This window comes from Armigeres subalbatus, chromosome 3 (assembly GCF_024139115.2).
Source record: "Armigeres subalbatus isolate Guangzhou_Male chromosome 3, GZ_Asu_2, whole genome shotgun sequence".
Taxonomy (NCBI): domain Eukaryota; kingdom Metazoa; phylum Arthropoda; class Insecta; order Diptera; family Culicidae; genus Armigeres; species Armigeres subalbatus.
In genome coordinates this window covers 254,201,078-254,339,233 of record NC_085141.1, presented here as the reverse complement: position 1 = coordinate 254,339,233, position 138,156 = coordinate 254,201,078, and the positions used below count along the sequence as shown (strand labels likewise).

The 138,156-nt window shown below is 39.6% G+C and overlaps 1 pseudogene; it reads left to right on the top strand.

Annotated features, from left to right (window-relative positions):
- Nucleotides 1-45,555: 45,555 nt before the first annotated feature.
- Nucleotides 45,556-132,678, top strand: LOC134222410 (tubulin beta-3 chain-like; annotated as a pseudogene).
- Nucleotides 132,679-138,156: the final 5,478 nt, after the last annotated feature.

Sequence of the window (138,156 nt, the reverse complement as noted above, 5' to 3'; positions counted from 1 at the left end):
CTAGAAGTTACGTACAGCGCGGCGTCTGTTAAACCAAAATAATAGCAAACCAACTTGATCGGCCAACCAGCATGATCGACAAACCAACTGATCAGCCAACCAATATGATCGGCCAACATGATCGCCAATCAACATGATAGACCAATCAACATGATCGTTCAATCAACATGGCTAACCAACATGATCCGCCATTCACATGATCGGCCAACCAACATTCGGTCAAACACCATGGTCAGTCAACCAAAATGATCAACCAACCAAATGATCGGCCAACAACAACATGAGCCAACCAACATGATGGGCCAACAACATGATCGGCCAACCAACATGATCGGCCATCCAACATGATCGGCTAACCAAATGATCGGCCAACCACACACTATAACCAACATGATCGGCCAACCAACATGATCGGAATCCAACTTGATCCCAACCAACACGATCGGTCAACAACATGATCGGCCAACCAACATTATCGGCCAACTAACATTATCGGCAACATGATTGATCAACCAACATGATCCAACCAACATGATCGGCCAACTAAGATCGTTCAACCAACATGATCCGCCAACCAACATGATCGCCAACCAACATTATCGGCAACCAACATGATCGTTCAACCAACATGATTGACTAACCAACATGATCGGCCAACCAACATGATCCGCCAACCAACGTGATCGGTCAACCAACATTATCGGCAACCAACCAACATGATCGGCCAACCAACATGATCGGTCAACCAACATGATCGGCCAACCAACATTATCGGCAACCAACATGATCGTTCAACCAACATGGTTGGCCAACCAAATGATCGACTAACCAACCAACATGATCGACTAACCAACAACATGATCGGCCAACTCACCCGATTGGCTAACCAACATGATCGGCCAACCAACATGATCGTTCAACTCAACATGGTGGCCAACCATGATCGACTAACCAACCAATATGATCGGCCAACCAACATGATCCGCCAACCAACATTATCGGCAACCAACCAACATGATCGGTCAACCAACATGATTGGCTAACCAACATGATCGGCCAACCAACATGATCACAACCAACATGATCGGTCAACCAACATAATCGGCCATCCAACATGATCGACCAACCAACATGATCCGCCAACCAACATGATCCGCCAACTAATATTATCGGCTAACTAACGGAATCGGCTAACTAACGGAATCGGCTACCAACGTGATCGATCAACCAACAGATCGGCCAACCAATATGTTCGTTCAACCAAAATAATCGCAAACCAATCGATCGGCCAACTAACATGATTGTTCAACCAACATGATCGGCCAACCAAAATTATCGGCAACCAACATGATCGGCCAACCTAGATTGGCCAACTGACATGATCGTCCAACCAACATCGATCCGCCAACCAACATGATCGGCCAGCCAAATGATCGGCCCGCTAACATGATGCCAACAACATGATCCGCCAACCAACATGATCGGTAACTAACGGAATCGGATCATTAACTGGATCGATTAATTATCAGAGTCAACCAGCATGATCGGACAATTAACATCATCGACTAACTAACTATGATCGGCCACCACAACATGATCGACTAAACAACATGATCGTTCTGCCAATTTGATCGTTCAACAAAATAATCGCCAACCAACATGATCGAAGCCAACTAATGATCGTTCAACCAACATGATCGGCCAGCATACATGATCGGCAAATCAACCTGATCGGTCAATCAAAACGATCGGTCAACCAACATGATCAGCATTATGTCTTAGAGCTAGAATTTTTTCAATTAGTTGATACATAATGCCAAACGGCGTTCTGTTAAATAAATTTCAGTATAATGGCCATTTTGGACAAACTGATTTCTCTAGATAATTTTCGACATCACTTATTATTCGACCAAGTGATCATCGAAATATTTGTTCTGCTTATTATGAATCGTATACTACTGAAATAACTGTACAAAATAATTATTCAGTCACTTATCAAGACTACATCCTATTGATTACTTCTTATTTAACCTGCTCTCGCTTTCTTCGCTGGCTCGCGATCCAGAGGACTCCTCGGTCTCTTATAAGAATGAGTTTCTAAAGTTTTGCTCCCATAATCCTAAATTGGTGTGAGGACGTGGCCAGCATCGTTATTGGCCTTGAATTATTATAGCTCAAAAGCATGTACACTGTACATTGTACAGTACGAATAGTTTCTAATCCCAAAAGGCTATTCAATTGGTTACCTGTGCATATTGTTGTTTCTCGGCCAATCACTCACAAATAACAACTACGGAGTGCACAATCAATCAAGCTAATTCATTTTCAAACCCCTTTTGCGGATGTTGAATAATGACGATAAAATCAAAAGAATTACATTCGACAACTTGGAAAACATTTCGAAAATGAGACTTAATATTCGTGAAAATTGAAAACGATCTGTTGAGTCCCGTCCTGTTCTTATAAAGTGGATTGTAAGATATTTAAAGGTGAGGTGTCCCAGCATCGATGAGTTTCTGGATCCGTATCTGCAATTGCCACACCTTGAGTCTATCTAAATGCTACAACAGTCCTATATTGATAAAATGATAAAAGGCGATAAACACTGATAGAAACTCTAGTCAGCTATATTATTATTATTATTATTGTTCATTTAGAGGCTTTCAGCCTAGTGGCTCTACCTCTTGGTCAAGTAATTGTTAATGTGAAACAATTGTTCCTACGGTTGTTTACGAAATTTCCGAAACATTTGAAGAGTCCTTAAATTTGCAAAAAAGGTTACAGTGCCAATCAAAATAATATGTTTTCTGCAATAAATCAGGTTTTGACGCACTGCTATGCTGTACCGGCTGCCTCGTCGTCTATCAAGTTGAAACTCTTAAATCACATGATTCTGCCGCATTTCATGTTCAGCGATATACCTATTGCATGTCCATCCGAGTGCAAACTCTTTAAACGACTTCGAGTTGCCCAACTGCTGTGTACGCTACGTCTATGGATTAAACCGTTACGATCATGTGTGTCAACGTAACCTATTGGATGCCATTTGGAATACTTCAACTGCATTTTTCTGAGAAGAGACAATCTGTCTTCTGCGATACTATGGGAGGCTTATTCAGTCCCGTGGAGACGTTTGCAGAGTCTTGTGTCTCGGCTAACAATACGCTGTTATGCTAGTTAGTTGTTCGTTTGAGGTGCGGTAAACCGGAATTCGTTAAGCCATTGCAAAACGTTCTTCGTCGGAAGCAAGTTTCAAGAGTGGCTGCATCGATTTTGAACCACCTAATTACATTTCTTAATAAGTAGTAGACTGACAATAATGTTATACAGTTTTGTATCTTTCCAAATTTTAAATATTATATTCTACCCAGTTTTACGGACACAAGACCTGGACAATGCTCGTGGAGGACCAAGCGCACTGAGAGTTTTCGAGGAAAGTGGGTGCAGACAGGGTTATCTTACATCTGTCTTGAATTGTGTAGAGAATTTACAAATAAAGAGAAGTGTATTGATTCACTGAGAGCGTTACACGTACGTGTGATTTGCCAAGAGAAACATGATCGATAAAGAGTGAGAATATTTTCGGTCGCGTGTGTTTTGATATTGTGTATGTGGTTATGTTTAGGCGCTCACAACAGCGTATTACATGGAAGATTTAGAATATAGCCTAAATGGTGCTATTTTGAACAGCAAATTACCATTTTCCCTACTCTTACACTTGGACTTGTGCGATGAAGAGTGCTACGCACGCCCTCCATACAAAGATAAAGTGTATTCTGCACAATACACTCGGATAACAGATCGAGGAAAGAGAAGTTTTGCACCTTCTCTTGAATACTCCTCAGAGCGAACCAACCCTGGGTGCAGATCAGTGGAGAACCATCCGTCGTTCACACGTGAAGATCGAAGACTACGGTGGCGGCACATAGCCAGAAGTCGGACAGAACCCGGTGAAATGGTTCTTGACAACGATCCGATGGGAATAATGAGGCGAGGTGCACAGCGGCAAGTGGATCGATCAGTGGAGTCGCTGACCGAGCAGAATGGAGAAGACTCGCACAGGCCAATTCGGCCTTTAGTCTGAATAAATAAATAATAATCTTTTCCAAATGCAGGTAGCATTTTTTAAAGATTTATATCTTACACTACTGGACAATAATAAATAAACAAACAATTTGGCTGTACGAAAATTCATTGCTATAAAGCAAGACCATGCTGAGGGTGACTGTTCGATTCTCGCCTGAATAGGCAATTTCGTTTGGAAATAGTCTCGACTTCCTGGGCCTAAAAGTATCATCGTGTTAGCCTTTATCTGAGAACTTGTTGTTATTGATATTAATCAATTAGTGTTGTCAAAAATTGAATTTCAAAATATTTGGAAGGAGGTTCTCTCCAGATATAATGCTTGATTAAAAAAGGAGGTCGCTGCATAATGATTATTTGTCTTGAGCATGAGCATGAGCATGAGATGATTGACGCCCACGGTTCCTCCGTTATTGCCAGGTCAGCTGTAGTTACACAGAGAACCAACAGATGAAGTTTGGGACTACATCATCTTCAATGTGTAAGAACTGGTGACCCAAAAAATAACATACAGCGCCGGCCGTGTCCGAATGCAGGTCAATTAGGAATAGGTAGGAAATGGATGATACTCGCTTCGATAGAAGCCGACGAGTCATCTGCACTCCAAGAGAGATCACTGGGATGTTGGAAGGAGGTAGGGAGTGGCAGGTTCGTTTTGGTAAACGGTATACGGCGTATAGCGTGTAGTTTGATCGATGAAAACAATACTTTTTTATGGCCGCACAAAGCAGAACAAAATTTCGGTGATCGCTGATCGTTCTGCTTGCACACGCAGAATAAAACTATGATGACCGGCCGATCGTTCTGCTTATCGAAGAAAACATGTTCAGACGCGATTTAAGCTTTTACTTAATTAGTTTAATACACGCTCGAAGGAAAAAATTTCTTGTTACGGCCGATCGTTCGCTTACCGCACAAAGCAGAACGAAATTCGATGACCGGCGATCGTTCTGCTTACTGAAGAAAACACGTCTGGACGCGATCTCCGATCATTCTGATTGTTTCACTTTTCAATTTATCTCGTACATAGCAGATTAAGATATGTTTATAACCGCGACCGTACTGCGTCCAACACAAAATACGAACACACGCACTCTTACGAATTATCAACTTATATTTATTCCGGATTACCCAGACGAAGGAAAAATCTCACAAACGACGCGCATACTAAATATTACTCCACGCATTTTTATTCTCGTACTAGTGCTCAATTACATACCTTATGCACACTGAATACTTTATATGATAAGGTATATCTTCTTCTATGATAAAATATCACCATTAAATACTAATTCCAGTATTCGCACAGTTTTATCAAGTTCAATGTCAACAGATTGTTCTGCATAATGATTATTTGTCTTGAGGATCTAAACTAAAATATGGTAGAACAAAACTATTCTGATTCTCAATAAAAGGGGTATTTTCGTAATGCATGATTCTTTTTCGGATGAAATTAACTTCTTCTTCTTTGCAGTCTCGCAGCTAGTTCTATTTAACACATAATTATTAACTGCGAGAGCTCTAATCTGCTACCTGTTTGCATCATATACCACCATGTCCAGGAAGACAATTGAAACTAAAATGAACCGGTTCAACGGGATTGAACCCAGCCTTCCTCAGTATGGCTTTGTTTTTAGCCACGCATCTAATCGTTAGGATAAGGAGGCCTGCATAACAGTCTATATTAGGTGGCCCAAATTAGTATGGGAAAACTTTTTCAATTTTTTGATGGGTCGCCCTCTTATTTGGCTCTATTTGATGCCCTGATGCTCTGGACAAAATTTCACCTAAATCCGGTCAACGTTTGAGCGGTGCTAAACTCGTTGGAGTTATATATAAATATATGTAGAAAATCAAAACAGGAATTGCAGTTGACGGCACAACTTACGATGCAGAACTATGACACTATTCAGATCTTGAAGAATGTTATGAGAAGATTAGAAGATGGCTCCGGCTGTTATTAGCATTTCTCTGAAGTGGGGTTTGAAAATTTCGTTTCTTTTACCTTTGAAAAGAAGAAATTCTTCCCAACAACACCCAGTAAAAAGCTAATATCTTTGTCTAATAAACTCTAATCTTCTCGCGGTTTTCAGCATAACATTCTGTATTTACTTACAAGAACTGAATGAGTATCATGATTCTTGATCCCAAATTGTGCCGTCCAACCGCATATCACTGTTTTTGATGTTTCTGCATACATTTTTCCAATAAATAGAACGAATAAGAGGGCGGCCCTTCAAAAAGTTGAAAAGTGTTTTTGAGCACCCTAGTCTATATAGATTTTCCACACGCTGATGGGGCAAAAACTAAAAACATTCTTTTAAATAAAATCGTTTTAGGTTAATTCATGGAACAAAAAAAGGACGGTAGAAATTTCAAAGTTATCGCCTTTTTCAAGCTTCATAGAAATTTCAATTTTGGCTCGTTTTCCTTATCATATGGTTTATAAGGATTTAAGAGTACCGCAAGAACCCAAGAAGGAAAGTTCTGGAAAACTAGTAATGATATTTCGGTTAAATTTTAATATTTACCTAACTAGTGTCCCAACTGAACGTTATTCCTAAAAAAATCCTTAACTTTGAAAAATCTTCGAAGAGCATATTTATCTCCCAAATTTTAAAAGTTCTTAAAGAAATATGTGAAGCAATTTCCAAAGAAACTTCAAAACGATAATTAATACTATTATCGAATCTAATCATTTCAAACTCCTGCTATTACTTGTACAGGGCTTCTAAAAAATTATAATTCAATTACACTCGAATCCACAGATAAATACATTTTCTAGGCAACGGAAGCAGTTTCCAGCATCTCTACTCATGGTCTATCAACTTCAGAGGTGAAATAAAAAAAATCTACTTTTTACCGAAGAAACAATGTGGTGGTAGGATTCGAGACAATGTTTCAAATCTAAAGCAGTTATAAGTTCATAACAAATAAGTCATCAAAGCCTGTGAGCCAATATTGGTATTTCCTTAATAATCAATCAAAATTTATTTCATTTATGACAGTGAACCTGAGATCTTGATCATGTTTGCATAAGCAAAATTGACAAAGTTCCAAAATACACGACTGATGCAAAAAAATCATTTGTACACAAAACCCCACACAGTTCCACTTATCACTCTTATCGTGCATTTTCAGACCCTGAAGAAACTTCACGCTATTCTGACTTCGTTGCATCTTCTTCCAGTTCCGACGAACCACATCGAAGCTTCTTATCAGCGACCCATCCACTCTCTTCGCTTCGGCAATCAGAATTTGCACGCTCGGAACCAACAACAATCGATAGTCTAATTTGCTGACGCTCTTATGATTTCTATATAGCGGAAGCCAACCATAAGGGCTTATCAATCGTTACTTACACTTCAGACAAGCACGATTACGACTAAATTGTCAATTAAATGTCTGTAATTTACTGAGCAAGCTGCGTAAACACAAAAAGTTTCGCGCAACAACCCATGCCGGTCACAATTAGTAATCCATTTGTTTTCTCTGTAGATAGTTATAGAACAAGCTGCTGTGCTTACCTAGCACCAATCTGGTTTCCGCACTGACCGGCCTGCAGGTGAACGATTTCTCATGTTGAAAAAGACGTTGGAAGATTCGACAGTCCTCGAAGTAAAATGTGCTTCACTGTTCGTAGATTGCTTGCGCACTGCACTTTGCTTGCTCTGTGGAGCCCGAATCGCAACGCCGGCAAGGCACTAAATGGATTAGGAACACTTTAAAACCAACTTTCACAGAAGAAAACTGAGTTAATCCGTACGGTTCGGCGATCAAGACTCGTATGCCAATGTGACGATCGGCAGCTTTTGCTTTGTCACTCGCACCACTCACTAAACTAACTGTCTGGTGTTCCGAAAGCGCTAATCCAAACGATCCCAGCCGGGGTACTGTTCGTGCAGGGGGAGATGTTCACGCCAAATTCACTCACGGGCGGTGTAGCGAAAGGAAAACGTGAAAAGCCGGAAAATGCAATCCGCTGAAGGGCTCAAAACTCCAAGTAAGGCACAACCGTTCGCCGCAAATGCAAGCATCAACTGAGCTCAAATTCAAATTCGAACGAAATTTTATCTAGATAGATTACGCGTGATACTTTCTGGGGCGAGCTAGAACGCGAAGAAGCGGGACAGTGCACAGTGGGGAATCCGTTAAATCGTCGACTAAATTGAACATTATTCGAATGATGGTTTACGCGTTTGATCTGTACTCATTTAATATTATTAACAGAATACTGCCTGTGGAAGAACATTAAAAGATTAGGCTTGAAACGAACAAACACTCGTATAGGTGGAGGGATGTAGAACTGATACTCTGGACTCACTTTTGTTGCTCATAACTCACCTTCATTCAATCAAAATAATGATGTTGAAACACTCTCGAATTTCTATTTCGTCTCTGTGTTCAAATGACGAAATACAAACTGAGTTTTAATTCTTCTTGTGATGCTGTTGGCTACGATCTAATTCCACTCAAGTTTTAAAAATGTCTTTAAGTGTTATTCTCTCATGCATTCAGGATATCTTTAAAATTGTATCACCACTCAGATTTTCCATTGATTGAAAATCGCAAAAATAATTCCAATAGGTAAGATTGACTATCGTCCGATTAGTGTTCTTGTGCGCTTTATATTCGAACCATTACTCTCTCAGCAACTGAGTGACTACTTGACACACATTGATCTGTTATGTCCTTTCCAGTCTTGATATAGGAAATCATGCAGCACCGTAATCTTCCTTATTAAAAGAAAACGATTAGAGAAGCGTTAGATAGAAGATGGTCACTTTACTGGCTTCTTGATTCCAGTAAAAGTATCTGATTCTATTGATCAAGACAATTGTGTAACAAGTTAAAATATAACTTCTATATTTAGATCAATTCTTCGTAAAATTAATTCAGTCATATTTGTCCGACCGATTGCGATACGTTGACTTCAAAACCAAAAATCTGAACTAACTCCTGTTCTGAGCACGTTCAATCCGGACCGCACTTTTCTCAATGACATTAATGATCTTCCATTTAATCTATCCCATTGTATATTTCACCTGTATGCAAATGACTGTCAATTATACATATTCAGTCCCTACTCATAATTCAACATAAACTCTCATTCTATATAGCGTATATTATAGAACGGTTTTCTTGGAACTGATTTACAAATCATTAAAGTTCAGAACCTGTATCCAAACATCAAAATTATCAACAACCTCAAATTTATCTTCGAGATTTTTTCAGATATACTCGTTCTCCGCCTACGAGCTATAGAAATTGGAACGATTTACCTAGAAATCAAAGCCGCGAAAGAAGCTTTTTTTATTTAGGCGGAATCTAAATATCTTATTCAGTATAGCTATTGGTATTAGATTTGAAGTAGCAAAAGCATTGAAAATCAATATGTGATTATTTGTGTTATATGGTAATTAGGGTTTCTACCCCATTCCCGGCCTAACATGCATGACTGCATAATTTAATTGATAGTTATGACAGAAGCAACTTTTCCTAAATTTCGTGTGCCGTAATACTGCAATGGGTTCACTTCGCTTAAAAATAGCTTTTCTTGGTAAGCATTGTTTGAAAAACCTTTATTTGATTTAAATTAACGAGGTCCAGCACATTTGTCATAGCGATTTCATTCGGCCCACTTCGAAACCGGTTCCCGGCCTAAGCAAATTTCGCTCAATCTCTCAACACCTTACTCATTATCTCTCGGACGGTAGAAAATGCGACGTAAACAAAATAAGCACGTTCAACGACGACATGATGCCAGAGGTATTATTTATAATAATTTTATTTGAGTTAAAGATATAATCACTATCCAAATTACTTCCAAACGCTTAAAAACTATATTTTGTCACTTTTGAAATCGAGAGAATTACAAATAACATGATCGGTCAACTAATTGATAGTTCCCGAACGTTGAAGGATTTTGTTCATACTAAAAAGACTCCTGGCCTCTGGTAACGGTGCGGCTAGAAGTTCTTAGGCCGAGGTAGTTTGTTCGTTTAAGATACATTTTAAATGTATTCTAATATGTTTATATTAGTTCTAGTGAAACAAACAAATAGAAAAGATTAAGTGCGTGAGTTTAGAATTATTGTGGTGATTAAAGCTTCAAGAAATATCGAGAACTGTGACGATTTTCAGGTGTGGTTATATAAAATACGTTTTGTAAAAGTGGAAAATTCACCTGCCCTAGTGTAGCAACGGAGAGTGATTGTTCGAATGCACATTATTTTTATTCTATAATTGACCAGTGAGGAGTGAAATAAATGGTTGAAAATATTGAGTATTGTGCGAAATAAATGGGAGACTTTTAAAATAATCAACCATAAACCTACGGCTTCCAAAAGTATAAATCCTATAAAAGTATAAACTAATTTTCGCAGTGAGAATCATCATAGGCCCAAGTAGTGATTTACTTATTAATAAATAAATAAATAAAAAATGTTAAAGATGCATTTTATTTAACAATTTAAGATTTTAAATAAGGATCATTGAAAATACTCAGTTCCATAGATGACCCTTCTTTAAAATATTCATCTGTGTACAATTTCTTTTGCTTTCCTTTTTAAATGTTCTAACCATCAAACTGCCGGGACGAATCTTGACAACTTCAAAGCCCGGTCTCGGTCAACTTTCAACTGCAACAGGTTTCAATCAGAAGGAAAGTAGTTCCAGCAAGTAGACGTTAAATTTCAGTATGACCCTCCTCTTTAGAGGAAGAGTTTGATTGAAGTTTAATCCTGTCCAACATTCTACGCTCAGTGTATAAGTGCAACTTGAATTTCTCCTTCATTGTCGTCTCGCAAGTGTTTAATAAGTACTTCCTTTGATAAGGTTTCATAGCCAAATTATCCCTCCTTAGCCTAGTGGTAAGATCGCGGCTACACGAAAAAATAACGTTATATGTTATGCAAAAACCACTGAAAATACTTTACTCTTCATTATGCCACCCAAAGAATGATCGCATATCAAAAAGCTAATAACATTCATAAGTTAATGAAAATTTTCGGAATGTATGACTAATGCGATGTATAGTTTTTCTTATCATATCATTAAGCGCCTGCTTTGCCAAAAAGTATTGAAATCTTAATAATAATTAACATTAATTTTTTTACATGTATGAAGTAAGACCATGGAGGGTGACTGGTTCGATTCGGTGCCGTTTAGGCAATCTTCGGTTTGAAATTGACTCGACTACCCTGGGCATAAAAGTATCATCGTGTTAGCCTCATGATATACGAATGCAAAATGGTAGCTAAGAAACCTCGCAGTTTAATAACTGTGGAAGTGCTGAATGAACACTAAGCAGCAAGACGGCAATGTCCTAGTGGGGGAAATGCCAATAAGAAGGAAAGGGTCATTTGGCCGAAGCTCGAAGGCCCTAGGCCGAAGAAACCGTTAGGGCGAAAATCATTTGGCTGAACGAGTCATCCGGCAGTATGGTCTGGTCGAATAGGTCTATATGGCCGCATAGGTATTTGCCGAGAAGGTCATTGGTCGAGAAGGTATGGCGAGAAGGCTCTGGCTGAAAGGACATTTGACCGAATAGGACATTTCATGAATTGGCAGGCCGAAAGACATTTGAAAAGCATTTGGCGAATAGGACATTTTGCCGAATAGAAAATTTCGTTAAGGATTCACCCAATAGGACATTTTACCAAGCTGAATTGGTTAGGCGAATAGAACATTAGGCCAAAGAGTCATTTGGCGAATAGTTCATTTGTAGTGATGAGTGCGAAGTGAGAAGTTGGACGTCTCACTCTCACTTTTCACAGTAAGAAGTGAGATTGGGAGTGAGAACAGCACTCACTTCTCACCCTCATTTCTCACTTATCATCACTCTGTAAAGTGAGAAGAAAGAAGCCAATCTTCTCACTCATCACTTCTTGTTCTCACTTAAAGTAAGATGAGATGTCAAAAGGCGCATCTGCCGAACGACCTGTTCGATCAAATGACCTTTTCGGCTAAATGACCTTTTCGGCCAAATGACCTTTTCGTTCAAATGACTTTTTCGATAAATGGCTATTCGGTCAAATGGCCTCCGATAAAAATTTACAGTACCTTGTATGGTTTAATCCATTGAATATTATAGATGTATGGTGAACAATACAATCGACTGTTCATTTAATGTAGATAACTTACGGTTGAAAAACATCTATATTGTATTTATCGAAAGAACAAAACCCAAATGTCACCAATCATTCCATAATATTGTTATGGTTCGCTTATGTTAATTTAACTTTGGACCAAATTTTAAATAAGTCCATTTCGTTGATTAAAAATCCATTTTAAAGACAAAAATCTGAAAAAAATGAATTTGAAGTATTTGTAATAATGCAACAACGAAAACTATAAAATAACAATAGTTTCCATCTGAGTAAAAAAATTTTTTTTGATTTTTTGTATATAAATTATATATAAATTATATTTATAAAAATCCCTCTGCAAAAATTAAAATAATTAAAAAAGTTTTATAAATATACCCGTGGAAAACTAATTCCATTTAAGCGTAATGTTTTTGATTGGGGAAAATAAAAAAATCGAACGGTCAGAGTGCAAGACGCTTCTTTACTTTCTGCTTTTTGATTCTGCTAGTGATTGAATATTGAATAGTGAATCATTGTCTACTGTGCTGTCATGATGGTAAGCGCCTAAGTGCTTTAAGTGTTGTGAAGGTTTTGATAACGGACCATGCGGAAAAATCTGTAAAGACTTCCGGAAGTTCTTGATTGTTATCACAAAGTAGTTCCAGCAGTTCCTTCGTTTTAGTTAACATGTTGACTTGTTCTTTCAGAACTATGAAGCTCACTGGAAACCGTAGTTTGCCATCAATCGTCAACGTTTTCCATTAAAACAGCTGCTGATTCGTTGTCATATCCACCGAATATAAGAGCTGATACATGTAACTTTTCTTCATATTTTCTATGTCCGCTCGAAGACCATTGACATTTTTATAATGTTCATCATCCACAGGCGCATAACCACGGAAGTTCCATAGCATGGTTAATAAAGATCAGTCCCAAAAGGATGCCGGAAGATAGCGCCGCATCAAGCACCGCAATTATTACAACTAGACTAGAACACCAGTACTCTTTACCAGCAACAACACTTACGGCATGCTCAGCGAGAAGCTTTGAAGAGCGCTCAATAACAGGATAAAATAAACTCTAGAATTAAGTTAAACCAAATTTCAAATCAAAGAAATAAAATGAATTGTAAAACCTTTAATTGTATTGCATTTCTATTGTTGTATTGGTGAGATATATCTGAATCGTATTGTATTTTGATGTAAAACAATAAAAAGTAAAAAAACATTTGAAACACATTGTTTTCTATGGTTTTGTCCCGAAATCATCCTATTGAAGAACCGTAAAATCAATTGTTTTGCTCTGAATTTTGTATGGGGAATTTTCGATTTTTATTGTAAAGATACATAACCCCATTTTTAATGTAAAGTCCCATTTACCATTCATTTAATCGTGGAAAACCATTATTTCTTATGTGATTTTATTGTAATACCATTATATTCAATTTAGACTATGTTTTAAATGGTGATGTAACAGAAAATGTATGATATTTTAATGATATATTTTATCGGCTATTGGCCGAATGACCTAATCGGTCAAACGACTTATTCGGCTATGTGACTCTTTCGGCCAAAAGACTTTCAGCCCAATGGTCTTGTCGGACAAATGGTATATTCGGCCAAACAACTCGGACTCATTGGCGTGGGCAAATGGCATTCGGCCAAACGGTTTTCGACCAAACGGCCTTTCCTCAAAATTTCCTAGACTGGATCTAAAATCGTACGTAGCCACCTTGTATAATTTTGCTTTGTAGCCGGCTGAGAAGGCCTTTCAATTACTACAACTTATTGTCCTAGCTTAAAAATTGATTAAGCAAAACGCGATTTGAGATCTCACCCCGTAACACACTACGAGAAGTGATCTATCCAGCGCTCGTCAATATAGAACCACGAAATAAATCAGTTCTGACACTCAGTCTTCTCAGAATCTCTTAAAATATAGCAAACGCCATGTAGGGTCAAACTGGCCATGCAATGGTCACGAAACCCGAATTTTCGATAAAAACAACATAGACAACATAGAACTACAAAATAAATTATTCCATCCAAATCTCTAACTTTTCATGATATTTTTATTTGGCCGAAAGGGTCATGAGACGTCTCACCACTCACTTGCGCTTCTCACTTTTGACAGGAGTGAGAATGAGGAGTGAGAAGTGAGACTCATCTTCTTACTGAAAAGTGAGTAGTGAGAAGTTTAGTGAGCCGTCTCTCTTCTCATTCTTAATTTCTCACTTTCAATAAACTATTCGGCCAAGTGTCCTATTCGGCTGAATGACCTATTCGGCACACGATCTTTTCGGCCAAACGACCCTTTCGGCCAAATGAACTTTTGGCTAAATGACCGTTCGGCTAAAGACTCATCTGTTCAAATGACCCATTCGTCCAAATGACCCTTTCGGCCAAATGACCCTTTCGGCCAACGACCCTTTCGGCCAATAACCCTTTCGGCCAAACAACTTTCGGCCTAGTAGCATTCAAACCAAATTACCCTTTCATATTTTTAACGAAATGCTCATTCTTCATGGAAATTTATTTTGCTGCCTACTGTACTACCTGTTGCTGAGAGTACATCGGAATAGTAAGTACAGTGTGTTATTTGTCTGCGGAAAAAAGTATCTATTTGATATTTGGCGGATAATGCGCTTGTATTGCGCTCTGATCCGGTCGAGAATGTGCGATCTTCCATTAGCTTGCAGCTATCGGAAAGTAAGTACAGTGCATGTTATTCGTCGCGAGCCGGAGAAAAAATATCTTTTGATATTTGGCGGATAATGTATTGTATTGCGTTTTGTGACGGTAGAGACAAGTGCGATCTTTACAGCTTGCAGTAGCATCAAGAAAGTCGCGTTATTCGTCGCGGGCGGAAGAAAAATATCCATTTGATATTCGGTGGAATATCATCGCTTGTATTGCGCTTTGCTCTGGTCATAAGGGCAAGTAAGTACAGAATACCGCACGTCGGTTTGGTCGTCAAAACGCGATCCTCCAAAGTTTGCATATGCTATCGGGCATGCATGGTTGTCCATGCTCGGTTCATAGACACGTCGAACGATCTGGTATTGTTGCAGTTTGTGCGGTAGAAATCAATAGATATGCGTTTAATCGTGTTCCTGCTCGGTGTGCAGGTAGTTAATTTGATCTGCTTTGTGCGGGCGAATCATGCTTAGGTAAAATCACTGTGTATAAAGAATGGCACGGTCGTATCGCTTATCAGAGTGAATCCAGATCCAACGATGCCCACAACTAACTATAATCCTTCCTGTGGTTTTTGTGGAGCAGAGGTAAACACGGTCTTCAAATAGCAAAAACCACCTACTAATATTCCTTCCCTTCTTAACTGACTACAAGGACTTGGCTGGCGCACATTGATCATTTGAATATTAGAGTCACTGAAACTTGAAATGAGAATGCTTGAACAAGGGGTTTACACTGAGAATATTTTACACGACCAATACTATTGATGCAAATATGATAAATCAATGTGTAAGATTGTAGATTTGAAAATGTTCCTCGTTAAAATTATTGTGTTTCACTTTATGTTTATGGATGTCCTACACATAATACATTCTATTGAATTACGCTCGCGCATTTTTCCAAGTGCCCATGGGCGTAGCCATAAGATTTCGATTTAAAATCTGTTTAGGGTCTTCTAACTGATAGTTTTATAGTAGTTATGTAAAAACTCATGCGAATATTAGTGCTCGGTACTTTTTTTTCAAGTTCCAAACTTCCTTGAAACCAAATCCACAACCATGAGTAAAGGCTGGATCGCAATAGCGCGTTGTTGCAAAATAAAGGTTAAAATTAAACGCAACGCCAATAAACGTGACGCACAATGCCCGGATCGTTTAGGAATGTTTCAGCAAGTTCTTCGGCAATGTCTTTCATCAATTCCACCACTACAATAGTGCCTCAGCACCAGATTTACCCCCAAGAAATCCTCCACGAATTTCTTTATAAGTTCTCCAGGAAATTCTTCAAATAATTATTTCGTGCTGTTTCCCATAAAAATATTCCGTGGAAATTCCGCAGAATTGCCAGTAAACATGCCTGAGAATTCCGCCAAAAGTCTTCGAATTTCTTGTGAAACTTCCAATACCTATCCGTGAAAGTTTCGACTAATTTCTTTGTAAAAAATTCTGCAAGAATTTCTCCAGGAATTCCAACGAAATTTATATACAGAACAGAAAGAAATTTGCAAATCAACAAATGAAATTTTCGGAGGAATTCCTAAGCATTAATTACTAAAGAAATCCCTAGAATTTGATGAAAACTTCAAGAGATGATATTCGTCGGAAGAACTTCTAGGATATTTCCAGGAATATTCACGGATAAATTCCTGAAGGAATTTCTGTAGCTGTACCCCAACAGGAATTTCTCCGAAAATTCCTTCGGTAGTTCCTCAGGGAATTTTTCCAGGAGTTCCACCAGTTGTTCATCCAGCAATTCCTCCAGGATTTCTCTGGAGAATTATTCCGGTAGTTCTATCGGTAGTTCCTAAGGGGTTCTTCTGAAAATTCTTCTCACCTTCCAGAGTTTTCTCCGGGAATTCATCGAGGTTTTCTTTCTGGTAGTTTCACTGGCAGTTTCTTCAGATTTCTTTGAAAATTTTCCCGGGAGTCTCTTCAGAAATTCCTCTCCGGTTCTCCTCTCTGGAATTTGCACTGGAAATTTATCTGGGAGTTCCACCAGTAGCTTTTCCTGGAAATCATTCGCGCTTTTTCGCTTCAAAATCAGCCAGGGCTTTCTTCAGAAATTTAATCTGGAAATACCTCCCGGAGTTCTTCTGATAGTTTGGGGAGTTCTTCCTGGCGTCCTTCAGGAACCATTGCTCTGCGAGCTTCTCCTGAAATTCCTCCCAAGGAAAGTTCTTACAGGAGCTCCTCCGGTGGTTCCTTTAAGGAATTCCTCCGGGAAATCCACCTGCAGTTTCCGCACAACATTTCTCGGAGGAGCTTCATCGAGAATTTCCTCCGGGGTGTTCCTCTGAGGGTGAATCCCTGTGAGTAATTTCCTGAGCAACTCCTTGAGGAATTTTCGGGAAAAAATTTTGAGAAATTATCAGAGTGTTCTTTCGGAGAAACTGTTGGTGAACTTCTGGATGAATTTCTTGAAGAACTACTCAGAGAATTCTCCTGGAGGAAATCCTGGAGCAAACCTCTTCAGAACTCCTGGAGAATTCCATAAAGAAGATTCAAAGAATTCCAGTAGTAAATTCCTGGGGAAGAATTTCTTGAAATATCTCCTTGGAGGAACTCCCAGAGAAATTCTCAATGAACTACTTGGAGAAGTTTGTGGACACAGTCTCAAAGAAAGCTTCAATGAATTTTGGAAAGAAAGTCTTAATGAATTCCTCAGAGTAACTACTGGTGGAATTCTTTGGAAGAATTTCTTCAAATATTAATATTCAAATATCCAAACATCCTCCGTGGAATACCCCCGGTGAAGTTCTTTCGAGGTTACCAGAGGAAACTTCAGGAAAAACTCCTGGAGGAGCTCCCGGAGGAATCTTTACGGAAGCACTTCCGGAGGAATTCTCGCCGGAAATAATTCTTGGAGAAGTTCATGAAGGAATTTCTTGAGAAATATCTGAAGGAATTCCCGGAAAACTACCAAGAGGAATTAATGTCAAGAAATTCTTCAAGATGAATTGCTGTTATTTTTTTTTGTTATGAATAAATTCCTGGAAGAACTTCTTGGAAGATATTCTGGAACAGAGTCTCAAATTAATTTCGAATGGTAAATTCTGGTGCATATTCCGAGTGAAGTCCGGAAAGAACTCTAGGATATTTTAAAATATTCCGGATAAATTCCTGAAGAATTCCTGGAGAAGTACCTGTAGGAATTCCCGGAAAAATACCTGGAATAATTTCCAGGAAATACTTGGAGTGAATTTCTGGAGGAGAAATTCCTAAAGAAATTGCTAGAGGAATTCTTGAAGGATATTTTGAGAGTAATTTGCGGAAAGAATTCCAAAATGATATCCTAGAGGATTTCGCTATTGAATTCATGGAGGTATTCCCGGAAAAAATCCTGGAAGTTATCCCGGAGAAGTTAGCATAGAGTGCGATCCTCTCGTTTAATAAACAAAGTGCACTCGCTTGACTGTGGATATACAACAGTAAAGCACATTTGAGATTGGACAAATCAAGCATCCAAAAAATATTCAATTTCCATAAAAAAGACCCAACCCGCAGTGGAGGTTGGTACTGGATTCTGATGGCTTTTCCGCAAACGTGACCTTTGCAGGTCTACTGTTGCATGTAGGGGTTATCTACGACTATCTAGAGGGTAGGGAGGTTCGAGGGTTCGAGTCCCTCCAAGCACACGATGGATTCTTTTTTCACGCAAAAATTTCATACTCAATTTATCCATTTCGAAACATGTGCTGTGCATATGTACAGGCAAGATATTTAACAAAAAAAATGGTTTTCGTACGGGCCGGTCCAGTCGCCGAATATATGCAATTTGAATTGTATCTCGGAGGAATTAAAGAAAGAGTTCCTGTAGGAATGCCCGGGGAAGTTTCTGAAGAATTTCCGAAGGAATTATTGTCATCAGATTTTACAAGTAAATTATGGAGCGAAAATCGGAGAGATTTCCGTCATAAAATTTCTGAAGAAACTTCCTGAGTAGAATTTTTGGGAGTGAAATTCCGTGTGTATTCTTGAAGGAACTCTAGAGATGGATTCCTGAAGGAAATGCAGAGATTTTTCTGGAAAAATAGCCAGCTGAATAAATATCTAGAAGTAAAACTTGGAGAGAAGAATAGAAATCTTTATGAATTGCCCTAAAAACAGTGAGGGAAGTTTCTAGATAAAAGAAATCACAATTTACAGGAGAAGGATTTTCGAACGATTTTCAGAGATAGAATTTATGAATTTTGGGGTAGTTCCTAGGGAGCTTCAGAGGAATTTCAAGGAGAATTCTCAAGCCCGGAATGATGTTTTCGAGTTGTTTTGAACTTTCATATAGTATGGATCCTGGATACCCTTATAAGTTTTTTTTGGGAATCTAATGAATTTCAAATCCACCTATTTCTGAATATGATTACAAGGACTGTAAAGAGCACATGTTTAGCAAGGAATTCATTTCCAGCATTCGTTCAATCTTTTTCATCCATTTTGAGGGGGAGGGCGACGCCCCTCCCTGCCCCTTTTGGCTACATGCTGCTTTGGTTTTTTCTCAGTTCCATTTCGTTGTTTACAGCAAGTTTTCGCTTCTGTCGCGTTCGGAGTTATTTCTCCCCGGACCCGTCATGGGAGACTCTGGTGGCCGATTTGGTCTGCTGGAAAAGGTTTGTTTAAAGCGGCACTGCTCTTGGAGGCGCGGGTAACTCCTCTGGCAAGCAGCTTTTTGCAAAGCAACTGCTGTTCTCGCCGTTGTTGCTTGAAGATGCCAGCAATCCGCCGAAAAAGAGGAAGAAGCAGCAATCACAGCTGCCATGCAGTGTGCAACTGGAGTTAATGGTCATAGGGCGATCCACCGGATTTGCAGCGAGGGCGGAAAGTAATGCCGGCAAATAAGTGACCATCATTTAGTCCGTCGTGGAGTTCCTCGAGGTCCACAAGGCTTTACTGCGAGGACTCCACGACATGAAGGAAGAGGAGCTAAAAGCTTTGAGCTCGAAAGTTGCGATATTGCCAAACCGGTGGCCGTGCACAAGATCGCTCGGTCACGACATAAGACGAGGAGGATAATCGCGACCAGCTTTCGGACTTCTGATCCACCTGGAGCATTACGGCTCTATAACGTGGAAGGACCTGAAAGCTGGTCGGCGTTATAAATTACACCGTCGTTGACTGGGGAGCGATATCGGCCAGTGCACCGCTGGTAACGTCACGCAGTGCACCAACTGCTTCAATTTCGGGCACGGGCACCAGGAACTGCATCCGACTGACCGATTGAGTGCCACAAGATGGAGGTTGCTGATCCCAACATGCGCCAACTGTGGCGACATCGGGCTACTAACCAAGGACTGTCCAAAGCGGGCGGCGTATGTTTGGAAATCAGGAAGAAGGCCCTGTCCGAAAAGAACCGAGTTCCTGCTCTCAACGAGGTGAACTTTCCGGCGCATCCCGGCTCCCCCAAAGCGAGCGATACTCAATTCTTCCACCTTTTCCAGCTTGCACACAAACGGCTTTTGGTGGCTGCTGCAGCATCAGTTCAAGCTCCAACACCATCCACCAGCGAATGGCTCTCGCTTCCCTTCCCCCCGGATTCCGTCGTCGTGGGATAATGAGCTCCTCTCCGGCCGAGGGCGATCCACCCTCTACACATCGGAGCAGCTTAGTTCCGATTTTCACCCAACTGGCAACGTGACTACGCGGGTGCAAACACGTTTGCTTTAATCCAGATCTTCACCCCTTGGTGCATGTTCGCTGTAATTGAAAAATGGCTGCTAGGGTGGGTCCTGGTCAATTGAACACTTGCTGCACTTAAGAGCAAGTATCATTGAGCTGGCTTTGTTTCCTCGATAAGAGAGATCGACCTGTCACTTATCACGGAAACACACCTGAAGCTCCGGAGGTGGTGTGCATATTCCGGACTTCGTTCGGGGAGACTCGACGGTACGCCCAGAGGAAAGGTGGGTAGTGGCCATCGCTCCTCGCCAGCAATATCAACTGTCGCCTGCTTCCTAAGCTTCCAACTGAGCATCATCGAGGCCATCGGTGTCGAAGTGACTACTTCCGTCGGAACTCAAGCTAAAGCCGGCGATGGTTCATCGGCCGCCCTTCGAAGTGGATATCGTCAAAAGCTAACGCCATTGAACATCATTGAATTCCAAACATCAAGCTTAGGAGAAACAGTCGCGGCAATCAAAACGGCTCCATCTGGAGCAACGACATGGCAGCGAAGCCTTTCGCCACTACACGATTCTGAGCCCGGATTTCCCCACTCGGTATTGAGTCGGTCTCAGCCGTCCATAATCGACATCGGTAGGTACATCGATTAACATGAACGACCACATCTCGCAGCCGGTCGTCTACCAGAGCTTCTGCTCGGATCACTATCCAGTGGAAGTGGGCGTTTCCTCGGTTAATCGCCTTCAGTTGTCCCGGTGAAATTATCACTCGAGTCGACTGGAGCCGGTTCCCAAAGGTGCGTGGACTCCAACGTCGACTTACGAGGCGCGGCCGGTAATGCCTGAAGCTATCGATCGCCAGCTGCGTCTCCATCGAGGAAACGATGTTTGCGGTGGCTCGTGATCGCAATATGTAACCAGCATGTGGCTACATGGTACCGCCCTAGGCAGGTAACGGCAACACCCTGAACAATCGATACACTCACCAAAGATTTGATTAGATTTGCGGAATGTTACTTTCGCAGGCAGTGTCAGCGTACTGAACTGCCTGGAAGCAAACTTTAAGGCAACGCTGTGGCAGTTGAACCACACAAATTCATTAAGGCCGGAATGGTGGATCTGAAAAACATTTCTCGAATAAGATCCGCACTCTCCCAGACTATGCTATGCCATTCTGGAAAAATGACCAAAATACTAAAATCTGCGGAAGCCTCAGCCCATTCCACATTTGATCCTAGAAGACAATAATGGCTCTAAGGATCGCTTGGTAATTCCTGCAGAAGGTTACTGGAAATAGGTCGTCACTTCCGACAACTCACACAAATCTTGGGCAGAACATCATCAGTCCACACGAAGCAGCCAAGTTAACGCAGCTATGTAAACAACATTCATCTGACTCTCAACGACTTCTCGGAGGAGTTGGAAATCATAGCTGACGAATTCGTCATATTATATCAAATTACCATGAAAACAGCAATGAAGGCCCCAGGCTTCGAACAGCATTCTGAATCCTCGAACTCAAATATATAAGGAGGTGCTCCGTTCTTTTCGAGCACCTTTCGCTTTGATCTTTTAATCAGTGTCTCCGGGAAGTCAGCGAAAGTCATCCCCATCGGGGAAGCTCTGGGAAAAATCCTTCCTCCCCCAAAAAGTTATCGTCCCTCGCAACTTCTCTCCAGGATTATCCAAGCTATTCGAAAAAGCTATCCATCACTGGCTACTCGAAATCTGTTCTGAAAATCTCAACATCTTCGCTTGAAGGAACAGTTTGGTTTTACCCCTGACGCGGTCGGTCATGATGGCCTGATGTACAAACTACAACGCCACAATCTTCCCAGTTATCTGACGCTTGAAAATTATCAACAATTACCTTGTCGGCAAGCGACATTCCTGGGTCTCAATCAGCGGAGCGAGTTCCAATGCGCACAACATCGTCGGCAGGCGTCCCCAGGGTAGTACATCCTCGGCCCCTGCTTTCAATCTGTTCACCTCCACGATATGCCAGAACCTCCAGAAGGCGGCACCTGTCCGTCTCTTATTCGCAGATGTACATCCGTAGATGACATCCGAGGTCCAACCGTCTGGCTGGGATAAAACCCGGGGTACATAAACGCTTTGGTGAGTGTACAGAAAAAGTTTAGGGTCCGTTACTTGCATTCGGACTCAGGATTCAATTAGGGCAGCTAGTTCCAATCTGTGGTTATAAAATTTTTATTGTTAATAAATATTAGTGTAAGGCCATTAGAGTGATTCAAATTTTGGACTTTTTCGCTCCCAATAACTATGCTTAAACGATGACATTTCAAGGCTGGTTTTATTAATCCAATTTTTAGTAAGCACGAGAGCAGTTTGAAGCTTTCCAGTAAGAAAATTACTATGAAAACAGTACGTCACTTTCGTGGAAAAAACCGTTCCGTAACGTTACTCATTAAGTTCTAAAAAATATTATTGAGCTTTATTGGCAACATAGAAAATGCTTGCAAATGAAAACTGGTCGTCTTTGCTTGCGAAAACGATCTTCTGTGCTTGTAAGAAAAGTAATTTGGGAAATACTGAATCGTGTGGTAAATTCAATTTGAGCACGTAAAAAGAATAACATCACATATCTAATAATGAGCATTTCTTTTTGTTTTCTATTTTATAACCTTGTTTTACAAAAGTCAGATCACTTTGCAACAACAACTGTCCTATAACTAAGGAAGTTGATTCTATGAAGTCATCCGGGTCGATTACTTTGAATATTTGATAGGTTGCAACATTTGGAACGGTCTTTTTGCTTTAATGATTTGATTTCTTATAGTAATTTCCATACCAACTTCAAACTGCTCTCGTTGCTCAGTCTTAGTTACATCCAAATTAACTCAAAAAATGAGGAGGATTAATAAAACAGCAAATGTCAACGTTTAAGCTATATAGAGGAGCGAAAAGTCAAAATTTGAATCACTCTAGTGTACATAGTAGTTAAGGTTTATCCAATTTTCGAAAACTTAATCCAATCGCTCTCCATAAGGTTATTCACATACATTAGATACTATAAATTACTTTTGAATTCCAACTATTGCAGAGTAAATTTCCACCCGAGCGTTATGGACCGAGAAGCTGTAATCCTGAAAACGATGAGAGATCTTCTGTTGCGTGTTGACTCAATGGATCTGCGTGTTGGTCAGCCTATGAAAATCTGAAAACGCTGAATGGGTTAATGTCAATCTCCGCATCAGTCCAGGACGTGAGCTCAAACTTTTTCAACGAGATTGCAACTTGAGTTCGCGACATGTCGGGTCCGGCAATGCACGATCCTACTGAATTTCACACCGAGTATCGGGATCGTTTCCAACCTCGATCAATCGCTACGGTCTAGTGCTGCCAACAACACAACTTGCAGAGACTTGGGGAGTTCTAGATGTAACTCCTGGATAATGATGATAGTAACAATCGTGAAATTGAATGTACTGCCGAATGCTGCCGACGTCATGTTGCCTGGTCGTAATTCATCAACTACGGGAACGAATGCTGGAAGTCACCACGAGAACTATCAATACTCGCCACCGTTTCCTCCGTCGCTGCCTCCACCGTCACCACTTTTACCGCGTCAGAAATCCCGTCAGCACTACCGTCATCGCTCCATCCACCGCTGCTACCACCTATGGCGCCACTGTTGCCTCAGGAGCTAACGCTGTTGCCTGCTGTTTCGAATCGTGTTCTAAATCTTCGATTCCAGTGCTTCAATCAACCACACAGTAGGCTTGAATCTCACCCGCTCTACTGCAGCACCGCCATCAAACCAAGATTGCCGACTGAAAGTGGTAAATAGACTGCGTCCACCCAGTGTGCTGTCAGACGCCAAACGTAGAAATGATGAAATCGTTCTACGTCACTCCTTTTCACATCGAACAAAACGGAAGATGATATCACTCGAGGATCTGATGCGAAGAAACAATCAACGTCGACCGTTCTGCACGCTAAATTGTGCGGCTTAAGTTAGTGCCACGAAATAGGTGATATATTAACGAACTATCGTTCGTACATCATTTTAAACTCTCTGTTTCTGAAGACCTTGTCGCTGTAATTAACGATCGCGTTTTATTGGACATGAAGGTGTAGAAATTCGCGAGTTTCAGCGCAAAAAAACGTGAGCGTACCAAGCCGGTTAAGCTCCTGGAAATGATTAGCGTAAGTAATGCGCTACTTCGTAATACCACAATGCACAAACTCGATTCAAATACTTCTTTAGCTCCTTCCTGTTGTTCGATGCGCCTATTTACGAATCGAAAATTAAGCTCCCATTCACTCTGATTATTTGGAAAATGAAAAACGCCTATTCCTGAGAAACATTCTAATAATTTTATGAAAATAGCACTCCATAATGCAAAGGAGTTTACAAATAGCAACATTGAAAACTATCGCTCATTCGTAGTAGTAAAATTCAAAACTAGATGTTTTATCTGTGGTGGAAACCTGGCTCAAAGTCCTTCTCAACACTTTCAGCATGTCCAGTAGAGCTTTGAGGGGCTACAAGATTATCAGATCTGATCGTCAAAATAAGAAAAAATCAAGAGGAGGTGGAGTCGCCTTTTATTTGAGGAAAACATCAAATACTCTGTAATCACAAAATCTGAAAAGAAAGCGAAATTGACTATTTGTTTATCAAATTAAAACAGGCTAATTTAGTCTGTGGAGTCGTGTAAACCCCCAGACGTTGCAATAACGAAACTCGATGCAATTTTTAGCATTGTTTCTGAAATTGCAGCTACAGAACCCATCATTCTGATGACAGGCGATTTTAACATAAATTTGAAGATGGAAAATTCTAACAATACATTGAAACTGATCGCAATACATTGAAATTGCTCACTACACACCACTTAGCTTCAATCAAAATGATGATGTTGGAACACATCCGAATTTCTCATTTAGGTGTGTTACAAATAATGAAATACTCTCTGAGTTCGTTACTGCTTCGTGTGATGCTGTTGGTAACGATTTAATTCCGCTCAATGTTTTAAAAATGTCCTTAAGTGTTACTCTCAAATACATTGAAAACATCTTTAATTATTGTATTACTTCCTCAGATTTCCCTCTTGATTGGAAAATCGCAAAAGTAATTCCAATAGGTAAGACTGATCACCCTGTTACTGAAAAAGACTATCGTCCAATAAGTATTCTTTGCGCACTATCAAAAATATCTGAATCATTACTCTCTAAGCAACTAAATGAGTATTTGACACACAACGAACTTTTATGTACTCTCCAGTCTGGATATCGGAAATCGTGCAGCACTGTGACTGCTCTTATAAAAATTGAAAACGACATTAGAGGAGCACTGGACAACAAAATGGTCACTTTATTGGCTCTTCTGGATTTCAGTAAAGCATTCGATTCTATTGATCATAGACAGTTGTGTAACAAGTTGAAGTATAATTTCTACATTGATCAATTTTCCATAAAATTGATTAAGTCGTATCTATCCGACCGAATGCAATACGTTGATTTCAACAACCAACAATCCGAACTGATTCCTGTCCTACGTGGGGTGCCAAGGTTCAATTCTTGGACTGTTACTTTTCTCGATGTACATCAATGATCTACCTTTTAAATCTGTCATATTGTAGATTTCATCTTTATGCAGACGACTGTCAATTATACATATCAGGAGTGCCTGATACAATATCTGAAATGGTAAATCGAATTAATTCTGACATTCAGAGTATCTTGCTATGGTGCGAGAATAACGGACTGATACTCAACGGAGGAAAAACTCAAACGATTATTTTTCACACTAAACGTGCCGTTCTTGTTAATGTACCATCAATAAGAGTAGGTAACGATATCATTGAATATTCTAATGTAGTCAGAAATCTTGGGTTAATGATGGATTCTAACTTAAACTGGACATCCCAGGTTAATGCCGTTTGCAGTAAAATTTATAATGCCTTACATTCGCTTGTCTTACTGAGACATTGTACTCCCCAACATATCCGGGTTCAATTGGTTAGGTCGCTCTTAGTTCCATTGTTTGATTATGGAGATATTTTGTTTGGCCTTGTAACTAAGAAAATTCAAGAAAACTTAACCAGGTGTTCAATGCAGTCACCAGATATGCATTTAATCTGAAAAAGTTCGACCATATATCTAATTATAAAAAGGCAATACTTGGATGTGATTTTACAAGTCATTTAAAGCTTAGAATCTGTATCCAAACATTCAAAATTATAAACGACCCTCCAATTTACCTTCGAGATTTCTTCAGACATGCGCGCTCTTCAAGAAGTTCATTACTCATCGTTCCTAGATGCCTTTCAAATAGTTTAAAACAATCTTATCGTTTACGAGCCATACAAATTTGGAATGATCTACCTCGAAATCAAAGGAGTGAAAGAAGTTTTTCTACTTTTAAAAGAAATTTGAATAATTTATTTAGTGTATAGTCATTGGTATTAGATGTTGCATAGTAGCATAAGCTTTGAGAATCAGTAGGTGATTATTTGTGTTACTATATGGAGTTTGTTAATAAAAAATAAATAAATAAACAAAATCAAAGATGAAGGGCCGAGTGGCCAACCACTTGAAATGTTAAAAATGATGTAACAAACAAAAATCAGAAATAAACGAATTTAAGTTAAAAAAAGGCAACAATAACTTTTCTCAGCGGTTAATATGATGTAATATTGCTTCCATCCTCAAAAATATAATGTTTTGCGAAAATATGTTTCACTGGTCAAAACGCCCCAGTATAGGCAGGACAATATGTCCTTAACCAGTGGACACAAGCGCGGCGAGCCTTTAGCAGTTGCATCCAAATAATATGGAAACTAATGAAATGTAATTCAAACCTGCTTAAATGGACTTATAGAGGTTTTTTAATGTCAGGTAAATAAGGGTTTGTAACCTTTTTTTTATGGGATAGATAAATACTAATGAAGGGTTATGAAGCGTCTTTGGCTCAGCTGGGGCGTTTTGTTGAAATCCATTTTTTCACGACTTTTCAAAAATGCTTTACCTCAGACTGTGGCTTTACTACGTGATCTCTGTAATATTTTTATATGACTACTCACAGGCAATGCATTTGCGACTTTTTGTGGCATATTATTCCGTCTTACCCTATCAACAATCGACTAATGGCAAAAACTGAGATTCTATGGAAATAATGTGATGCTTTGAATTTTCTTCCCGATACATTTTATAATCCACGAGCAAGTCACCATCACCGCTAGGGAGATTATTATGGATCTCAAGGATACAAGACTGCTTGTGGTATAAACAGATTCTGGATTGAATTCTGTTGATCATAGAGATACCCAGAAAAAGAGCTAAAGGCTACATCGTAACAAGTCTTCGAAGTACTTACTGACTATAAGCGTGCAGCAAAATGAAAGGAAACGCCACACAACGGAACGTCTAAAACTCAGAGGAAGGAGCTTCATTCGAGCATGGTGCACTCCCGTTCGGAAGAAGACCGTGTGGTAAAAAAGCCAAATCTATGTAAAAATATAATTACAGCGCACAGTTTTCTCCAAGCCCGCCCGTGCCTGATTCGATTTTAGTTGTTGGTTTTGTTAGTTCGCAGCCAGCTTCAGTACGAATGGGCTAGTTTTTCGTTTTTGTTGTACTTTTGTTGTTCATATCGGTTTTCGTTGGATGAACACCGCATCGTCGAGTGCGCGACTGCCGGCGAGTACGTAGAGTTGCGAGATTTGATAGGGCATGCTGCCTGGCCGTGGAGAGTGAGAATATAGATATAACAGTGTGTCGGGACTATTCGATCACCCGAGTAGACAGAAATATTGAATACCTATATAAGAATTTTAAATAATTATCTGGGTTTTACAATCCTTTTAATATTTGGATAAACAGGAAAACTAGAACAAAAGACTAGAGTAATTTATTTTCAGTACTAAGTGTTCGACTAGTATACAGTTTTTTCGGCAAATGTGGAAATGGATACACTGAAGGGAATCGAGAACATCCAAAATCCGGAACACAGAATCGAACTCGCCATCTTTGGATTAGAAAACACACGGCTTAGCTCGCAAACCTTACTGGAAAGTGGAAACTTCTTCTGTTAGACTAATTTATTTCAAGTGCAAAATATACATGTAGAATGCATTCTTCATAACACTGGAATCGAGAAAAAAATTAAAAAACGTTAAAATTTCACAACATTCATCACGACCATCGCCATCGTGATTATGATTAAATACTCTACAATCAGAAAAATATATTAAGCTCTTTTAGTGGAATGTATTAAACCGTCTAAGACGAATTAAGTACTGTCCATTTAATTCCACCAGTTAATTTTCGTTATCTTTGCAGATACGTATTTCGACCACAACTGTGTGGTCGTCTTCCGTGTCTTGTACTTGACTCGACTCAAGTACACCTGTCGAGCCAAGTACAAGACACTGAAGACGACCACACAGTTGTGTCGAAATACGCATCTGCAAAGATAACGAAAATTAACTGGTGGAATTAAATGGATAAGTACTTAATCGTCTTAGACGGTTTACTCTACAATATCAATACTCTACCATTAATCATCAGGATGAACCACGAGCACATGTGGAACACTTTCATAAAGCCGGTAGCAACGAGCCAACAGCATGCTAATAAGTAAGCGACTAACCCCAAACGGGGTGGTTAATGAACATTCCAACCCATGTGGTGCGCCGGCTCCAGTTGATTCGAGCGAGTTCACCGCATTCTCGCCTGCATGCTCGGCTGACTAAAAACTGCGAGAGAGCGCGTATGTACCGTTCAGTGCTTCATGTGCCGTCATTTTCGCCTCTTTTTATTACCATCCATCAGGCCGAGGTGGGGTATTTGTACAATTTGATGGGTCAAAATGATTGAAGTTTCACTTAGCTAATAAATAATATCAAGATGGTTCATGAAAAGTTGCAAAAATATTTCAAATTGGAGGCGGTTATATGTCATACTATGGGATGTTTTCACTTTGATTCATGCGTTGAAATCTGAAGAATCTAAGAAAACGCGCAGAATATAAAACTATTGCTGAGAAGCGGCAATATTCCAACGACTATGAGGTGCAACATCAATAAAGAAAAAAAATCTGGTTTCGAGATCTATTGGAGAAAGCCAAGCAAATAAAAAATATTTTCTAAATTCAAATATATTTTTAGGCACATTCAGTGGTCCGATTCTTTTTTTACACGGGGGATGCGTTCCGTGTAAAAAGTTTTCAGTTCAAAATTCGAAAATCCGTGTGAGAAAAGTTTTACGATTTCTCGACGAATCATACAAAATGGAGCAACTTAACAAAAAAATTGTATGGGATTTTTTTACACGGCCGTGTAAAAAAATCCGTATAAAAACAGAATCGGGTGTACATTAGAGTGGGGCGCAGTTGTATGGAAAAACTAAAACATCATCCAATCAAGTGAGATCAAGATTTTTCTAAATCGCTTTGGGATCCCAATCAACTGTAGAAAATATGGGCTCGATTAGTTGCGTCCTCGCTTTCCGCATCGTGTTTCAAATTTATATGAAGATTAGTATGGAGAAGCGTACTTTTTTACATTTTTGCTCTTAGCGGCTCCAATTTATCATTGATCAAGTGACTCAATACGTTAGCATATAGTTTGAAAGATGCCGAAACACTTTGCCGAAGAAGATATGACTTGGAAGGTCTACAAAAATTGTTAACACGCTTTGAAAATGGATTGTTCAAACCATATGCAAGAAATATATGTTTCTTCCAGCACTAGCGGTCAACCTATATGGTTGTTGGAAGGAAAAACCCATCTTCCGTCTTGTCGGATTTTTTACTTTGTGAAATCATTCTGAATAACTCCCATTGATTCCCTATAAGATAAATAATTTTAAAATAACACTCAGTTAAATCATTGGTCCACGTAGTTCGGCAGTGCTGACAGAATAAACGTGTTTTTGCATATGGTTAATTCGAACACTCAATCTTCGAAGCGTTTTTACTTTTTTCGTGGACGTTCCAGCATCGTACCTTCTTCGGCAAAGTTTTTCGACATCCTTTAGGTTATACTATAAGGCCCTCCTTAGCCATGCGATAAGATGCGCGGCTACAAAGCAAGACCATGCTGAGGGTGGCTGGGTTCGATTCCCGTTGCCGGTCTAGACAATTCTCGGATTGGAAATTGTCTCGATTTCCCTAGGCATAAAAGTATCATCGTGTTAGCCTCATGATATACGAATGCAGAAATGGTAACTTGGCTTAGAAACCTCGCAGTTAATAACTGTGGAAGTGCTTAATGAACACTAAGCTGCGAGGCGGCAATGTCTCAGTGAGGGATGTAATGCCAATGAAGAAGAAAGTTATACTATAACGCAATGTGTTACTTGATTTACAATGAACTGAATCCTCTAGAAGTAAAAATGCAAAAAATGCGTTCTCCCATACTAATTTCCATACAAACTTCAAACGCGAAAGCGAGGAAGCATCTAATCGTGCCCAAAACTCTGCACAGTTGTTTGAATGAATTTGAAAAACCATTGATTTGAAAAAATGATCATGATGCCACACTCTAATGCACATATTTGCATCCATACCGATAAACAAAGAGGCATGACTAATAGGCCTTCTTTATTGATTACTAGAAAGCTGCTTTACCACGCGCGTGAGTCATTTTGTTCGAGGTGTTGCGAAGAAAGGAGAGCGGTCCTAGCATCGGCGGAGTTGCCGTAGGAAATTTTTTGCTCATCGACGGCGTGACCCTGGAACCTGCTGTAACTATCATTCTGAAATCTATAATCATTGTCTCGCAAAGCCATGAAGTTAGATACCCGCATTAATTCCTATCTGTTATCATTTCATCATGTGGAAATGGCCATATCTCTGCGTATTTTATAGAGATTCTCGATCAACAGCCAACAAAGGTCGACAGTTTCAGGAGAAAACATAAACCATGATCTTAAGAAAATTATTTTGAGCTTTTTAGTGGAATGTCTTCACTTGTCATAAGACGAGTTTGTACCAGGCAGCCCTTACTTTGCACCGTTCAATGTGCAAAAACGATCCATAAAAAAAAATGAAAAGTGATCCGTAAATAACATCTAAATGTTCCATAAAACGCTACTATAAATCCATAAAATAGTTTGAGAGATTTCATTATATTTTATGATCCTTAATGATTTTATGATTTTATGATCATTTGAAAAAGTTCTAAATATATTTTGATCCATAAAATTTCAATCTATGGATCATTTAGCTAAATTTATGGATCAAATCACCAAAACTATGGATCATTTGAACAGAGTTATGGATCAAATGGCCAGAATTATGGATCATATTACTGAAATTATGGATCATCATCAAGATAAAAAATGCGCAAATTTGAAGTTTTATGTATCAAAATATAGTTGAGGGATGTAATGCCAATGAAGAAGAAAGTTATACTATAACGCAATGTGTTACTTGATTTACAATGAACTGAATCCTCTAGAAGTAAAATGCAAAAATGCGTTCTCCCATACTAATTTCCATACAAACTTCAAACGCGAAAGCGAGGAAGCATCTAATCGTGCCCAAAACTCTGCACAGTTGTTTGAATGAATTTGAAAACCATTGATTTGAAAAAATGACCATGATGCCACACTCTATTGCACATATTTGCATCCATACCTATTAACAAAGAGGCGGGACTAATAGACCTTCTTTATTGATTACAAGAGAGCTGCTTTTCCACGCGCGTAAGTCATTTTGTTCGAGATGTTGCGAAGAAAGGAGAGCGGTCCCATCATCGGCGGAGTTGCCGTAGGAAATTTTTGCACAACGACGGCGTGACCCTGGAACCTGCTGTAACTATCATTCTGAAATCTATAATCATTGTCTCGCAAAGCCATGAAGTTAGATACCCATATTCATTCCAATCTGTTATCATTTCATCATGTGGAAATGGCCATATCTCTGCGTATTTTATAGAGATTCTCGATCTACAGCCAGCAAAGGTCGACATATTAGTTCTAATTTCTGGAGAAACATAAACCATGATCTTAAGAAAACTATTTTGTGCTTTTAGTGAAATGTCTTCACTTGTCATAAGGCGAGTTTGTACCAGGCAGCCCTTACTTTGCACCGTTCAATGTGCAAAACGATCCATAAAAAAAATGAAAAGTGATCCGTAAATAACATCTGAATGTTCCATAAAACGCTACTATAAATCCATAAAATAGTTTGAGAGATTTCATTATATTTTATGATCCTTAATGATTTTATGATTTTATGATCATTTGAAAAAGTTCTAAATATATTTTGATCCATAAAATTTCAATCTATGGATCATTTAGCTAAATTTATGGATCAAATCACCAAAACTATGGATCATTTGAACAGAGTTATGGATCAAATGGCCAGAATTATGGATCATATTACTGAAATTATGGATCATCATCACGATAAAAAATGCGCAAATTTGTATGTAGTTTTATGTATCAAAATATAGTTTTCATGGATCATTTTTCAAAGATTTATGAATCATTAGTTCATGGGAAAATAGCAAGAATTGTATTGTTTTTCTTGACCATGTTAATGGAACACATTTCCCTATTAATTGCTAAATTTTAGCTTAGTTATGCATCGAAAAATTATTCTTTATGGAATCTCCTGAACTATTTTATGGCTTCATACTGGCGTTTTATGGAACATTCAGATGTTCAGATTCCGTCTTTTTTGTTTATATGCAAAAGTATGTTTTGCCGTTTGTACCATCCCATTTAATTCCACCACTTGATTGTACCTTGACAGATACGTATTTCAACCTCAACAGTGAGGTCGTCTTCAGTGTCTCGTACTTGACTCGACTTATGTATATAAACCATGATGAAAGTCTTCTTCTTCTTCAATTGTTCTACATTCCAACTGGAACTGCCGGCTTTTCAACTTATTCTTTTTGTATTTTCTCGGTTATAATTTGAAAGCTTTTCTATGCCCATGATTATCCTACACCTTTGCTCGCAAGTCTACTGGAGACGCCATAATGATGAAAATCAACGTCACATAAAATAACAAACAGGAGAAAAAATGCTTTTTTAATATACCCTCGAAAAACCCGGCCAAGTGCCAATTCAGGGTTTTGGATGGGAAGAGATAACTAGAAGAGTGTCCGCGTTCGATGGTCCAAGTTTTATCAAATTCGTATTATTCTAGGCAAAGTTATGCTGATTTGAATAGAATGTTTGTTTATCTCAACCTCTTTGCCTACACTGAAATAATTCTAAACCAGGATTCCATGTTCTACATGTTCTACATGTAATTTTTTATTATTTGTGTTCCTTTGATTATCCACATGCCTTATAAAGTTATTTCGTAATGTACAGTATGAATATTTATGTTCAGGTAAACAAACAAACTTAACGTGTTTCATATGCGAAATCTGTGATTTAAATTTAAGGATTACAAAATATATCACTATATGAAATTAAATTGCACAGTGATTGAATTGCTTTTCACTATTCTTTCAAATTCAATATCTTTCTCTTTATTCGAAATACAATGTATATTATTGAAACACGATATTAATAGCGTTTAAATCTAGGATGATCGTTTATTCATCAAATATTTGTGTAGTTTTATCATATTTTAAAAGAAGAACCACAACCTTAGTAACATTTTGGTTTTATGCTGGTTTTATAACACTCTTGAAGAGCTAATTATGGTCTTCAAGAGCATTATAAAGCTGGTGAAGTCGAAGTTGGTATTGACGCAGCATTGTGGCCAACTTTGTAATAGCGCAAGTATCATCTGATGATCGTATGGACGAAGAGCTGCTGTAGACGTCAGATTCCAGGAGCAGGTGGAATAATACTCCGGCAATTCACGGACATTTTTTTCTTCTGAAAACAAATATTAATTAAATTCAATTTATCCATCACTAAATCATACACATTTATCTTCAAATAATGCGCTGCATTTAATCGTTGCCTTTTTGGGGACCTTTAATCGATACAAATAAACAATTTTTTTTTCCAATTTCGTTTATTTGGTAGGCTCAGGCGTGTATAACACTTTACGGAGCCATTGTTCTTTGTGATATATACAATCAATATCATTTTATTATACGGTTAGTAAGAGGGGGTAGAAGCCAGCGTACTCGTGGTGACTCGAGGTTAGTTTACAATGTTTAAGGATGGACGGGGCTTAGGATTTGGGATCAGGAAATTTCAGCTTCTCATCCGGGCATTTGGCGTCAGTGACGATGTGGCGTGTCGTCGTGCTCAAGGAATGGTTCGACTGGGAGCATCTTCCGGATGGCAAGAGCTATGGAGCTCTACGGAACAAAAAGGCAGAGACAGAACAAAAAAAAAACTTTAAAGAAAAGAAATGGACAAATAAACAATTGCTGCCGCTCACTTGTTCTTCCGAAGTACAAATAAACTGGTATGCCATTGCGGCCACACTGATGATCGCACTGATGAACACTTTACGAATAAAAGTGTAAACCACGTTAGTATAGTCACCCTATAACCAGAGACCGGCGGAGTGAAAAACTGTCGAAATGGCAACGTATGAAAATGTATGAAATCGTGAAAATAATACCGGCATCACTTGAACTTTTTGCTTGCTTCTTATGGATGCAAAAAGTAAACAAGTCGAATTGGAACCGCTTTTGACGGTTCGATTGGAAACAAGATGGCGTCTTCGCCGATCTCTTATTGTAGTATTTCTACGTTAGTACAGTGTGGATTCACTGGTGGCTATAATCTGCTACTATTTCACTAGGGTTTCTCTCGTAATTCCAATAGATGTATTATGTGTAGGGACATCCATAAACATAAAGTGAAACACAATAATTTTAACGAGGAACATTTTTCAAATCTAACCCAATCTTGTACACATTGACTATATCATGTTGCATCAATAGTATTGGTCGTGTTTTTTTTTTTTTTTTTTTCAAGGGAGAATGCATTTACACACCAACCCAGTACACGTGCATTGTAGTTGCCAAACTACCACACGGAAGTGTACTGGAGTGTCGGACTCGACCATACCGGTTATACCGACTAAACTCCCTTGGGCTCCACCATCGTTTCCCCAGAACTACCTCGCAGTACTACTTCTGGGGGACGGCAGTACTAAGCGTACTCGCTCATTATCGCTCACACAGGCACTCGTCCCACGCGAGACTGACTTGGGTGCTCGCACACCATTCACTCCATTTGAGTCTTACTTGGATGCTCTCCCGGACGCTCCGCTGCCATGCCTCGAGGTGTCAATAGCGGTAACTGCCTGGGCCTACAGATATTACGCTACGACACTCCTGCCTCGGCACGAGCAGATCAATCACACCACTGCCGAAGCAGACCACACGCTACCCTGCCGAAGCAGGGACACTCCCCATGCACCACATGTGCACAACTGTAGGTGTGTGGGTACAACCCACTGCTACCCTGCCGCCGAAGCAGCTTCTCCAAAGACCATTCGCTCCATGTGACCCTTTTTCGGGTGCTCGCTCTAACACTCCACTGCAATGCCTCGAGGTGTCGATGGGATACCTCGACTCCTACCTCAGCATGTGCAGTCCATACTCAGACTTCTGCTGCGCTTCGAGGTGACAATAGCGGCGACACGCTATGACACTCCTGCCTCAGCACAACCAGATCACTCACTCCCTGCCGAAGCAGCTCACGCGCTACCCTACCGAAGTAGGGACACTCCCCAACTCACTCTAACACTCCACTGCCATGCCTCGAGGTGTCGATAGCGGTATGTAGTATTGGTCGTGTAAAATATTCTCAGTGTAAACCCCCTTGTTCAAGCATTCTCAGTGTGCAAGTTTCAGTGACTCTAATATTCAAATGATCAATAACGGCGCCAGCCAAGTCCTTGTAGTCAGTTAGGAAGAGGGAAGGAATATTAGTAGGTGGTTTTTGCTATTTAAAGACCGTGTTTACCTCTGCGTCTTCACAAAAACCACAGGAAGGATTATCAGTTAGTTGGTAGGCATCGTTGGGTCTGGATTCACTCTGATAAGCGATACGACCGTGCCATTCTTTATACACAGTGATTTTACCTAACCATGATTCGGCCGCACAAAGCAGAAAAAAATTAACTACGCATATCTAAAAAATTAACGCATATCTATTGATTTACTTCCTGACCGCACAAACTGCAAAATACCAGATCGTTCGACGTGTCTATGAACCGAGTATGGACAACCATGCATGCCTGATAGCATATGCAAACTTTGGAGGATCGCGTTTTTGACGACCGAACCGACGTACAGTATTCTGTACTTACTTGGCCTTACTTGACCGGAGCAAAGCGCAATACAAGCGATGATATTCCACCGAATATCAAATGGATATTTTTTCTTCCGCCCGCGACGAATAACGCGACTTTCTTGATGGCTACTACAAGCTATAGAAGATCGCACTTGTCTCTACCGTCGCAAAACGCAATACAAGTACATTATCCGCCAAGTATCAAAAAGATATTTTTTTTCTCCGGCTCGCGACGAATAACACATGCACTGTACTTACTTTCCCGATGGCTACTGCAAGCTATAGAAGATCACACTTGTCTCGACCGGATCAGAGCGCCATACAAGCGCATTATTCGCCGATTATCAAATAGATACTTTTTTTTCCGCACGCGACGAATAACACACGCACTGTACTTTACTTATTCCGATGGCTACTCTCAGCAACAGGTAGTACAGTAGGCAGCAAAATAGAATTTCTATGAAGAATTAGACATTTTACGTTAAAATGGGAAAGGGTCATTTGGTTTGAATGCTACTAGGCCGAAAGGGTTATTTGGCCGAAAGGGTCGTTTGGCCGAAAGGGTCATTTGGCCGAAAGGGTCGTTTGGCCGAAAGGGTCGTTTGGACGAATGGGTCATTTGGACGAAACGCCATCTAGCCGGAAGGGTCGTTTGGCCGAAAGTGTCATTTGACCGAAAGGGTCGCTTGGCCGAATAAGTCATTTGGCCGAAGGGGTAATTTAACCGAACGGGTCATTTAGCCGAAAGTGTCATTTGGCCGAAAGGGTCGTTTGGCCGAAAGTGTCATTTGACCGAAAGGGTCGCTTGGCCGAATAAGTCATTTGGCCGAAGGGGTAATTTAACCGAACGGGTCATTTAGCCGAAAGTGTCATTTGGCCGAAAGGGTAGTTTGGCCGAAAGATCGTGTGGCCGAATAGGTCATTCAGCCGAATAGGACACTTGGCAGAAAAAATCGTGTGGCCGAATAGGTCATTCAGCCGAATAGGACACTTGGCCGAATAGGTCATTTAGCCGAAAAGTGAGAAAAATAAGAATGAGAAGAGAGACGGCTCACTAACCACTTCTCACTACTCACTTTTCACAGTAAGAAGTGAGGCGTCTCACTTCTCATTCCTCATTTCTCACACTCGCTGTCAAAAGTGAGAAGCGCGAAGTGAGTAGTGAGACGTCTCATGACCCTTTCGGCCAAATGACCCTTTCGGCCAAATGACCCATTCGGCCAAATGACCCATTCGGCCAAATAAAAATATTATGAAAAGTTAGAGATTTCGATAGAATAATTTGTTTTGTAGTTCTATGTTGTCTATGTTGTTTTTTTTTTATCGAAAAATCGGGTTTCCTTGACCATTGCATGGCCAGTTTGACCCTACATGGCGTTTGCTATATTTAAAGAGATTCTGAGAAGACTGAGGTGTCGGAAAACTGATTTATTTCGCGGTTCTATGTTGACGTTTTCCCGAAGCGCTGGATAGATCACTTCTACGTAGTGTGTTACGGGGTGAGATCTACCAAATCGCGTTTTTGCTTAATCCTTTTTTTAAGCTAGGACAATAAGTTGTGGTAATTGAAAGGCCTTCCTCAGCCGTGCCGTAAGATGCGCGGCTACAAAGCAAAATCATGCTAAAGGTGGCTACGTTCGATTTCAGATCCAGTCTAGGAAATTTTGAGAAAAGGCCGTTTAGTCGAATACCGTTTGGCCGAATGCCATTTGGCCCACGGCCAATAGTCCGAAAGTTGTTTGGCCGAATATACCATTTGTCCGACAAGACCATTGGGCAGAAAATCTTTTGGCCGAAAGGGTCACATAGCCGAATAGGTCGTCGTTTGACCGATTAGGTCATTCGGCCGAATAGGCCATTTGGCCGAATAGTCATTTGGCTAAAAAAGTCATTTGGCCCAACAGGTCGTTCGGCTGAATGCTCCATTTGTCATCTCACATCTTACTTTGCAAAGTGAGAAACAAGAAGTAAGAAGTGATGAGTGAGAAGATTGGCTTCTTTCTTCTCACTTTACGCAGTGAGAAGTGATAAGTGAGAAATGAGGGGTGAGAAGTGAGATGCCTCAGTTCTCACTCCCAATCTCATACTTCTTACTGTGAAAAGTGAGAAGTGAGACGTCCAACTTCTCACTTCGCACTCATCATTTTTCACAAATGAACTATTCGGCCAAATGACCTGTTTGGCCTAATGTTCTATTCGGCCTAATAACCAATTCAGCTTGGTAAAATGTCCTATTGGGTGAATCCTATTAGGCAAATATTTCTATTCGGCAAAATGTCCTATTCGGCCAAATGTCATATTCGGTCAAATGTCTTTTTCGGCCAAATGTCCAATTCGGCCAAATGTCCTATTCGGTCAAATGTCCTATTCAGCCAAATGACCTTCTCGGCCAAATTACCTTCTCGACCCAATGACCTTCTCGGCCAAATACCCTATTCGGTCATATGACCTTTCGACCGAATGACCTATTCGGCCGGATGACCCGTGCGGCCAAATGATTTTCGGCCTAACGGTTTCTTCGGCCAAATGGCTTTCGGCCAAACGACCATTTCCTTCTTATTGGCATTACATCCCCCACTAGGACATTGCCGTCTCGCTGCTTAGTGTTCATTCAGCACTTCCACAGTTATTAAACTGCGAGGTTTCTAAGCTACCATTTTTGCATTCGTATATCATGAGGCTAACACGATGATACTTTTATGCCCAGGGTAGTCGAGTCAATTTTCAAACCGAAGATTGCCTAAACCGGCACCGGGAATCGAACCCAGTCACCCTCAGCATGGTCTTACTTCATACATGTAAAAAAAAATTAATGTTAATTATTATTAAGATTTCTAATACTTTTTTGGCAAAGCAGGCGCTTAATGATATGTATAAGAAAAAACTTATACATCGCATTAGTCACATACATTCCGAAACTTTTCATTAACTTATGAATGTTATTAGCTTTTTGATATGCGATCATTCATTAGGTGGCATAATGAAGAGTATAAGTATTTTCGAGTGGTTTTTTGCCATAACATATAACGTTATTTTTTTACGTGTAGCCGCGCATCTTACCACTAGGCTAAGGAGGGATAATTTGGCTATGAAACCTTACAATCAAAGGAAGTACTTATTAAACACTTGCGAGACGGCTTAATGAAGAAGGGAGAAATTCGAGTTGCACTTATACACTGAGAATACGTAGAATGTTGGACAGGATTAAACTTCAATCAAACTCTTCCCTCTAAAAGAGGGAGGGTCATACTGAGGATTTAACCGTCTACTTGCTGGAACTGCTATTTCCCTTGGTCACAGTTGAAACCGCTTGCATTTTAGTTGAAAGTTGACCGAAACCGGGCTTTTTGAAGTTGTCAAGATTCGTCCCGGCAGTTTGATGGTTAAGAACATTTTAAAAAGGAAGAAAGCAAAAGAAATTGTTCACGAGCAATGAATATTTTCAAAGAAGGGGTCATCTATGGAAAAACTGAGTATTTTTCCCAAAAATGATCCCTTATTTAGAAATCTTTAAAATTGTTTAAAAATGCATCTTCAACATTTATTTATTTATTTATTTATTTTATTTATTAATAGGGTCAATCACTACAATCACTACCATATGCCCCGATTCCCGGCTCACTGCACAGAAAACTAAGGATTTATACTTTTTGGAAGCCGTAGGTTTATGGTTGATTATTTTTAAAAAGTCTCCCATTTATTTCGCACAATACTCAATATTTTTCAACCATTTATTTCACTCCTAACTGGTCCAATTATAGAAAATAAAAATGTAGATTCCGAATATTCGCTCTTCGTTGCAACACCACTGAGCCGGAGTAAGTCTTTCTACTTTTACAAAACGGTGTCATTATATAAACACCTACCTGAAAATTGTCACAGTTCTCGATACAATAATCGCTTGAAGCTGTTAATCGCCACACAATAATTCTAAACTCACGCACTTTAATCTTTTTCTATTTGTTTGTTTCATTAGAACTAATATAAACATATTAGAATACATTTAAAAATGTATCCTAAAACCGAACAAAAATTCACCTCGGCCTAAGAACTTCTAGCAGGGTTGCCACATTTAAATCTGTATATTTTCTCCAAGAAATCTTCTTCATATCTGTATCTCAGGCCAAAAATCTGTATCGAAAATCTGTATCCTCTAAACCCAATCAAAAATGTTTTGAGTAAACTTTGTTTTGAAAAGATGTAAATTCAATAATATGTTAATAGAATCTGTCAAAAGTCCGTCATTAACTGTTGTCTCCATATACGCAACAGCTTTAGTGGACCAACCACATTGCTTAGTCACACTAAGCCCACTAAACAGAACTACTGAATAATTGTTTCTGGATATGTGAAAAAGGCTAGATCTGATTCTCTTTTATTATTGCTTGACCTTTTCTGAGACCCTGTAATCAAATATTGTCTGAATATTTTTTACGGTGCATAGTCTGGTTTCAAAATCATTGATTCGCATAAACTGTTAATAAAAAAGTAAAAACTAGAGTCAACATGTTCTTTCTCTTTAAATTAAGATTTTGCTAACTTGAGAATAGCTTTAATAATATCACTTTGGCGAAGAATATAAATTTATAATCCTCAAACCTCATAGAAAACAAATATTTATTAATAGTAATTATTTATATACGTACTTAACTCTTCAGGAAATCTGTAAAATCTGTAATTTAGCTGAAAATCTGTATATCTATATATACAGATTCTTGGTCACCGCTCTACCCCAAAAATCTGTAAAATACAGAATAATCTGTATATGTGGCAACCCTGCTTCTAGGCGCACCGTGCTACCAGAAGGCCAGGAGTCTTTTTTAGTATGAACAAAATCCTTCAACGTTCATAGGAAAACTATCTAATTAGTTGACCGTATCATGTTATTTGTAATTCTCTCGATTTCAAAAAGTGACAAAAATATAGTTTTTAAGCGTTTGGAAGTAATTTGGATGAGTGATTATATCTTTTCAACCAAATAAAAATTATTATAAATAATACCATCTGGCATCATGTCATCGTTGAACGTGCTTATTTTTGTTTACGTCGCATTTTCTACCGTCCCGAGAGAGAATGAGAGTAAGGTGTTGAGAGATTGAGCGAAATTTTGCTTAGGCCGGGAACCGGTTTCGAAGTGGGCCGGAAATGAAATCGCTATGACTGAAATTAGTGCTGGACCTCGTTAATTTAACTCAAATAAAAGGTTTTTCATACAATGCTTACCAAGAAAAGCTATTTTTAAGCAGAAGTGAACCCCATTGCAGTATTGCACGGCACATGAAATTTAGGAAAAGTTGCTTCTGTCATAAATATTAATCAAATAATGCAGTCGCATGCATGTTAGGCCGGGAATGGGGTAAGAAACCCATATTACCATATAGCAACACAAATAATCACATATTGATTTTCAATGCTTTTGCTACTATACAACGTCTAATACCAATAGCTACATACTGAATAAGTTATTTATATTCCGCTTAAAAAAAAGCTTCTTTCGCACCTTTGATTTCTAGGTAAATCGTTCCTAATTTCTATAGCTCGTAGGCGGAGAACGAGTATATCTGAAAAAATCTCGAAGATAAATTTGAGGGTTGTTAATAATTTTGTATGTTTGGATACAGGTTCTGGACTTTAAATGATTTGTAAATCAGTTCCAAGAAAAGCCGTTCTATAATATACGCACCATAGCAATATAGGTAGAATACGGCATTGGCAGGGTGCGACAGTTGTTGGCACCCCTCAAGAATATTTGAATTTTCCAGCAAACATACACTATTTATGAACATAATTTTCATCCAATTACACAGACTCAAGTCTAGGCTTTCATTTGAATAAGTTGTTTGTGCAAAAGTAGCAATCTTTGAGGAATTAATCACCGAAACAAATAAGCATCTGCGAAATCCTTGCCATTATTGCATTGCCAAAGAAAGCAGCACACGAATAGCAAACTGTTACTTACTTTTTTGGATCGCCTGTTTCTCCTCTTTATTGTGTATGGCACGACAAATTAAGTATGCAAATCACTTTTTACACTTTATCGACACTTGATTATCACCACAAAGAGCAAATTTATGCAATTTTTGCTCTATGTTTCACTAAATAAAATCAGGACTGTTCGTTTTCTTTGACAGTAGCACACTTCGAAATACAGCGAGAGAAGGTGTTTGTGGGCATATCAAACACACGCTAAAAAGATACCACGCTCAATTATATGTGATTTGAAAACTACGAACAAAAATATCCGGCGTTGGCATTTATTTTAAAATTGTGGTAAAATACAAATGCTTCTATTCAGATTTTTACGTAGACCGTGAATCATATTAAAAGTGATTGCCACACCGCACCACAGTATTTTTTACATTTTGTGGCTGACAGGACTGACAGGACAAATTCAATTCTTTTCCAAGCTCATCAAAAAATCCATAACCATGCCCGTTCCTACATAGCGCATTTCAAATCCATAATTAATTGCCTAATTTTAGGGTATTGTCTATTATTCAATTGTGAAACGTAGTGTATGAATGGGGTGGCTACAGCTGATGGATAGGACAGTGCTGCCCATTATCTAACATATGAAGACTCACGAGTTCGACTATATTGTTAATATACTATACTAGCAGAACCGACGAACCTCGTTTCACCTAAAATTGATTAATTCTATATTTTTTACATTTGCAATTTATTTAAAAGGTTAAGTATTCTATATTTGCAAATTAGGATTCCATTTTCTAGATTAAAGCAGCATTTTATACTTTATTTGTATGGAAATCCCCTTTTCTAGAAGAGGAAGGGGTCTAAAACCTTCATAAGAACCTTCCCAATTCCCAAAAACCTCTACATACAAATGTTCATTCCGATCGGTTCAGTAGTTTCCAAGTCTATAAAAGCAGACAGATAAAAATTCATTCTTATATGTTTACATTTGGTTCTACGTAGTTTACGTCGAGAGGTCGTGCCTTATACACAACCCCCATGATTTTTTTTTTACGAGACAACCATATCATGTAAGGACCTTGTTTATTTGAAACTGGTTGATAGACTTTTGATTACGTGTGTAGACTCTAAGGCATTATTTACATACTTCAAGGATTTCTTGAATAACCATAGACAAAAGCTGTAAATCTCGGCAGCGAACAAAAATTATATAAGTCTTCAAAATGGCCAAAATTATTCAAATAGGTTGAAAACTGTAAAAGTTATGAAAATTTCAATATCTGGGTACTCGGGAACCCTCTTTGCCTTTGGGTTAACTTTGATTTTCAATGTGTTTAAATGCTTTTGCCTATCTGTCTACATGACATAAAACTGTTGTCAAGACTTAAAATTTATGTTTTGTTTTAAGCCAGTTTTGATAATTGATCCAAATTTGTGTGAAGCGAGATGAGCGTGCGGCTGATTAATATGAATGAATTTTCTACTGGAGGATGTAAACAACCAGTATATGGCACCAATACATTTCCAGTTTTCTTGTTCCATGTCTAGTTGCTGAATGGAGCAAACTCATTGCTGATAATAGAAATTGCTATGCCAATAGAAGAAACGATGACCTGTTACTTTAATATTGAATTTACTGAGTTTGTGGTAAAAGCTGTTATATTTAGCGAATACCAATAATCAAAGGAAGAGCATACAAATGTATACCAGTTGAGCTGTACCTGTGTTTTAGTGTAATTATTCATTATTTTTATATTTCAATTTGGCGAATGTCTTAGACTGCCAAAAATATGTATTTTCCCCTACACTGAATGTCAGAGTTTATTCGATTTAGCATTTCAGATATCGTGCCAGGGACTCCAGATATGTATAATTGACAGTCATCTGCATACAGGTGAAATATACAATGGGATAGATTAAATGGAAGATCATTAATGTACATTGAGAAAAGTAGCGGTCCGAGAATTGAACCTTGTGGCACCCCGCTCAGAACAGGAGTTAGTTCAGATTGTTGGTTGTTGAAGTCAACGTATCGCAATCGGTCGGACAAATATGACTGAATTAATTTTACGAAGAATTGATCTAAATATAGAAGTTATATTTTAACTTGTTACACAATTGTCTATGATCAATAAAATCGAATGCTTTACTGGAATCAAGAAGAACCAGTAAAGTGACTATTTTCTAGTCTAACGCTTCTCTAATCTCGTTTTCTATTTTAATAAGGAAGATTATGGTGCTGCATGATTTCCTATATCAAGACTGGAAAGGACATAACAGATCAATGTGTGTCAAGTAGTCATTCAGTTGCTGAGAGAGTAATGGTTCGAATATAAAGCGCACAAAGAACACTAATCAGACGATAGTCAATCTTACCTATTGGAATTATTTTTGCGATTTTCCAATCAAGTGGAAAATCTGAGTAAGATACAACATTTAAAGATATCCCGAATGCATGAGAGAGTAACACTTAAAGACATTGTTAAAACTTCTAGTGGAATTAAATCGTAGCCAACAGCATCACAAGAAGAATTAACAAACTCAGTTTGTATTTCGTCATTTGTAACACACTTAAATGAGAAATTCGGGAGTGTTTCAACATCATTATTTTGATTGAATGAAAGTGGAGTGTAATGAGCAACAAAGAATGAGTTCAGAGTATCAGTTCTACATCCCCTTCACCTATACGAGTGTTTGTTTGTTTTAAGCCTAATCGTTTAATGTTCTTCCACAGGCAGTATTCTAGTTAAGATAATATTAAATGAGTAGCTCAGATCAAACGCGTAAACCATCATTCCGAATAATGTTCAATTTAGTCGACGATTTAACGGATTCCCCACACTGTGCACTGTCCCGCTTCTTCGCGTTCTAGCTCGCCGCAGAAGAGTATCACGCGCAATCTATCTATGATAAAATTTCGTTCGAATTTGAATTTGAGCTCAGTTGATGCTTGCACGTTGCGGCGAACGGTTGTGCCTTACTTGGAGTTGTTGAGCCCTTCTGCGGATTGCATTTTCCGGCTTTTCACGTTTTCCTTTCGCTACACCGCCCCGTGAGGTAATTTGGCGTAGACTGCATCTCCGCCGCTGCACACGAACAGTACCCCCGGGCTAGGATCGTTTGGATTCAGCGCTTTCGGAACACGCAGACAGTTAGTTTAGTGAGTGGTGCAAGAGTGAAACCAAAAGCAAGCTGCCGAGTCGTCACATTGGCCATACGAGTCTTGATCGCCGAACCGTACGGATTAACTCCCGGAGTTTTCTTCTGTGAAGAAAGTTGGTTTTAAAGTGTTCCTAATCCATTTAGTGCCTTGCCGGTGTTGCGATTCGGGCTCCACAGAGCAAGCAAAGTGCAGTGCGCGAAAGCAATCTACTGAACGAGTGAAGCACATTTTCTTTCGAGGACTGTCGAATCTTCCAACGTCTTTTTTCAACATGAGGGAAATCGTTCACCTGCAGGCCGGTCAGTGCGGAAACCAGATTGGTGCTAAGGTAAGCACAGCAGCTTGTTCTAAAACTAATCTACAGGAGCGAAACGAATGGATTACTAATTGTGACCGGCATGGGTTGTTGGGCGAAACTTTGTGTGTTTAGCTTGAAGCTTGACTCAGTGGAAATTGCAATGCATTTAATTGACAACAATTTAGTCGTAATCGGTGCTTGTCTGAAGTGTAAGTAACGATTGTGATAAGCCCTTGTGGTTGGCTTCCGGCTATATGAAATCATAAGGGCGTCAACGGAAATTAATTGCTATCGATGTGTTGTTGGTTCCGAGCGTGATGAATTCTGATTGCCAAAGCGAAAGAGAGTGGATGAGGTCGCTGATAAGAAGCTTGTTCGATGTGGTTCGTCGGAACTGGAAGAGGAAGATGCAACGAGCAGTACAGAATAGCGTGAAGGTTCTTCGGGTCTAGACAAGCGTGCACGATAAGAGTGATAAGTGGAACTGTGTGTGGGGTTTTGTGTACAAAATGATTTTTTGTGCATCAGTCGTGTATTTTTGGAACTTTGTCAATTTTGCTTATGCAAACATGAGTCAAGAATGATCCATCAGGTTCACTGTCATAAAATGAAATAAATTTTACGATTGATTATTAAGGGAAATACCAATATTGGCACACAGGCTTTGATGACAACTTCGATGACTGCAATTTAAATTCGAAACAATGTCTCGAAGCGTACCAGCCACATTGTTTCTTCGGCAAAAAAGTAGTGCATTTTTTTAATTCACCACTCTGAAGATGATCGACCATGAGTAGAGATCATGGAAGCTACTTCCAGTTGTCTGTACATTCCAAGAAAATGTATTTATCTGTGTCAGTGGCGTAGCCAGAAAATTGGTCTGGGGGGGGGTTTTCCGAACATTTTTTTTTCTCGGAAAAAAAATTTCTTCTAAAAATGATGTCTCTGGGGGGGGGTTTTATGACCAAAACCACCCCCCTGGCTACGCCACTGATCTGTGTGGATTCGGAAGTGTAATTGAATCATATTTTTTCAGAAGCAATGGCAGGAAGTTTGAAATGATTGAAATTCGATAATGTAATTAATTAATGTTTTTTAAAAGTTTCTTTGGAAATTGTTTCACATATTTCTTTAAGAACTAATTTAGGAGATAAAAATGCTTTTCGAAGATTTTTTCAAAGTTAAGGATTTTTTTAGGAATAACGCTCAGTTGGGACACTAGCCTGAGTAGAAAGCCAGGTAGGCATATCTTATGAATTAATTTAAAACGATTTAATTTTAAAGAATGTTTGTTAATTTTTGCACCATCAGCGTGTGGAAAATCTATATAGAGACTGTTATGCAGGCCGTCCTTATCCTAACGATTAGATGCGTGGCTTCAACCCTTTCAGGTCCATTTTTTCTAAACGGTAATAAGCAGTCAATTTGATATGTTTCATCTGTTTCAGTAATTTATAATGGACAACTGACAAAACAAGTTGAAAAATGTTTTTTTTCCGGTTGTAATAGATCAACCAAACTGTCCTGGAGTCCGGAACTTGTGATCTACAGTTACAACGTGAGCTTTTTTCGTCACTCTAAGCTTGGATAATATTATGTATTCAATCATGTCCATAACATACTCCAGAAGACCATAAGACATGGTGAGATGGTTTTGGGATGTCCCAGTTCATCCAAACAATTCATGAGTTCAGAACTTGCGATCTACAGCCACCACCTTAGCTTTTGTCGTCGCTTCAAGCTTGGATATGTATTTAACAATGTCCATAACATATTACAGAAGACCAGAAGACAAGGTAAGACGATTTTTGGACATCCTGGGTTATCCAAACCGTCTTTGAGTTCAAAATTTGCGGTCTACAGCTCCCACTCTGTTTTTTTTCGTTGCTTTAAGCTTGGATATGTATTCAACCATATTCATAACATATTCATAAAGATCAGGAGACATAGTTAGATGGTTTTTGGATATCCTTGTTCATCCGAACTGTTTTTGAGTTCCGAGCTTGCGATCTACAGCTACGACACTAGCTTTTCTCGTCACTAGAAACTTGGATATGTATTCAAGCATGTCCATAACATATTACAGGAGACCAGAAGACATGGTAAGTTAGTTTTTGGACATCCTGGGTCACGTAAACCGTCTATGAGTTCAAAGCTTGCGATCTAGAGCCACCACTCTACATTTTTTCGCCGTTTCAAGCTTAGATATTTATTTATCCATATCCATAATACATTCCTAAAAATCAAGGGACATGCTTAGATGATTTTGGGATATCCTGGGTCATCAAAACCGTCTTTGAGTTCTAAGCATACGATCTACAGGCACAGCAGTACATTCTCCAGCTAACCGTAAGCATTTAAAAAATCTTTGCGTGTGACTTTAACGCTGTCACAGTGGAAACATGCTTTATACTGGCTTATAGACTCTGGCTAATATGGCTTTATGTTGCCGAAAAGGCAAAATATAGTGCTAATGGTTACTTTGGGTTTCCGTCACTCAAGGCTTCAATATATCGGCACCAACATTTCAAATTCTCTTAAAGTAACTATACCCGATGACCTCCAAGAAGGTGTAATGGATATAATTGAACGAATATTGAAGCTTTGAGTACCAAAAAGAGCTTCTAAGCAGCTGTAGATCTCAACTCAAGGACTCAAGGACATCTTGGATTGCACAGAATATCTCATAACTATCTTACCATATCCGTTGCCCTGCCGGGAAATGTAATGGGCAAAATTGAACGGATATTGAAGCTTTGAGTACCAAAAAGAGCTTCTAAGCAGCTGCATATCTCAAGTCCTGAGCTCAAGGACAATTTGGATTGTCCAGAATATCTCGTACCTATCTCACCATATCCGTTGACCTCCCGGGAGGTGTAATGGGTATAATTGAATGAATATTGAAGCTTTGAGTACCGAAAACAATACAATCCGCTGCCAATACATCTAAAAATTTCTCTTTCGTAGCTTCACAGTGTTCATGACGTTCTTGGTTGTCGTAGGGCCTTGATCGCCCAGGCCTGATCGATCCACCTTGCCCGCTGTGCAACGTTGTAGAAAACCATTTTCGCCGGGTTACTGTCCGACATTCTGGCTATGTGCCCGGCCCACCGCAGTCTTCCGATTTTCGCGGTGTGAACGATGGATGGTTCTCCCAACAGCTGATGCAACTCGTCCGCCATCTGCACCCCACCATAGATGGTACGCAGCACTTTCCTTTCGAAAACTCTCAGTCCGCGGTGGTCCTCCACGAGCATTGTCCAGGTCTCATGTCCGTAGAGAACTACGGGTAGAATAAAAAATATAACATTTGGAAAAGATACAAAACTGTATAACATTGTTGTCATTAATTAGTCTACTACTTATTAAGCAATGTAATTAGGGCGGTTTCAAAAATCGAAGCAGCCACTCTTGAAACTTGCTTCCGACGAAGTACGTTTTACAACGGGCGGTAACGAATTGTTGACCACACCTCGAACGAACAGCAATCTAGCATAACATGGCGTATTGTTAGCCGGGACCACAAGATTCTGCAAACGTCTACCACGGGACTGAAAATGAAGTATCGCAATAGACTGAATTGTCTCTTTCTCAGAAAAATGCAGAAGTATTCCAAAGGGCATCCAATAAGGTTACGTTGACACACGTGATCGTAACGGTTTAATCCATAGACGTAGCGTACACAGCAGTTTAGCGGCACTCGAAGTCGTTTTAAAGAGTTTGCACTCGGATGGACATGCAATATATCGCCGAACATGAAATGCGGCAGAATCAGGGATTTGAAGAGCTTCAGCTTGATAGACGACGAGGCAGCCAAGGTACAGCGGTACAGCGAGCGCGTCAAAAACCTCATTTATTGCAGAAAGACAAATTATTTTAGTTGTCACTGTAGATTTTTTATTGCGAATTTGAGGACTCTTTAAAGGTTTCGGGAAATTTCGTAAACAACGTAGGAACAATTGTTTCACATTGAAAATTAGCAGGACTAGAGTCTCTATCAGTGTTGTATCGCCTTTTTATCATTTTATCAATATAGGACTGTTGTGGCATTTAAATAGACTCAAGGTGTGGCAATTACCCAGATACGGCTACAGAAAACCCATCGATGCTGGAACACCCCACTACTTTAAATATCGTACAATCCACTTTATAAGGAACAGAACGGACTCCAACAGATCGTTTTTCAATTTTCACGAATATTAAGTCTCATTTTCGAAATGTTTTCCAAGTTGTCGAAGATATGAATTCTTTTGATTGTATCGTCATTATTCAACACTCCGCAAAAAAAGGGGGTTTGAAAATAGATTAGCTTGATTGACTGTGCACTCCGTAGTTGTTATTTGTGAGTGATTGGCCGAGAAACAACAAATATGCACAGGTAACCAATTGAATAGCCTTTTTGGGATTAGAAAACTGTACAGTGTACATGCTTTTGGAGCTATAATAATTCAAGACCAATAACGATGCTGGCCACGTCCTCACAGCCAATTTAGGATTATGGAAGCAAAACTAGTTCGAAACTCATTCTTACAAGAGACCGAGGAGTCCTCTGGATCTACACGAGGGCCAGCGAAGAAAGCGAGAGCAGGTTAAATAAGAATGTAATCAATAGGATGTAGTCTTGATAAGTGACTGAATAATTATTTTGTACAAAGTTATTTCAAAGTAGTATACGATTCATAATAAGCAGAACCAAATATTTCGATGATCACTTGGTCGAATAATAAGTGGTGTCGAAAATTATCTAGCAGAAATTCAGTTTGTCCAAAATGGCCATTATGCTGAAATTTATTTAACAGAACGCCGTTTGGCATTATGTGTCAACTAATTGAAAAAAAAATCTAAGCTCTATGACATAATGCTGATCATGTTGGTTGACCGATCGTTTTGATTGACCGATCAGGTTGGTTTGCCGATCATGTATGCTGGCCGATCATGTTGGTTGAACGATCATGTTAGTTGGCCGATCATGTTGGTTGGCGATTATTTTGGTTGAACGATCAAATTGGCAGAACGATCATGTTGTTTAGTCGATCATGTTGGTGGCCGATCATGTTGGTTAGCCGATAATGTTAATTGTCCGATCGATAATGTTGGTTGGCGGATCATGTTGGTTGGCCGATCATATTGGTTGGCCGATCATGTTGGTTAGTCGATCATGTTGGTTGGCCAACCATGTTGGTTGAACGATCATGTTGGTTGCCGATAATGTTGGTTGGCCGATCATGTTGGTTGACCGATCATGTTGGTTGGCCGATCATGTTGGTTGGCCGATCATGTTGGTTGGTTGCCGATAATATTGGTTGACCGATCACGTTGGTTGGCGGATCATGTTGGTTGGCCGAGCATGTTGGTTAGTCAATCATGTTGGTTGAACGATCATGTTGGTTGCCGATAATGTTGGTTGGCCGATCATGTTGGTTGGCGGATCATGTTGGTTGAACGATCATGTTAGTTGGCCGATCATGTTGGTTGGTCGATCATGTTGGTTAGTCAATCATGTTGGTTGGCCGATAATATTGGTTGAACGATCATGTTGGTTGGCCGATCATGTTGGTTGGTCGATAAAGTTGGTTGGCTGATCAAGTTGGATTGCCGATCATGTTGGTTGGCCGATCATGTTGGTTGACCGATCATGTTGGTTGGCCGATCATGTTGGTTGGCCGATCATGTTGGTTGGCCGATAATGTTGGATGGCCGATCATTTTGGTTGGTTGATCATTTTGGTTGGCTGACCATGGTGTTTGACCGAACATGTTGGTTGGCCGATCATGTTGGATGGCGGATCATGTTGGTTGCCCAACCATGTTGGTTGAACGATCATGTTAATTGGTCTATCATGTCGATTGGCTGATCATGTTAGTTGGCCGATCATATTGGTTGGCTGATCAAGTTGGTTTGTCGATCATGCTGGTTGGCCGATCAAGTTGGTTTGCTATTATTTTGGTTTAACGAACATATTGGATGAACGTTCATGTTGGTTAGTCGATCATGTTGGTGGCCGATCATGTCGGTTAGCCGATAATGTTAATTGTCCGATCATGTTGGTTGGCCGATCATGTTGGATGGCCGATCATGTTGGTTGGCCGATCATGTTGGTTGGCCGATCATGTTGGTTGGCCGATCATGTTGGTTGGCCGATCACGTTGGTTGGCCAATCATGTTTGTTGAACGATCATGTTAGTTGGCCGATCATACTGATTACCAATCATGTTGGATGATTATTTTGGTTGAACTATCATATTGGTTGAACGATCATGTTGGTTAGCCCATAATGGTAATTGTCCGATTATGTTGGTTTACTGATCACTTATCAAGAATAAAGTGTCGCACTAATCAAGTTGAAAAAAAAAATGTAGACCTTTTTATTGCTGACGGATTCCACAGAATGACACAACGACCAAACTTGATGATAGTTCATTCGATTGACACTTATAATATATTTTAAGTGTAGGAGAAAGACCGCTTCCCACTAATTTAAAGATAATTTATTAATAGGTCGTATATTTTTTCTAGCAAATTAATAAAAAAAAATCCGGAAAACGTTCATCGTAGGAAAAAACTGTCTGAAAACAAATTGTTGGGGACAAAAGGCGGGAAAATATTACATTGGTCAAAAACATTATATTACAATTGAAAAATAAGTCGATAATTAATGTGAAATTTGAAATATCACAAAATCCCATATTTATTTTTTCATCAAAATTTTCTACAGAAATTGACATTTCAACGACGTGATGAAGAATTGCGAGTATGTTTTGAAAAAGGCGGAATACAAACATTCCTTTCCAGATTTCAAAACAATAATTTGAAATATCTCGAAACGGTAATTCTCAGGAAGAAAATACATCCCAGCTTTGTTGTTCAAAATTGACTCAGGAAGCCAAATTTGGGCTTCAAACACAATTTTCTCTTGGAAATAGTTTCACAAAATGAGCCAAAAATGGCTTGTTTTAAAACCATTTTAGTTTTAACTTCACCATCGATCTTATGTCGTTAAAATGTGTGTTTTGGAGTCAAATTTTGTAAAAATTTGTCGAAAAATAAATATGGTATTGAGATATATTTAAATTTTCACATTAATTATCGATTTTTCCAGTAAAAAATATGTTTTGCCCAGTGTAATATTTTCTCCATAAAGCCCCTTCTATCCTCTACAATTCGTACCCAGACAGTTTTGTCGTACAATGAACGGTTTCCGAGTTGCAATTTTTCTGAATCAATTCGCTCGGAAACACACGATCTTTTTATAAATTACTCGAGGGTCATTTTTTTTTCAAATTAGTGGAAAATAGTCAGTCAGTACCGAAAATATGTGCAAAATTTCATTACTATTACAGACGATCATGTTAAAAATCCGTTATTTACTTGTCATTCTGCGTGAAATCCGTCTGCTAATTTGAGGATTACGTTTCAGGAAAATTCGTTATCAAGCAATGGAATAATTGTTTCACAGTTGCCAATATAATAATTAAAAATTCTAGGATTATAGTCATCGTCGGTGTTCTATCGTTAGTTTATTATTTTGAAAGTCTTAGTTTTGTAAATATAGTTGAGTCCTTAAATGTACACACTTGATTTTTCAAACGGGATCTCAGCAAAATGATACTTTTTTACTGAGAGTCGCACAGCCGTGCCCCAGTAAACCTGTTTTTTTTGCCGAGATTTCTGTCAAAGTTGCTGAGAATCAGCAAATCAATTGTCGAAAACCAGTTAACAAACGTAATTTTTGCCGGGATATCAGTTTTTATTTTGCTGGCGCACGACTTTTGCCGAGCCGCAGGAATAAATACTAAGTGTGTACTATTTATTTTAAAATGTGCGTAAAATAAGGGTATTAAATAAACTATTGTCCAAAAGCTAAGTACAGGGCCGGACTCCGACAGATCGTTTTCCAATCGCCACGAATATTTAGACACACTTGTTCCAACCGATACATTGCAAGATCATTTTAAGTTTATTTGAATCCTTTAAATAAATTATTTCATATTTTCTTCTTCCATTCGGGAGCACAGGATTTTTTTTTTCAATCTCATATATATTTAACTATTTATCAACGAAACTACAGTGGCTCAGAGAAGAAGTCCTAACCCACAATATTTGACCATAAATGTGAAAATATCCTCGCGTGTAGGAAAAAATTGTTTTACTTTCATGAAAAATGTCGCATTTTATCCAAAACAATATTGCCGCCCATTCCATGTTATGAAGTTAGTGTGTTCTAAATGTACCCCCAAGAGCTGAAGTTGAACGAAAAATAATATAAATTTTGAATTCTAGTAAGGCGACTTCAAACTTTTGGTCGTTGTAAGTCTTAAATCGGGCTCGAACTTATGACCAGAAGTGCTTCTCACTTCTTTCTGTGATAATTGAGAAGATACACGCTTAAAATCAATAACACAGAGATATGTTTGCTCCACACAAAACAGACCTAATGCAGAACAACACCTAGATGAGTGACAGTTACACAGCCACAAAAATAGCTCGTGTGGTTTTATTGAAGCTTGGATTTCAATATTTTCAACAGTATTTGGTTTCCCATGAAGCAAGGAATCTGTACAAACGTTTACATGTTAAAAAGGACCGTTATCACGACCGTACAAGGCATTTTTGTGCCTGTGTAATTGTCGATCATCTAGGTGTTGTTCTGCATTAGGTCCGTGTTGTGTGAAGCAAACACATCTCTGTATTATTGATTTTAAGCGTGTAGCACTGTGGAGTGAGAAGTAAGCCTAATAGAAAATTATGTTCCATTTTATAGCTTTCATTTCATATTTCCTGCTACTTCCCTCTCACTTTACAGTTCTAGCTTCTCGCTGTGAAAATTGAGAAGTAAGAAGTGAGCCTGAGAAGTAAGAAAAGAGTAGTACAGAGTGATGTCTCATTTATATTTTCTTATTCTTTATTTATTCCTTCTTCCATCTCATCCATGGTGAGAAGTTAGTAGTGAAAAGTGAGAAATAAGATGTGTCACTAAACTATCTAAGTTTTGGCGATCAATAGCTAAAATCGCATATGCACGAACAGCATATGCTTTCAGATAAATAAAATGATATTCTATTCAATAACGGATTGTATCCACATGTTTTGGTGCGAATTGAACCTGCACCTAACATGTGGAATTATTTTTCGAAATTCTGATAAGTAGGGGATTATTGTCAGGGGGGTTTTTGTCGACCAAATTTTATGAAATTTGGCCACAATATTTTTGATATGCAAAGAATGTTTAGGCCAAATTTGAGCATAATCAGTCATAAAAAACCCCCCTGACAATAATAGAATAAAACCTGCCAAAGCCGTCATTCCCCCTATATCAATTTGTATATCTGAAAACATATGCCATCAGTATGTATGGTCAAGTATTTTAACAGCTAAGTTTTGTACTTTTCCCACAATTGCGAATGCGAATGTCTCATACTGTCTGTTTAGATCTATTGAATGTCTGTGCCACAAGTGCCTCATCATCATTATCATCAGTTTTCATTCCATTCATGTTGTATTAATAAAGACAATTTCTACTATGCCACTTACCACAATCGTATGCTTCTTTCTTTCTTCTCAATCGGCCTCACTAGACCATGGTCTTGTTTAAATGTATTCCACTTTTCGCAAGAAGCACTTTACGCGGCTTGCCCATGCAACATTTGAACTCTGGTGTTTACTTGACTTCATTCTTCCTTCCTACATATGGCATTCTTCTCCGCGAGCGAATGGTTTTATCTCCCATCTGCTGATATGGGTCCAGTCCACGGAGTAAGTGGCTTTTATTCTACCGTGGTTCCGCCGACATATGAGGGAATATTTGGCACATACATATCAAGAGCGCGTGGAAACATGCCGCCGCGATTCGTTGGCTCGGTTTCTCCGTTCCTTTAGCGCAAACCTCTTGCGGAATCACAGCTCATGCGATGTTACTGACCTTGATTCCTGCTAGTTAGCGGGCTTGCACTGCACACTAAGCGTTATTTGAGACGCCTCCTTAGCTGTTCCCGTGCCTAACCGCATTGGTCATCACGTGTTTGCTCCAAAACGATCGCTTCAACACCGAGATAGGTAGTATGACTTGGTAACGCATACTGCGATTTGATTGAAGTTTAAAAAACCAGGAATGTACTGTATTCGGTGTGAGTGTATGGTCGATATATTAAGACTTGTTTATGTGACCACAGAAAGCCTACTCATCAAGAAATAAATTCGAATGCATACTCTGCAGCTGGGTCTCAACTTGGGCGATCACGTAAGCTCGCAACAAAAAAAAACAGTAACGTAAACCCTAAATCGGAGAAATTTCACACGCTTAAAAGGCAATTACGGGTCCAATAATCTCAACCCAGCGCCGATTGGGTTGGAATCGTAGGCCTATAAAGTTATTATAACCGGATAAAATGGACACCCTTTTATGAAACACTTTAGGAGGAAACCAATAAAACCCCAATTGGATTAGATTGGACCTCCGGAAATATGGTGGTTCCCATCCGTGGCATTCAGAGTTTGATGGGCTTCTTTTGAATATGGAATAACTTCTTCTCCAGCGATGACTGATGGGAGCTGTAAAACCTTCCCAAGACAAGTGATCGCTCGCGAAATTCCAGACCTTACATTACCGATCCAATTGGCAGGTATGAAGCAAAAAAAAAGTGGCATAAAAACGATTGCGGTGCGAAATTTTTGCATCGCTATTTTCTGCATCAACGATCGAAGTTACCAAGTTTCCTCATAAAGAGGAAAAACAAAATCCACTTGCGCTCATTCGGTGTGCTGTCGGACATGGAAAGTAAAATCAGCAGCACACGCTACTGGGGACGAAGGTGTGATGTGCACTCAGTGATTAAAATTACCAATTAAAGCTCCGGCAGATCTAAGCGATTTCATCGCCACGACTAGCCGTCGCGATTCTATTATCGTTGGGTCGCTTCAGGTAACGTTCCATTTACGCTTCCATACCAACGGCGACAGAATCGCAGTCGCCAAGCGACAGAATCTCATAGCTATTGTCGCGGCGAGTGTGTTTGCGGGAAACCTTACTTTTCTCCTACGATGCGTCTCGTACCCCTTTCCCAATACCGCCTGGAGAGTTTCTTCCTCCCATAAGTTGCGGCCGCATCAGTATAGGAAGCAGGAGCTAAATACTCAGTCATGCTGAACGAATGCCGATAATGAGAATAATAAAGCAATCGTAGCATCTCGCCACCACCATCCATTGGAGTCGTATGGTCGTCATCGTCGTCATCATCGAGCACAAAAAGGAAGGAAACAAAAGTTAAGAGGGAAGCAAACTCTCTTGCAGCAGAGTGCAGCGCAGTCCCCAGTTATCGAACTCCGATAGGGGCGTGGGTACTTTCAGCTGGAGCATGGTATCAACATCCGGAAGTGGACCGAGGTTCTTGCAGACGGGAAAGAATTATGGTGCTAATGATTCCCTGAAGCAGTTTTTTTTATTTGAATTGTGTTAAGAAAGTTAACAAAGCAATCATAATGAACATTGATAACATCACATAAATAATCATTATTCTAGAAAGAACTCAGGCGTAGACAAAATTTCTAGTTTAGGGTCGCGTTTCATACGATTTTAATATTGAATTAATTTGCACTTGATCGCGCTTCGACCTTGTATAGAAATTAGGATTGAGAAACGTATATTTATGCATTTTTGCTCCTAGAGGTTCCAGTTCATCGTGAATTAAGTTCGTACCATATGCAAAAAATCGTATATTCTTCCAGCTCTGTCTACGTGGTCTGATTTACGTGGACCAAAGTGTTCAAAATTTAAATCTTATTGGGCTGATAGAGATAAAAAATATCCGTTTTCCATACTTATCTCGTTATAAATTTTAACGCGATGCGAAAAGCGGGGACGCAACCAATCGAGCCCATCTTCTGCACTGTTAATTGAGGTCTCAAAACGATTAAGAACAACATTAATCTCATTCGATTGGATGAAGTTGGTGCTGCACTCCTTGATCCTTTATTGTCTATCCGGAATAAATTTATACCGCTTTTATATCGAAGTTGGATTTTCTCCAGATACAAGCAACTTCCTAACTTCGGAAGTAGTGTGCTGGATTCGCCTAAAGATGCGCTAAACAACGCATCAATTAGTTTGACAAATAAAACTTCCGAAGAAAGGTCGGTTCGGAAGTCCTGACTTCCGAATTTAACTTGGTGCTACGCCGACAATATTCGTCGCCTAGGTCTTTGCCGATTATATCGAGTCGTATTATCTCTTATATTGTTCGTAATTATTGGTTTTTCAGGCGGCTTATTGGGCCTGCGCAATCCTCCTGTCTCGTCGAAGGGCCGTCATGTCAGGTCTGTTTTGTGTCCCACCTGACACCAGGACTTGGGCTTGTGCGCTTTGAGCGGCTCACGGTCGCTTTTGCGGGGCCTACTTGCGGATACATGCAGCTTTTTATAGGAATTTAACAGGGCCCACTGTTAAACCCCACCACATCCTAGGCAAGCCCCACAACTCGCAGATGGCTTGGGGAGGGATCGTCAAGCCCTTAGACATAGTCCTTGCTGCCCCAAATATCCTCTTTTACCCTCTGCCGAAAGAACAATTTTGAATAAAGGACCATATTTTGGGGTGCTTCAATATATGACTTGAAAATAGCATCATATCCTTTCCTGTCTAGGCAAACGCATTCTTTGAAAGAAGGTATTATATCTGCCATTGTCTTAAACCGAGCAAATGCCTGAATTGAAAAACGAACCATATCCTCTAATGCCTTTTGCCGGGCAAATGCATCTTTTGAAATCATATCTTCCGTTTTGCCTTAAATAGAGCTAATATCCAATATGAAAGAAAATATCCCATCTGCCATTTCTTTAAATCGAGCAAATTCCTGAAATAAAAGAAGAAGCCAAATCATCTCCTGCCTTCTGCCGGGCAAATCCATCCCTCAAGGGATCATATCTGCTCTTTCTTCAGAGCGAGCAAATGCCCGAATGGAAAAAAAGGACTCATATTCTCTCTTGCCTTTTGCCGGGCAAATGCATCTTTTGAAAGAAGGGATCATTGAACAGAAAAAGTCATGTGCTCTCTTTCCTGCTGCCGGCCAATTGTAACATTAAAAAGAAAGGATCATATCTGTCCTTGACTTAAACCGATCGAATGCCTGAATAGAAAGAAGTAATCTTATCTTCTCTTGCCTTCTGCCGGGCAAATGCATCCCTCAAAAAAGGGATCATATCTCCCCTTGCCTCAAACCTAGCCTCGAACCGAGCAAATGACTGAAACGAAGGAAAGAATCATATAATTTTTTGCCTTTTGTCAGAAATATATATCATATAAAAGAAGGGATCATATCTGCCTTTTTCTTAAACCGAGAAAAAGCCCGAATTAAAAGAAGGTATCTTATCATCTCTAGTCTTCTGCCCTGCATATCTCGCGTTTAGGATCATAGGGGTAACTGCATTGATCGATTTCCCGTAATCAATCTCTCTGATATATAAGAGAGCGTGAGAGTAAATCGTCGATTTCCCCTCTTGGGAAAAAAATGTTGCAAAAGGCAGTTTCTTTTTAAACTAAAGCGAAATACAACCAAATGAAGCATCCACTGGATATAATTATGTCTTCGCTATTGGACAATGTAGTTTTGAAACAAAAAACTTCCCCCACCAAGCTGGAGACTGCTTTTTCTCCTCGGTGGGTGATCTTATTACCGGAGGGGTGGTACGAGCACGTGGCTGTCTTTCTCGTCAATGACTGGATGACGGTAATTTGAGCCCTAAATTGTTTAGGGCGATAAAGGATAGCTGAAGCTTGCACCAGGAAAATGAATCATTGTTGTAAATTTTAATTCTGTAGAGTTATCAACGAAAGAAGAAAAAACGATGAAGTGAAATCAATCAATACAGTTACGCCCTTACGAGCCCAAGTGCGAGAAATATATTCGTTGAAAGTAGGGATCACAGCTTCCTTTGCCTTAGACCGAGCCTAAGTTAAAAGAAGGACTCGTATTATCCCTTGCCTTCTGCCGCGCAAGAAAATCCCTCAAAGAAGGGATCATATCCTCCCATGCCTAAATACGAGTAAATACCTTTATTGAATGAAGCAACCATATCGTCTTTTGCCTTTTGCCGGACATAAGCATACGTTGAAAGAAGGAATCATATCTTCCTTATCCATATGTTTGAATAATGTGTTCTTTGAAGAAGGAAGCGTACATAGATAGAAAAATCTATCAGATTTTTTTCTATCAAAATCAAAATATTTTCTTAGATTTTAAGTGGTTTTTACTTTTTATTAGTATTTTTTGTGTACCTTTTTTGACTTATACAGGACAACGCGTACTTTCAAAACTATGCTTAAGTCTTAGAATTTACCTCATCGTCCTATGTCAAAGATCTTACTTCATTGAATTTTATTGCCTTTTCCTTGTAAAACAATGGCTTTTGATAAATACTTACAGTATTGCTATTTGAGTTTCGTCTTTTGTAACTGTCATGCGATCTTGTTTCTGACCCAGATACAAAAAGATCATATTTTTGTCTCTGGGTCAGAAACAATATTGCATATGTCTGTTGTAATCGACGAAACTCAAATAGCAATAAGGTAGTTATGTCAGATAAATAAAATTTTCATGAATTTTTATCTGGACTCTTTAATACAAAACATGTCTCTTATAGTGTAGAAGCAACAATAATTATAAAGAAATGAAAATAGTTTGCACTTGTGCCAAAATTGGTGATTGCACAACTAAAGGGTGTACGGAATCAAATTGCATCACTTTCAAAAGTCGATAACATTTCGCCTCCTGGGCTGATTTTAACGAAATTTTGTGGAAGACGGCTTCAGCATGTGTTATTCACACTGCGTGAGTTTCATTGGGAAATTTCCAGTAGTTTCGAAAATACAGTCGAAGGAACAGAACGTGTGCAAATAAATCTTGTGCATTCACCTCCATAAAAAGGTGTTAGTAATCCAATTTTGTGCCTTTGACACCAAAATCACCAGAATTGCGGCCAATCGAAAAATACTGGTCTGGTATGAAAACACGAGCTTCGGAAGCCTCCAAAATTGATCATTACGGAACATAAAATGTTGACTTGGCCTTTCGCGTCAACATTTCGTATTGGTGTATAGCTCCAACGTCAACATTTTTTAATAGCCGACTAGTACAGGTAAACTTTCCAAAAAACTTTCTGTTTTGTCGCTATAGAAGTAAAAAACCAAAGTAATAAAAAATAAGAAAGGCGCTAAAATCTAATTTTGGCTTGATATTTGTCAGATTTTGGGAGGGCATCAATTTCATTGTTCAGGCCGAATCCAACTGCAGCACTTTTATGATTTTTTGTTTTCAATTTTTGTAATAGTTAGAGGCGGTAAAAATGGTTTCTTTGAAAAAGTTAACTTCAATTAAGTTAAATAATCGACTGAGATAATAAATTAGTTTATTTTTTTTTTGTTGGGATAGATTGCCGGATGAAAAATGTTGATTGAGGACATGTACAAAAAGCTTCAGCATTTGAATGTATTTAAGAATTACAGTGAAACAGTTATACGCAGTCAAAGCTTACATATTTTATTTCAGTCCCTGAAAATTTCATGACAATCGATGGATAGACAAATTTTTGGCAATTTGATTCCGTACACCCTTTTTATACCAAATGACCTTTATGCCACAAATCGGCCATGTTAGAAACTAATTGCTTTTTCAGATCGTGGTGAAACATTGGTAGATCATTGGCTCGGTTATGCTAAACAATCGACTTAATTTTCAGCACTGTACGGCAATTCTTACGACAGATTTGGACTTTTTTCAAATGGGAGAAAAAAAACCTTGAAATTTACCAAACATCTATCTATTTAAACGGATCTCCTTCATGTGTCATTCTCCGGAGTTGGTTCACAAATTCCTTTCCTATTTCCCTTATTTTGGTTGGTCAGTTGCGGATAAGAAAAAAAAAGATTGTTCAGAATGCTCAATTATAGAGCCTGGTAGTCGAGTATGTAGCAAAGCGCCGGATGGGCTGAGAAATTGAGAACTATCACAGGTGAAAACTATCTCGATCTCATCTTTTAACAGAGAAGCAATCTCATTGTTCAGGCCGGTTAACACTGCAAAACTTTTTTGATTTTTTGTTTTCGATTTTTGTAATATTTAGAAGCGTAAAAAATATGGTTTCTTTGGAAAAGTTGACTTCAATTGTGTTAAATAATCGACTGAGATAATAAAATTAGTTAATACGCAGATAATGCAATCGAAAGCATGAAATGGAAATCGTTCATCAAATGTTCATCAAATCGAAAGCATGTCAAACTATGGTACTGATCGAAACATTCCGGGTAATAATTGGCAGGAAGGCAGGCACGTGAGAAAAATGGAAAACACGTAGGTTGTGATTTGGTTGTCTTATGACAGGTGAAGACATTCCACTAAAAAGCCTAATATTTTTGTTTTACAGATTGAGTTGATATACGAAATCAAAAATATCTTCTTCCCAAAGGAGATATCGTGGTAATCATTACAGATACATATTCCGATCCTGTCTTATGACAGGTGTTGGTGACCATCATCGTTGACGATCCTTTAGAATGCTTATATTCTTCAATATTTTCGAACATTTTTTAGCTTCTGAAAATTCTACAAATCTTTATTTCCCAAGTTCAGTAGACCCTGTATATTGTCCAATTTCCGCTTCGTCTTCTGATTATCAGATCTGTTACAAATTATCTAGACATTCCATTCTCCCGGATTCCATAGATTCTCCAGATTTTACAGATTCATCTTGAAATGTGGGACGTTTTCCGGGACGCCTAGCAATGCCGGAAAAGTACGCTGAATCCGGGACTGTCCCGCATAATCCAAAGCGTTTGATCACTCTAAGTTAGAGGCCAAAGTATATATCTAAGCCTAGTATGCTGCTGAAAAGTACTATTCATAAGCTTGAGGTGCTATTTCGGTTTTAAACAGTTGTTATTTAATTAGATCCGCATGAGTGCTAGACAACCGTGTTTTAATTTCCAATATAAAACCTCAGTTTAGAGGTTCTATAATTCTCTTTCCAAGTAACATTTTTAGTTTTATGACGGTCATGAAAGGTCATTTGCTCTACATGACTTCGATAAAACTAGCATAAAACCGAAATGTTACTAGGGTTGTATTCCTCTTCAGAACTATAAAACATAAAACCAACGAGTAAGTTATATGAACCGCTGCCAGCGAAAGTGGTACATGTTACATTGAGTAAATTTTTCAGGGGACACATTTTCCCAAAAACATCGAATAATAAATTCGTATTTACAATTTTTTGCAACTAAACTGTACCAACATGTTATGAGTAGTAGAGATATTAGTGAAAAATAATCGAATTTTATGACAAATTTCATGTTTATTAGAACAAATTGCACATGTACCACTATTAATGAGAACAAAAGGAAACAGAAACCGAAAAACGTTGACAGTAAAAGTGGTAAATTTACATTTTTTAAATAATTCTAAACGGCAGTAAACTATCTTGAAATTCAAAATAGGATTAAAATCTGTTGTCAAAACAGTCATGTTGCTGAATTTTCTTTTAAATAAGCTATTTTAGTACTGTACATGTACCAATTTTCCTGTCAACGAAATGGCCATAGTGATATATACCAGAAAATAAAATGTGTATATCTCCAGATTTAGTTGCCAAAAATCACTTTTTCGGTATTCCCTTGCTAGATCTTTGCAAATAAAAGCCGTTGGAGTAAAAAACTCAAAATTGACAAATATTGTTTATGTACCACTTTTGCTGGCACCGCTTCATATGTTGGTTTTGATCAAGGCTTAAGCAGAATACTGTATAAAACCCACATTTAACCTTCCTTTCTGAAGAAGGCCTGCATAGGAATATGAAGTTTTGAACTTTTGCATGCGATACATAAACAAATTTCTAATCAAGCATAAATTGTTTGGCCACTGACAATTTTTTGTTCTTGCTTGAGAAAAAAAACAATGATTTTTTTTTCATTTTCAATTATTATATGAAAAAGTTGACGAAAAATTTTCCTTGGTTTGAACAGCATTTGTCGAACGATTGTTATGATGAAGCGATCGAAAAATGTATGTAATCCATATTTACATGCCATAACACTTTTGTGGTACATTAAATATCGAGTAACAGTTGCCACTTTAAAATATTTCATTGAATTATTTACTCCTGGAAGTACTCGCATGCGATTCTATGGGGGGAAAATGTTTGTTTATGTTTTTCCGCTATCTTCACTACGTTGCTGTAATTTTTGCAAAGAAAATCACCAAGCTTTTAGTTTGAACCAACATAAAACTGGTCATAAAATGGCTATGAAAAAGCCAAGATAAAATCTCTAGTTGCTTAAAATGCTATGATAGGGCCAGTTCAGGACTAACAGTTTTATAGAGGCATTTTTTTTATACATTTCAAGTTTTATTATAAAAATTGTATCTAATAGGCTAGATGTACCGGCTATAGCACCAGTTGTCGCACCAGTGCTTTATATGCGAAATGGCCAATCGAATCACCACAAAAAAAAAGTTCAGGTCGATAAAGCATATCAATATGATACGATAACACCTTTGATCTCATCCAAAATAAGCAAAGCATAATTTGTCATAAGACGAGTTTGTACAATCCCATTTAATTATTATACGTATTTCAACCTCAACAGTAAGGTCGTCTTCAGTGTCTCGTACTTGACTTGACTTGTCGACTTGAAGTCGAGTCAAGTACGAGACACTGAAGACGACCTTACTGTTGAGGTTTAAATGCGTATATGTCAAGGTACAATTAAGTGGTGGAATTGAATTTGTTCAAACTCGTCTTATGACAAGTGTCTTTACTTCCACTAAAAAGCTCAAAATAATTTTCTTAAAGCATAATTGTAAAAATTGATTTTGCTTAATTTTGACGTCCCTTGCACCAGTTGTCGCACTAGTGGTCCCTGTTTGGCCAATCCCATAAAAAAACGTTGGGATTTGCCAAATAAGGAATCAAAATTAAGAATAGTGCCACAACTGGTGCATGTGTTCCTATTATGAATTAATCAGTTTTGAGGCTTATAACAGATTTTATTGTGGTTTTCACAGCTGTTCTAAGGAGCAGGAAGTAAAACCTTTCGCTTGATATATAAAGTCGACCCGCATGCCTTTTACTTATTTCTTTTTAAAAACAGTTGTTCTTATGTATGTATGCTTCTTATGTATTGGTACATCCTCCCTAACTGAAACATCCTACATATACATTTTTTCACTAATTAATTGGTGAAATTTGTCACTCTGATATATGTCTAATAGGTACATATGTGAATTTTTTTATGTAATCCAAGAGATTATTCACTGAAATTGCTTCAGAAGTAATTGAATATGACAGTTAATTGTATTAAACACTAGTCGACCCGGCAGACGTTGTCCTGCATTGCATAGTAGACGAAAGTGCGCGTTGAGAACAACCTATGCTAAATTTGCATACGATTCTTAATTTCACTTTTTCACGATTTGTTCTACCTTATTCATGTTTTTCGCATGAAGGAATATCATATAAACCCGTCGGAAACGATAACGAACATATTTGTAGAAGGAATGAAGAAAATCCATCCAACCGTTTTCAAGTTATGCGGATACGAACACAGACCATTTCATTTTTATTAATATAGACTAGTCGATCCGGCAGATGTTGTCCTGCATAGTAGGCCAAATGCGCGTTGTGAACTGCCCATGCAAAATTTCCATACGAATCTGTATTTTAGTTTTTTAGGACTTAGGTACTCAATCCTGCTCGTAATTTTTGCATTAGGAAATATTATAAAACCCGTCGGAAACGATAACCAACATATCTGCTGAAGAAATGGAGAAAATCCATCCAGCCTTTTCCGAGTTATGCGGATACGAACACAGACCATTTCATTTTTATTATATAGATAGATAGAAGAAGAAGATATTGAAATACTTAATAATAGAATTAACGAAGCGCATTGATTTAAACTAATTATGTTTCATGATTTTACCAGAAAACAATCATCGCATACCTTTGAGCATGTATAGATCGCAGATCGCAGAAGCAGATATAATTTTTTTTAATTCGACAATACGGATTGCTCTATCTAATAATTGTTGTTTCTAATTGTAATCCATGCAATGCATGAGCAAAACCAATGTTTTGAGACATCAAAAAAGAAAAAAAATAACAAATAATCAACATGAGCGTTGACATCGTTGACAGCTGCTCATTTATTGTCTATCCGGAATAAATTTATACCGCTTTTTATACCGAAGTTGGATTTTTCTCCAGATACAGGCAACTTTCCCAACTTCGGAAGTAGTGCGCTGGATTCCCCTAAAGATGCGCTAAATAACGCATCAATTAGTTTGATAAATAAAACTTCGGAAAAAAGTTCGGTTCGGAAGTCCCGACTTCCGAATTCTAACTTGGTGCTACGCCGACAATATTAACCTTTAGGTTGTATCGACGTCATAGAGTGGTCGTATCATGCCGCGACATGCTTGTATAGCGGTCTACTAGACGATGTGGGAACTGAGAAATCTGAAGTATGCTATAAAACTCTGATACAACCTCGATTACTACTTGGGTAATACCAATGGGTATTGATCCCTACGCTTGGCCACAATTTATTTAAAAAAAATGATATTTAGCAATTCTGGTTGTTTCAATAATAGGTATTTGAACATAGGTTACAAATATTTTTTATTGACTTACCGAAATAACAAAACGATGCTTAATTGAGTGATGCAATCTTTATAAATTTTTAGACTGCTGTGGATTATTTTTACGGATTCCATACATTCCAGGAATGCTTACGGCTTATTCAAGGTTATTCACGTATTTTCCAAAATTATTGGGGATTTTATACAAACTTAAATGTTTAACTTTTATTAGGAGCTCATCCATTGAATGGAAAATATTATACATTCTATTTCTTCCATTTGAAAGGAAAACGACGATCAACAAGGGTTTCATCTGGGGCCGCAGATGACATGCTACGAACGGCTGTGGCTCTTTTGACTATATGGCTGATTTTTTTCCTCTCAGGAAAAAAGGATTGAGAACGCTAATGTAATCAAATCTTTCTAAAACCCATACACCGTTTTGACTCAAATATCGAACTTGACTCATATTCCGAATTCTGGCGTTCTAGCGCCCTAAAACTGAAATTTCTATCGGTTTTAGGTATGGAGGATCAGGACGAAGTTAACGTCCTATGGAAAGAATTACTCGTATAAATTAAAAATAGCTATTTAGAAGCGACGGTTTGAAATATGAATCATTTTCAGCATTTGAGTAAAAACGATATATAAAGTAACTAATAATAAATGTTGCTCAAAGTCAATCATTGAAGTCGACGAATCCGCGCTTTCAATTCGCTCCAGGTGTATACAACCGAGCGAGATTTAGTTTCAGAGTGCATTTAAAAACCGTTCTCCACGTGCGGGCATCATAATGCGGCGTACCACAGCGAAGTGATCACGACCATCACCATCGCATCGGTCGCGGATCACCAACAGTTGAAAATTTGCAGTGCCGACTGCTGTAGTGTGGCATCCGGTCGGTCAATTTTAATGACTTTTCCAATAACTGATGCACCATCGCTTCGCTTTGGACGCTACTGATGCACACTAGACCGATCCAGGTTCGTTTGGAAGAAATGTTTGTAAGAATCATGCTTTGAGATGCTGAACACTTATTTTCGGAAGTCCCACTAAAACTGTCACATGAGCTAAGTAAAATTAGGTGCAAAGTAAAAAAAAGAAAGGAAAAAAGAGATTTCTGCCTTATCTGCCATGAGCGATCTCAACGTATAGAAATTTATTTAAAGCGTTTCTGGAGAAGAAATATGAGATCTTACATTCCCGAGTCGGTCTACATTGCACAGCATAGTGTGTCTTTGCTTCAAGAGCTCGCCGTCTTCTAGTGAAGAGATTGCACGAAATTAACGGGAGGCGGACACATCAAACCGTTTGCAAGGCATCATCACTAGGAAGCGGATTTTGCGGAAAGCTTATAGGGGATTATTATGCGTTCGCGAAATTTACAAGCAATTCATTAAGCCGCTAGCAACATTAGCGAGATTTAATTAGTTGTTATTGCTGTTGATTTACGTTATAAGCTGAAGAGCTACAGTAGCATTTTCGTTCTTGATGAGCCAGTGAGCTGCAACGGTTTATAGCTGAAGGATTCTACGAATTGTGAAATTTATTACCGTAATCTAGGGGAAAATTGATCACTTTTGTACAAGGTTGTTTGCGTACCTGTTAAGGGACACTTTTGAAGGCTATAAAATTGTATTCAATTGGACTTGAATGCAGTTTTATAGTGTATAAAAGTTTAATATATGTGTATCATATTTTCAATCAATTCAAAGCGAGTATGGATTGAATTTATATAATCAATGACTGATTAAAGAGTATTTCACTGTGCTAAATCGAAACCACAACATGCACCTTCCGATAGTAGTAACTTCCCGCAAAATCCATCAAAGCATGGCAAATTCACCCGCAAATGAACGGTTTGGTTTGCGCACTACTCATATGCATGGTGTGTGCAGGTTTCTTTCCTTCTCCGGAATCTCCATGTGGTTTAGCTGTTGCTTGAAAGGAAGTTTTCTTCAGATTTCACCTTGGGGATCACCTCATTCCGTTGCCGGCACTCACTGTTAACTCCAGGAGGATGTCGCTGTTATGTCAAGCCGTAAGATTGAAGCAAAAAACATGCTGGAAAAAAAATCTCAACTTGCTTTTCACCTTTGTCTTTCACACGTGATTGCTATCTCTTCGGTTTGAATACCGCAAAATGAGAAAGAAGCCGCAAAAGATCGAGGTGTGAAGACAGAATCAGCGTGGAGCGTGGAACGGAAGAATCAAAGTTCATTACCTTTCTGAGGCTAGCATGGTGCTAACAGAAGCAGTACAGAAGCGCGGGTGGCGCTTCCGAGCGTATGGTCGATGAGAATTAACTCACCAGCTGGCATTTGCTACCAACTGTCAGCTGTAGTTTCTTTCGCGTGTGGGTCATTACGAAAGTTTCGTAACTGCTACCCATTTTGTTTTGCCAGAAGATTGTATATGAAAATGGCAGCTAAATAAAATTTCCATTTAAAATTAGAAATTTTCCATAAACAATTAGGAAATTGCCAATAAAAAAATCAGGGTATGAGCAATAAATAATTATAAAATTTCCACAAATAAAACAAAATTTCCATAAACTATTAAGAATTTTCCACAAAACAAAAATAAATAAGCACTTTTAAAAGCAAAAATAGCAATTATAAAAGAAGAATTTTCCATAAAGAAATGAAAATGTTCCACGAAAAAAATACAAAATTTCCATAAATAAATCAATATTAGCAATAAACAATTACAAAATTTTCCACAAAATAAATATATTTTTTCCATAAAAAATAAAAATTTTCCACAAAATAATCAATAAAGAGCAATAAAAAAATAAGAAAATTTCCATTAAAAAATACAAGACAGCAATAAAGCTGATGAAATTTTACATTAATTTTAAACGCTTTTAAAGAAGGGGTCATCTATGGAAAAAAAGCACAGTTTGATTGCTTTTTTATATTTCTTTATGGAAATTTTCTTATTTTTTTTTATTGCTTTTTATTGATAATTTCGTGGAAAACTTTTGTTTTGTTATGGAAAAAATATATTTATTTTGTGGATAATTTTCTTATTTTTTATTGCTAATATTGATTTATTTATGGAAATTTTGTATTTTTTTTTCGTGGAACATTTAATTTTTTTATGGAAAATTCTTCTTTTATAATTGCAATTTTTGCTTTTAAAAGTGCTTATTTATTTTTGTTTTGTGGAAAATTTTTAATTGTTTATGGAAATTTTGTTTTATTTGTGGAAATTTTATATTTATTTATTGCTCATACCCTGATTTCTTCATTGGCAATTTTCCATTTTCTTATGGGAATTTTGTAATTGTTTAGGGGGAGTATTTATTTTAGTCATATGAAAATAGCATTTGAACCAGCATAAAGAAATGTGGTATACCTAAGATTAAAGAACCAGTTTTTAATAGAGTATAAGTAACTTTTTTCATGAATTTTATGATATTTCATGTATGTAGTGCACTATTATAATAAATAGGGATAACAAAAGCGAGATTGAAAATACAATCTTTTGAAGTAATCCCTAAATTGCAAATGAGAACTTCTAAAAGTGTTTATTGTTTATTGTGTGATAGCATCCCAGGGGAGTTTTTGAAGCTTGGCTAATTGATGTGTATCTGAATTTCTAATAACAGAACATCACTTTCAATTTACTTTTATTGGCGATGTTCCAAATTGAACCGCAATTCCCAACAAATTATCACCTAATGTTTCCTTTCACCTAGTCTCCAAATTAAATTGTCACCATAAAAACTCCTCAATTTCACTTAACAACAATACACAAATGATGACCGAAATAATGTCCCATTATTTTCCCTTTGTCCACTCGACAACGGGATTAAGCAATTTATTATGATTCACTGCAATCGCCAGCGTTCGTTCGGCGCCGAGCTGCATCGCACCATTCCCTAATCAAGAAGGGATTAACCGTCGAAGCTACGTGCATGGCGAGGTGTGTGACTGTTTGTCTTACTTCGGAACATGTAATCATTCACCACGCCGGGACAAACAAACAACGCAACGCATTCGGTGATTTGCATGTCGCGTCGCTTCGACCAACGGAACTTTTCCGAATGCCATTCTTAATTTCGCGCTTCAATTGAAGCTCGGCGTCGATGAAGGAACGCGCGGGGTCTGAGCAACTATGTTGTATCTACGCCATCATTACACATTGTTTTACCAACAGACTTCAGTAGTCGTCGTCGTGTCGTGTCATTGTTTTAATGCTTTGTTTTCCCTTCTTCTCTATTTTAGGTACGTATTGGATTGGGGTACGCGATGAGTTGGGCCACCAAGTCCAAGTCCGCTGCAATCCCATTGGTTGGATTTCCAAGGAAACCTATTTTGGGAACCGGTGATTTGGCTCGAGGCACTTGGAAGTTGTTTCCATGTGTCGAATCAGCCCACACGGCGGTGGCGGTGTTGGTCAAATTGGAGTGAGTAATTAATTAGGTCTTAATTCAATATAAATGCAGTTTGTGCAATCAACTTTGCCAGGAACGAAAACAGTTATCTTATCTGCAACAATGATGAGTCTAATGCATGTGGTCTGATTCATTGAGCCTGCGGTTAAGCAATTCACTCGAGTTCAAAACAATTAAGCCCGTTTTAATCATCTCCACTTAGAACACATGGGAGTGAGTCAGAGAAATTGTATGCCTCTCGAATCTACTGCTGCGTAACATGAAGAAAAATTACTCCGCGTGGTGAAAGAAGAATGACCATCGTGACAACTTCATGGACGTGGTATTCTGTCGGTGCAGCCGTTTTTGGAACCGAAATGAAAAACTTTACATGGTTCTTGGCACGTTTGGAGTTAGAGGCATATCGCGTGTGCAGACCTGCTTCCACCTACAGATTTCACAGAAAACGTAAAATTAGAATTCTGAACGCTGATTTCTGTTTAGGGATAGAGACTCGCCTGGAGCGGGCTTCGAAGCGAATCACATCGCCATGAAAAATCAACACGCTGCACTAAGGGGTAACTGGACCAAAATCCTGGCCAAAATTATATTTCGGCGTTTTCTGGCAGTTTTTGCATTTATTATGCAAAAACATAGTAACAATCAATTTTCGAACATTTTTACAGGTGCAAACTCACCTACCAGTGATAAATGACCTTTCTTGATATGTTCAAAAATGAAATTATAAACTGATACAGAAGCGACAGCTCCATGACAGTCCATTTTTTCACTCACTTTTGTCCTTAATCCGCGTTGGAAACGTGAGAAATGAAAAATCTCGCGTAGCATTTGATAAGGGCCTATTACAGAAAGGTAAACATTAATCGATTCAAAACAAAAAATTAGATTTTCAGCTCCCATTTCACAAGTTTATTATATTTTTAGCAGCGAAAGCTACCCAGAACGTACAATCAACACTGATTACTCACGCATAACATCAGTTGCATCGGAAAATTTGAAATTGATTAAACAAAAGCCTGGCTACTGTTTTTGCACCCTTATGGGTCGTTCATAAACTTTTTGCTTAAATCATCTTCATCTTACAATAACATAGGATCGATTATTTTTGAAGAGGAAATGTTTCTATCTATTTCCTGTTTTGGTCCTATGTGCAAGGTTGTCTCAAGTGGTTACTTCACTTAAGACCAAGTAGACTGCTTATTCGAATTGTTTCTATTTAGCTTGAAGTGGCACTTGCCCGTTTTATCCCCTACCCCATATTATTTCTTTGCTTCAACTTGTCTACATAATATCAACTATGATGTATTTAAGTTATATCGAGATTTACATATCTGTTGTCAATGCAATCACCAAATTCAATACAATTGATATTTAGATTTTTCATCAGATTGGTTAGTGGGAAGGGGATGAAAGATAATGGATGCTATGCTTTGTAGAGATTTAAATGAGCAGCAATTTTTTTTTCAATCGGCTCCGTAACGCCCTACAGCATTTGAGCCTACAAAATGAACGAATGAATAACAAAAAACAGAGTATGTTACTATTGTATTCAATCATGTCTATGTGTCAAATGCCTCGAAAACCAGAAAAAGTTATCTGCGGAATTTTTCTGCCTATGTACTATTGAAAACAATGGCGGAAAATATGAAAACAACCTATTTTGAAGTTACTCGCAAATTCGTTTGCGGACGAGTGCGGATGATCTTTAACCCGCAATGGAAAGATGAAAGCCTATATTTTCATGTGTGTACAATCTCGTAGCGGAATACGAGGGAGTACTTCTACTTTTAATAATGAAGTTTGTTAAAAATGTCAAAACTCCATGTTATTTATGTTTATGAAATAATATCTTAATGTTAAATATAATTCATTTCAACTCATGGAGGTCCTAGGGCAGTCTATAAATGATGTTTTGTGTACTATAAACCTAACATTATATTTGTTGTTTAGATTAGTCAGCAGTGGTAACTGATCTTTGTCTTAAGGCACGCTAAAAACCATCAAATTAACATGATTTTTGATGGGTTGCCATTAATACTAATAAGGAACAAACGTAAAAATTTCAATGACACATAATGGAGATAATATTGAAGAATATTCTAAAAATATAATACTATGCAAAAGTTCGAAAAACGAGAAAGGGTTTTTGGCCAGCCATTTGTTCTAGCTACTCCACCGTGCGCTGTAAAGACCTGAGGTGTACAGAAGGTTATATGTTGCTCTTGGTATTTTTCGTACCCGATTGTTCGTGAAGGAACTGACAGAGCTTGAAATATTCATCTTCATGAAGCTACTTCAGTCCGAATTTTGACAAACATCGCATGATTATTCAAAACATAGAATGACATAGCCAGACGACTACTCCACCAACTCATTCATTTGACTGTCACTGAGTGTGCTTGCTCATGGGGCCCTCCTTAGCCGTGCGGTAAGACGGGCGGCTACAAAGCAAGACCATGCTGAGGGTGGCTGGGTTCGATTCCCGGTGCCGGTCTAGGCAATTTTCGGATTGGAAATTGTCTCGACTTCCCTGGGCATAAAAGTATCATCGTGTTAGCCTCATGATATACGAATGCAAAAATGGTAACTTGGCTTAGAAACCTCGCAGGTAATAACTGTGGAAGTGCTCAATGAACACTAAGCTGCGAGGCGGCTCTGTCCCAGTGTGGGGATGTAATGCCAACAAGAAGAAGAAGAAGAAGAAGAGTGTGCTTGCTATGTGCAGAAAAAACATAATTAGCATCGTTCATATAGATGTTTAACGGTGAAAGTGCCTCGGGATGAAAATCGGATTTAGTTCTAAGAGCACCTCCACGGGAGTCCCCATCTGGGGCCCTATCGCTATTTCCGGGCCCTTTATAGGGACCCACTTTTACACCGGAGGTATCTAAACGGGAATGTAAAATAAGAACGCAACTCAAAATTAGCCGTGGGTTTCCAAATTTAGCGCCCCATATTGGGTTGCTAAATTTCCATACAGGGTTGCTATTTTGTGAAACGTCACTTTGTTATTGATAAAAAATGCAGAAAATCTGTTTTCTTTTTCTGAACAATTTCGATGAAATTAAATAGCAAGGGAAATTTGTTTTTATCTAGTGTCCCAGTTCAACTTCGCGAAGCAGTAATTGTAGTTCTAATTGATCAGCTATAATGAGGAGCGATGCGCACCGGCGCCCGCTAGAGCCCGAAATATTCATGGATTTACTGTTTTTGTTTTGCAGGTTATTCCAAGGAGGTCTTCCAGGAATCCCTCAGAATGTTCCTTTAGTAATTATTCAGTATGTTCTTCAACTCGTTCCTCCAGGAAATCTCCCACAAGTTTCTCTTTGCTGTCGTTCATTTCAACATTTCTTGTTTTAGAAATTCATGTAGGATCTCTGGCAGATTTCTCCGTGAGTTCCCAGAAATCTTTGTGTTCTTTTATGAATCTTTGGCAGTTCTCCCAGAATAGTTTTAGGATTTATTCCGGAATCTTTCGGGATTTTTTTTATTGGAATTGCCCAATAATATCTTTGGTGGTTTCAATTGGAAACCTAACTTTTTTAAGAGTATTGTTTAGATTCTTTCGGATGTTAATACATTTTTTTTCCTGCGACATCCTTCGGAGAATAAAAACTGTGGAAGCATTCCTGCAAGATTTTGTTAAGAGTTTCCTGTAGGAAAACTGGTGGGAATTTCAGGAGTTTTTTTCGACTTCCAGGAGGAAGGAAGTCCAGAAGGAATAACGGTGAAAAAATTTAATACGATGGTGGGCTCCTTGGGCATAATAGTTGTGACACAAAATACATACTCATGAAATGGCGGGCACAGAAAAGTTTTCAATTAATAACTGAGAAAGTGCTAATAGAATAGTTGAGCAGCTAGCCATGTTCCAGTTGGAATGTAAAGCCATTAAAGAAAAAAGATTACTTTTAGCAACGCGCGGTGAGAACTCAATATGTCGCTATACCTAAAACAGAAACCACCGGTGGGAAGACGGGGCGCTACCCTAAAATAGCACTCGGAAGGGAGCGCTATAATAAGAATAGCGATGAGGACTCCCGTGGAGGTGCTCTAAGTGATAAATTACTTTACTTATCCATTCACAAAGCCATCCACAAAGTACGTCACGCTCCTAGGGGGGAGAGGGGGTTCCGAGCAGCGTGACGACTCATACAAAAGTTTTAGAGGTTTAATACAAAAAATGTGGGGGGGGAGGAGGGGTTGAAAATCGCCAATTTTTGCGTGACGTACTTTATGGAACTTCCCTTTAAAACGTGTTTAGATTTCAGATAATGTATCAATTTGTAGAATGTGCATAAATATTCAATGACTAATATTCAACCGAATATTGACAGTCCAGAGCCGACTATCACACTTATTTATTTTTTAACGGGATCTCAGCAAAATGTTGAACTTTTACCGAGAATCGCACAGCCGTGCCCTAGCAAACATGTTTTTTTGCCGAGATTTCTGTCAAAATTGCTGTTAATCATCGAATAAGGCCGTTACAAATATTTAATTAACTTTTTGTCCTACTGGTCTCTGAAAAGTCAAGGGGGGAATAATAAAAAATAAATATTAAAATGAAAAAAATCAAAAAACTCCTCGGATTTGTTAAAGAATGTTTTGAAAATCCTCAAAATTATCCGAATTTTATTTTGTTGCCCCCTCAAAATACTATTTGTTGGCACAAAAAAGTCCGAGGGGGGGGAGACAAAATAGTTCTTAAATATTTGTATCAGCCTAATTTGCCGAAAATCAGCTAACAAACGCTATTTTTGCCGGAATATCAGTTATTTATTTTGATAGCGCACGGCTGTGCGAATTTTTGCCGAGCTGCAGAAATAAAAACTGAGTGTCTATGAATGTGTGTCTGGAAGTAAGCTGAAAATTGAAGAAAGGTGGACTTCACAAAAAATGTTCGATTATTTTACACTCTGAAATGAAAAATATCGATTTTTAATGAGAACATATCTTTTTGTAAAAGAGTAAATGAAAAGTTTTTGGTTGCAATCGGGTACAATGCTCTCATATTTTCATGACACTTTTCATTTCTTTGTGGTTTCCCTCATATTTTTAAGGAATATGCATTCCTGACCAGTACTACAATTTCTCATTTTCAATGAGGGATGTCACGCGATGTTTACATATCTACCCCTTGCAATATCTATAGAAACGCGATAGATGAATGGCATTCTACAAAAAAAATCAAAAAATACTTGTCAATTGAGAGGACATGAAAGTGTGCAATAGAGTAACGGTACCAATAGTGTAGGTATTAGTAGATCCACAAAAGAAAATATTTTTTAAAAATTAATAATTATGGGAAATTTGAAGCTTTAATATCTCATTCAATAGAAAAACTAATAAATTTGCTAACAAAAATGAGATAGATGTCATTTAACATAAACAATTACCAAATATTGCTTGCACTACTATGGGTACACTGTTCCTTTAGTGGCGGTAAAAAATAATTTTGGTTCCCATAGTGGTGCTGTCCATTGGTTTCTTATGAGACTCGCCACTATTGGTACAGTTGCACCACTATAGGTGCAAGGGAGTCAATTTTGTTAAGGAAAATCATTGTTTTCAATAGTTTTTAAAGCGAAATCTTAAGATAAGTTGCATTTAACAGGATATTTAAAGCACGACGCATCAACTGAAACCATCTTAACGTGTATAAATATGATAAATCTCATTGAAATCCCACTACCTCCACTATTGGTGCTACCTCCACTAAGGGTACGGTTACCCTATCTGCTTCATTTTTGTGTTTATTACGACTTTCATCTCGGTGAACGGAGAATTGATTATAAGCTGGTTATGAAACAACTTCTCGCAAGGGCAGCTGTTTTATAATTGGTAATACGTCCGTATACTTTATGGAATAGTGTGGGTTCAAGTCCACCGGCAGCCGAATATTTTTTCGCAATCTTCTATATAATAAAAATGAAATGGTCTGTGTTCGTATCCGCATAACTCGGAAACGGCTGCCTGGATTTTCTTCATTCCTTCAGCAGGTATGTTGGTTACCGTTTTCGACGGGTTTATATGATATTTCCTCATGCGAAAATCACAAGTAAGGTTGATGAAAAACTAAAATAAAGAATCGTATGGATTTTCGCCTGGACAGTTCACCTTAAACCTTAAACTTAGCTATGTGTATCAAAATTAAACATCTTAAAAACAAAAAGAAAAGATTATGTCTTCTTAAAATGAACTGGTAAGGTAATATTCTTTTTACCAGATAGCAACGCCCGGTATGAGGGGAAAGGAAGTGATAATGCCTTCCTCATATAAATATGTTTGCCCGGTATAAGGCAAAGAGGATAGATAGTAGGGTGGTTCAAAAAATCGATTTTGCTCCACAGTGCTCATCTGATTCTTTACCATGTTCTGAGTGTCCCCTGAAAATTTGAGCTCATTTGGATGAAAACTGATTTAGCACAAGCCGTTTCAAGTTTGCATGCAAATTAGTATGGGGAAATTTGTTTTTTCATTAGACTGTTAATGACGCTTCCCCATCAAGTGCATGTTAAAAGAAAATCTACATAGCTAAGAGGAATACTTAACAGCTTTCACTCAGTGAAAACAGCATCTCAATTAATCGTTCCAATAATTAGTAATCGAATTTAATCTATACCTTGGTTTTCTGTAGCTAATTGCATAACTCATCAACAGGCAACATTGCTGCTCGTGGCGCGAAAGATGGCACACACATATTCAGGCTACTATGTTGCACTGCACATTAAATGATGCCCTCAAAGAAGTTTTACGATCATGACTAAAGATTCGCAACCTGTCTTAAAATCGATTACTAATTATTGGAACGATTAATTGAGATGCGGTTTTCACTGAGTGAAAGCTGTTGAGTATTCCTTTCAGCTATGTAGGTTTTCTTTTAACCTGCGCATAATGGGCAAGCGTCATTAACAGTATAATGAAAAAATAAATTTTCCCATACTAATTTGCATGCAAACTTGAAACGGCTTGTGCTAAATCAGTTTTCATCCAAATGAGCTCAAATTTTCAGAGGACACTCAGAACATGGTAAAGAATCAAATAAGCACTGTGGAGCAAAATTGATTTTTTGAACCACCCTAATAGATAGTCACTTCTTTAAATGTACTCGTTTGTCTGAAATAAAGTGAAAGGATGAGACAATGGTATCTTCAAATTATCGCGTCTGCCCAGTGTAATGCGAATGGAAGAGATAATGCCTTCTTTATATAAACTCATCTATCTGGTATAAAGCGTCTGTCCGCAATAAGGCAAAAAGAGAAGATAATTCGTTCACTAAAGGAGCACGTTTGCCAAGTATAATAAACAATTGATATAGTGCAGTTATATAAACTGCTGCCATGCTACATAACACTTTCCTAATAAAATGCCAATTTGTTTAATAGAACATGCAAAAAAACGGCATTACGTCAAAGGTCATTCTGAAAAGGTATAATCAATCAAATATCATACCGTGAAAGTTACTAATACTATTCTAAGAAAGTGAATTCAGCAGAATGTTTTTTCAGTAAAATATTATGCATTCAATACATATTGCTTAGGAAGGGATCTTATACACCATTGCCTTACTTCGTGAAAATGTCTTCTTTTGGATCACATCCCCCATTATCTTATTTCGGGCAAATACATTATTAAAGAAAGAATAATAACATTAATTATCTGGGGGAAAACACCCACTAGAGAAGGGACACATTTACCATTGCATTATTGCGAGCAAATGCATTCTTTTCAAAAAGGAATCACATTCACCATTGCCTCATTCCGGGAATACGCATTATTTTTGTTTAGAAGGATTCACATCCACCATCCACACATCCACCAAAATATTTACCAAAACGCTTTCAATCGGAATTGCCGTTTGCGATTGCACTTAAAAAAATACAGCCGATGATTGACTATTTTAGATCAAAAGCTTCCTTAGAAATCACTTGGAGATCTTGGAGGATCAAGAACATCTAATACTACCAAAGGATATTGGGCTGATAATGTCCAATAAGACACTCTTGAACGTATCTTTGAACGCTGCTCTTTTTGGACGCATTACAGTCGATTACAAAAGTGTACTTTTTTCGGGGAATTGTTCCGTTCGAGCAAATGTTACATTCGGGGAAATTGCATTCGGCGAATTGTTACATTCGGCTAAATTACATTCGGGGAAATTGCATTCGGGGAATTGTCGTACAATATTTGGGGAAATTTCATATTCGGCGAAATATCATTTTTGAGACATTGTAATTTTCGAGGAAACTACGTTATATTCAGGGAAATGTCACGTTCGAAACTGATTGTTGTCGTTTTCGGGGAAATGTCATACTCGCGGATTTTTTTTTTGAGGAGTGGCATATTCGAGGAATTGTTATTTTTGGGCGAAATTCCATTTCCGGAGAAATGTTTTCAAGAATATGATACTTGGGGAAAATGTTATTATAGACGAATTTCGCGCCAACCCTTCTATGGGGCTGGCAGCACCATTTCAGAATCGAATGAAACTTGGTGGACATAAAGATATGGTATTTCAAAGCCACTCTGCATACTTAGTTTTTCAAAAATTGTCAAGAGTAACATTTGATGAGGGCCTAATTTTTTTTTCATGGATGTTTTATAAATCGATGTAACTCTAAAATGACAAGACCTACAAAAAAGTGTTGTATGGCGGACTGTCGTGAAATTCCCAGAAGTCTTTTGGAAAAATATCCAAAAAATAAAATACCGATTTCTACTCTAAAAAAATTAGTTTTAAAAATTAAAATCAATATTACAAAAAAGCCTCATCTCAGAAATCGATGAAACTTTTTCTGCAGATAGGTATTTTAATTATCTATCTTTTCTGGGAATAATGTTCCTGTGACATATTTAAGGAAAAAAAGTTCTTCTAACAAAAACTTTCGTCATGTCCATATTGAGTGAAAATTTATCAGCGTGTTTTATGCCTACAGCGCCAATTATAGGTTCAGCAGCCTATCATCAACCAACGACACATTTTGGACGTATAAAAATTTGTTTAGGAAGCAATTTAGCATAATCTAACATAATTGTGGACCAACATTTGAAAAGGGCGTATATTTCCTAGATTGCTTATATCAATGTTACACACAAAAGACCAGATTTACAAAATTGTGATGTTTGATGGACTATTGTAAATTTGTCTGAACTATGAAGTCTGAAACATAAAAGAGCGTTTCGTTCACCGAGAAAATAAATTAATGAATGTAAAGAGTAAAATTGGTTTAGCAAAAACAAACTATATTTAATTCTTATTTCTACTTGAATACTCATTAATTTGTAAACTTAGTCGAACAATTCAAAGACTTTTGGGTCTTCATCTGAGTTGGAATATTTTTAGCCAGGATTTTATCAAATGTTACTCTTGACAATTTTTGAAAAACTAAGTATGCAGAGTGGCTTAGAAATACCATATCTTTATGCCCACCAAGTTTCATTCGATTCTGAGATGGTGCTGCCAACCGCTGGTCGAGTTGGCGCGAAATTCGTCTATATATATTATTATTATTATTTCCGGTAAAATGTTCATTTTTTTTTGCAAATTTTTCAATTAAAAAAATTCTTTTCCAGGAAATTTTACAATCTTTAACTAAAGAATGTGAAATTTGAAGTATGGGGCGATTCAAGTATGACGTCTCTTACTTTTAGATATTTCAAGTCCCTCCTCCCCCTGTCACGATTTTTTGTATACCTAGTATATATATTATCACAAAATCTTAGACCCTCTCTTCCTTAAACCTGTGGCGTCATTATTTAACGACCCCTCAGCGTCCGATAAGCCTATCGTACATCATTCCTTACGTTTTTCACGCCTTACGAATTGATGCTTACCCGATCAAGAATGCATAACAAAATTATTACAAGGGGGGTTATTTATTTCAGAAAAATATTGTAACAAAATGTGTTATAAATTTTGCTGGTTAGTTGTTAAAATAACAAAAAATATAACAAAAATACCTCTAGCCGTAACATAATTAAAACAGAGGTTGATACATTCATATCAACATTATAACAAACGTTGATATAATTTTTCTGTACCAAAATCTACTTTCAAGTTAATTGCCTACATCACGGATAGAAATCTGGTACGCTACCACGCCGGATTTCCATCCATAATGTAGGCAATTAACTTTGTTGCAGCTATGTATTAATATCGAGCGGGTTCAAGTTATACTGAAGGTGATTACCTCCGATTTTGTTTCCAATGTCTACAAAAAATGTAGGCAATTATTTTGTGAAAATATTCATAACTAATGTTGTTATATTGTCGCGCTTATCTTTTTCTAGAGTTTCGCGGCGGTCTTACTCTCGCAGGCTCGACTGCGAAGGTAGACGTCAAGATAGCCGCCGGGTTAAAAGATAGGGAAAATTTTCCCTCTCAAAACAAAACCACGTGCTTTTCGCCAAATGACAGCAGTACTCGATTGTATTAGTGAGAGGCAACCGGAGTCACTGAGTACATGGAGAGTGTTTATCATGACAAGTGCATACGGTGGGTAAGATTTCTATTGACTCTGTCGTGATTAGTGACTGTTGCGATTACCTGAGAAGCAGCCAGCAGGACACCGCAGTATTCTATATTTTCTCGGGATGCATAATAATTTGGATATGAAATAAAACTGGCCGAAGACACATTTTTATCGAATTATCTAATTATAACAAACGTTGTTTTAAATAACAACAATTGATAGAATTGAGTTATAATTTTGTTATGCATTCCTGATCGGGTAACTTCGCGCACCTTACTCGTCATTTACACCTCCCCTTTTCCGTACAAGAAGTTTTACTGAAGTGATCGTTTTCTAAATAATAAACCTCGTGCACTCCGTAACCACCTCCCGCTTTTTCCAATGACCCTCCAACTTTTTTTATAGTCGCCCCGTGTCCCAAAATTGGTTAAAATGTTGCGTTTAACATGTATATAAAAACATTCGTTTCTTTAACATGTCCTTCCCTTTTTTTCTCCTTTGACCCCCCTATCTATTATATAATCGCCTTATGACAGAGAATAAGTGTTCCAAATTTGGTGGAAATCTGTTGAGCGGCTCAAAAGTTACAAATGATCGTTAACTAAACATAACCCCCAAACATAACTCTTTTGTTATCTTCTCCTGGGGATAACATGTGTTCCAAATCTGGATGAAATCGGATCTAGGGATTAAAAGTTACTCTGATTTTATTGTTTTCTAAAGAGTTCACTTCCCCCTTGCCCTCCCCCTTTTTTCAATGACTCTCCCATCCCTTCTGTTGGCTTCCTCTGAAAATAGCGAATAAGTATTCCAAATTTGGTTGAAATCGGTCAAGTGGTTCAGAAATAATTAGCGAACATACATACATACATTAGGGTGGCTCAAATTAGTATAGAAAAAAACTTATTTTTTTCTGTTTGGTCGCCTTCTAATTTCGTTCTATTTGATGTTCTGGTGCTCTGGACAAAATTTCAGCCAAATCGGTGAACTTTTGAATAGTGCCAAACTCGTTGGAAGATTCTTCTTCTTCTTCTTATTGGCATTACATCCCCACACTGAGACAGAGCCGCCTCGCAGCTTAGTGTTCATTAAGCACTTCCACAGTTATTAACTGCGAGGTTTCTAAGCCAAGTTACCATATTTGCATTTGTATATCATGAGGCTAGCACGATGATACTTTTATGCCCAGAGAAGTCGAGACAATTTCCAATCCGAAAATTGCCTTGACCGGCACCGGGAATCGAACCCAGCATGGTCTTGCTTTGTAGCCACGCGTCTTACCCAGACCCAGGAGGGCCCACTCGTTGGAAGATTATATGGAAAATATATGGGGGAACATCGAAAAACTGTGATTTCCCGATCAGGAATGCATAACAAAAGTATAACTCAATTCTATCAATTGTTGTTATTTAAACCAACGTGTGTTATAATTAGATAATTCGATAAAAATGTGTCTTGGACCAGTTTTCTTTCATATCAAAATATAACAACATTAGTTATGTATATTTTCACGAAATAGGGTAAAATGCCCAATAGTGAATTCTCTAGTAGCGAAATTTTGTTCTTCCTGGCATAAGGAGTGGAAATTTTCAAAATAATAATTTTGCGTGATATCTAATTTCAAGCTCTGCATCTCCTCTTCACGATACATATATAAAACACTCAAATACTCGACGTTATTCTTTGAAATTAACATTGTAAAGTCGGACTGTATTCGCCCTATACTGCCGTGAATCGCATATTTGTCCCATATGAATAGGAAACCCAGCAAAGATGGGACAGATATGCGATTCACGGCAGTATAGTAGACCCCCTGGGTGTCCATAATAGAAAATTGATTCCCTATAGTCGACACTTCATTTGATTTTCATGTTTCGTTTCGGGACGTTCTTCTTCCCTATTATGGACCCCCCAATAATATGCGCAAACCTCCTGTCTCGTCGGAGGGCCGTCGTGTCAGGTCTGTTTTGTGTCCCACCTGGCACCAGGTGCTTGTGCGCTTTGAGCGACACACGGTCGCTTTGGTGGGGTCTACTTGCTTAAGTCCTTGTCAAATTTAAGCTAGAGTCAAAATGGCAAACCAATGATGCAAATTACGTTTTTTGATCATAAAGAATTCATATGCGAAATTTCGGAAAAATACAAAAAATAAAAATCTTGAAAAAAAATCATGATTTCACAGAGAATTGCTCAGCTATAGAGATCATTCAAAAAGCTCAAATTTTTCAAACACTGACTAGCATTCCTGCTCATCCTGCATAAAGCAATAGGAATGAATATGAGATGAAAAAAACATTTTTGTTAACGATTGTTGAGAACCATTTGTGGAACTAATGCGAGATTGAAGTAAAATCTTGAATTCCCTGGTTGGATATAGCTACGAGCTGTATGGAAAATTGCCACAAGACTGAAGCATGGTTTATTGCTATTTTATCGGTCATATATCGTCAGTTTTCCAAAGTTGTCAGTTCTGGTATGGGAGCGGTAAAAGCTTGTTTGAACAGGGGAATATAAATTCTGTGGGTTAGTAATATAACTGATTGTTGATAGTTTAGCTCATTTTTTATCTTTAAGGCTTTCAGTTTCCAATAAAACTCGGCTTGTATTTTAATTCAATCCGCCTAAGAACATTGCCAACCCGCCATTCCAGAGTAATTGGTCTGATGAACCAGAGAAAAAAAAGCCGTCCCTGTCATCAAAGTGTTTCATGGTAATGTATTAGATCTATAAAACAAAATAGAAAATAAGCCTGCAATTAGGTCCGCCATAAATTCATCATGGGAAAGCATGATTGTGCATACATGGTGCATCGATATCATTTTATGGTACCTTCTTTATCTTTATACCATTTTCGTTTGCTTCTCTTATCATCCGCCATAAGGCTGCGTACTGCATTATTGCAGTTAAATTTATGACGGCAATTTAAATCAGTTTAATGCCAGTTAATTTACGGCGAAACTGATTCTCATCCCCTGTCGAGCAGGTTGCGTGAGCCGCTTTGACGATTAATTTACAGAAAAATGTTATCTTACTTTCGTTATGGTTGAATTTAATTTAATCTGCTTTATTTTAATTATCTTGAATTGTGTGAAGTACATCAAATTGGCCAACTGTTAGACGTTGCTTCAAGTAAATGAGTTAATTCAAACACTAAGTTAATCTCACCATGGAATCAGCTGGTGTTTGGTGTTCCACACGTTAGTGAAAATAGTATTGGGATGAAACTGGATTATGAAACTCAAATTGTTTCAATTTTTTCTATCAATTCGAATGAACGCTACAAAACTAGAGATGTATGACAAATAAATCAATAGTTATCAAGTTTTTGAAGTGGTAGGTACTCGACAATGTATGTAATTTGATTTATCATGTGCGGCAATTGGAGGGATTGCAATAAAACGCCACGATGGAATGAAAGATAAATCAAACCAGTCAGTGCTCGGTTCGCCTAATTCGTTTTATGTGGCCGTAGCCTATAAGAAATCTTGAAATTGACGCACAAAGGCAGCTGGAGGCCCATGGCGCAAAATTTCAAGCTCGTCATGGAGTTGGCTGACACGCATCACTTGATCTTATGGGAGAAAACCGTGGAACATAAAACCGGTGGTGACAGGAGGCGGGACACGGTGGGAATGTCGGAGGTTATTTAATGTCAGTAGTTACCATGAAGTCGTCACTAATGTGAACTTCGTACCAGCTCCGGGGGAGGGCCACACTTGTTTCTTTTTCAATTATGATGGTTGTAATGAATCCAATCTCTTTAATAACCCGGCTGTTAGTGGGTGACTGATTTTTCACGCCCAATAGTGCTTATTATTATGATGTGAGAGGCATAAATGAGAATGATTGATTCTCCCACGACTTTTTTTTTGTAATTAATTTAAAGTTATTTAAAATTGCTGTGTAATTGAGATGATCATTCCCCTTTTTCAATATTAAGCGCGATAACGTACATCAAAACGCATGAATAATTCAGTAATTGTTTATCTTCTTCCCCAATATGATCCATGGTCATACATGATCACTTTTTTGTATTTAATTACCCATAAGTTAAGAATCAATACAGCTGAAAATTTAAAAAAAAAGTCGTCACCGATATTAAACAAGCCTAATATGTCACATTATTCTTCATATTGTCAGGCAATTTTTTTGTTAATCTGGCCACTTCGTCCGAATAATATTTATTAAAAATTATTAGAATCTTCTTAGGTGGCATGAGTTCTATTGTAAGTTTGTGTTACCCCAGAAGAATTTTCATGTAAATTTGTACAACACAGACATAGCGTGTCTTTTACGATGAAGTACATATTACTCAGCACAATGTGGAAAAGGGTTGAATGAACGGGTTTCTCACGCACGACTGCCCGAGTCTACAACACCACCGACTAACTGCTGACCGACAAACCTGGCGATTCCAATTCACCTGAATGTTAACCCATCAGAACATGGTATTTAATTATGATTTTCAACTGCGCGATAGCCGGCCGTTAGATTCTCATTCCTTCCTATCTTCTAGCAACTAGCGTGTGGTTGTCGAACCTGGCTAATGCTAGATTTTGCTGCCGTGCAATCGTGTGCCCTGTTCTCTATCATCAGCGGGAACAAAAAACAACAACGCGACATCATGTTTTAATAATCTAATGGTTTATTTGTTTCGCCTGCCGATGATGTTGGATTTCAAAATAACAGTAGAGGTGCAATTAGGCTTACTTCTTGGGTCCGGTTGGTGAGTCCAGAGTCATTCGATGGCACGCAATTCAAAATGATGGTTTCCGGAATAATTAAAAATTACGTTACGCAAAATTGGGTAATTTTAGACTCCCCTCTCTCAATCGTAGCACGTTTTGTATGGAGAATTCAATTTATTTGTTTGAATCTTATCGCATGAACTGACTATCTCCCTTCCGCAGTGGGGTTGTGTAATTTGTGAACAGTCCCTTGCTTGTCGATACATTGTCTACATTAGCAAGACTGAAAGCATGGCTTGCTTACCGATTTCAGTGCCTTGTGATGGAAATTGATTAAACGACCAATAGGTATAGCTTTTCCGGGAAATTCGTTACTAAGATGTAATGCGCAGTCAATAAATTAAAAATGGTAGAAAACATTAAAAGTTTATTCAATCAGTACCCAATAAAATAACCACATAATAAAAATAATTGTATTGCCTGTATTGCCTAATGGAAAATTTCTCTTACTAATATTAAAAATGCATCGTCAATTAATAGCACCAAAATCACGACATCATCATACAATCCAATTCAAATAAAAATCGGCTGCCAAACGTGCACCATTGAAAACAGTCAACGGAATCGAATTGATTGAGCCACCTGAATGATGGAGAGCGGTGCATCAGCCGGTTGCGCTTCTTTCATCTGATTTCATATGGACAGTGGCGTGGCGGATGACCACTTTCAATTTCGACTGGTTGCCTTCCTTCGTTCATCGAAGGTAATTTGTAATTGAAATTGGGATTTTCTCACCGCCATGCGTTGTTGCCGGCACAACCACTGCAGCGGAAGATTTGATTTATGCCGCGGTAGGAAATTTCTCCTTTTAGTTTTGCGAAACGATTTTGATGGGAATCGATGAAGTTTGGAGCAATTCGCGCACATATTGATGATGCTTTCGTTGCGTGATGTTCATAATGCGCATAGAGAAAGCCCTCCAGCCCCAAAGTTACTGATGCACGGCTCGCAATTATGGCAAGTCCCGTTGAGTTAAGCGAAAGCGAGCTTCCTTTAATAAGTTTAGTATGAGCGTGTGCTCGTTACAGGGATAATTAGTTTTCAAATAAATTATGCAAATTTTGTTAATAAAAAATAGCAAATGCTGCAATGAGCCGAAAAACTGTTGGAGGTTCACAATCTTGCCGAAGAAGGGTGTCAGCAATCTAAGCTGCTTTCCAAACTGAAAGACAAAACTAACATACAGAAGCTCAGATGATATACACATATGCATGGGCTTCCTTGATGATTAATGTTCACTGAATATAAGAGTTATTGGTAATAATCAATCTTTATTTCATCAGCAATGCAATTTCAATTGACTTTCCCGTCAATAATATTCTTTCGCCCAATCGACTTTTTAATAAGGTTATCTTTTCTAAAGAACCCATATAGGGGATCTGTTCCATTTTCCATCTCATCGCAAAATAGAGAAATACAGCACCAATATTGTCGCTTCTTTTTGCTAACATGCGTGCTCACTGCTGAAAAAAAATCACAAAAATAAAAAAACAAATCAAATTCCTTTTCCCTGCTTTGTTTTTGATGGGATGTAAATGGGAGCTATGAGATGAAGTGCCGAACCGTTCCTCTATTTTGACGCCCCTAACTATTTTTAAAAGTTAAAACAAAAATTCGAAAAAAATGCTGTTTTTTTTAATTTTGGCCCAACTTTGGTTTTGTCTATTCTTTTTCAGTAGAGGCCAGGGTTTGCAGAAATAGCTCTCAATAGATAACGAAAAACGATAACAGAAAGGCAAAAACTGTCCCGAATCATAACAATCCATCATAACAAATTTATCAAACTTAGTGCGATAAAACAGAATCGGATGGGTAGCTACCACAGAGAAGTGATGATTCTCGCTTTGTTCTTGCTCATTTTGTATTGAGGACCACACAGCTGTGTAAAGCAAGTTGAAATGCATCATCAGAACCAGTGCTCCCCGCGTTTGGAGCTTTTTAAAAGAAATTTATTATGAGGTATAACTTCCCGAATCAGTTCTTTATCATGACAGCTTGCGAAAAAAGTCTCTCACGGTATGCTACATATCGTATATGTATACATAAACAATAAGTGAGATACTTCGTCATTCTCTTTTGGATTCGATCCCTGGTAGAGACCTAAAAAAAATGTATTCTTTGGGAAAGTTGACCTAAAATAAGTCAATGAATTGACTAAGACAGTGAAACGGAGTAAAAGGTTAATAGACGGAAAAGGCCAATGGCTGGCAATCAAAATGCCTTAAGGCTTTAAGTTCGCTGCTGGCAATGCTTCAATTACGCGTCCATACCAGGTCCAGCTACAGGATACAGATTTACACGGAAAGATGCATTTTACGCCAAAACTATATTTTTAGAAAAAAGTGTTGTTCTACAAAATTGTTCGGAAAAGTAAAGCCACTACATTTTTTTTCATTTTGCGGAACATTGACATAAAATGCCTTACAAAATTGTAGCGCAGCTTTTTCCAATCGGCTTTGCTAAATATTTTTTTCTGTAGCTCTTAACCTCACTTGTTTAGAGCAATTTTACTTATAAGGATTAGGGTGTCCGTCAAAAAACAATATTTCTGATCTGCTCTGCTCATTTTATTTTTTGATTTTCATGAAAGGCACCTTCAGAAGATTTTTTGGGCTTTTCAGAACGCGTGTTTTGCTATAAGAACATCGTCTCTATCCCTTCCGTTGTCAAGTTAAATCAATTTACTTGAAAAAATATGACTTTAGTAAAATTGGTAAAACTTGATATAGAAAATAACATATCTCCAATTTTTTGACATAATAAAGAATATGAATTGCTTTCAAATTCAAATGTATCAATTTTATTTTGTTGGTATGCCCTAATCGGAGATATTAACTTTTGAAAAAATGTAATTTTGACAGAAAAACGAATATAACTTTTAATCGCCAGAAGACATTGAGCATATTTACTTATCAAAAGTTACCAATCGAAACGAATTTTCCGAAAAATTAAAAACATAAAAGTAGATCAATAACACTGTTTTTTTTTAGGAAAACCCTAATCCAAGTAGATAAAATAGCTTTAAATCAGCCAACTTAAGAGATACAGAAGAAGCTTTTTCAACAAAATTTATTAGCTACAACTTTGTAGAACTTAAGATGTCAGTATTCCGAGAAAAAAATCTTTTTTTTCTATAAAATGAGCCACCCTATTTTTTGGTAGCACCATAATGATGGCCTTACTGTTCCGAACAATTTTGTAGAACAATTTTTTTTTCTAAAAAATATAGTTTTGGCGTAAAATGCATCTTTCCGCGTAAATCTGTATCCTGGACCATAGTGAAACGGCGACAGAATCGCGTCAATATTGATGTAGAAAGCATCTTTGTAATCGATTTGGAAAATGTTATTGATAATATCGCAAATCTGACATTTTTGGATATTTCAATTTTGTGGTTCGGTTTTGGGCACCCTAGAAAACTCGAAGAAATATGAAGAAGAAAGAATGAAAACCACAGAAATTTAAAGAAAAGGAATAATTAATTTATTCTAATATGTATTAGCCGGGAGGCACTAAAACACTCAGATCAATCCACCTAGCAAGGATGATGTCTTTTTCGTGCATTAGGGAGGATGTTGAAATCAATCACATAGGAAAGGTCTAAAATTGCACTTTGGTTGAAAAGATTTAATGTTTTCCATTATTTTTTTTACGTTTTTTTTTATTAATTTATATGCATCACAGTGAAAAAAAACCTGATTGATCACACTAGCGGTAATGGTGATCCCATAGTCCGATCTGACCAATTTTTCAGGACACGTTGAATGCAACTTATTGTAAGCAAATCGGTCAACGCTTAGTTCTATAAAGTGTGTTACAATAACTAGATATGGCCAAAAAAAAAAATTATTAACTAAACTCATTATTTCTATCAGTTATATCTAAATAATTATAAAAACTGTATAGAAACTGCTTAGAAACTTCATTGAAGATATGTTGGGGAACAACTACAGCGATATTAATCGATTTGTCAATGAAACAAGGGCGCCCACAATTTCGCAGCCTTTTTGAAAATTTGCTCTAAAATGTTGGTGCCAATCACTATTGATCCTAAAAAAAGATCAAATTCACTGCATAAATACAAATTGGAAATCACTTTTATCAATTAAATCACTTTAATTTATGACACGGTAAAACAGGTCAAAAAGTCCTCCAGGCATTGTTTTTGTAAATACTTAAAATAGTTCTTTGGGAAATACTTTCAGGGATTAATTCGGTCAGTCATTTTAAAAAATCGCTTTCAACATTTGTTCATTAAAATTTTCTTCAGATATTCCTTCGGAACTTCCTCCAGTAATGCATTATGCAATTCCTCTAGAAATGCCTTTAAAAAATCCTCCGCCGATTAATCCAGAAACTCCTTCGAAGATTCCATTCTAACACATTTTTTTTACAGAAATTCCTACAAAAATCAAGGGCGAATTTTCAGGAATTTTTGAATTGATCTCATAATTAAATTCGAAAGACACTCCCTGAAGAATTTTTTGACATTCTTAAATATCTCCAAGAATGTTGGTTATTCTTCCTAGAATATCCAACATTCTTGAATATCGCTTCGGAAATGAATCCAAAAAATCCTTTGGAAATTGTTCGAGATATTCTTCGTAAGCTCTAGAGAAAATTCTTCGGAAATTTTTCCGATTTTTTTTTCGAAAATTCTTTCAGAAATTCCTTAACAAATTAGTTTAGAAATTTCTGCACAAATTGTTTTAGTAGTTTCTGTGGAAATACCTACGGAAAAAATTCTTTCGGAAATACTTTCGGAAATTTTTTAAGGTATACGTACCTTCGGAAATTGTTTTACTAAGGCCGTCTCCGAATGGTCAAGCTGGGAAAGGAGGGGATTATAAAAAAATAAAAAATAAAATGAAAAAACTGCTAGGCTTTATTTTTTTTTTTAATTCTAAGAACTCTTCAGAATTTTTTGTTGTTGCCCCCTCAAAATATTATTAACAGGGAAAAAAACTATTTTTTTTAATAGATGCATCGTCCGACTGCACTCAGAAATATTAAGGTCACTCCTGACGGAATCCAAGATTAAAAGTGCTCGCGTTTTCGGGGGCACACCATTCGATTCAGAGGCGGCGCACAACTGTCATTCTTGTTGATTTAGCTTTGCTGCGTCGCAGCATGCGTGAAATAATAAAAATGACAGTTGTGCGTTGTTCCCGTATCGAGTGGTGTGCCCCCGAAAACGCGAGCACTTTTAATCTTGGATTCCGTCAGGAGTGACCTTAAGAGGAGAAACTCTTCGGAATTAGATTCAGAAATTATATCGAATTTTCTTTTGGAAACATCAATTATTTTAGGAATTACGAAAACTAATTTTCCCATTAATCCTTCAAGGAATCCTATCAGAATATGAAGAAGTTCCTGAAATAACTTCTGTAATTACTTTTGTAATTGCTTCAATATTTCATATATCATTATTATAACTCCACTCCAGCGGGCTTTTCCCTCAATAAAATACAAAATACAAAATACATAAGATGGTAGGTAATGTGGCATAAAGTCGTTTGGCATAACGGCCGTTTGGCCTAATAGTCGTTTGATATAATTTGGCATTATAATTATTGTCGCTTTTACATCAAATGAGAGATGTTGTGTTTTAAATCTGCCTTTTCTACTTACCATCTTTTTTGCCCAGCAGAAGACAAGGGAGGATATGATTTCACTTTTCATTTCGAGTATTTGCTCGCTTTAAGGCACGAAAAGGTTTTTCTTTCTTCCAAGGGATGCATTTGTCTGGCAGTAAGCAATAGAAGATGTGGTTGCTACATTCAATTCAGGCATTTGCTCGGTTTTAGGAAACTGGAGATATGATGCTTTCTTTCAACGAATACATTTTACCGGCAGAAGGCAAGAGAGGGTATGACTCCTTCTTTATATTTAGGCATTTACTCGATGTAAGGGAAGGGGAGATGGGGAGATGTGATTCTTTCTTTGAGAGATGCATTTTCCGGTAGAAGGTAAGCGAGGATATGACTCCTTCTTTCTGTTCAGGCATTTACTTTTTTTAAGGCAAGGAAAGATGTGATACCTTTTTTTTTCGTAGGATGCATTTGCCCGGCAAAAAGCAGAAGAAGATATTCCTTCTATCCTTCTTTCAATTCAGCCATTTGCTTTGTTTAAGGCAAGGGACATTCTTGGGGGATGCATTTGCGTGGTAGAAGGCAACATACGATATGTCTCCTTTTTAAATTCAGGTAATTTCCAAGTTCAAGGAAAGGGAAGATATGATCCCTGCTTTCGAAGAGTGCATTTTCCCGGCTGATGATCGAAATATAGAAGTAATGTCTTCATGTATGAGGGAATGAGATTGTTTTCAAAAAATAAATTTCCAGTACGCCTGAGCGAATGGCGAGCAAAGGCGTAGGATTGGCAATCCGGAGATGGCGAGTTCGATTCTCGATCTTGTCTAGAATGTTTCGGGATAGAATCTTTCTCGAAACTCTGGCCATAGTGTATACGTTGTACTTGCCAAACAAGATATACATACTCATGCAATGGCGGGCATAGTAATGCTTTCAATAGATAACTGAAGAAATGCTTATAGAAACATGGAAATGTTGAAACTAAAATAAAATTAGCCACCAATGTCAAATTAATTCAAAAAAGATTTATCTTGCTAGTCAACATTTGAAATATTTATTTCTGTTTTTATAGGAAACTTCTTTATTCTTTGTTTTGCGCTTTGTGCAATCATGTGTCATGTTTACAATCATGGGGCCCTCCTTAGCCTTGCGGTAAGACGCGCGGCTACAAAGCAAGACCATGCTGAGGGTGGCTGGATTCGATTTTCGGTTCCGTTCTAGGCAATTTTTGGATTGGAAATTGTCTCGACTTCCCTGAGCATAAAAGTATCATCGTGTTAGCCTTACGATAAACGAATGCAAAAATAGTAACTTGGCTTAGAAACCTCGCAGTTAATAACTGTGGAAGTGCTTAATGAACACTAAGCTGTGAAGTGGCTCTGCCTCAATGTGGGGATGTAATGCCAAGAAGAAGAAGAAGAAGAAGAAGAAGAAGGAGAAGAAGAAGAAGAAGATAATCATGTGTCCAATGCTTCCTGGTAGAATCAACGAAGCTGAATGGCTTAATGCTATTCATCAATCACTTAGCTATAATAACAGTTAAGCCAAATGACCATTGTGTTCAACGACCAAATGGCCTTTATGTCAAACGACGACTATGTCAAACGATTTTATTCCAAACGACATTACACCAAACGACTTTAAGCTAAACGGGGTTCAATCGTTTAATAAATTTGCGGAACAATTCTTACAGGGGGGAATTGTGTATGATTTTATTGAAGGAATTTTTAGAGGGAGTCACGAAAGAATTTTTGGAGTAATTTACAAAGGTATTTCCGGAAGATTATCCTTAGGAGTCTCTGGAGTAATGCCCAAAAAAATCCTGGCAGAAATTTTCTTAATTATTCCTGTAGGAGTTTCCGAATGAATTCATGAAGGAATTTCCAAAAACGAGAACTTAAGGAAGTTTACTAAAAAAAATCTGAAGCAATTCTTAATCGAATATGTGTGGCAGTGAAATAGCACTTGCCGTTTACTATATAAGTAAATATTCAATGACTTTGAAACCATCGAAGTAGGCCTGATACCAATAATCGAATAAACAATAAACGAAGCAGTCGTTGCACGTGGATGTCAGTTACATGTGCTGCACCATCCAAGGTAAAAGGTTTTCCTGGAGACTCCTGCTTGTATATTAACGGAACAAACTCCACATTTGGCGATCCTGCCAGATTAAAATTTGTAATAATCTATTTATTTAGAATCTGGTCTTAAGCAAAGGGGAGTGCCCAAGGACAAATTGTATCGTGTAGCATTCTTCGTTTTGTACTACGCGGGTGATAAAAAAAGTGAAAGTAAAGTGCTCGAAAAAAAAACTATCATTATCGGGGGAGACGGGAGGTAAAGTTCATTATAGCACTCATTTGGGTGCTGTAATGGAAAACCAGCATTGGAACAATAGTTACATGACCACATTTTGCTCAATTAGCTTGGGTGAGTGTTCAAATAGTGTTTTCTTTGTGTCGCGTAATAAATGAAATAGTTTAATGGACATGACATCAAAATTCCCCAAAGACAGATTTATCTATCGCTTCATGGTATGTCGAGCATTCAAAATGTCACGATAACATGGAATCTGTTTGTTTTCTGCAGCAACATGATTTTTAGGCCAGATTTATCATAAAACGTAAATCAGACAGTACTATTTTGGTCCGGATTTATCATATTAAAGCCCATTTTTCGTCATTGCAAAAAATAGCGTGTGCAACTCGTTGCAAAACTCGATTTTTTCAGCACTCGTAGTATTATCTCGGCAAGCCTCGTCGGATAAACCAAGATTTTTTTTGTACAGGTTATCCGACTTCGTCAGTAGATGGGAATAACCAGCGCGGGGGGGAAACATACATTTTCAGTGCAAAACGTAAACAAACGAGAATAAATTCCATACAAAAATCCAAGATGGCTGAGTTGGGGATATTGACAAGTCAGATAACCTGTACATAAAAAGATCTTGGGATAAACGTACAACTCGTGCTGAAAAAAACATCTTTTTGCAACTAGTTGCACAAACTACTATTATGCAACCCATTTGAGTTGCATAATGATCAGCAAAGCACCAATTCCATTGGTATGGAAAAGTAGGCCGTTTTATCACTCAAATGCGAACTGTAAACCAAATATTATGATCAGGAATTGCAAAAAATACATTTAAAAAAACTGGACAAAAAATGGGGTAACGGTTTTGACATAAAAAAAACCCTGTCTGCATTGTCACAATTAAAAATGGAAATACAACGTTTGCCGGGACAGCTAGTATATTATAATCATATGTTTGTATTGGCTATACATATTGTGCTTTGCAACAAAATGAGAACTTTCGTGATAATTTTCCAAGGCTCTCACAGATGTGTACAATTTATCCGCAGTACGAATAGAACGTGCTATCAAAGGATTCATCATTAGAATCCACCACGGGGCAGCTAAGTTTTCCTTTTCTTCTGGAGGTATGTTTTCTTCTGGAAGTATGTTTTCTTAGGCGACTATCTGACGTTTGGTCTGGTGCTTATATTTCGTTGAGACTAAAATAGGCGGAGGAGTACCTACATTTTTCTTATGAGCGGTACAATATTTCAAATATTTCTACTTGTACGCAAATACATTTTCAAATGGAAGCCTATGTTTCAAATTAATATTCGATTGAATCTTAAGGACAATCCACAAAGAATCTAAAACCAAATGCACTCGCGTTTTCAAGGAAAATACGGAAGCAGCGCATAACTGTCATTTTTTTAATTTTATTTGCAGTATGAAATAATAAAAATGACAGTTGTGTGTTGCTTCCGTATTGAGTGGTGTGCCCTTGAAAACGCGAGTGCATTTGGTTTTTCTTCCGTAAGGATTGTCCTTAAGGACACTCCTCACGGAATCCATGTTTTAAAGTGCTCGCGTTTTCGGGGGCACACCACTCGATACGGAAGCGGCACACAACTGTCATTTTTGTTGATTTAGCTTTTTTTTGAAAAAATAAAAATGAAAATTGTGCGTTGCTTCCGTATCGAGTAGTGTGCCCCCGAAAACGCGAGCACTTTGAAAGTTGGATTCCGTGAGGATTGTTCTTAAGATTAAGTATCCAAATGAAAAAGTTTTTTGTTGGACTGAAACCGTAAGGCATATTGAAGTGAGGAAAGTTTTCGTGAGCAGAAATTTTGGCAAATTCCCTCCAAAACTTCCCCAGGAATTTCTTTTGCAATTTCTCCGGAAATCTCTTTGGTTAACTCTTCAGGAATTATTTTAAAAGTTCATCCAGGAGTTTCCATGTTACTTCATTAATTCCTTCGGAAATTCGTTCAGGAATTCATTGAAAATTCGCTTTTTTCGCCCGATTTTTTTTTTGTCTTTTTCAAAGAGATTTTCAACCCACGGCTGGCTCATCTTTAAACCTTCCTTCCGAAACTGTTTCTAAGATAACTTTGGAAATTGTTCCAGAATTTCTTTCGCATGCTTTCAATTCTTGAGAAGTTCAGCCAAGACTGGCTCATCTCATCTTTCGGAAATTCCTCTAGAATGTCTTTACAGGATGAATTATCAGAAAATTCTTGTAGAAATATCACAAATAGGCTGACTTTTATGCTAATCATACTTAAAAAATGATTTAAAATGTACTCACAAACGGGTCAATTCTAAAAGTTTTGATGTTTTCCTAAATGATTTATTTTAGGAATTAGATTGTATAAAGGACCGCTATGTTATAAAAAAAAAGAAAATTAGTTTATTTATTTATGGAAACGTACTGCACCTAGCATAACCCAACCCACACAAAACATCCCAGCTATTTCATGTTGAAGGTAGCTGCTGTTTTCAATTTAGAGGAACATTACCGTGCTCGTTCCATACCGCCACGTGGTGGTATGTGTCATAGGAAAAAAAAACACCCAGGAGAAAAGCTATTTCCAAAAATACTTCCCGGTTGCTCGGCGCATCACGCACTCCGTTGAACTGCGTTAGAGGTGTTGAGTAATGTTTCCACGAGATGCACCTCGTTTCTGATTTTAGCCGATCTTAAAATGTTGTACCTCTTGGGAAGGGGGCCGCCTCATGAGAAAGAGCGATGGCACAAGTAGATCGGTGTTGTGGAAAGTGAGTACCACCGCCGCCGGCCGGCACCGATTGGATGCTGCAATCATGGACGGGTAATGGCCAGATTGACCGGTGCTGCAACATGATGCTGCCGACTGGCTGCATTGAAATGTTGTGTATTTTATTGGCGCTGAGTGCATGTTGTCTGCAGCTTTTAGCCTAATTGCCAGCTGTTTAGCTTCCATGTATTTTACAGCAGTTGTACTAAATATATTGCATTTTACATTAGAAACGAGAAAACTGAGGGAGCATGCTTGCAGTAAGGAACAGATGATGAGTGTTAATCTGATTTCAGATGGCGAGTTTGTATTTTATATAGTAGGTGCTATATAAATTTAAACTCAACTAAATAATCTACATTTCATTTACGTTTTAAGGTTTACTTGACAAAAAAAATGTATTTATTACTGTACTGGAGGTTGTTACAACTTTGCATAACTTCAATTCATCTTGAACACACTTTTTTTCTGGTTTCTAATAATACATATTAATAAATTAAAAAAATATCAGATTTGGCAGATCGTTGTAGGATGTCTAACGATCAACAATTATTTATCCAGATCGACCGGAAAAATATTCCTGACTTTATTTGCCACACGAAACCTTTGTTATCGAATTTAGTGCTCCCTTTCTTGACCGTCATCACTGACCAGTGTTCGCCACTGCTATCTGCTATGCACCCGAATGGATTTAATTGAGTCTAATCAAAAGTGACAGCATTATATTAATGCGATCGGTGGTGAACTTTAAAAATGCACTGTGCCGATCGTTCCACACGAGCACCGCCGGTCAACGACCCACTTTTCGCCAATCCCTTACGGTTGACTGTCATATTAATGTCGGCGATTCGCGAATCTGATCGGTTCGGTTGGATTTTTACATTTTCCGATTCGGTCAGTTTGATCTTCCGGTGTTGCTGGTTTATCTTTAAACCTTACAAACATCTGTCGACGATGAAGTTTTGCAATACAACCAAGTGGGCAAAATATAACTGCTGTATGGGTATTTTTTTCTCTTCTGTTGAGCTCGAATCTGCTTAACCATCACGCCATTAAATGCGTGTAGAGCAGCTTTTTCGCGAGTGCGAAACGTGCATTCGCAAAAAGTAGTGCGCCACGATTTGCGAAAAAACGGCTTCCCGGTACCGTTTGCATTGAACTTGGATACAGCTGACCGCGTTGGATCACGCGAGCTCGATCGGTTCGTGCGCTGCGTTGCTCGCTCGTAACTCACTTTGATTGACTTTATGGGAGATTAGTAGAGGAAACTGGTAGTTGGTGGAATATGATTTGGAGCGCAGTGAGGAGCCATCCAATTGAAAGCTGGATAGAGGAAAGGTGAAACAGTTTCAGATACGCATCAGGCTACGTGGCTTGCTTGAGACACGGTGGAGGATTTGTCTTTATTTTGTTTTCTAAGTTTATTAAATAAATTTTCAGCTTTTCAGAACGCACTATAGGAAAAAGAAGGAAAAAAGAATAATGATTATAAAAGCACTATTAGCTTCTGGTACTGTAAATTCACTGAGTAGACTTCTTAAACTAAAAAGAAAGGTAGAATAGATTCCATGAGCGTCATATTGTGACATCAATGAAATAGAATTTAATTTATTTGATATTTCATTAAGATTTCTTGCATCATCATGAAAGGTATTATAAAGATTTGTTTAACACACTATTCATCCAACACGTTATGGTTAAATCTAAAGACACTATATACAAAGACGCGAAATCTGATCCCTGAGCAATTAATTCGACAGGCAACCCTGAATGCGCAACACTGCTCATATTGCATAAAGTTTTCAAATTGGTGTAAGTGATTTTCTTAATTAAAAAAAATGATTAGTAACGCTAATACCCACGCAAATCAGATAGCAAATACAATATAAACAAGTTGAGAGTCATTATCTACCATTTGTAGGGGTTTATTAGGCTACATTGATCCAAAAATATTACAACAATAATTTAAACATGTTTATTTGCAGAAGTTAAATTAGCCCTTACCAAATGTTCTGCATGATTTTTTGGAATGACAGGTCTTCTGCTCGATTGGAATAGCACTAACAGTAAATTTGGAATTCCAATTGGAACATTTCCCGTCTTTGTTTATAGTGTCTTTAGTTAAATCTATATTTCGTTTCTATTATGTACTAATGTTAAAATTGTAAATTTTGAACCCCTTCCCTTCTAACTGCGTTACACCACTTGGATAAAAGTTGCTTTCTTTGCTTTTTACCCTTCTTATTAGGGTGTAAGGGTATTAAGATCACTTGAAAAATCGACTTTTTATCCGAGACTCGGAGACCCAAGTCATATATACCAATCAACTTAGCTCGACGAACTGAGCACATGTATGTATGTGTGTTTGTGTGTGCGTGTATTTTTTCTTCCTAAGCAATGGAGGGGAAATCTGCTCAACAGACATCCTGGGTTGGACGTTCAGGAAGTGCGGGGTTGAGGACCACCTCCATCTGCAAACGAGGGAGGCAGGACTACATCCCTGACCCGCTAAACCGTTTCCATTGCCGCCAAGCCCGTCGTCCCTTCGATACAACCAGAAAGTAGTGCTTCAAAGGGGGGCCAGTGCACAACGCACCCTCGAGGTTAGCTGCGTGTCCTTGCAGCACCGAACATCGTGACTCCCTTTTTTTGAAGAACACCATGGTATCGTGCAAGCGCAACACACAGAGGGACTTGCCGACGCGGTGCCTACGCATGCCCCAGCCTTGACGAGGACCCCTTTCCGTCCTCGGGCTCGAAACCCGCCCGGTTGACAGACGCCGCGAAAGCGACGATACCATGTTGTTCTTCGCGCGGCCACTTGTTCGATAAAAGGATCAAGTTCGACCACAGGGCATGACCACCCATGAAGCCGACTCAGAACCCTTGAACCACCTCTTATTTGCGCCTGAACTAGCCATCATTGAGTCCACGCGCCACCTTCTGTGTAGCTCCGAGACGATTTGGACGATAGCCGATAAAACGGCGTTCCAGCCAACTTCATCTTTACACATCCTCCGGCCTAGGTTGTCCAGACCACATGTGGCAAGCATGTGGCCACGCATTGTGCGAAAACGCGGGCACACGAACAACACGTGTTCCGCCGTTTCCTCTAATCCTGCGCACACCGGACACTCGGGCGAGGTCGAGTGTCCGAACCGGTGTAGATACTGAAGCCTGTGTAGATCTGAAGCAACCATGGCTTTTAAGCACCTGGGTCAGGTGGAAAGTGATTTCCCATAGCGCCTCTTGACCCACGTACCTATCTCCGGTATCAACCTATGTGTCCAACTACCCTTAGTGGAACTGTCTCACGCACGCTGCCATTTTACCAATGAGGCCAACCTGACACTCCTGCGGATGCCTCTCGTGCGCGCATTTCGAAACACTCTATGTCTTCACCGATAACGATGTCAATAGGCATCATACCGGTGATGACGCAAAGTGCATCGAGCTACACGGTACGGTACGCGCTCGCAACTCTTAGGCACATGAGCCTATACGTACTTTCTAACTTCGTTCTGTAGCAGTTAATACGCAGGACCGTGCCTAAAGCTAGCCCCCTACCATACCTCAGTATGAACAGAGCGACACTAGCAAGAAGCTTGCGCTTACTGGCATAAACCGCAGAGCTATTGCACATCATCCGGGACAAAGTCACTATAGCTGCGGAGGCCCGCTTGCAGGCGTAATTGACGTGGCTACCAAAGGTGAGCTTATCGTCGATCATTACCCCCAAGAGTTTGATGAAGCGTTCAGAGGTAGCCGCGCAGTTGCCTGCCCTTATCACCGCTTGTTGCTCCGACTTTCGGTTGTTAACAACAACCACCTCAGTCTTGTGGTGAGTCAGTTTTAACTTCCTGGAACTCATCCACTCCTCCACAAGAGCAGTCAACTCCACCTCTTCGATCGATTCGCCGTAGACCTCCAGCGTCATATCGTCATCGAAGCCGACGATTACCACGCCCACTGGGAACTTCAACCTCAAGACACCGTCATACATAACACCGGACCCAGTATGGAACCTTGCGGAACACCTGAGGTTATGTCAACGCACTTCCGACGCACCTCCGTGTCGTATATCAGTACTCGATTCTGGAAGTAGCTTCCGAGAATCTTGTACTCCAAGACGCAGGAGCGCATCTGCAATAGCTGCCCAACTGGCACTATTGAATGCATTCCTTACATCGAGAGTCACTAATACACAATAGCGAACTCCCCTTCTCTTACGCTGGATAGCTATCTCCGCGAATTTGGTAACCGACAAGATAGCATTTACGGTCGACTTACCGTTTCGGAAACCAAACTGGTTACTCATTAGACCATTCGCACCCTCCGTGCGTATCAACAACCTGATGAGGATGATCTTCTCGAGCACCTTTCCCGCCGTATCAAGCAGGCATATTGGTCTATATGCCGACGGTTCCCCCGGTGATTTTCCCGCCTTTGGAAATAGGACCAAGCTCTGACTTTTAAATGCTTCAGGAAAGATCCCTCGTCCAGGCATCTGAACATCTCGGGAGCCTCAGCAATGGCCGCTTTGATGAGCTGGTTCGGAATACCATCCGGTCCTGGCGCTTTACCTACACTAAGGGACTGTGCAATCCCCGCAAGTTCCGCCACAGTTACTTTTCCCTCGTCGGCCCCTCTGGCCCCTGGCAGCTCCACAAAGTGAGGCCAGGGACTTGGGTCATGAGGTGGGAAGAGCCCCGCGATGATCATCTCCAGCATCTCTGGAGACCGCTCTGTAGGGGTCATCGCCCCACGGTTCTTGGCCATTACGACCCTATAGGCGTCACCCCATGGATTCGCGTTGGCACTTTGACACAGGCCCTCGAAGCAGGCTTTTTTTCTTGATCTAATTGCAGTCTTCAGAGCGGCTCTAGCAGGCACGAACGCCACCCGTCTTTTAACACGCTCCTCTTCTGTGCGTGGTAGGCGTAGGCAGGCGCGGCGCAGGTTCGCAATTGCTTGAGTCCACCAGTAAACCGGTGGCCTCCCATTCCTAGGGTGGACTTTCCTAGGCATGGTGGCATCACATGCACCCGAGAGTACTGTTAGCAGCTGCTTGCCGCTCAGACCGAGAGTATTGTGCTCGCGGCGGAGCGCTTCCTTAAACACCTCGTCGTCGAAGCATGATGTCTTCCACATACGAGGGCTAAGCCTCGCCCCTCCTTCCGTCCGCTGTATGCTGGTCGTATAGTCGATACTGTAGCGAACCGCCAGGTGGTCGCTGTGAGTGTAGCCATCATCTACCCTCCAGTTTGAACTACTTCTGAGGCCAGGGCTCCAGAACGTAACATCGATAATCGACTCGGTCCCGTTCCAGCTGTAGCTAGTTTTGGTACCGACATTGGCCAAGTCTACATCCAACATGGCCAGTGATTCCAGCAGGATCTGCCCATGTTGATTCGAGAATCGGCTTCCCCATTCCATGGCCCAAGCGTTGAAGTCCCTCGCTATCACCACCGGCCTACGCCCCATCAAGTTAGCCGTCAAACAATCCAGCATACGACCGAAATGCTCGATCGACCATCGAGGAGGCGCATAGCAGCTGCAGAAGAAGACCTCGTTGACATTGGCAATGACGAAGCCCTCGTGTGTCGAATACACCAACTCTTGGACAGCGTGTTTCCCCGTTGTCCATATCACCGCCATTTTAGACCCATCGGTGACCCAATTACCGCTCCTGGCGGGTACCCGGTAAGGATCCGCTATGATGGCGATATCAGTCCACCATTCAGCAACTGTCTGACACAGCAGCTGCTGGGCTGCATCACAGTGGTTCGGGTTTAGCTGCGTTACCAGCACTGTGATTTTGCAGCACGCTTAAACGCCTGGCACTTTGAACCTCCCATGGGGTGCTTGCTGTTCACAGATTTGCTGGAACAAATAGAACAATTGGGAGGGTTCGTGCAGCATTGTGCCTTATGTCCCTCCAATCCGCAGCGTCGGCAGAGCTTGCTTCTGTCAGGGTCTTTGCAGTCCCATTTCTTGTGCTCCGGTTCCAGGCATTTGAAGCAAACTTTGAGTTGCTCGTATATGCCCACAGGGCACACCGATTATACCACCTTGCCGCTCCCTACCTTGACTACCTTGGAGGCGTCCGCTGCAGATAGCCGAACCAATGCTACCTGTGTCCCTGCTGAACCTTTCCGTAGCCAAATGGCTGCGGTGGGCGTCTCCACTTCACACTGTCGCCGCAGCGCCGTGACGAGCTTTTCGACTTCGGTGATCTCGTCCAGGTCTTTAACCCTTACATTCACCTCCATCGTGAGTGCCCTCACCTTGACCGTCTCGCCTTGGACTTCCTCTGCCAACTTTTTGTAGGCGGCGCCCTTTTGCGAGACGCCCCGCTGTAGCTCGAGGATTATCTCGCCCATCCGGGTACGTCTTATTCGACGTACGTTGGCGCCGAGTTCACCGAGCGTGACGTCACTCCTCATCGCCTTCATGACATCCGAGTGCTTAGCCTCGTCCGTCGTGATGACTAGGACATCGCCCCTGGAGCGATTGGCGCATACCCTAGACTTCTTGCTACCCTCAGTCGCTTGGGCCTTCTTTTCGGCCCTTGACGTCTTCGGTTTCCTCTTGTTCTTGTCCAGGTTCCCGGAGGCGTCATCCCCCTCTATTTTCCTGGTTTGGTTTGGCTGAAAGCTCTCAGCCTGCCGTAACCCCTTAACACCGTCTTTCCTGGGTGGACGGACCTTTCCAGGTTCTTCTTCCCCCGGTTTTGGAGATACCTGGCCGGAGTTCAGCTTCCCAGCCCCACTACCCTTGTTCGTGGTAGTAACCCTCAGCGTTTTGGAGCGGCCCCCAGGTAGTTCATGCCCTGGAGACTGTCTCCCCTGTTTTTGTGTCTGCTCTGTTGGAGCAGTCACCCCCGACGTGCCCGCGAATACTTGAGCCTCAGTCTGAGTAGACTTTGGCAGCACCGTCTTCGCTGGCACGCCCTCGGTCGATTCGACCTTGCCCGAGTCCGCGAATCCTTGGGCCTTAGTCTGGGTAGACCTCGACTTCACGGATTTCACGGGTTTGCACTTGGCCGTCCCGACCGCCCTCTCCAGCTGGGCGTCTAACATCGACTTTCGAAGTTTCAGCAAGCTCCCCTTGAGGTTCTTACTGATATTATGCTTCGATGACGCAAAGTCAATGATGACGTCCAGCTGTTCCGTCGCCACCTCGAAGGCCGAAAGCCCATCGCGTTTCCGATTGTCATCGGAAGACCCGTGGAAGCGTGAAATTGGAACTTGTGAGGACCAGAGCTGTGTAGGTCGCTCCTTCCCAGATGTCGACTCACCATTTCGCAGCGCGATGTCTGTATGTGTGTATGTATGTATGTGTGTGTATGTGTGCAAGTTTTGTAAAGAAACCTTGTGGAACTTAGTATTGTCCGAATTACTCGTAACAGTATCCTTCGAAGAGGAACCCTTTTCCATTGTATGCTATATAAAATTGGCCAGAACGAACTATTGGATCAGAAAAATATTTTTTGTGCGCTAAACACGCTAAAAAACACTCATTCATAATTTTTAGTTTTTTTTTCGCTACAACACCGCTCACGCAGATTAATCAGGTTGTTTTCGAGCTCGAAGCTCATATATGTTTGTTCACTCCCAATAGTTTATGGGAATTTCTGATTTATTAATGGGAAATTTTTATATTTTTTGCGGGAATTTTTATTTTAGTCAAGATGATTTTGTATACAATCTTTCGGAAGTCGATTACAATTTTAATCAGATAATAACAACCTAAAATGAAGCTCCTATTGACAAGCAACGATAAAGTGAAGCAACTATTTTGGGCACAGCTTCGTAGTGTACGAGTAAAAATACATTTTCATGTCTATTGAAGTTTGGAGCAATTCAAGGCGAATTTATACAGCAATGACAAAAATGTTTTTTCAATTATTTCTCATTTGAAACTTTGTTCTTGCGACTTGTGCAAGAAAATCTGGAGAAGGGAAACAATCAAGTATGTAACTTTTTCTTCCATTCTATCAACGTTGTTTCTTATTGTTGGTCTTGGTCTTTCTACAAAGTTCTATGTTTCACATAGTCTTGATCCAATAGTTATTAAATACCATCGCAGGCACATAAAATAGCAAATACATGCACCTCGAATAATCTAGTTTTAACCATCTTAATTTAACGAAAACCTCCCTAGGGGTCGGCGACTAAGGAGATCAAAGTGGAAACCGACGTGATGAAGAAGCAGTCAGCCATCCCATCAGCCTGTGTTATATCGCAAAATAGCACCGATCGCGTTTAATTGGATTGTTTTGATCGCTGATCGCTGGCTGATGGAATGAGTCAGTTGAGGGCGGCGCGCTGACGGCAATTAAGTTACGAGCATGACGAGCTGAACCAATTGGGCCATCATGGGTTACGTGCTCTATTTTGGAATTTTCACCGAGATTAATTACGTCGGAGGCATTCCGGCTTTCTACTTTTCTTCTTAGCAAAGCGCTGCTGATAGCGTTATGCTTTGGCACAGTGCGTAGGCTCTCTTTGGAATGTTTTGCTGCACCTTTCACCGAAAAGCTCTTGAACCGTCAAAAATGATTAGTTACTAACACTTTCTGCATAACCTTCAATCATACTTCCACGATCAATGTTTCGCTCCAACTGGAATGTGATTGAGTGTAGAAAACGACAGCTTGGGACCAAAACATCATTGCGATACCGAAACCCGATTAAATTGCTCGCGTACTATATGCACAAAAAAGATTGTAGTGATCGCGATCAAGATAGATCTCGTCAACCAATCGATGCGAGTCGGAATTGCCACCCGTTCATTTTTCTTTGCGCGATTATATTGCTACCGTTGCAAAGTGTGACTTGGCTGTGTCATTATTTTTATGTTTCAAATTTGACTAAGCTCGATTTGAAGCACAGTGGATTGAAAACGAAACGAACCGAACTGGAAGGAAGAAGACTGCTGGAACAATGGATTCATGACCGCGGAATCAGCCGAGCGGAACCGGTTAGTTTCGCTAGCACGCGAGTGTCTTAATTTGACACTTTTGCCGTTGCGCTTCGACAATGATTTAACGGGTGGCGAATAACAGATAAAGTTTGATGTTTGCTTTTGGTAAAATCAATCAAATTCTCGATGAAATTTATCACGTTCCTGTTTAGAAAAAAAATCTTTGAAGATCTAGATATACATTTCAATACATCATTGGTCTTAGAGAACGTTTTCCCATGGGTGAAAAAAATAACTGACTTAATGAAAAGGAATAAATCGAAAGAAAATCGGTTTCTGTTTTATACTAATATCATTGCAGGAAACAATTATGGGTATTGGTAGTTTATAGCAATCACGATAATCAAAAGATGCAAAACAGGTGATAATTGGATAAATTTGGTTCAATTACGAAACTGAGCTTTGGCAAAAATAAACTTTTTGGATAGTTCTCACAAAACATGCAACCATTAGATATAAAATTGCCTTACCGTCAAACTTCAACTCAATCATGCAGACAGACATTTCCAGTGTTGCAACATCTTTTGCTTCGTTCCGAAAGCATCGATGCTCTCGTCCGGCCATTGGGTTGGGGCACAACCTAGGAGTGAATCACTTTCCCGGAGCGACGGATCGTAACCAAACGAGGAAACATTTATCGTCGTGATTTCAAATCGCCGGAAAAGCGAGCAAACAAAAATTGCAGTCTAAAATTAGAGCAGAGCCGTCTCGTGACGGTTGGATACTAGCTGGCTGCAGTCCACGTTGGTTTTGATCGTACAGTTTATGGTTTGACCGCCTTCCATGGCTAAGATCGTTAAGTCACACGTGGAAATTTGAAAATGATTTATGATCACTTATTTATGTTTGGTGTGTGTAATTACTACCCGTTGATGGTTTTTCGTCCAACTGATTTCTAACTACTCTTTTTCGTGTTTCTTCTTTTTCAGGTAAATTGTTTTTATGTTCAGCTTTACCCTTAGCTTAAACATTGGAGTATACGTAACTGCAAGGATCACCAGCTAATGTCGAAAACCAAGTTTTGAGCAGGTAAAATTGTCGTGAGCAACGCAAAAAACACATGGAAGCCATACAGTTATGGGATGGACGAACTCAGTCAAGTTGTGGGATGGACGAACTCAGATGAAATTTGATGACGCTCGGGGGTAAATTGTCGAGCGGAAGTTGAACGTTTTGTTCAAAATTTTCTGTCTTTGTTGCTTCTGGCTTTAAAGGTTCGTCTAGTAATAACTTTAATTAGGTCTTTTGGCCAAAGGTGTAGCTAGTGCCCAATATAGCATTGTGGAACAGGTGCCCCTTTAATAGTACTCAAATTTATATTGTTTTGGGATGTGTCATGGGATATTTACATATAGGAACTTCTCGTTATGTTTATATAAAAACATAATCAGTAGTAGATATTATACCGAAATCATATTTAAGAAAAAGGATTACCGTAAACACGTACCTAAGCGCTAGCATTAGACAACAGTACTGGACATTTATATAATACTAGCTTTATGTACCCGGCCTTGCTCGGAGTTGCCAGTTTAATTCGCAGTTTTTTTCACCATCGGAATTGGAATAGGTCAAAAGGATAATTGTGTTTTCTTATTGATATTTCATCATTTGATTAAAAGAAGGTAGATTACATTTGAAAACATTGACTGATTTTGAAAATGGGATCAAACCCAAAATCGCTTTATTCCGGGCAAACGTCTATTTCTAAAGAAGGAAAAACATACACCGATGCCTTATTCCGGAAAAACGTCTATTTTAAAGAAATGATCACATTTACCGTCCAGAAGGAAACACTTTAATCATTGCTTTTCTCTGGGCAAACCATGATTTCGATGAAGTGTTGAGTTGATCGATCCCTGTCATCTTCGCCTTCTTAAGAAAAAGAATGTTTGTTCCAAATTTGGTTGAAATCGGGCAAGGTACAGAAGTTATGCTGTAACATTGGATCATTGCATACCTTGCTTTTATTTATTAATCTTGAATCATTATCATATAATTATCATACCTTTTAAAATTTGGAATAAAGGTTACTCGATTATGGATCACTATGCAATTTGATCATTCATAATCATCAATCATTAATCATATTGATCGTTAATCATTAACCATACACATAGTGTGTCAACATTTAATCACGATCGGTAATCGTTAATCATAATCCAACGGTTTTTTTCATCTATTATTCATAATCGTTAATTATTGTCAAAAATGAATTTAATCATTAATCATTATCAGTCATCATTTTCAAAAATTATAATTCATTAATCATAATCTTTAATCATAGAGTTGAATGATTTAATCATTTAATCTGCTTAGAATTGGTCCTGGGGTCAGGAGTTACACTGAATTGCCCGTTTTCTAAAGACAACCGCTTTCCCTTTACCCTTCCTCTTTTCTCAACGGCCATTTCACCCCTTTGTTATCTTCTCCTAGGGATAGAAAATGTGTGTACCAAATTTGGTTGAAATCGGTACAGGGGTTCAGAAGTTACACTAAATTGCCCGTTTTCTGAACAATACCCTCCCTTCAGACCCCTACCCCCTTATCCAAATTTCCCTCCCGTACGATCGGCTCCTCATAGTGAATATGTGTACAAAATTTGATTGAAATCGGTCCTGGGGGTTGGGAGTTACACTGAGTTGCTCGTTTTCCAAAGACAACACCTCCCCTATACCCTCCCCTTTTTCCAATGACCATCCCATCCCCTTTGTTATCTTTTCCTTATGATGTAGAATGTGTGTACCAAATTTGGTTGAAATCGGTACAGGGGTTCATGATTTACTTTGAATTGCCCGTTTTCTAAACAAAACCCTCCTCCAGACCCCTCCCCTTTCCCAAATCCCTCCCATATGATTACCTCCTCGTAGTGAATATGTGTACAAAATTTGGTTGAAATCGGTCCTGGGAGTTGAAAGTTACACAGAATTGTTCGTTTTCTGAACAAAACCCTCCCACCACCCCTCCCCTTTTCTACATGACCATCCCACCCCTTTGTTGACTTCCTCTGAGGATAGAGAATGTCTGTACCAAATTTGGTTGAAATCGGTCCTGGGAGTTGAAAGTTACACAGAATTGTTCGTTTTCTGAACAAAACCCTCCCACCACCCCTCCCCTTTTCTACATGACCATCCCACCCCTTTGTTAACTTCCTCTGAGGATAGAGAATGTCTGTACCAAATTTGGTTGAAATCGGTCCTGGGAGTTGAAAGTTACACAGAATTGTTCGTTTTCTGAACAAAACCCTCCCACCACCCCTCCCCTTTTCTACATGACCATCCCACCCCTTTGTTAACTTCCTCTGAGGATAGAGAATGTCTGTACCAAATTTGGTTGAAATCGGTCCTGGGAGTTGAAAGTTACACAGAATTGTTCGTTTTCTGAACAAAACCCCCCCCACCACCCCCCCCCTTTTCTACATGACCATCCCACCCCTTTGTTAACTTCCTCTGAGGATAGAGAATGTCTGTACCAAATTTGGTTGAAATCGGTCCTGGGAGTTGAAAGTTACACAGAATTGTTCGTTTTCTGAACAAAACCCCTCCCACCACCCCTCCCCCTTTTCTACATGACCATCCCACCCCTTTGTTAACTTCCTCTGAGGATAGAGAATGTCTGTACCAAATTTGGTTGAAATCGGTCCTGGGAGTTGAAAGTTACACAGAATTGTTCGTTTTCTGAACAAAACCCTCCCACCACCCTCCCCTTTTCTACATGACCATCCCACCCCTTTGTTAACTTCCTCTGAGGATAGAGAATGTCTGTACCAAATTTGGTTGAAATCGGCCAAGTGGTTCAGAAGTAGTTAGCGAACATACATACATAGATTGGTTTTTATATATATAGAAGAAGAGATAGATAGATAGATAGATAGAAGATTGGTTTTTATATATATAGATTCACTGGACCAGTGAAGAATTCTTCGCTTTACGAAAAGTTATGCTAATGATATGCGGTGAACAAAATCGTTTCAAGTGATTCGAAACAAAATTCCGTGGAATTTGAGCATTACGAAATCAGATTTCTTGATTTCGTTTTGTTTCGTTGAAATCCCCTTAGATCGAGAGCAGCTCGCCTGAAAATGTCGTTTAGCCGAGTCATTTGGTCCAAATGGTCGTTTGGCTGAAGAGGTCATGTGGCAAAAAATAGTCATTTGGTTAGAAGGACCATACGGCCGATAAGGTTATTCACTGAACGAGTACCTATCCTATGATGGTCGTACACTCCATGTTGCCCGGAGTAAAACCAAATGTAATGTCTTGTTCCAGGTCGCTCGTTCTTGGGTCGCTAGTCTCTCTGCATGCCGGCGAGTGCGTGGTCTATACCGGAGTCGACCTCTTCTGCTAGGTTCTCTGCTAAACATGACTTTTGCTGCTTTTTCTTCCAGCTTTCGCACTACATGGTCAGCCCACTGTAATCTGCCATATTTTATCAGCCTGCCTATGTCTGCGTTTTTGTACACTTGGTACAACTCGTGATTCATGTGTCTGCGCTGTTGACCATCATCTTTGATGCCATGATGCTTCATAGCCGTAAAGGGCTTCTGGACGAATCAACAATGGTTACAGAGCTACCGAATTCAGGCTACAGGGGTACGCAAACTGTAGAGAGTCCTACTTGCAGCCTCAATGCGTCTTTTCACCTCGCGGCTAACGTCATTATCACATGCAACGAGTGTTCCAAGATATATTAATTAGTCCAAAACCTCAAATCGCAACCTATTCTTATTTCCATCTCGGGACCAACACCGCAAAAACTGCCACGCTCTCAGCCAGCCATCAGGTACTTAGTTTGACAAAGTTTCAATCAGTCTCCCATTTAAGAGGCACGAAAGCCTCTTCCACTGCTCTGCAATCTATACCAATGATGTCGATATCATCCGCATAACCAAGGACCAGGGAATCAATATTCGAGCAACGCCTAACAATATACTCTTTGTCACAGAGTTTATTACTGATTAATGCACTTTGCAACAAGCCTTTGTCAGAACCCGAACACAATATGACAAGAATCATTTCCATTGCATGCTCTGATATTTCCGAAAATACGATGCTATTTACGTAATCAGAGTTAGATTCTCGAATATTTACATAATAGCAGAAACTACGGTAGCATAAAACCGAAATTTGCAGTAGGTAAAGATAATGCAAAATTACGGTATGAAAAGTTAGCAACAAAATTGTCTTCTTTTTTGTTTCTGTTAAAAAAATCGGATCTTTGTCATTATTTTCTCCGACAAAAACAAAGCTTTGTCGTTGATTCTCTTTTGTCGCTTGTTTCGCAAGCGCATCCAAGAAAAAATTATTCCCAGCCATTTATTTAATGTGTTTATCAACAGGCATCTTACAGCCCAAATATAGTAGTAAAATTCTTCTTTATTTACACATTTTTTGTTTTACAATTATTTTTGACATGTACAGTGATCGGCCGGCTTGGCCCTCCAACTTCAATTTTAATTTCATACGGGAGCTTGGCAGAAGGAAGGTCGTGCGATATGTGCCATCACAAATATTGCCCTCCGCTCGCTTTCAAATCGACTTCTATAAAAACATTCTTCATGCCTGCCGTATCCTAACGGAACTATCAATTCTATACTTTCGCCTCTAATGCTATCATGAACATGTACGTCCAAGTTTGGAAGATGATATTAGCATTTCCATATCATTTTCAATTTTAATTATTATTATTATTATTATTATTTATATGTTTCTACTTAATTTTTAAAATATAATGTATCATGACGGCCTTCAGGAGGCGCTAGTGTGTTTTTTAAAATTTGATAACCTAACTACTATGTACACTAATATTTACAATACAAATTTGATAACCTAGATTGGAACTAGCGCCCTAATTGCACCCTGATCCGAATGCAAGCAACGGACCCTAAACTTTTCTTTACACTCACCAAAGCGTTCATGTAAGGTTTTTATTCCGGCCAGACGGTGGACCTCGGATGTTCTTGTCCTGGGAGGGGTGTTGAGGATCATCCTCAGGAATTTGTTTTGGACCCGTTGAAATTGAAGTGGTGGGTTTTAGCGCAGCTCTCCCAGACCGGCATGCCATATTCGATCACAGGAAGGATGATTTGCTTGTAGACAGCAAGCTTATTTTTCAGGGACAATGACGACCGGCGGTTGATCAAAGGGTACAGTAGTTTCAACAAGACGTTACACTTTGTCACCGTTTTGTCAACCTGTTGCCTGAAAATAAGCTTGCTGTCGAGGGTCAAGCCAAGGTAGTCGGCCTCATTGGCCCATTCCACAGTCGTGCCATTGAGGATGATTTTACAGTCCCCAGGCGGAACAAGTTTAGGAGATTTGGAGTGGGGGAAAATGATGACCTGGGTCTTCGCCGCGTTGATACAGATCTTCCAGCTGGTGAGGTACTCTGTCAGGGCATCCAGGCCTCGTTGGAGTTTTGCCACTAGCGCTCTGATCACTCTACCGTTGTAGACGATGGATGTGTCATCTGCGAACAGAGACAGAATGCCGCCTTCTGGAGGTTCTGGCATGTCGGAGGTGAACAGATTGAAAAGCAGGGCCCTGAGGATACTGCCTTGGGGGACGCCTGCGACGATGTTGTGCGCATTGGAACTCACTCCGCTGATTGAGACCCGGAATGTCCTTGCCGACAGGTAATTGTTGATGATTTTCACCAGGTAGCTGGGAAGATTGTAGCGTTGTAGTTTGTACACCAGGCCATCATGCCATACATTGTCAAATGCCTTCTCGACATCGAGTAAGGCCATGGCGGATGTTTTCGAGACAAACTTGTTCCGTCTGAGGACGTTGGTAACTCGAGTCAGTTGGTGTACAGTTGACCGACCGCGTCGGAAACCAAACTGTTCCTCGAGCAAGATGTTGAGATTTTCGGCAGACTCAAGTAACCGATGATGAATAGCTTTTTCGAATAGCTTGGATAGCCCTGAGAGAAGGCTGATAGGTCGATAACTTTTGGGGAGGAAGGATCCTTCCCAGGCTTCCGGATGGGGATGACTTTCGCTGACTTCCAGGACGATGGGAAGTAGCTGAGCCGGAGACACTGATTAAAGATCAGCGAGAGGTGCTCAAAGAACGGAGCACTCATGTGTTTGAGCTCGAGATTCAGGATGCTGTCGAAGCCTGGGGCCTTCATGTTCTTCGACGATTTGATATAGGCCGTCAATTCGTCAGCTGAGATCTCCAACTCCTCCGAGAAGTCGTTGGGAATCAAATGGATGTTGTTAGCATGCTCGTTGACGGCTGCTTCGTGTGGACTGACGATGTTCTGCCCAAGATTGTGTGAGCTGACGAAGTGACGACCTATTTCAGCGACCTTCTCTGCAGGAGTTATCAAGCGATCCTTAGAGCCATTATTGTCTAGTGGGATCAAAGGTGGAATGGGCCGAGGCTTGGATTTTAGAATTTTGGTCATTTTCCAGAACGGCTTAGCATAATCTGGGAGAGTGCGGATCTTATTCGAGAAGTCGTTATTTTTTAGGTCCACCATTCTGGCCTTGATAATTTTTGTGATTCGATTGCAGCGTGCCTTAAGCTCAGGCAGTCCAGTACGCTGAAACTGCCTGCGAGTGACATTCCGCAATCGAATCAAATCTTTGGTGAGTGTATCGATGTTTAAGGAGTTGCTTACCTGCCGAGCCGTCGGTACGTGTTGCTCTCGGGCCGCCGTGATCGCCTCCTCGATAGCGCACAGCTGGCGGTCGATACTTTCCGGCGTCTGCGGACGCACCTCGTAGTCGACGGTGTTATCGACGCACTGCTGGAAACGCTGCCAGTTCACTCGGTGGTAGTTCCGCCGAAACTGCTGGTGCCGATTGACCGAGGAGCCCAGTTCCGCCACCACCGGATAGTGATCCGAACTGAGCTCCTGGTATACAACCGGCTGCGAGACGTGGTCACTCAGGCTTGTTACGTAGAGGTCGAGCGTTGCGTGGGCACCGGACCGACTCAGCCGAGTGGGGGAATCCGGGCTCAGGATCGTGTAGTGGCCTTCCTCCATGACGTTGCTCCAGATGGTGCCGTTTCGATTGCCGCGACTGTTGCCCCAGGCTTGATGTTTGGCATTCAAGTCGCCGGCAATGATATACTGGCCTTGCCTCCGCGTCAGCTTGACGATGTCCCTCCGAAGGGCAGCCGATGATCCATCGCCGGCTTTGGCTTGCGTTGGACAGTACGCCGCGATGAGCGCGATTGTGCCGACCGAAGTGGTGATTTCGACACCGATGGCCTCGATGACACTGAGCTGGAAGCTTGGAAGCAGACGACAGTTGATGTTGTAGCGAAGAGCGATGGCCACACCACCTCCCCTGGTCGGCCGGTCGAGTCGCACGATGCGGAAGTCCGGGATGTTGATGTTCACCTCCGGTTTTAGGTGCGTTTCGGTGATGAACGCCACGTCTATTTCCTTCTCCTCAAGGAAATCCTTCAGCTCGATTGTTTTGCTCTTTAGCGAGCAAGCGTTCCAGTTGACCAGGCCCACCCTAGCAGCCATTTTCAATGATGAACATGCCAAGTGTGAAGACCTGGTCGAATCGGGTTTGCAGCCGCGCAGTCGAGTGGCGAGCTGCGCGAAGATCGTCATCAGTTGCTCCGGAGTGTACAGCGGGCAGATTCTTCCGGTGGGACGGCTTCGTTCTCCGACTGCCGACGGAACCCAGGAGGAGGAAGCGGGGCCATTCGCTGGTGGATGGTGCCGACGATGCTGGAGCTTGGACCGATGCAGCTGCCGCTGCCAGTCGCTTGTGCGGCTGTAGCGGTGGGAGTATTGGAATCACACGACGGGGAGCCGGGATGGCTGGAAAGTTCACCTCATTGATTACAGGAACACGGTTCTTCTTCGGAATGGTCCTGGTGGAAGCCTTCTTCCGGATTTCCAGGAACTCGGCTCGCTTTGGGCAGCTCTTTGTGGTGGCCCGATGTTTGTCGCCACAGTTGGCGCACTTGGGATCCGCCACCTCCATTTTGTCGCACTCATCAGTCGGATGGGGTTCGCCACACTTGTTGCAGCGCGGCTTCATGCGGCAGTTCCTGGTGCCGTGCCCGAAATTGAAGCAGTTGGTGCATTGCGTGACATCGCGTTGCACTGGCCGATATCGCTCCCAGTCAACGACGGTGTAATTTATAACGCCAACCAGCTTCAGGTCCTTCCAGGTAGTGGAGCCGTGCTCCAGATGGATCAGGTAAAGCTGGTCGCGATATTTCCTCGCCTTGTCGTGACGAGCGATCTTGTGGACGGCTACTGGCTTCAGTCCGCAACTTTCAAGCTCTGCTTGGAGCTCTTCCTCCTTCATGTCGTGAAGTCCTCGCAGCAAAGCCTTGAGCGGCTTCGTGCCGGGGTGGTCATGAGTGTAGTACTCATACTTGTGGACCTCGAGGAACTCCACGACGGATTGATGATGGTCCCTGTTGGCCGGCATCACTTTCACGCCCTCGCTGCAGAGCCGAAAAGTACATTTCAGCCCCTTAGCGATCAGCTGGCGAATTTTTGGGCGTAAATCCGGCGGATCGCCCTTCACAAACACGGGCGGGCACTTCTCCTTCCGCTCCGGTTGCACCTGCGGCAGCTGCGATTGCTGCTTCTTCCTCTTTTTCGGCGGATTGCCGGCGTCATCAAGCGGCAACGGCGAGAACACGTTGCTCTGCAAAAGCTGCTTGGAGGGGTTACCCGCGCCTCCAAGAGCAGTGCGCTTAGGCACTTTTCCAGCGACCGAATCGGCCACCGAGTCTCCCATGACGGGTACGGGAGAAAATAACGCCAACGCGACAAGCAAAAACGTGAACAGCAAACGAACGAAAAAAAAAAAAAAAAAAAAACACTTCGAAAAAAATGCGCGAGCAAAAAACACGTCCGTACGTGTTGCTGTCTCGAACTGGAATGATTACAGCCCAAATGATTTTATATAATGCTATTCAAACTAATACTAAAGCGTACAGGCTCTTAATGGTTCAACAAGTTACAAAATAAACGAAAAGTAGAACTATGTACGAAGAGCAAACAAATTGGAAAACCTTCGTCTAAGATTAGAACGACTAACACTAAAGTCGAACACTGAAGCCACTCTGTTGAAGATCCTTTGCAATCCAGTAATCGCACCGTGCATGCTGTAGTTGGTGCGTTGGAAAGGTAAACGGAGCATGAGGTTATTTCTCAAAGACCGAGGGGCAACGTTAATGTTCACATGCCGAAGAATCGTTGGACAGTCTAAGCGACTTTGAAGAGCGTCGGCGATGAATAAAGCCCTCGCCGTATTCCTACGCACGTACAGGGGCTCCAGATGTATTAGTTGGCAACGATCGTGGTAATAACTCGGCAGATGAACAGGGTTTCTCCATGGTAATTTGCGTAGTGCGTAGCGCAAAAACCTGCGTTGTACCGACTCGATTCTCTCAACGCCATTGTTGTAGTTTGGGCTCCAGACTTCAGAACAGTATTCTAAGATGGAGCGCGATAAAGAGCAGTATAACGCTTTCAGGCAGTAGATGTCGCTGAAGTTTTTGGCGATTCTGAAGATGCATCCGAGAGATCGAGAAGCTTTAGCTACAACATACGATACATGCTGTTTAAATGTGAGTTGGGAATCCAAGATAACTCCCAGATCCTTAATATTGTCCACGCGTACGATATCTGCGTTCAACAAACGGTAGCTGAAGTGAATCGGATTTTTTTTCCGCGAAAAGGAAATTACTGAACATTTCTTCGGGTGTACCATCATACGGTTGAGTCTGCACCAATCAGCGAACAATTCAAGCTGCTGTTGGAGAAAGCAACAATCTTCTGTTGAGCGAATTAGACAAAACATCTTGAGGTCGTCAGCGAATGACAATCGTGGTGCCTTCAAAGCTAGATGCACGTCATTGAAGTATAGTAGAACAGGAATGTGCCCAAGTGGCTACCTTGAGGTATCCCTGATGTTGAAATAAAGCTGGGAGCCTGGTTATCTCCAATGATAACCGCGGTCTTGCGGTCTGTGAGGTATGAACGGAACCAATGTAGGAAGCTACCGTTAATGCCGAACTTGTTCATTTTTGCAATCGCAATGTCGTGATTCACTTTATCGAAAGCAGCGGCCAGGTCCGTGTAAATCACATCGGTTTGCGCACGTTGTACCATACTATTTGTTATAAAGGAAGTCAGGCAGAGCAAATTAGTAGCTGTCGATCGCCCAGACGTGAAGCCATGTTGGTCGTTACTGAGAAACGGTTTGCAATGGGCCTCAAGTGGCTCCAAAATAACCAGCTCGAATAATTTGGAAACAGCGTTTAACGAAGTGATCCCGCGGTAGTTATTGATATCGCGTTTGTTGCCCTTCTTGTGAACCGGAAACATGTTTGCAGTTTTCCAGCAAGCAGGAAAAATACCACTATTGATTGATGCTTGGAAGAGAAGAAGTATCGGGGTCACCAGAACGTCCAAATGTCTTTTCAGTAGAACCGAGGGAAAACCGTCGGGTCCCGGAGAGAAGCTACATTTAAGCCGAGAAGAAGCACTGATAACCATCGTTGCATCAATGTCGAAGGCGCCAAGAGTTTGGTTGACGGTCGGAGCAGTAATCGCAGCGTTCTCAATTTCCACGGCTGTTAGTACCTCGTTTGAGAACACGCTCGAAAACTTCTCGGAAAAGAGCGAACAAATGTCCTGGGTCGTAGATGCCGTGTTGTCATTGAGCGTCATGGAGGAAGGTAATCCAGATTCCTTGCGTTGCTCGTTGACGTATTGCCAGAAGCGTTTAGGATGCGATTTGAGGTTGCGTTGAATATTAAGCTGATATCGAGAGTAACACTCCTTACTGGCTCGCTTGTACTCATAATTGAGCCTAACATAATGGTTGCGCAGTGAGACTGAACGATGCTTGGAAAACTGCCGTAAAGCAGCTTTTTTAGTAGTTTTCAACCGTCGCAGCGAGCTGGAGTACCATGGAGGACTAACTATCTTACGACAAACTTTCTTTGGAACGTGTTGATCAATGACGTACGCCAAGACATTGCAAAAAGTTTGCGCTCCGATATTCACATCTTCTAGGTCCAGGCTTTGCGGAAATCGAAAGATACGGATTCATAAGAGGTATTGAAATCATGCGTCAATCCGAGGTTGACCACGACGAGCAGCGGCGGATGGTGTGCCACTGATTTTACTAGCGGTGCAGGTGCAATCAGTGAAGATGTAGCTGTGCTATGATCACTGATGAAGCAGAGATCAAGGTGACGATTATTCTCGTTGGCGATGGAACTAACTTGAACTAATGCTGCTGAACTATAACTATCGAGAAGCTTTACCGCTCCGGTGTGTAGAGAAGAATGATCTGTCTCTGGATAGAGATAGCCGTTGGGTGAAGTTATCCACGTTATGCTCGGTAGATTAAAATCCCCCAAAATTATGATTTCATCAAGCGCAGTTGCTATTTCTAGAATATTAAAAAGCGAACTGCAGTGAGCTTCAACATATTCTGTATCCCGGACTCGGTCAGGTGGGATATATAGCGCACACAAAAACAGTTTACGGTCACTAAGTTCGATCGTTATCCAAACCTGCTCGAGGCAGTCCCACGATGATTTTTCGACAGCTTTTGCTTTAAGACTAGAATTCACGGCAATCAGTACACCGCCACCTATTGTTTTACGACTGTTGTTGGAATTTCGATCGCATCGAAAAACCTCGTAAGCAGGACCAAATATCTGGCTGGAAAGCGTGTCATCATTCAGCCAAGTCTCAACGAGAACTATGATATCGAAGCACTGATCAGATGCTGCAAGGCGGTAATCCTCGACCATGGAATTAAAGCCGCCCACATTTTGGTAGAAAAGCAGCAGTCGTTCATGTGGCTTCTGGATCGGATGTGTGGAACTGCAAGCGGCGGACGAATCAATGCGGGAATAATGCGAAACATTGGGGTACTTGCCTGCGCGAGGATTTTGGAAGACCTCCTCACCGACACCATACGCAGGACCAGGACGGCTGCAGGTCGTTGACGGAAAGGGCTCGACTGCGACGGGTGGCTTAGAGGCTTCCATAGAGCTTGCGGCAAGTGTGCGTCCCGGTGACTCGATGCATACAGTACGGTTAGATTCGTCCGGTTGACTGGAAGTCGTAGATATTTCAAAACACGAAGTGTTCGAGAAAGAATTGTACTTGCCCGAATTTGGATTTTGGAAGTCCTCTTCTCAGGAAGTCCTCGTCCTCAGCCAAGGACCATGTAAGGCTTGTTGATGATGGTTCCGTTTCTTTGCACACCAGAACGGGTTATTTGACCAAAAATGTCGACCCGTTCAGTAAAATGTCCTTTCGTGCGAAATGACTATTTCGACCGGCCGAAGAAATAGTTCAGCTGAACAACATTTTCGGCCGTATGTTAATTTCGGCAACATGTCCTTTTCGGTAAAACGCCCATTTCGGCCAAATGTAATTGTAATGTTAAGTGTAATTCATTAATTGAATAATTTGTTCGTTCCATAGTAGGCTAAGATTAAGTGTGCGTTGCAAGATGGTGTGCGGTATTAGGAGATAATTATGCTCTAGGTTAATTGACGTGCTCATAGTGTGATGTTTAGTGCTTGTGCTCATATTGTTTGTCGAGCCAGATTGGCATGTATTTTCCTACCTGCAGCAGTCACATCGTACCCCAGCGCGACATTTCTCCCCGATGGACGAAGCATATCTGGCAATCTTTAACCACCCAGAAGCAGACCGATCCGTCGCAATATCGGTCCGAGGGCGCCACGTGGACGAGATCCACCAGCTGGTCCGTCAAACCACGGGCAAGCAACCGCCATCGCGATTCGACTTAATTAAGAAGCGATCACCGAGCGTCAACAAGCCGGAGCGTCGATCCCACCGGCAGGTAATCGACTGGTTATGTAAAAACCACAACAAACCGGTGAGTCACCAAAACTGTTTTGATCGGAGTGTGGCTTCCGAGGAGGGCGCCGCGGAGGAAACTTTTTTTTTGTGCCAGTCGTAGACTAAAGAGCCTGAATGTGATGCTAAAGCCGAATATTTTTCGCGAGTGGCAATCCACCAACGACCGCTTGGGTCCGTCATCACGGACCCGTGAAAATGCGTGCGTGAGCCCGTTGCGCCACAACTGAAAATTACATATATCTAGGGTGTATTATATATCCTATCTAGGGTGTATTAGGGGCCCCACACACGCTCCGACGTGTTGTACAACTTTGACTCCGCCCCCAGGAGATCTGGTTCGGTCGGAACCAAGTCGGACCGTCTGTGGGCAAGTTGGTACGACTGTCGGAAGGACGGTTTCAAAGTTGTAACGTTGGTCGGATAAAATCAAAACAGTTGGATTTTGTCCGACTTGTGGTGGGCGGAGTCAAATGTTGTACAACTAAGTTGCATTGTGTGTGGTGATGTTGTACAACACTGTTGCTTTCAATTCTTCTGGTGGGATACCCAGGAGCAGAAAGTGATTTTTGTGATAATACAGAAATAAGATAATATGCGATAATAATAATAATAATAATAATAATCATCGCTGCCGCAGGTGATTTTCTTGCGCCGCCGCCACCATTGATTTTCTTAGGGATCGTTAAAAATTACGTAAATCGTTTTTCGTCATTTTCAACCTACCGCCCTCCCTTCTGTCACAATCTGTCACAAATCACCGACCCCTCTCCCCCCTGGTACGTACAACTGTAAAATATATAATGGTTCGTCTTCTTTGTCTATTACTTTTACAAGAAATTTGGTGGGAGTTAACTCCCTTAACAGCAAATGTTTTAGCTAATCAAATTGTTTCTAAAATGTCATAAGGTATTTTTTATATTGTACGTAAACAAGATGAGACTCCCCTCTCCCCTGTCACAAACTGTCACAAATTCTAGCCCCCCCTCAAACCTTGGACATAATTTTTGAACGATCCCTTAGGCCGCTGCCGTATGAAAATTGACCACGCCGCTTGGCCAACAGGGCCCCTTGTTATACAGTGTATGCTCGGTCAAACGTATTTTGTTCTAAAACTGCCTGACAATTTAATTATTTAAAAAATGTCCCACATTTTTCTTCGGGAATTGCTCCTATAACGCTAAAAGATATTCGTTAAGGAATTTCAGAGTCAGAGATTTTATGAAAAAATCCATATGAACTTCATTTGAAAAAACTTCCACTATCTGGAACTATCTGGAGATTTTTTTTTGGCGATTTTCGGCGGGAAATTCTGTGATTGAGTAGGTAATGTTTGTTGAGTTGGACAAGTAATTTAAAAAGAGTTTTAGGGGATTTTCTGGAGAAACTCCAGAGAGAACTTTTATAGAACTTCTCAGAGGCATTGATTGCGGAATTACTGATAGGATTTACTAGGGAGCATATTTCAAAATATTCGGGGAAATTTTTGGAAGAATTCAGACTTGAAATTTTGAAGCAATTTTTAATGGAATTCAGTGACAGATTCTCAAAAAAAAATTGTAAGAATTTACTATGGAAAATCCACAAATTGAAAGTAGAAAAACTTTCGAAAGAATGTCAGGAGGAATACATTGAGGAAATTTAAAAGGAACTCAAGGAGGACCTTCCGGAAGAAGTATTTTGCGCTGGGTAATGGCGGCAAAGTGAGTGCCTTCTTGACATTCATGGATGGAAAGTATTTACATATTTTTATCAATATAGGCTTTGATTAAATGAAAAAGGGAGGCACTCATCTTGTCAGATCATGTCTGCCTTGAACCATTTATTTTGTTTATCAAAAGCCAAAAATGTCCTTCCTTGATTTTTTTTATTTCTTTCATTAACTACAATTCTATCCTATTTTAAATATTTATGTATCTTTAATTTTCAGCAACAAAAATTTGATAACCATAAGCACTGTTGATTGCTTCCTTATTGTATCTACCTTCCCATTTGCAGAGAAATGCAGGAAACCTGAACCTGAACCTGAAACCTATAGAAAACGTTGAAAAGCAAATACTTGGAATATTGGTGGAGTTGCAGAATTTTTCTAAAGAAATTTGTAAGAATTTACTATGGAAAATCCACAAATTGAAAGTAGAAAAACTTTCGAAAGAATGTCAGGAGGAATACATTGAGGAAATTCAAAAGGAACTCAAGGAGGACCTTCCGGAAGAATTCCAAGAGGAACTTCCGTAGAAATTCTTTGAGGAACTTCCGGAGGAAATCCTTGGATAAATTCCGGTGGAATTCCTGGAGGAATTTTCTGGGGAATTTCTGGAGTAGTTTCCGGAGGAATTCCGGGAGGAACTTCGGAAAAAATTACAAGAGAATTCCTGGATGAACTTCCGGAGTAACTTGTAAGGGAATTTCCAGAGGAATTCCTTGAAGAACTTCCGGAGGAATTCCCGAAAGGCGAATTTCATGAGTAATTCCGTAGGAATTCCTGGTAGAACTCCGGGAGGAACATCCGGAGGAGCTCCGTCGACGACAGGCCACGGCGAAACACGACTAGAACAAGACACAAACATTCACTTTCTCTGGAAGTCACATCTATCACGAAATGCTTAAAATTTATATGGATGTTTGGACATAAATCAATCAGAAATTTCCCTAAAATAACAAGGTTCATAAAAATGTCCCTACGGATTTTCTATTGTATAAAACCAACATTCGTAAATTAAATATCTTATATTAGGCAAAAATTATTGTGAAACAAAACTCAGTTAGTTAGACCTTGTATGCTAGAAACAGAAATGTTACCTTCGTTAAATATTAATCTATGGACATTGTTGAGCTTAAAGAATTTGGAGTCTGAAAAAGTTCCAACAAGTTCCACCCTGAAACATCAACAGAATCGTTGTTTTCTGTGTACTCTACTGCGGCAGAACCTCATCTTCCCAAACCTTGGTAATCACCTAGTGCAGCCCTCTAGCCAGTGCCTCACCCGTGTTTGATCAGCTCTCCTGGTAGTTGGCCAACTCCAGAGGCTTTGTTGTTTGCTACTGGTTAATTACCATACCGCCACGTTGTCTGTCATTCGCCTTATGCTCTTCCTTGTGCCGCCACCTTTGAATCCCTTACGCTCGTTTGTAAGAAGGGTCCCGTTTATGTTCTTACAACTTCTCATAGAACTTTCGTGTGTTATTAGCGCGGTACAGTTCCTCCGTCTCTTCACGGTCACGATCTTCCTGCTGGCGCTTTTCCTCCGGAAAATCGAGTTTTGTCTGTTCCGCGCCCGTTTGTATCGTACCTCGTTCGCCCTTGTGCGTTGCACAACCAAACTGCTAACATTCTACGTCATACCAGTCGTTTCTCTGATCCGGAGCCACCGTGCCTGATGCAGCGTTGCGGTGCTTCAATGGCGATCGAATATCTCTCCAGCCATCTTCAAGAGATGCTGCGCCTGCTGCTCTCTCCGTTGGGAGTGCACTTCCAGCTGCTGCGCGTAGTCTTGGGCGTCTACCGTCTTGTAGCCGCCCAATGTTTAGCCGCGGCGGACAACTCCGACGTGTTGATCGCCGTCGAGAGTTTTGAGCGCAGGCATACTGCAACGAGGTAGAGGTCGATTCAATATTCGCACTGTGGTAAATGCGTACGTTCGTGATGTCGAAGAAGAATTTACCGTCGATTAGAACGTGGTCGATTTGGTTTTCCGTTACTTGATTAGGTGATTTCCATGTGGCCTTGTGGATATTCTTATGCATCGTTGGCCGTTGTCGTTCGATACGGTATGCAGACTATCCGGTCCGATGACCTCCCTTCCTACCTGAGCGTTCGTTCGCCGATGACGATTTTGACGTCCCGCAGTGGGCATCCATCGTATGTCTGCTCCAGCTGCGCATGAACGCTTCTCTCTCGTCGTCGGTCTCCCTTCGTGTGCCAGTGCACGTTGATGTGCTATAGTTGAATAAACGGCTTTTAATCCTCAGCTTGCACATCCTTGCGTTGGCTGCCACCCAATCACACGATGGCGCATCTTACCAGCACTATGGAGCCGGTTCCCAGCTCGTTGGTGGTGCTACACTTTGGTGAAGGTAGCCGCTTGATGCCCACTTTTCCACACTTTCTGTCCTGTCCTGCAGATTTCCTGCAACTACGATGTCGAAGTTGCGGGATGTAATTCATCGTAGATTATCCTGTCGTAACCTGCGAAGCCTAGGACTTGCAGTTCCATGTTCCAAGCTACCAATCGTGATCCTTATTCGTCGCCTAGGTCGTTGCCGATTGTATCATTCGTATTATCTTCTATGTCGTCTAATGGTTGTTTTTAAAGGCGGCTTATTGGGCCTGCGCAAACCTCCTTTCGGAGGGCCTTCGTGTCAGGGCTGTTTGCGTTCCACCTAACACCAGGACTTGGGCTTGTGTGCTGAGCGGCCGGTCGCTTTTGGACCTACTTGCGGATACATGTAGCTTTTATAGAGGTTTAACAGGGCCCACTGTAAACCCCAATCAGATGGCCTGGAGGGATCGTCAAGCCTTTGGACATACTCCTGCTGCCCCTAAAAGTGTCTCATGCGTGACTCGACTTGAAGAAAATGTTCGCAGAATATAAATAGTGTTGAGGTCGAAATACGTATCTGTCAAGGTACAATCAAGTGGTGGAATATATGGGAAGGTACAAACTCGTCTCATAACAAGTGATTTTAAAATCATTGAAATTTTCATCGCTGTTAAAAAGTTTTGTCTACGTCCGTCAGTTGAAACTGCTTCGATTCAATTAGAAATCAAGATATTCTCCGTTTAACATTAAATAAAATCAGCATTCGGTTTTGCCTTTTATTTTTATTAAAAATGTTTTATTGGTTAGGCTCAGACAAAATTACCAGTTTGATTTAAAAAAAATATACAGTACATTTTTTTAAATAATATAATGCCTATAACGAAAAAAGGAACCCACTTTAGACAAACTTTATTGATTTAATATGCTTATTCAAAGTGTTTCTTTTCGCCCGTTTTACGTTAAGTGAAATTCATTTACTGGGATCTATAGTGGGCATATGGGATTACTTCGAATCCACCGAGCCACGCATTCAGTGGAAACTTATGAAAACAAGCCAAATGAGTTGTGTCATCTGTAGCTGCAATTTTTCGACGCATATGGCACATTCGATGTAACGGAGGATGTTGCCTCTGTGTCCCTCGAGTATAACATTCTCTATGCATAACAGATCTGCTCTGATGGTTCCTAAAACAAAGCCATGGGTAAGCATACTTACCTGATACGAGACATATCGGGCATCGCACTACAAATCCTCCTTCGCTATGGTACCGATTCGCGCAATAAGATTGACGCTTGAAAATCCTTATCGCCACAGTAGGACAGCAGAGAATCGAATCTCGTTTCTGTTGATCCTCTACACTTTCGGAAACATCGCTTTGGAAACAGTGCCTGCATGGGATGATATGGTGCATGCTCTATTGAACTTCCGGCCATCGTGACAATTTCCGCATAAGTCGTAATCAACACACTAAACAAACAAAGCGCATGCCAATAAGGTTGCTACATTACAGACATCAAATAATTCCTGTAGAAAATGATAATCATTATCTTTTCCAACAAATCATTAGTAAAGTATCTATTTTACCTGGATGATCAATGCTCATGGTCGGAACTACTAACTTTGAAACAAATTTAGCTTGACTTCATCAATTTGAAAATACATTTTATATTGAACCCTATGAATCAACTCGTTTAATTTGGAATGGGTAACAATGGCAATCAAAATTATTCTTATCTAATCTTTATAGGGTAGATGTACTTTATTTCGCCACCTTGATAAAACAAATAGGTTTTTTTAATGATTTAGTGCAATATTTTGCCTCTGTATATTTAACAATCATACAGGCTCAGTGAGCATCCATACTATAAACTAAAAATGTTCTTATTATAAATCATTGATTTCGATGAAAATGCACTGAAAAAGTAGTCTCGATGCCAAGATATTTTTGTCCGATTGAATAACACAGAAAAGTAAACATATGCCGAATCTGATTAAATCTCAAACTAAGGACAATATACGTACACTATTAATACAATTCGATTATTAATGTTTTAATATAAAATAGTTCATGTTTTTATCTTAAATTAGTTAATATAGCACATCAAATTTCGTGATTTTAATTATAGCCACTGGCAAAATTCCTTTGATTGTTACGAGAACTAAACATGTATAATTTTCGCCACCGCTGCAAAAATGCGTCATGCATTCTATGCGTTGCCTAAGCTCCGGCGTTAATGGATTCAATATCTGTTAGAAACGTTCGTTTCAACAGAGCAACAACGGTAGCCAATATTAGATCGATCACGGGGCTGCAAAAACTAGACACGCAACTTAAAAGGCATGTTTCTATGAAATAAGATAATTTATCTCAAGAACTACTAAATAATTTGTTTTATCTCATAATTCCGAAATTTACAGAATATTTAGAATGGTTTGCATTTGCACAACTTTGCTGATGCGTTTTGGGTGGCGAAATACAGTGCTGACCTAGAAGTATATTTCTACGAATAAGATAATCTATTAGATATAGAATGAGAATCCTATTTAGCCTAGTGGTGAGACGCGCGCCACAAAGCAAGACCATGCTGAGGTGGCTGGGTTCGATTCCCGGTGCCGCGCTAAGCAAATTTCATCGTTTAGCCTCATGATATCCGAAAATTGTACCTTGGCTTCGAAACCTCGAAGTTAATAAATAGTGCTGAAAGAACACTAAGCTGCGAGGCATCAATGTCCCAGTGGGGGATGTAATGCCAATAAAAGGAAAACAAGAAGAAGATGCAGAATTGGGAAAATATCCAAGTAACAATTCCCAAGCTTGTTGGATTTATTTAATTTTATAGCGGATTTATGATAGCAATCACCATGGCTAGTTGCTCAGTTTTATTGGAACTCTTTACTATCAATAAACCTCTCATAAATTTTCTGAAAAGCTTCAAACGTCAAATGCCTTTGATTTTTGAGCTGCTCTACGTTGTAATGAAGAGCGCAATAAGTCATATTTTCAAGGCTGATAAAAGCCACAATTTTTGGTCAATGTGTGGTCAAAAGAAAAACCGCAATAAGATATTTGCATTGTAAAGAGTTTATAAAGGTGTAAAATAAGAGCAACATTTTTCTATCGGAATTCATGATGCCATATTGGAAAGAAGAAGCATTTTCAATTCAGTGAAATTTATCTAGAAATCCATAATTAGATAATATTTTCGTCGTGTAATACTTCTCTTGATAAATTATTAAAATTAGAAATATATCAGGTGAAAAATCTACAGAATAAGTATATGCGGTATTTCGAAAATTTCGTTTCATTGGTTCGAAATGAAATTCCGCGAATTTCGGGAATTTGAGCATGACGAAATCTGATTTCTTGATTTCGTTTCGTTTCGTAAATTTAAAATTTCGCTAGAAAAACTAGCTTCTAACGAAATTTTACGGAATTCCGCGAATTTCAACAAATTTAAACTTAAACCATATTTTATATTATCAAAATTTTGGCTGCCTGATCAAAATCAAAGTTTAAGTTTTACAATATTCCTAACGCTTACTACATAACCCCATTCTTAGTCGACAAATTCGCATGTAGTTTTCTTCTATAAAACGTCTTCAGTGTCTCCAGGATTCAAATTAAAATTTTGTGATATTTTTTACTATTTGCACTATATATGATCATGAGTTGGAAACTCCAAGCAAGTATACAATAAGGATAACTTTTTGTATCCCAAGAATATTATTTAAGTGATAGCTGCATATTTGCTGTTTCTCGGCCAATCATGATTAGCAACTACGATGTGTACAGTCAATCAAGCTAATAAGCTATTTTTTGACTATTTGCACAATGTATAGGAACATTGCAGATTTGTGGACATTTCTAGATCTGCGCATGGAATTTCAAAAAAATCCAGAACGGGTTGAAAATCATTAAAATTGCTGAAAGTTCTTTACTTAAGATTGCTTTCAGCTCATACTGTCACTGTTCATACTGAGACACACAGGCAGCCAGAACAGTTTGTCAGCAGTATTGTACTATGGGTCTGTGAAATTAAATCTGAAATACATATCTTCGTGCATTTTAGAAAGGTGCACAGGATTCTTCTAGTGACAAATGTACTATCAGTTCATTCTCACTCACTCACGCGACAACTGATCACTCCACCATGCATTTTATCCGGATAAATTACAGTGCGATAAACTCCGGCACAAGCGATGGTAAAATTGTTCCTCCTTCCCAGCTTCGCGAAATCATAGGCTTACTTTGCCTCTCCAAGTTGTTTGAATCTGATGATGCGCCACGATAAGCAGAAGGTTCAATACAGCAGTTTTTCCATCGCTTTCAATCAATTCATGTGGAGGTGTGGTTTAGTGGTTTTCTAAACATTTTAAAATTGTTTTGGGTTCGAATCCGTGGCGGTCCTAAATTTTTGAAATATGCTTGTAAAATTTATCTGATGAGGCGACGAGAAGGAAAATTTGTGGATTAAAATTAAATTTCCGGCGATCCCGCTCACATTATCACCCTCCATTCTATCGGATAAAAATGTTGTGTGAGAATACTTCCTCGGGGACCATGAAAATCATACTCCGCTTAATGGATTAATCGCAGATTTTATTCATATAGTGAGAATTCCGAAGCCTGTATGCTATATATGCAGACGAAGAATAAGAAGGAATACATTTTGGCTGATATGCCCTTTCAAATGTTAGTCTAGTAATATCAATTCTCTATCTGCGTATACGCCTGGCAGATGTGGATAATTGAGTATCCACTAAATAAAAAATAAATCTAATCATTTCATTTTGACTTTGCCAATACTATAAAACCACTGACAAAACAATATGAAGTATGCTTCAGTAAAATTACATAATATCATACTTAAGTGAACTGGTTTAAAACGAAATTTGAATCCGTATGAGAAATCCCACAATTTCTTTTTATATACTTACTGATATAAAACTGATGTGCTTTTGAGGAATGGTACATTATTCCTGTTACGAATTATTTATCAGTGGATTATGGATTTTGGCTTGACGGTGCTTTACAGCAGCTTGCCTTAGGAATAGGAATTCTCTCTTGCTTTAGGATCAGGAATGAGTATAATTTGCATTTATTTATTCCTTATACATCTTAGTATAAACTATTATATCTAAACCTGTAAATATTTTAAAGTTATTATTTTTGTTTTCGTTTTTTGTTTTCGGAAATAATTCTCCCTATTATAACATATCGAGCATTTTTCCGTATAATTCTTTATTTCTATTTCTTATATGCTTGCTAGAAAGATGATCGCATTATAATAAAATAGTTTCTAGCAAAATTAGAAAAATACTATTTAGTAAAAGAAAAGATCCTTTTCACAAGAGTGTAAATTTTAATTATTGTAAAGAAGCTCATTCCATTACCGAGAGCAAACTTCTCGTTGACTTGAACGTGTTTGTACAGCTACCATGCGTTTTTTATTGATTATATTTATTTGAAAATAAAGTCTCTAAATAAAAATAACACCTCTTCTGCACGGTTATTATAATAAAATCCAAATGAGGTAGTATTTTATGCCCTAAAACATTTATCGTAATTACATTTACAATAAGATTTTTTGCAAATATTAACAAGAATTCATCCAAACTGAAGGAAATTTTCAAAAAAAAAATACAAAAGCCTCAAGAAAAAAATTTACAACTAGGGTCTGTTATTTAAGTATGATTTTATAAATTTCCTCTCATCTCTAAATACATAATCATAATCAAATGCTTTAACGTAAATTCTCACTGTTATTATTAACATAATTTTTTTAAATCTTTATTAAAGTGTTTTTAAACTACAGATTAAGTTCAATACCGAACCATAAAATTGTCGAATTTTAAATTTCATGCTCATATGTCGCTCAAATTTTTACAGAAAACTTAATTTTGAAATGTGACAAGGTGTTCGGAAAAGTATCCGCTCAAGAGATTCATGACAATCCAAGATTTGAAGGATGTTTCCTACAGACTCTAGCGAATGGTAGCACCACAAGAGCACGTGCACTGCATTTTGAAGAATTGGAACGAGTTTGGAGTGCAATCGTTTCAAGAATAATATATTACGATGCAGTTGGAGTGTAAATACATTGCATGTATCCATTTGATATCTGAGTGTATTTATGCGGGGCTTGTACCGAAAATTACCCCAAGTTGTTGTTTGTAGCTTCTCGTTATAGGGTTTTGGATCGACAGTAGAGCTATCACCTTCTATCTCCAGGACTAAAATGTTTTCATAAAAGCACTGCCGGACGGTGGAGATAGAATGGAAACACACACTTACTGATATAAAACTGATATAAAATTGATCAGATTCGGAGACACGCTCCACGATGAATTCTTTGAAAGCGCACAAATGTTGGGTGCCTAATCGCCAATGGTATATGCGGAGAATGTGACGATTTATCAGAGATTGCCTCTTCAGTTATATAACTCTTTGGTCGCAAAACAGTTATTCAACTTCGAAAAAGTGGTACATAATGTAAAACCAATTCAATAAAATTCCGCGGAAAGAAAATCAAATTTCGTTTCGTTTCGAAAAATTTCGAATTAAATGAACCTTGATTTCGTATCGTTTCGAATCTTGAAAGAAATCTATTTTTCGTTTCGTTTCGATCCGAATCACATAGACATTTTAAATTTCGTTTCGTTTCGTTTCGTTGAGAAAGTGTGTTATCGCATACCCTTACTACAGAATAAGTGGATATTTGCGATGTTGATATTATAATTGACTTCAATTTATTCACTGAACTACATTATTTTGCCGGCGCGTGGTATAGAGTCTTATTGTTTACCTATAGCTCTCACCATGAAATTGAAAGCGCCACTTATTTTAAGAATAGTATATTTACAATGTTATGAAGACTCATGTGATTATGTACAATATGTGGAAGATAATGATTTGAAAATGTATTGAGTGCACTTTTCCCTTCGTAGGACTCGAACCCAGCCCTACAGTACACTAGACTGGTGCTTTAACCAACTAAGCTAGGGATCTCCGTCGGCCTCGTTTTGTGTCTGCTCCGTTGGAGCAGTCACCCCACTACCCGCAAATACTTGAGCCTCAGTCTGGGTAGACTTTGGTACCACAGTCTTCGCTGGCACGCCTTCGCCGATTCGACATTGCCCGAGTACGCGAATCCTTGGGTCTCAGTCTGGGTGAACCTCGACTCCACAGTTCACGGGTTTACTAGGCCGTCCCGACCGCGCCATTTTTTTTCACTTATGCTCATCCGACTTGTTTGCAACAAGTTGCGTTTGGCTAGAAAATTTACTATTCGTATAAACAAATGTGAAAAATAAGACCAATCCATATTGGTTTTTTTGAATTTCTCAAACCTTTGAACAAAAAAAAGCGCCATCACCCTATGTGGATTAATTTGGGTTTTTTCGAAGAATTGCTGCATTTATTTTGTTTATGATAGGACTTATTTCTTCCATTTTCTGCGACTACTCGTGTTTGTGCAGTACCGAACAATATTTCAAATACGCTTTTCAATCCACTTTTGCAGCAGTATCCCGTTCGTCGGGTGGCAAGTACGTGCCACGTGCAATCCTGCTCGATCTGGAACCGGGCACCATGGAAGCCGTTCGCTCCGGAGCCTACGGTAACTGTTCCGCCGGATAACTTCGTGTTTGGGCAGTCTGGTGCCGGCAACAACTGGGCCAAGGGACACTACACCGAAGGTGCCGAACTGGTGGACGCCGTGCTGGATGTGGTGTGGGAGTGCGAACTGCGATTGCCTACAGGTGAGACAAGAATAAACATTAACTGATAATCAAATTTGGTGACTAATTGTTCTCATTTTGTAGAGGTTCCAATTGACCCACTCGCTGGGAGGCGTACCGGATCTGGCATGGGAACGCTGCTGATCTCGATCCGAAGAATATCCGACCGAATCGAACACACTCCGAGTCCCATCGCCAAAGGTTTCCGACACGGTGGTCGAACCGTACAACGCCACTCTGTCACATTCAACTGGTGGAAAACAGATGAAACCTACTGCATTGACAACAAGCGCTGTACGACATTTGCTTCCGTACTCTGAAGGTGCCAAATCCCAGCTACGGCGATCTGAATCACCTCGTCTCGCTGACCATGTCCGGGTTACCACCTGCCTTCGTTTCCGGGTCAACTGAACCCAGATCTGCGAAAGTTGGCCGTCATAGTGCCGTTCCCACGTTTGCATTTCTTCATGCCTGGCTTTGCGCCACTGCTTCGCGTGGATCTCAGCAATATCGGCCCTTGATCCCAGAACTGACCCAACAGATGTTCGATGCCAAGAACATGATGGCTGCCTGCGATCCACGACATGGACGTTATTTGACGGTAGCTGCTGTCTTCCGTGGTCCATGTCGATGAAGGAAGTCGACGAGCAGATGCTGGCCGTTCAGAACAAAACAGCAGTTACTTCGTTGAATGGATTCGAACAACGTCAAAACTGCCGTCTGTGATATTCCACAAAGGGTCTGAAAATGTCGTCGACCTTCATTGGAACACCACTGCCATCCAGGAACTGTTCAAGCGCATCTCCGAACAGTTCTCCGCCATTTCCGCCGTAAGGCTTTCTTGCATTGTACACGGGCAGGTATGGACGAAATGGAATTCACCGAAGCTGAGAGCAATATGAACGATCTGGTATCAGTATCACAGTACCAGGAAGCGACGGCTGATGATGAGTTCGAACAGGAAGAATGCGCTGATGAAATGGAAGGCGATGCGTCTAAACCAACCGCCAGGAGGCATCCAACGGTTGTCAAGAAGCATTTTACTATTTATTACAGTTAGATAAATCGATTTTATGTGTACACAAACCGAAGAAATAGTCCACGAAAATTCTAACAACTCATCTAATCTCGGATCTCAGCATACTTACTTGACAATATAGTTGGACCCGATACTGTGTTCGAAATTACCACAACCGCATTTTTTGTGGCAAATTTATAAACATAAAAACACATAGAAAAGTCAACAATCAAACTAATGTTGTATAAGTAAGAGAGTGAGAGTGTGAGATAGTGTTGAAATTATGAAAGGGCCTATAACTTTCTCACCACGGCCGACAAACGCAGCGAAACTCGACCATGAAAGTCTAGATTCAGGATATTTCAAAGCAAAGGAAATAACTCGCGTCACTGAGCGAAAGACTTTCATGTCAAACTGGCTGGTTGGAAGAAAGCGTTAGCCAACTCCTAATGGTAAATTTGAGAGAGAGAGGTGGATAACAGTAATGCTGCCAATCGAACGTTGTTTGTGATCTTTTCGCTTCTTGCTGGACGATTTTCGTGCATCATTCATTTTAGCAATATATCCAAAGATTTTTTTTTGTGAAAAGAAAGTTTGGTGAAAATCGTCACATTCAACCAGTCTTTTGTAGTTATAACTCGTTCTCTCTAACCAGGAACAATCACTATTATGAATATTGTCTTCTTATATCTTTGATCTACCACTATCAGATATTTATTAGTTTGGATATTTAGAATCACCAGTTATCTTAGAATTGAAAATACAGGAATTGTCAGTTTTATTTTGACCGGAATGCTTTGAGTGAGCATTGACCCACAGACCAATAGCAGTCACGTTACGCATACATCGATTCAGCCGACGACAATCTGTGACAGTTTAAAAGTGTTGATGCGAAACAATAAAACATATTTTGTATTTATTTGTAACAATGAGTTTGATTTCAATACGACGACAACCCGAAGAGTTCATCACTGTTCACCACCCTTCATTTCGAATTGGCGTCTGGTGGTTTTACCTCACAGTAAACTATACAATAACAAGGGGCCCTTAAGTTGTTTCGCAATTCTGAAGATTATTATTTAGTATTAATTGGATTTATTGATAAAAGTATTTTAATTGTATGTAGAGTGGGTGATTTATTGGATTTTTTATTGATGGACGTGTCGGTGCTGTTGCTGTTGTAGTTATTTTTAACTAATCTTATTTAATTATCTTATACAAGCATTCATCGGTAAACATGGGCGGCTACAAGACGGTAACTAGCCCAAGACTACGCGCACAGCTGGAAGTGGCACTCCCAACGGACGGGCGATGAACAGACAAAACTCGATTTTTCGGAGGAAAAAGCGGCAGCATGAAGATCGAGACCGTGAAGAGACGGAACCTGTACCGCGCTGATAACTCATAAAAGTTCTATGAGAAGTTAAACCGTTCACGTAACCCGTACCACAGCCCGATATATGTGGAAAACGGGAGCCTTCTTACAAACGAGCGTGAGGTGATCCAAAGGTGGCGGCAGTACTGAAGAACACCTGAATGGCGATGTGGCAGACAACGGTGCCGGTATGGGAACGAACCTAGGAGCACGCTCGCAGGACATACGACTTCCGGCTCCGAATCTCCAGTAAATCCAGGAGGAGATCTGCCGGCTGAAAACAACAAAGCCCTGGAGTTGACCACTCGGAGAGTGTTTAAACACGTGGTGAGGCACTGGCTAGAGCGCTGCACTGGGTCATTACCAAGATTTGGGAGGAGGAAGTTTTGCCGCGGAGTGGATGGAAGGTGTCGTGTCCCATCTACAAAAGGGCGATAAGCTGGATTGTAGCAACTACCGCGCAATCACATTGCTGAACTTCGCCTACAATACTCTCCTCTTATCCCACCGACTAACAACAATTGCAAGAAAGTTCGTGAGGCAGTACCAGGCGGGTTGTGGGCGAACGCCTTACAACAGACCAGGTGTTCGCCGTACGAAAAGCGCGAATACAACGTGTCCACACATCATCTATTTTCGACTTCAAGCCGCATAGATACAATCGCTCGGGATCATGTGGCGACTTATGCACGAAAACGGAGTTTTCGGATAAGACGGTGATTGATCAAGGCGACGACCATCGGGTGATGTGCGTAGTTCGAGTTTCAGGGGCATTCTGAGTCCCTTCAAACACGCGGGTTACGCAAGGTGATGGTCTTTCGTGTCTATTCAACATCGCTTTGAAAGGGTATTACGAAGGGCGGGATCGACACGAGTGTGCGATTTCACGAAGTCCGTCCACACGCAAAAAAGCGTTAATGATTCGTGAACTAACGAGTTCACGGTGTATTTTTCGGGAACAACAGTCACGGATTCAGGAATACAGTCGCGTTTTCTGGAAAACGTGACTGGTCCGTCAATCCGTGAATTAAATCACGTGTTTTGCTGGTTCACGAATTCGGGAACGTTTTTTGCGTGCAGTTATTTGGTTTCGCCTACGAACTTTGAGGATGGAAGAAGCCTACATCAGACTAAAAGCTAAACGGATTGGACTGATCATCAACACGTCGAAGAGAAGTACATGATACGAAGATGCTCAAGAGAGGTCAATGTAAGCTACCCACGAGTTTCTATCGGTGGTGACGAAATCGATGGTTGAAGAATTCGTGTCTTGGGCTCACAGGTGACCGCCGATAACGATACCAGCAGGGAAATTCGGAGACGCATCATGGCGGAAATCGTACGTACTTTGGACTCCGCAAGACGCTCCGATCGAATAGAGTTCGCCGCCGTACCAAACAATCTACAAAACGCTAGAACCGGTAGTTCTCTGGACACGAGACCTGGACGATGCTCGTGGACGACCAACGCACTTGGTGTTTTTGAAAGATACTGCGTACTAGAGGGTCTTGTTTCCCGGACTATAAAAATCCCGGGATCGGGATTAAATTTTGCGTTATCCGGATAAAATAAAAATACTTGCAAATTTCAATTTCATATATTTATTACATTTTAAGAATGGTAAAATATGTATCAGTCAATTTACTAACGACTCGCCCTTGTCTACTCGCTTGCAATCCGGTGGGTGGCACGACGCCGTATTTTTTTGTTTTTGCATATTTGCAACATCTCAGTTAAAATTCATGATAGTATGTGTTTTGTTTACTAACATCACATATGATTCTCTTTAGGATACAAACTGTCGGTGGGATACGGTCGCAATGTTGGCTGTAAAACAAACCTACTGTGTGAGATCGGATGCCACCGGGCTGCTTGTAATACGGTTTAATAAATGTTAAGGCGTTGATGCTTGAATCCGACAATAAATAATTCTTATTAGTTACTTCAGAATTAAAATCAGAGAACACCCTCGCTCACCGGTGATTGGTAGATTTTCAAACAATTCTGTATAAGATCCTACCAAAACCTGTATAAGAACTGGGCATATGCGAAAACCTAGATTCTTTTATAAATATTATATAGACTACTGTACAGCTTTTCTTACAATTTTTGTTTTAATCTTATATTGTAATTATATTATTGAAAATAATGAAAACAATGTTGCATGTGGATCGAACTTAAACAAACTTAATCAGCTGGTGACGGGAAACGATCGAAAGCCCAGCAGAATTCGAAAATTACCTTTCTTTACTTGACCATCTCATCTCTTAATGTCTCGACCTCATCTACTCGTTTTAAGTGCATCGTGCAAATTCGAGATTAAAGGGTTTCTGTCTCTTCAGTTCAGATAGCAAAAGTCTGATCAACAACATTACGTCACGACCCTTCAGCGCCTCCGATATCACCCCAACAGGCTGGAGAGCGTCGAATATCGATTGAACCAGATCCAGATAATTTTTGATTATGTACGTACTTTTATTCTTATGGAGCGATTTCACAGTTCACTGGTTTCAGAACATCATGAACGAGTTGAAGTTGTTCCTAAACCGTTTTCATCCTTCCTCTGAATTCGAACAATGTTTCAGTTCGTTTGAAAGTTTCTCAAAATCGGTTTTATATAATCTATATATATTTATATAATTATTTATATATTTATATAATTAAATTCAACAATTGGTTAAGAAAATCAATATAATATAAGTTCAGATGTTTAAATGAAGACGAATTGAGTTCGTCATCTGATTTTTCACTACCATTGATGTCGTTGAAACAATCGTCGTCATCATTATCTAAACATTTTTATTCCGACATAATCGTCTTGGACGGGGGACTTCGATGAAGAACGTCATTAACCTTTTGTTACCAAAAAGAAAACACCCTTACGTTACCGACAGGGTACCGGTACCCGCGGACTTAAAATGATCAAACATTGTCAGTTTTCACCGATTTGATTTTGGTTGCTGCGATGCGGAACTTACCCTATTCGATACATGTTACAGAGAACCGATTCGGATTACCTGGTAGCGAATTCCGGATTAACTGGGCCAAGTCTAATGTGTGTAAATTGAAGATATATATTCAACCAAATGAAGATTTCTTGCGTTATGACTAATAAACTTCGTTGGAAATTTAAAAATAACTTGCTACGTTACAGGACCATCTTATGAATTAATCCAGAATGGTTATTCCGAAACGGAGTTCCGTCGGGCGTAAAGTGGCCACAAACTATTCTGAAGAAACCCTGGCAATATGGGTATCAAAATTCATGAAATTGTTTCGGAAGCATGATCTGATAAGTGATTGGACCATTGGATGATTTGACAACGGACCGGTCATCCTGAACAGTTCCGTAAGGCCTAGTGGCAGAAACTCATTTGAAGAAACCCAATATGGTATCAAAATTCATGAAATTTTTCGAAGCATGATCTGATAAGTAATTGGACCATTGGATGGTTTGACAACGGACCGTCATCCTGAACAGGTTCCGTGGGGCCTAAAGTGGGAAACTCATTTGAAGAAACCCTGGCAATATGGGTATCAAAATTCATGAAATTGTTTCGGAAGCATGATCTGATAAGTAATTGGACCATTGGATGGTTTGACAACGGACCGGTCATCCTGAAACAGGTTCCCGTGGGGCCTAAGTGGCAGAAACTCTTTTGAAGAAACCCTCAATATGGGTATCAAAATTCATGAAATTGTTTCGAAGCGATCTGATAAGTAATTGGCCATTGGATGGTTTGACAACGTGACCGTCATCCTGAAACAGGTTCCCGTGGGGCCTAAAGTGGCCAGAAACTCATTTTGAAGAAACCCTAATAGGGGTATCAAAATTCATGAAATTGTTTCGGAAGCATGATCTGATAAGTAATTGGACCATTGGATGGTTTGACAACGGACCGTCATCCTGGAACAGGTTCCGGTGGGGCCTAAAGTGGCCTGAAACTCATTTTGAAGAAACCCTGGCAATATGGGTATCAAAATTCATGAAATTGTTTCGGAAGCATGATCTGATAATAATTGGACCATTGGATGGTTTGACAACGGACCGGTCATCCTGAAACAGGTTCCCGTGGGGCCTAAAGTGGCCAGAAACTCATTTTGAAGAAACCCTGGCAATGTATGGAGCAATACGTAACTTCTAG